Source organism: Heloderma suspectum, chromosome 1, assembly GCF_057233095.1.
Source record: "Heloderma suspectum isolate Gila_16-S chromosome 1, 16-S_ref, whole genome shotgun sequence".
NCBI classification, from domain to species: Eukaryota; Metazoa; Chordata; class Lepidosauria; order Squamata; family Helodermatidae; genus Heloderma; species Heloderma suspectum.
The window spans coordinates 22,413,002-22,557,180 of NC_139458.1; the positions used below are offsets into that span (position 1 = coordinate 22,413,002).

General features: G+C 46.5%; 1 protein-coding gene across 6 annotated transcripts; it reads right to left on the minus strand.

Moving 5' to 3' along the window:
* Positions 1 to 27,984: 27,984 nt before the first annotated feature.
* Positions 27,985 to 99,425, minus strand: LBHD2 (LBH domain containing 2). 6 transcript variants are annotated; one of them, XM_084838123.1, is made up of 6 exons: positions 99,179 to 99,425; positions 78,860 to 79,038; positions 62,872 to 62,978; positions 42,272 to 42,359; positions 31,244 to 31,439; positions 27,985 to 28,974 (listed from the first exon to the last, which is right to left on the minus strand). In XM_084838123.1, the coding sequence occupies exons 4-6, from the start codon at positions 42,356 to 42,358 to the stop codon at positions 28,904 to 28,906; spliced, it is 354 nt and encodes a 117-aa protein (XP_084694249.1). In that variant the 5' UTR covers position 42,359; positions 62,872 to 62,978; positions 78,860 to 79,038; positions 99,179 to 99,425; the 3' UTR covers positions 27,985 to 28,903. The 6 variants fall into 6 exon arrangements, with proteins under 6 accessions (XP_084694249.1, XP_084694237.1, XP_084694208.1 ...); XM_084838111.1 differs by lacking the exon at positions 62,872 to 62,978 and adding an exon at positions 98,122 to 98,233 and having other exon boundaries at positions 27,991 to 28,974; positions 99,179 to 99,222; XM_084838082.1 differs by lacking the exon at positions 78,860 to 79,038 and having other exon boundaries at positions 27,991 to 28,974.
* Between the last annotated feature and the right edge of the window lie 44,754 nt (positions 99,426 to 144,179).

Consider the following 144,179-nt stretch of genomic DNA (forward strand, 5'->3'; position numbering starts at 1 on the left):
TCTATTGATATTCATAATTGTGTGGAGTAGCTGTTTTCCTTTGTAGTCTGACAGTCTCCAAGGATTTGCATTTGTAAGGAACCTGGTAGCTAACTAATAAAGTAGTGAGCCTGAAGCCTGGTGCCTTGGAGTGTGTGACTGCCAACAGAGAGAACCAAGGGACCCAACAGCCAGATGGCACATAGGAAGCGCCGTAACGATGCTTCCACAGTCTCCTCCCCTTCCCGCTCCCAGGATGCCCCCTTTCCCCCCACTCCATGCCACGCTTACGAGTGTGGAGACAGGGACGAACCACACTTCCTATGAGATGGCAGGGGAGGGGAGGGGAGGGGAGTGAGGTTTCTGGGAACCGAGCTTGGAGGCCTGGCTCTGAGCTTGGTTCCCAGAAACTGAAGAATCCTATGGCCTAGACACTGTCTAGCAGCCGTAGGATTGCTCTTTCCACTGGATTTCAAATTCACTGCTCTCCCTTCTTATGGTTATTTATCTTCAAACTGGACTCAGACTGAACAGTCCTTCAAATAGAGGACACCTTCAAATAGAGGACAGTTCTCTGACAGCTCTTCAAATATTTATGTATGTATGTATGTATGTGTTTGATGTATACCCCATCTTTCTATCAAGAAAAATGGCATTCAAGGTGACTTAGAATCATAAATAAAATTTGATTAAGATAATAATAAAACAATCCATTAAAATACAATAAAAACACAGCAACAACAGAATAAAAGCAGCATCCAACCCAACAGACCTGCATACAGGCCAAAGGCCTGCTCGAATAAAACGTTCTTTGTCTACCAGCAGAAGGACAACAGAGAGGGAGGTTTCACATATGGGGGTGTTCATGTGAATCTTGCTGTTGTTAACATTTGTTTTATTACAGTTTGTATTGATGCCTCCTTGAGACATTGGATGTATATATGAAGAATGTCTTCTCATTGTTGTTCAGTTGTTAAGTCCTGTCCGACTCTTCGTGACCCCATGGACCATAGCACGCCAGGCCTTCCTGTCCTCCACTCTCTCTCCCGGAATGTGCTCAAGTTCATGTCTTCTCATTACCAAGTAATTATATATATATATTCATCCATAGTTAAGGCTGTCAGGTGATTAAACGAATCAGTGAGTTGACTTACTTTTTACCAGTTAATCAATGAATTGATAGATGAGATATAAATATTGGGCAGTATCCAACTGGGCCAAGGTGCAAGCGGCCCCTCCTGCCAATTCCATTACATAAGCGGGAATCTCTGCTTGCCCAACATAGATTTAACACTTCCTACAGGAAGCCCTGAAATGAGTGGAAACGCTTGTTTCTGGATTGGGACAGATTAGCGGAGCTCCCTTATGTGAGCTCCACTAACCCATCCCATTCCAGAAATGAGTGTTTCCACTCAATTCTGGTTGCTCCTGGAAGCACTCAATCCCTTGCTTGAGGAACGGAATCGGCAAGGGTGCAGTGCCCCGTTGGATACTGCCCATTGTTTGTGCTGAGCCAATGCTATGAAGTAAATATGGCAGCCTATGAGAACACAAGAAGAGCCATGCTGGATCAGACCAAACACCTATTGAATCCAGCATCCTGTTTCCACAGTGTCCAACTGAATGCCTTTGGAAAGCCCACAAGCAAGGCATGAGGGTAAGTCCTCCCCTGCTGTTGTTCCACAGTGACCGGCATTTGAAGGCCTGGGGTCTCTGATAGTAGAGGTGGTGCATGGCCATCAGGACAAGCAGCTTTTGATCTTGTTGTTGTTGTTGTTCAGTCGTTCAGTCGTGTCCGACTCTTCGTGACCCCATGGACCATAGCACGCCAGGCCTTCCTATCCTGCGCACTCTCCCGCAGTGTGCTCAGGTTCATATTCATTGCATCGGTGATACTATCTAGCCATCTCATCCTTTGCTGTCCCCTTCTCCTTTTGCCTTCAGTCTTTCCCAGCATCAGGGTCTTTTCCAGAGAGTTTTCTCTTCGCATTACGTGGCCAAAATATTGGAGCTTCAGCTTCAGTATCTGTCCTTCCAATGAGCACTCAGGGTTGATTTCCTTTAGGATGGACTGATTTGACCTCCTTGCAGTCCAGGGGACTCGTAAGAGTCTTCTCCAGCACCACAGTTTGAAAGCATCAATTCTTCAGCGCTCAGCCTTCCTTATAGTCCAGCTCTCACAGCCATACGTTGCTCCTGGGAAAACCACAGCTTTGATTAGACGGACCTTTGTCGGCAAGGTGATGTCTCTGCTTCTTACTATGCTGTCTAGGTTGGCCATAGCTTTCCTCCCAAGGAGCAAGCGTCTTTTGATCATCTTATCATCCATGAATTTGTCCTTTAAAGATGTCTGCATTGGTGGCCATCACCACACCTTGTGGCAGTGAATTCCATAGTTTAGCTACGGAATGTTGTGTGAAGAAGTACTTCCTTTTGTCTGTCCTGTATGCCTCCTCCTCCTCCTCCTCCTCCTGGAGGTGATGGTGGCAGTAGTAACAGCAGCAGCAATAGTTGTTGTTCTTGCAGAAGTATTCTGAGGCATCAATTCTTGATAGCTTAGTGCAGACATTGTGTGTGTGTGCGTGTGCAAACTTATGGCAGAACAGATTTGTTAGTCTTCAAGCTCCTACAAGACTCTGTTGCTTTTGCTGCAGCAGACTAACATGGCTACCCCTCTCGAAGCACCCTGGCTCTCACTGACATCTGCAATTACACTGGTGTAACGATTGCCGAATTTAGCCCACTCGTTTCGGCTAAAACAGCCTCTTATCATCAATTTGAGACTCAGAAGCAAAGTGAAAACTGCTGTTCGTGCAGTGTGCTCCCCTGACCCCTTCTTTTATTGTGCAGAGCAAAGAGATTGAAGATGAGTGTATAAATAGGAGCCCAACACAATAGAGGAGAGCATCTAAAATAAATGCTTAGCGACTGTGCAGAAAGATCTGGTCCCATCAGAGAACAAAGATGTTTTCCCTATCTGTGCTACTGAGATGCCACATCGCCCCACCCCCACCCCGCCCAGATTTTACCCATTTTCATTTAATTCTCCCTATCACACAGAGGCACACAGGTGCTAAATTTAAAAAGTATTCCTGGGCAGAGCCAGCAGTCTAGCAACAGCAACGGTTCATACTGGATTAATATTAATTATTTGTAAAGGGCAAATGTGAAGATAAAAACTGTGTGGCAAACATTTCCATAAGTCACCCCAAGGATGCGAAAAAGTTGAGGAGGGGGCATACGAATGTCCACTCATTTCCAAGGAGCCTGCCCCCATTCCCTTCTGTAACATAAGGGCCACGTACTGTTAACCTCATAACTAGGAAGGATGGCAGTTAGTTCTTATTTATTTATTTATTTATTTATTTATTAATCGCCCATCTGACTGGTCACCCAGCCACTCTGGGCGATGTACAACCCACCATAAAACAATTTAAAACAATAAAATTTTACCATAATTTTTTTTTTTTAAATACCATAACCCACCCCAAATGCCTGCCTGAACAACCATGTTTTTAATGCACGACGGAAGCTCATTAAAGAGGGGGCATGACGGAGTTCCCTAGGGAGGGAGTTCCACAGAGTGGGGGCCACCACAGAGAAGGCCCTCTCCCTCGTCCCCACCAGTCTAGCTGTCCTGGCTGATGGGACAGAGAGAAGACCATCTGAGGCTGATCTTGTTAAGCGGCCTGTCTGGTGTTGCTGGAGGCGCTCCTTAAGATAGGCTGGGCCGGAACCATATAGGGTTTTAAAGGTCAAAACCAACACCTTGAATTTGGCCCGGAAAACAACTGGTAACCAGTGCAACTCCTTCAGCACTGGAGTGATGTGATCTCGCCGGCAGCTGCCTTTAATCAGGCGAGCCGCCGCGTTCTGTACCAGCTGCAGCTTCCGAACCATCTTCAAGGGTAACCCCACGTAGAGTGCATTACAGTAGTCCAAACGAGAGGAGACCAGGGCATGTACTACCGATGGGAGCAGATGGTCGGGAAGGAAGGGGCGCAGCCGCCATATCAGATGGAGTTGATACAGCGCTGTCCGGCTCACAGCTGACACCTGAGCCTCCATGGACAGCTGGGAGTCCAAAATGACCCCCAGGCTGCGGACCTGGTCTTTCAAGGGTAGCCGTACCCCATTCAACACCAGGTCAACATCCCCCAGCCTCCTCTTGTCTCCCACCAAAAGTACCTCGGTCTTGTCAGGGTTCAGCTTCAGCTTATTCCTCCCCATCCAGCCACTCACCGTCTCCAGACATTTGGACAGGGATTCTATGGCCAACCTTGGTGAAGATTTGAATGAGAGGTAGAGCTGCGTGTCATCCGCATATTGATGACACTGCACCCCAAACCTCCTGATGATAGCCCCCAGTGGCTTCACATAGATGTTAAATAGCATCGGGGAGAGGATGGAACCCTGTGGCACCCCACAAGTAAGTGGCCACGGGTCCGAAACCTCCTCTCCCAGTGCTACCCTCTGGTACCTGCCGGAGAGGAAGGACCGGAACCACCGCAATACAGTGTCTCCAATGCCCAACCCCTCCAGGCGGTCCAGGAGGATACCGTGGTCAACGGTATCAAAAGCCGCTGAGAGGTCGAGGAGAACAAGGAAGGAGCATTCACCCCTATCCAGAGCCCTCCTCATATCATCCACCAAGGCGACCAAGGCCGTTTCTGTCCCATGCCCAGGCCTGAAGCCCGATTGAAATGGGTCTAGATAATCAGTTTCTTCCAAGTGTGCCTTCAACTGCACCGCCACCACCCGCTCAATCACGTTGCCCAAAAATGGCAGATTTGAGACTGGGCGAAAGTTGTTCAGAACTTGAGGATCCAAGAAGGGATTCTTTAAGAGCGGTCTTATCACTGCCTCCTTGAGGGCTGATGGCATCACTCCCTCCTCAAGGGAGGCGTTCACCACCGCCTTGATCCCCTCACCCAGTCTCTTTCTGCAGCTCATAATGAGCCAAGATGGGCAAGGATCAAGTAAGCAGGTGGTCGGCCTTACAGATGAAAGCACCTTGTCCACTTCATCAGGAGGAAGAAGCTGGAACCGATCCCACAAAACCGGTTTGCCACAGGCCGCCTCTTGCTCACTAACTGTATCCACAGTGTGCAGAGTAACACACCTAATCTGATCAATTTTATCTGCAAAGTGCCTTGCCAAAGCCTCACAGGAGGCCTTAGAATGCTCCAGTGGTTCCGGAGCCACAGGACCGACCAGGCTCCGGACCACTTGGAACAGCCTCCTGGGGCAGCACTCTGCAGACGCGATGGAGGCAGCATAATATTCCTTTTTTGCTGCCTTCACCGCCACGTGATAGGCTGAAGATACAGCTCTAGCCCGTGTCTGATCGTCTTTGGAGCGAGACTTCCGCCACCGGCGCTCTAGCCGTCTCACCTCCTGTTTCAGAGCTCATAACCGCGGATTGAACCATGGTGCAGTCCGAGCCCTGTTCAGGGGGAGAGGGCGTTTCGGAGCCACCCCATCTAATGCCCCAGTGATTGCGGCATTCCAGCCACCCACCAGGTTCTCGACCGACTGGCCGTTGGCATGCCCCAGAGAATCCCCAAGCGCGTTCAGGAATCCATTTGGATCCATAAGACGCCTGGGGCGGACCATTTTAATGGGTCCTCCACCCCTGCGGAGGGGTTGTGGAACTGAGAAGTCCAACATCACCAGATAGTGATCTGGCCATGACAAGGGGATGGTGGATATACCCCCGACTTCCAGATCACTCCCCGCTTCTCTAGAAACAAACACAAGGTCTAGTGCATGACCGGCTACATGGGTGGGTCCAGTTAGAATATGGTGCAGCTCCCAGGAGGCCATGGTCTCCATGAAGTCCCGAGGTGCTCCTGTGAGGATGGCCTCCGAATGTACGTTGAAGTCCCCCAACACCAGTAAGTTAGGGGACTGTACACGCACATCAGAGACCACCTCATGCACCTCGGCCAGGGAGTCAGTCGTTCAGCAGGGTGGACGGTACACGAGCAGAATCCTCAGACTGCCCTTCGGGCCCAACCTCCAGTACATGCACTCAGCAACCTTGGTCTCCCGGAGAGGGGGTCTGGTGAAGACCAAGGACTCTCGGTAGATAACAGCCACTCCCCCTCCCCGATCCCAGCCCTCGGCTGCTGTGCATACGAAAATCCAGCTGGACACATGGCTGCAAGGGTTGGAGCAGCAGCCTCGGCCAGCCAGGTCTCCGTAATACATGCCAGGTCTGCACCCTCATCCAGGATCATGTCATGGATGAGGGAGGTTTTCTGGGTAACAGACCTGGCATTGCAGAGCAGCAAACGAAGGCCAGAGGATGGGGTCACGCCTCCCCCAGCCATCCTTTGGCCCTGGACAGGCCCGGAGCAGGGGACAGATACTACACATCTCTCCCTTGTTCCCCTTACCTGGCATGGCCTGCCCCTAGCGCTCCGCCAGCGCCTGCCGCCCAGCCTCGGTATGTTCTGGCCCCCAACACTCCCCCCACTGCCTCCATCAGGTGGACACATGCCCCCTCACTCCCGCCTATCAGGCAGGCTACCCACCCCTAAAAACACAACAGAATCCCCCCCAACAAAATAAAACAAACAAACAAAACAATTAAAATCCCCTTAAAAATGCCAGGCAGGAGTCCACAGGGAAGGCCTGGTGGCGGCGGCGGTGGCGGCGGCGGCAGCAGCAGGCCCAGCAGCAGCAGCAGCAGCAGCAGCAGGAGGTGCACCTCTTCCCCGGTGGTGGTGGTGGTGGTGGTGGCTTCTCCTGCAGGCCCTGGCTCTCCCAGGCCACCTCAGCCAGCCAGCTTATGTAGCCCCTCCAGGGAGGGGCAGGTGGAACAGCACAGCTGGCTCGGTACCTGGGGGCCTGGTCCTGCAGGGACTGGCGGTCTGCCAGGCAGAAGTCCACAGGGAAGGCCTGGTGGTGGTGGCAGCGGCGGCAGCAGCAGGCCCAGCGGCGGCAGCAGCAGGCCCAGCGGCGGCAAGCACGCCTCTTCCCCAGCGGTGGTGGTGGTGGCTTCTCCTGCAGGCCCTGGCTCTCCCAGGCCACCTCAGCCAGCCAGCTTATGTAGCCCCTCCAGGGAGGGGCTAGTTCATAGCAGGGGCAGGACAGCCATGGAGGGAGGGAAGCTGTGGCTGAGGTGGCGAGCAACTGTTTTGCATTCAGAAGGTCCCAGGTTCAATCCCTGGCATCACTGAAACTCTGGGGAGCCATTGCTGACAGTCAGTATCAACAAGATTGAGCTAAATGGTCCAATGATCTAACTCTGTATAAGGCAGGTTCTTTTGTTCTATGGAGGTTTAATCCTTTCCTCCCCCACCACAGGGTGCCATCTTGTTCTTTGCCTCAGGCAGCAAAATGTCTTGGGCCAGCCCTACATAATAAGAAACAATCTGTTGGAGAAATTCAGCCATGACTGCCAAGGTATATTTCTTATCTCTGTGTACCACATTTATAGTCCACTGTCCTCCAAGGAGTTCAGGGAAGCTGGCATAGTGTTATCCATGTTATTCTCACAACAACCCTGAGAGTTAGATTCGTGATAGATTCATGATAGACCAGCTGTGCATTTTGGACATGAGAAGGGGTCCTATGTGCGTACGTGTACATACATGTGTAAAGCTCCTCCCAGCACTGAGCCAGGCTCCCCTCTTGCATGGTGGAGCACTTTGCACATATGCCAGTGTGTGTGTAAAGCCCCTGCTCACACGCAGAATGCAGAGGTCATGGTTGTGGCACACACATTGGGCGTGGGGCTTCCCAACATGGCCCCGTGAATCCCCTGACACACGCTTCTAACATGTATGTGACCCCCTTAGAGTTAGAACAGAGGTAGGCAACCTGGTGCTGCCCAGACATTCTGGACTATAAGTCCTATGATCTCCCACCTCTGGCCATCCTGGCTTAGGGGATGTTGTAGTCCAAGACATCTGGAGAGTTGCCAGGTTGGGTGGCCATCCTGGCTGGGGGATTATGAGAGTAGCTAGCTTGAGATGATGAGAGTTGTAGTCAAACACATCTGGGGGGTTGCTAGGTTGGGTGGCCATCCTGGCTGTAGAATGATGGGAGTTGTAGTTTGCCAGGTTGCCAACATTTGGAGGTTGCCAGGTTTGGGGAAGGCTGATCTAGGCAGACCTGAGTCACAGTGCCTCCCTTTCACACAAATTAAATGCTGTTTCTTGCACAATTTTAAATGCCTCATGAACTCAGCAGTACAAAAGGTACAAAAGCTGCACCCACTGGCTTTAGGGAATGAAAGGGTAGGAAGGTGAGTGTTTTTGAGGACTCCTACAGAGACATAGTCCGTATGATCCCAGGCTAAATATCAATTTTTGTCACCTCGCTAAATGTCACCCTCATCAATCCCCTATTAAACCAGCTCAGCAGAGCTCACCATTATTTTTTAATGCATCCAATTACTTGGGCCCCGATCCTGGGAACTTTTACCCATGGCCTGTGCCCTTTCATCTTACTCAGCAGTTCTTTCTGGTAGGTCTTCCATAGATGTTGAATACTTGTTGCCAAAGTATATTATTTTCATTTACCTTCTGCAAGCCCATTTTATGTTTTACAGCTGCCATTTAGCAAACGTGTGCCATTTGCTCTGTGGTAGGTAAGCAGGGCCCCAGAAAATAATTACTATTTTTAGAATAAAGGAGATGCTAGCTGATATTTAAAACATTCATGAGAAAACACATTTCTGTGCATTTAAGCAAACCTCCTTCAACTTGTCCTCATTTAGCGGCAGGCACGCAGTGGATGCCACCGTCTTGACATTCTGATAGATCTTTGATTTTTCCTTTCTTCCTTCCATGGTGGCAGCAATTTTCCTGTCTTGACCTGTAAGCTTAACTTCCCCTTTTTCCTTCACCACCTCTTGAAAATTGGCTGTTCCTTGCCTTTTAAAACGCCTTTGTTTGGGCCTGGATTTCAGAAGGGATGGCTATTGCCAATACAAATAGAAGAGAGAAAGGGTTGGAGTCAATGCGTGACTATCATCAGTATTCATGGAATTACTTCTGAGGGGGAAAAAACCCACCCTGGCAAATAGTCTCAAAGACCATTTGCAATTCTTAGGCTTCGAAATGCCTGCCGGCGGCTTTCTAAGAACCTTAACAGGGGCAGCGGAGACACCGTGTTCCTGATCTTCCACTGGGCTGACCTTATGCACCAAGGTGAAGGAGGCTGCTTCAGGAAGAAGAACTTAGGGGAAAAGATAAAGGCAGGATCTGATGTCTAAACAGTGCAGTGAGAGTTTTGAAAGTGATGACCTGACATTGGGGTGGGGACGGGCACATTTGCTGCTCCGCTTCAGGCAGCAAAACGTCTTGGGCCAGGACTGGCCTCCAAGTTAGAACGCTGCAACCATGCTGTGTTGCAGGCTCCTGCAGGGCCCAGTTCGGGGTGGGAAGGGTACACTTTACCAGGGCCCAGAGATCCAGAGGTGTCTGGCCTAGAAAGCAACCTCATTAACCAGAGCGGGGGGAGAAACGGAGGCTAAGTTGTACAAGACAAATGGGAAACCTGCAGGCCACACGCAGGCCTCCGCTGCTGTCCGTGCCGCATGCAGGAGTCCCAGGAAGCTCTGCCGACTTTCCCCCAGAGCCCAGCTGATCAGCCAGTAGCTGGGCTGTGGAGAAGAGACCACTGTCCCACCACTAGCCGCAGCATTGTGACAGTGATCTGGATTAGACCTGCTGGGGCAGAGCAACGCTTTAATCTTACCCCTCCCAGTGATCCCAGTGCAGAGATCCCACTGCTAATTGCAATAGAGAAACAGTGGTCTGGATCAGGGTTTGGGGGGAGAGTGGGAAGAGGCTTTAAACATCCCCCCCCCAGCAATCCCCTGATCTCCAGAGGCAGGGAGGGGAGGTTTAAATCTCCCCAGCCATGGGTGCAGAGGTATGTGCATATGGGTGCCACACCCACCCCACCCCTCCAGCACCGCATGCAGTCCTTGGGGCCAAAATGGTTGTGCGCCCTACTAAAGAGAATACCATATACATGAACAAAAGGTGTTATGTTTCCCCAGCATGCTCAACGCTCAAATTATATGCAGGTGAATGCAGCCACTTAATTTTCTTTATTATTACATTTATATCCCACCTTTTTTCTTCTGGCAAGGAAACCCAGGCAGCTTACATGGCCCTCCTTCTCTCCATTTTATCCTCACAACAACAATCCTGTGAGGTAAGTTAGGCTGAGAGTCAGTGACTGGCCCAGAGTCACACAGTGAACTTCATGGCTAAATGGAGACTAGAACCCAGATCTCTGTACTTGGCAGTTTCCTATGTTCCTCTGCCCCCACTCCCAGATCAGAAAGTTTAAAGAGGAAAAGAAAATGCCGTCAGGGTGCAAGTCCACTCTGTTTTGATCACCACCTGAGATCTAATAGGTCCTGTAGTGTTATTTTCCAGCAAGCAGGAAAGTAACATTTGGACTCATAATAATTACATTATTTTCCTTTAGCTGTGTACAATTTCTCTTCTTCCCCCACCCTCCATATCTGCAGTTTATATTAAAAGTTTAACATATTCATGAATAACATCCAAGTGCATATGCCTAACAATATGGAAATAGCTGGTTGATATTTTACATGATTCATAAATTAAATTACCAGTTCATTCATTAAAGCAAAAAGCCTGGGCTGTTGTAATCCATTATTTAAAAAGAGAAGGTTAAGATTTGACTTCCTTTCATGAGCTGTCAGAATTAATAGACTTCCTGATATGCTGGCAATATCTCATGTAGTGTGCTAATTTTGAAAAGTTTAAAAATAGGCATATGTCCCTTATAAAGGAAGGGACAGAACCTCTCAATGTGTCTGGGCTCGGCGAAAGATTAAGAATTGCCAGTCCTTTTTTTAAATAAAAAACAAAGAAAACCAGAGCTTCCATTTCTGGTTCTGAATCTCCGAATGTGGTTACAGTGAAAAGTTCTTGAAAGTTCTTGGAACTCTAAGCTCCTGGCGGGGAGGGGGCGGCTGAGGAGGCGTTGAATGTTGCGGACGTTCCTTTCTCTCCTGCTGGACCTTCCTCTTTGCATGTGGAGGAGGAAGTCCGCCACTGGGAGCCGTCTTGTTGCAGTGGCAGAAGTGGTAGCTGAGTACAAGAGCCCCTGCTTTGCATGCAGAAGGTCCCAGGTTCGATCCCCGGCATGAGTGCAAGAGCCCCTGCTTTGCATGCAGAAGGTCCCAGGTTCGATCCCCGGCATCTCCAGCTAGGGCTAGAAAAATTCCTGCCTGCCTGAAAGTCTGGAGAGCCACTGATGCCAGTCAGTGTTGGCAATGCTGGGCAAGGCAGATCACATACAGTGGGCCTGTTTGCATGAGCATGGAGGGGCAAAGAAGCCACGGTGGCTTATTTCCCCTATCGCGTACACCGGTCGCATGCCATTTGCATGATTACTCTCGCCAGTGCAGCTTGCCGTGTCATGCAAACCCAGCTATAGTGGCTTTTTGCCATGGGGAACAAGCCACCCAGAACCCCTGGGCTGTTGTAGGATTCTGAGGTGGCTTGTTAGCCATAGCAACAAGCCACACTTGCCAGTTTCACACAACATGGCAAGCTGCGCCGGTGAGGGTGATTATGCAAATCCCCCTGGAACATGACCGGCATGCACAGCAGGGGAAATAACCCCCCGTGGTTTATTTCCCCCTCCGTGATCATGCAAACAGGCCCAGCATAAGGCAGCTTCCTATGTTCCACTTCTCTGATGGTGGTAGTGGAGGAAATGGGAGTGTCAGTGCAGATTGGGAGAGACCTTGGATACGCTGGGTCCCTTGTACCCTGGCACACCTGCAGAAAGGTTGAAAAAATATGGCAGCCTTGAAGCTGGTATACTTCATTCCCCTCCCACTGAAACCAATGAGAAATTTAAAAAGGAACAACCAGGAGGAGGAGGAGGAGACACGAAATTGGGCGGGATAGCTAATACCTTGGAAGACAGAAACAAAATTCAAAGTGATCTTGATAGACTGGAGCGCTGGGCAGAAAACCACAGAATGACATTTAATAGGGATAAATGCCAAGTTCTGCACCTAGGAAAAAGAAACCAAATGCACAGTTACAAGATGGGCGATACTTGGCTCAACAACACTACACGCGAGAAGGATCTCGGAATTGTTGTCGATCACAAGCTGAATATGAGCCAACAATGTGATGTGGCTGCAAAAAAGGCAAATGCTATTTTGGGCTGCATTCATAGAAGCATAGCTTCCAAATCATGTGAAGTACTAGTTCCCCTCTACTCAGCACTGGTTAGGCCTCATCTTTAGTATTGTGTCCAGTTCTGAGCACCACACTTTAAGAAGGATGCAGACAAACTGGAGAGGGTTCAGAGGAGGGCAACAAAGATGATCAGGGGACTGGAAACAAAGCTCTATGAAGAGAGACTGAAAGAACTGGGCATGTTTAGCCTTGAGAAGACTGGGGGGAGATATGATAGCACTCTTCAAGTACTTGAAAGGTTGTCACAGAGAAGAAGGCCAGGATCTCTTCTCGATCATCCCAGGGTGCAGGACACACAATAATGGGCTCAAGTGACAGGAAGCCAGACTGAGGCTGAACATCAGGACAAACTTCCTGACTGTTAGAGCAATGCGACAATGGAGCCAATTACGTAGGGAGGTGGTGGGCTCTCCCACACTGGAGGCATTTGAGATGAGGCTGGACAGCCGTCTGTCAGGAATGCTCTGACTGACTTAGATTCCTGCATTCAGCAGGGGGCTGGACTCGATGGCCTTGTAGGCCCCTTCCAACCCTACTATTCTAGGATTCTAGAAGAAGAAGGGGAAAGCTGCACCCTCACTTCCTTCTGCAATTGGTCAGTGTGAGACCAGCAAGGCTTAGGAGGTGGTGGTCCTTCCACCACGGACTCTCTCCACCAAGACTCCCCAATAGGATTGCTCTGTTAAAGATGTGTCATCCACCAGAAGCAATCTGGGTCAAATCAGCACCAATGCAGTTCAAATGAAGTGAAATGGGCTCAAAGTAGGCATGATAGATGTGTGGCTGCATTTAATGGGGGGCAGTTTTTCTTCTTCTAAGTAACAGCCACAGGAGACGGGGCTGGATCAAGATTGGGACTGCAGTGCATTGGAATGAGGTTAAACCTTCCACCCCTGCCATGATCCTGATGGAAATCACGCATGCGCCTCCAAAGCTTCTATTAGCCCTGTGAGGAATTCCATTCAAACTAAGTGGTTTGTAAGCCCATCATCAATCACCTTTGTTCCATTTTTCACAGGCTTACTGATCATCACATTTCCTTGAGTCCTGGAGGACCCTGTCTTCTCCCTCCTGTAGTTCAGTGTGTAGACTAGCTTTCTCCAATCTGGAGCTCTCTAGATATTTTTTTTACTATAATTTCTATCATCATTGATGGTTGCCTATGCTGCTGGGGCTGATGGGGATTGTAGTCCAAAACATTTGGAAGGCGCGATGTTGGGGAAAAGTGGTGTAGGCAGACAATGCCATGGAGCTGGGACCTCATGAAATGTATGGCCTACTTCCCCTCCCTACCTTGAGGGCTTAATAGGTTTCCTGTTTTTGCTACCTGTCAGAGGCTGAAAATACACAGCAGGGTAAATTATTATCATTCTCCTAGCAGGCCACTATATATGAGTGGTAGGCAGCATTCAGCTTGATGGGTCACAGGTTTTGCAGTCCTCCTGACCTGTGGCATTGCATTGGTTCTGAGAAATACAAAGCTAAGCATAATATAACAAAACTCAGATCAAATCTCATGCCAAATACTACCTCTGCTCATAGAAAAGTTTGCATGAATGTATAGTGCAAAGTGCCCTCAATATGCTGACAGTTAACCTTTAAAGCCCTAAACCCTGGGTGGGGAACTTTCCCCCCCCCCCACTGAGATCCACATTCTAGACCTTACTGACCAAGTGAAAACAAACAAAGCCCCAGGTCCAGATGGCATCCATCAAGAGTGCTTAGGGAGCTCAAATGTGAAATTGCTGGTCTTCTAACAAAGATATGTAACACTAACACATCCTTAAGATCTGGCCTCTGTACTAGAGGACTGGAAAGTGGCCAATGTAACAGCAATTTTTAAAAAGGGTCCGGGGGGGGGGGAAGGAAATTACAGGCCAGTAAAAGTAAAATCTGTTCTGGGCGAAAGGCATTATAAAATATAAATTATCAAGCATTTGGAAGGACAAGTCTTGGTGAAGAAGAATCAACATGGCTTCTGTAAAGGTAAGTCCTGTCGCACTAACCTTTTAGAATCCTTTAAGAGTATCAACAAGCATGCAAATAGGGGTGATCCAGTAGACATTGTTTACTTGGACTTTCAACAGTCTTTCAACAAAGTCCTTTATTAACAAAGACTCCTGAGCAAACTTAGCAGTCATGGAATAAGAGGAGAGGTCCTCATCAACTGGTAACTGGTTACAGGACAAGAAGCAGAGAGTAGGAATAAATGGACAGTTCTCGCAATGGAGAGATGTAAACAGTCGTATCCCCAAAGGACGTGTATTGGGACTTGTGCTTTTTAACTTGTTCATAAATGATTTGGGGTTAGAAGTAAGCAGTGAGGTGGCCATGTTTGCTGATGACATCAAATTATTTAGGGTACAAAAAGGGATTGCAAAGAGCTCACTAAACTGGAGGAATTGGCATTGAAATGACAAGTATGGTTCAATGTAACCAAGTGTAAAGTGATACACATTGTGGCAAAAAAAAACACCCTCTTAACTTTACATTTATGTGTTGATGGGGTCAGAGCTGGTGATGAATGACTAGGGGAGGGATCTTGGGGTTGTGGTAGATAGGTTGACAGAAATGTCAACCCAGTGTGTGGCTGCTGTAAAACCAGCAAATTCCATGTTCGGCATAATTAGGAAAGGAATCAAAAATATAACTGCTAATATTATAATGAATTTATACCAGTCTATGGTGTGGCCACAGTTGGAATACTGTCAACAGTTATGGACACCAAATCTCAAAAATAATACTGTAGAGTTGGAAAAGGTGCAGGACAGGGCAAATGAAGATGTTAGGGGACTAGAGCAATTGCCCTATGAGAAAAGGTTACAATGTTTGGGCCTTAGCTTAGAAAAATGGTTAGTAGCGGGGTGTATAAAATTATGCAAGCTGTGGAGAAATGGATAGCCAAATTTCCAGCACATAGTTAAATTGTGGAATCTGCCATCACAAGATGTAGTGATGACCACCAACGTGGATGGTTTCAAAAGGGAATTAGACACATTCATGGAGAAGCCTATCAATGCCTACCAGTCCTGATGGCTATATGTTACCTCCAGTATCAGGCAGTGTGGCCCTGGTTGCTAGGGGACATAAGAAGGAGGGAACAATTGCCCTCTTGTCCTGCTTATGGGCTTCCGAGAAGCATCTGGTTGGCCACTGTGGGAACAGAATCCTGGACCTTTGGTCTGATCCAGCAGGGCTTTTCTTATTTATTTATTTTATTTATGTTTATTTATTTACAATATTTATATACCGCTTCACATCAGAAGATTTCAGAGCGGTGAACAACACAGTAAAAGAATAAAACAGCAGGTTAAAAGAGTTAAAACATTTTTTAGAAGACAAACCCCAATAAAGTGGAATTTAACAAACCACGGCTGGTCATGCAAGGAAGGCCTCCTGAAATAACAACGTCTTCAGGAGGCGCCAGAAGGAACACAATGTTGGCACCTGCCTGACCTCCAAAGGCAGGGAATTCCACAGGAAGGGGGCCACCACATGGAATGCTCTTTTCCTGGTGGACTCCAACCGGGCCATAGGTCCATGTGGAACTACCAGGAACATGCCCTCTGATGACCTCAGTGACCGGGCAGATTGGTAAAGAAGGAGGCGCTCTTTCATGTATCCTCCTGGTCCCAAGTTGTTTAGGGCTTTGTACACTAGTACTAGTACCTTAAACCTGGCCTGGTAGCGGCTAGGCAGCCAGTGCAGTTCCCTCAGCAGAGGAGTTACATGCTGAAAAGGGGCAGCTCCCGACAACAGCCGCTGCATTCTGCACTAGCTCCAGCTTCCAGACCAGCCTTAAAGGCAGCCCCACACAGAGCACATTGCAGTAATCCAGTCTTGAGGTTACCAGCACCTGTACCACCGTGGCCAAGCTATCCCTGTCCAGGAGAGGCCGTAGCTAGGGATGGCGGAGAATTTCTCCCCGAAACTTCGGGGGGCCGAGCGCCAACGTGTTCGGCCCCCCGAACAAGTTTCGGGGAGAAATCCTCCGAACCCCCCCCCGCCCCCCGCACCCCCCCCCCGGGACGGGACTTACCTTCACCGAATGTCCCTCCCGGTGGCTGGTCCGGCCGGCGGTTCGGCGGGTGTTCGAGCGGGGCGGGAGCGGCAGCCGGTCTTTCGACCGGCTGCCGCTGCCGCCATTGCAATCAAAGAAAAAAAAAACACGCCCCCTGATAGGCTACGTGACGATTCACGTAGCCTATCACGGCTAGATCTGCAAAGTCAGCCATGATAGGCTACGTCAATCGTCACGTAGCCTATCACGGGTGACTTAAAAAAAAAAAAAAAGCGCGTACGGATAATGGCGGCCCCCATAGGGAGCCACCATTCCCGTTCCTTATTTGGTCGCCGTAGTCTACGTAAACATTTACGTAGACTACAGCGACTAAATAAGGAACGCGAATGGCGGCTCCCTATGGGGGCCACCATTAGCGTACGCGCTTTTTTTTATTATTTTTTTTAAGTCACCCGTGATAGGCTACGTGACGGTTGACGTAGCCTATCACGGCTGACTTTGCAGATCTAGCCATGATAGGCTACGTGAATCGTCACGTAGCCTATCAGGGGGCGTTTTTTTTTTTTTTAAACTTTCGTGTTCGCGGCCGGGCGAGGTGGGAAGCCTCCTCCCTAGCCTGAATTTCGGCCGTGGCGAGGCGGGAAGCCTCCCCCCCGACCTGAATTTCGCGGGGGGAGCAGCGAAGCGCCTCCCCCCCACCACGAACGTCCTTCGACGACAGGTAAGGGACTTTCGTCCACCTAGCCGTAGCTGGTGAACCAGCCGAAGCTGGGAAAAGGCACTCTGAGCCACAGCAGCCACTTGGGCCTCCAGCAACAATGATGGGTCTAGGAGTACCCCCCAGATTACGGACCTGATCTTTCAGACGGAGTGCAACCCCATCCGGAACAGGCAATGCGCCTATCTCCTGGACCCGGGAACCACTCGCCCACAGGGCTTCTGCCTTGCCAGGATTCAGCTTCAGTTTATTGGCCCTCATCCACCCCATTACTGAGTCTAAGCACTGATTCAGGACTTGAGCAGCCTCTCCTGATTCAGATGTCACAGGGAGATAGAGCTGCGTGTCATCAGCATACTGAGGGCACCTAGCTCCAAATCCCCTAATGACTGCTCCCAGAGGCTTCATATAGATGTTGAGCAACACTGGGGACAAGATGGTACCCTGCGGCACCCCATAGCTCAATTGCGAAGGGGCTGAGGGACAGTCACCCAATATTACTGTCTGTAATCAGCCCTGTAGGTAGGACCGGAACCACTGTAACACGGTGCATCCGATACCCATCCCACAGAGTCGATCCAGGAGGATATCATGATCGGTGGTATCAAAAGCCAATGAGAGATTGAGCAGAATTAACAGGGTTGCACTCCCCCTGTCCCTCTCTCAATAAAGGTCATCCATCAGGGTGACCAAGGCTGATTCAGTCCTGTAACCAGGACGAAACACAGATTGAAATGTGTCTAGATAATCAGTATCCTCCAAGAGTGCCTGCAGTTGGTCCGCCATGACCCTCTTAAGTACCTTCCCTAGAAAAGGGGTATTTGCAACTGGGCAGTAGTTGTCTAATACCATTGGGTCTGGAGTGGGCTTCTTCAGGAGTGGCCACACTACTGCCTCCTTAAGGACAGCAGGGGCACCCCTGCCGTAGGGAAGCATTTATCACTCCCTGGACCCACCCAGTCATACCCCCTCAGCTAGCTTGTATTAGCCAGGAGGGACAGGGATCAAGAGGGCACGTGGTCGGTCGCATTATTGCAAGCACCTTGTCCACATAATCAGGCCGTAACAGCTGGAACTGATCCCACAAAATCGGGCAGATGGTGATATCAGACATCTCGACTGGTACTGCACTAACAACAGCATCAAGTTTGCTGCGGAGACAAGCAATTTTGTCCTCAAAGTGCGATGCAAAAAGGTCACAGCAGGTCCTTGATGGGGCCAGGGCTCCATTTATGGGGAAGATGTTAACAACTGCCAGACCACCCGGAAAAGCTCCGCTGGACAACTACTTGATGCAATGGAGGCTGCAAAATAAACCTTCTTTGCTGCCCACACTGCCACTCAGTAGGTACGATTATGCACTCTAGAGCGTGCTCGGTCATCTTCACTTCAAGTCTTGCGCCATTTGCACTCTAGCCGACGTCCAGCCTGTTTCATTGAGCACAGCTCCCCAGTATACTAGGGAGCAGAACAGGCTCCACAGGGCACTCAGGTGCAATCAAGTTGATGGCCCTCTGCATCTCATTGTTCCGCAGTGAGGAAAGGGCCTCAGCTGGATCACCAGCACTCTCCACTGGAAAATCCCCAGGAGCATTCAGAAATCCATTGGATTCCATCAGTCTCCTGGGGTGGACCATCTGAGTAGGTCCCCCACCCCCGTGGGAGGAGAGTAACACCATAAGTTCAAATCTCACCAGGAAATGGTCTGGCCATGACAATGGGGTTACTTGGAGACAATCTTCAGACCACCCATCTCACAAGTTGGAGCAAAAAACAAATCAAGGGTGTGCCCTGCTTCATGTGTTGGGCCGATGACATACTGAGACAGCCCCATGGTTGTCATGGAGGCCATGAAGTCCTGAGCTGGAACTCCGGAGACAGCCTCAGCATGGAAGTTGAAGTCACCTCGAACCACCGTCCTGGGATCCTTCAACACCACACTTGTGACTGCCTCCGCCAGCTCATTCAGGGAGGATGCTGGGCAGCAGGGTGGGCGGTACACCAGCAGCATCCCCAGTCTGTCTCTATGGCCCAACACCAGGTGCAACCCGTCAAGGCCTGCTCCAAGGTGGAGTGGTCTCCTGGTGATAGAAATGGAGGCTCTATGAACCATGGCAACTCCCCCCCCCCAGCCCTCCAACCTATGTTGGTGCTGGACTGAGTACAAAGGTGGGCAGAGCTGAGTCGGGTTGACTCCACCCAGCTCACCCACCCAGGTCTCAGTAATACATGCCAAGTTGGCCCTCTCATCCATGATTAAATCATGAATGAGTGCGGTCTTCTTGCAGACCGATCTGGCGTTAAATAGCAGCACCGCAAGACAGGAGGGCACAGTGGAAGAGCTACCAGGTACATGAGAGCTAGAGGAGGAGGGCAGAAGGGGAACATTGTATAAACACCTGTGACCCATTCTACTATGATGCCCCAACCCCCTCCTCCTGCCATATCTCCTTCTGCCCCAAGTCACTGGAATAGTGGTGCCCCTCTATGGGTCCCTGTATCAGAGTTTCCTAAGCACATCTTTACCACCCACACACTCTCAACAGCCACCCACCATTCAAATATACAATCAACCATTCAACACATATACTCCACTCATCCAACAATCACTCCCAACCAAACTAACATGATCACAGTTTGTAATTTGTGGTTGTAACCAGCCGCTGGTCAGTTAGGACATCAGGCTAGATTGTTTCCTCAGTGGTAATCTACCAGGGTTTCCCAGTAGTAACGTATGGCTGTGAGAGCTGGACTATAAGGAAGGCTGAGCGCCGAATAATTGATGCTTTCGAACTGTGGTGCTGGAGAAGAGTCCCCTGAAGAGTCCCCTCTTACGAGTCCCCTGAACTGCAAGGAGGTCAAATCAGTCCATCCTAAAGGAAATCAACCCTGACTGCTCATTGGAAGGACAGATACTGAAGCTGAAGCTGAAATATTTTGGCCACCTAATGCGAAGAGAAAACTCTCTGGAAAAGACCCTGATGCTGGGAAAGACTGAAGGCAAAAGGAGATAGGGACAGCAGAGGATGAGATGGCTGGATAGCATCACCGATGCAACGAATATGAACTTGAGCACACTCCGGGAGAGAGCGGAGGACAGGAAGGCCTGGCGTGCTATGGTCCATGGGGTCACGAAGACACGACTGAACGACTGAACAACAAATCTACCAGGGACTGCCTGCTAAGTAGTGGGAGGGGTCAGAGCCAAAGTGGGTGGCTTTTGTGAAGTGAGTGGTGCAATGTGGCCCATGGTCCACATGTAACTAGGCCAAGGTCTACATCTGGCCCTTGGGCGGTAGGTTCCTCATCCCTGCCCTAAACAGTCTGAGACCAGGATATTTGAAAGACTGCCTGCTCTCACATTAACTTGTCTGGTTTGCCCCCTCTCCCCACCACCACCTTCTGAGGTGAGTAGTCACACAAGACGGGGCATTTTTGGTGGTGGCACCTTGGCTTTGGAACTCCCGCTCCTTATCTGTTCAACTGCTACTAGTTCTGACTTCTTTTAGGCACTGGGTTAAAAACAACAACACATTTTTGTTCTCCTAGGGTTTTACAATGGCTTTTAGCGCAGTTTTTACCTCCTGCTGAAGTGTTTGCTGCCATCTTCATAGTGCTTTGATGATGTGTTTTTAAACGTTCATATTGTTCTTAATGTTTGTATTGTTTTTAATCATACATTAGCAGCCTTGGGAATCCTGCATCGAAAGGCTGGATAAAAATAGTGCAAATAAATAATACTCTGTTCTGTTTTCTTTCATTTCATTATTGGAAGTGTGGTCACTATGAATCCAAAAATCTGGTTTTCTTCTTTTGACTGGGCGATAATTTTAAGATAGACAAGCAGACCTGCAACAAAATGTTGCAGTTTGAAACACGCTCAGTCCTCACTGGCCTTTTTGAGGGCGGGGGGGGGGAGAATCCTCCCTTGGAATTTAGGTTTCTTTGTACTGCTACAAACCTTGGGGCTCCCCAAAACCTACAGATGTGTCCCTCTTGTGTATGGTTTGTCTACATACAATGCCTATTTTGTATCAAAATATTCTTTTTATATGTTGCTTTCCTGTGTCTCTGGGTGCTTCCGGACAAGGCTTTTATCTTGCAACGGCTGTGCCTGATTTATGGAATCGAATGGTGGATGTTGTCATCTTCCACTTGTAATTCTCCTGCCTTTCCCCACCATTTCTGTCTGTTTCCATCTGGAAGCACCCTTAGTACATGTATGATATACGTAATGTAATATATATGCAAGGCTTTGTTTAAAATGTAGTTTTGTTTTCTCTTTAATAAAGCAAAATAAAAAATGTATAGAATGCACAGTTCATTTTCTCTTCTCCGATTCCATTTCTGAGTTCTTTGATCATTGTATATGACATGATTGGGGGCTGAAGATGAGGGGACAGGCTCAAATTGAAACCCGGCAAGACTGAAATAACCCTAGCAATGCAGGTCTTGTGATATGGTGGGCACAGGCATGGTCGTTGATGGGACCTGACCTCTCATGCTTAATATACATCTGGACATTCTAAACTGGGACACTCAAAATTCAATACATTTAACTATTTCTTTATAAAATGAGGTTTATAAGAATCAGGCAGAGTTTCATCTAGCCTAAACAGCAGCCAGCCCATATCTGGGGAAGAAGGTGATGTCTTTCTCTTATTTGTCCCCAGCATCTAGTACACAGGTGTCATTCCCACTCTAAATTGGCGTCCATTTCATTATGCAGCTAAGAACTGTCTGCAGAATTATCCTCCATAAGACAATCCGTGTTTTGTGTTGGAGAAATGCATCTCCAACGTGGGTGGGGAGGGACCCTTTTTGCCATCAGAGTCTGCATGACCTCAGACAAAAGCTCAGGCAGCGGGGTCTCCATTCCAAAAGTGGGCAGAACTGGAGCCAAAACGGGCAGAGTTTGTAAAGTGGGTCAAGATCCACATGAAATGAGGCATGTGGCCTCAGGCTGCACATTGCCCATTCCTAATCGACAAAGATGTGGGTACTTTCAACGGGTTGTATCCAATGCTGGTTTGGGGCAAGATGTGGCCATCATTTTTCACAGATCCTTCCTACAAGCTGTGGCCCCTCCCTATGTCCTCCCAAAAGCCACTGTTCCTGGTTGGGGGATCCGCTGGAACAGTATGGGATATAATATAACACAGACTGCGGTAGGTGAGAGGGTTTGTCAAAACTTGGGTGCCACATCTTGAGCACACAGGAAGCTGCCTTATGCCGAGTCAGGCCATTGGTTGATCTAGCCCGGTACTGTGGACCCTGACTGGCAGAAGCTCCCCAGAGTTTAAGGCAGGATTTTTTTTTTCTAGCCCCCCTACCTGGAGGTGCCGGGGATTGAACCTGGGACCTTCTGCATGCAAAGCAGGTGCTCTAGCACCGAGCCATGGCCTCTTCCTCGTCCCGCTAGCGCAAAGATCAGTGGAGGCTGGTGGCTCCGATGTTAGTGGGGCGGTGAATCCGCTACAGGTTTCAATCAGAACTCTGAAGGAGCTATCCAAAGCACCTTGGATACAACTTTGGATAGGTCCTTTAGAGTTCTGATTGAAACCCGAAGTGGATTTATCACCCCACTGACATCAGAGCCCAGCCTCCACTGCATTGGATACAACCCTATGTTTGGAGGTATAACACCTTGTTTAACAGGCTAGAGGATTTAAATATTCCAGAGTAATCACATGTGTGTGTAGAACAGGGAACTCATTTTTAAAAGAAATATTTAATATACCAGCTCATCTAATCAGGTCTGTTATAGGCTTTTAATTGACTAAATACATCTACAGGACACACAGTAGTTGAAGGTTATATACAGATGGTATTTTACAAAAAAAATTGAAAGAACTACAAAGGAGCAGAATCCAACAATATATTAGTCCATAAAATCTTCCCCAATCTACACACACACACGACATGTACTACAAAAATATGATCAAACATCTTGAGGGTTCACCCATTTTTTTTCTTTAGTTTCTACAAAGCATTTTCATCCAGAACAAAATTAAAAATACAGAAACCAGCATTAGGTTTATCAGACAAGGCAACACCTCTGTACACAGATAAAATAATGTGATATATGTAAATATGCAAATTGAATAAAAGGTTTTTCTTAAAACATTTTCCCCTCTTTCCTTTCTCACTTTCTTATGCTATTCACCACCTTTCAAACTCAAGGCTATTAGCCAAGGAGAGGGAGCAGAAAGTAGTTATGTTAGAAAACATGTAAAGTCCAGCATCATTATATAAACTGTGGCGCTAGAGGGATAAAATATAAACTGTGCCATCTTGAACATAGAAAAGTGTGCAAAAATGGTTCCAATACTCATGCATTTTCTTTAGGAGAGAGAGAGAAAGACATTACGGTCAAACCATTCCGAACTGAGCAGTGACTCAGGTGGATCCTGGCAAATCAACAACAAAGCTGAACCTCCGCGATTTGGATAGTACCAGCATGGGCCCCCTTCAAAAGGTAAGTCCTTGCTTGAACAGCTGGTAGCATTTGAGGTAGGGGAAGACATACTGGCAGCCAGGGAGGAAAGTCGCTCTCCAGCTCTCTACCATGTATAGGGGGTGTTTTTTCCCACCAACCAAGGAACATGTCTGGTTCTCCCTGAATGGAGACAGATTTGAGATAACAACTGGATTTTATAGTTTCAGAAATGGAGGATCTGCAATTGTCTGAGACTTTCTTCTGCCTAGGGACACTGACAGTCTGAAACCATCACATCGCATAGCAGAGCCCAATCTGAACGCCTGCATCCTGACTACAACATCCAGTATCCAGTCATTGTTTTCCCTGCTATTTCTCCCCCCCCCCGCCCGCCCTGGTCAACCCACATTTTTTTTTTTTAAATATCTGGCCTGATGAATAGATCTCAAAAGCTTGCACATTTTTGTGAGCTTTGAATTGGTCTAATAAAGGTATTACACACTATGGATTTTGGATTTTTTTCAGAAAATGTCCAGTCTGATCTGACTCTTGTGTCATGACTAACTTAACCCCTATTGCAGCCTTTCCCACCCTGATGCCCTCCAGATGTTTTAGACTACAACACCCAGCATTCCTGACTATTGGCCATGCTGGCAGGGGCTGAGAGTTGATGTCTAAAACATCTGGAGGGCACCAGGTTGAAAATGGCTGTCCTGCTGGCTTCAATGGGAACTGGGCTGCATTCCTGTGCACACTTACCCTCTGGGTAAACACGCAGAGCACTGCATGATTAGTCACAATGTATTTGAACTGGATCAGGGCCAGAAGTTATCAGTTTACTATATTCTTGCAGCATTTAAAAACAGGCTATCTAGAGAACATCTTCACACCCACTAGACTGACCTCCCACTGTTCATATTGCCAATGGTAAGCTTTTCATCTACTTAAGAAATTAACCTAAGCCAGGCAACAGGCTGCCCTCTTCTTAATGATGTGTTAATTTCCAACCTGATGGTATTGCCTCCTTGGATACCAAGTGTCAAAGGGAGGGGGAGATACATCGGGAGAGCAGTGGAGCTTTGGAGACATTGCTCTCAAGAAAACTAAGCCACTCCAAGCCTCTGCACACAAAAGCACCCGGCTTGCTGAGGCTGTGCTCAGCTGCACCACCGCCGGCAAGCATGGCCAAGATGCTTTTGTTCCAAACACCCCGCTAAAAACACCCAAAAGCTGTAGCATGCAAATCCAGGGAAAGTTCCACACTTTCCAGCTTCAAGATGGCTTGCCTGCATGCCCTCCAGGGCCCAGATGGCCCCTGGAAAAAGATGGAGGGGCAGTGCCAGGAAAAGCCATGGAAAGGGATGCTCTAAGATCATATGGTTAGGCCAGAACCTTAGGTATCATCTCAGTGTGCCAGGTGGGTGTTCCAGACATACATACTAAGGAGGGTGATCTCTCAACTTTCCCTAAGCACAGGAACATGGCACGTCAGCTCATCTATGTTAGGATAAACATACCTCCCAGCCAATTCCCAGATAATATGGAGCATTCTTTTTGTCATCCAAGGGCAACATTATGGGGAACAGGTGGTATACTTTACATCAGGGGTGGGCAACTTGTGGCCCTCCAAATGTTTTGGCCTACAACTCCCATCAGCCCTATATCAACATAGTCAATGGTGAGGGATGATGGGAGTTGTAGGCCAAAACATCTGGAGGGCCACAAGTTACCCAACCCTGCTCTATATTTTGTACATCTGCATGAACATGGAAGGGTGTCTACCAAGGGGGAAATCCCATTGGGAGAGGATGGGTGCCTTTGGCCCCCTGAGAGCACAACACGTTTCCCACCAGGCCTGCATTGACTGCTTTGGTAGCTGAAAGGATATTCTGATATATTTTCTTCCCCCCTGCTTTGCCATTGTTGTTAGCAATGCAATGTTATTCAAACCAAAAGAAAGTCAAGTGAACGCTGCCAGGTACCTGAGAAGGCACTGAGGCACTCCTGAACTATATCACTGTAGCTAGGGATTCCAGATATTCTTTGGCTAAAGACATTCAGCCAGCAAAGGTCATTTGGTGACAGAGAAGTTGAGACTCCCAAGTTAAAAAAAAAAGCAAAGTCCAATTTAATACAACATGTTCTATTCCAATATAACGACTTATCAAAAAGGGACACCAACCTCCAGCGCCCCAAATAATGAATTACAACTTTATGCATACATTAAGGTTGCTTTGACTGAAGAAAAAAAAAAAAGCTTAATTTCACTGTACTACTAAACATCTACTGCACAGACGTCCTTAAGTAAGTATATTAGAAATTTGGTTACTAAGTACATATATAAAACTGTCTTATTAAAACATTTGCCCAATACATTCTGAGTGATCCCCATGCAATGGAAAGGATTCTGGAAAGAAAATTTCAAGGACATCAGATATACTTAAAAGAAAGCCAAAAGGAGTTACATTATTCTGTACCATTTGCCAGGAAGGTTATGAAATTCACGTCCACAGGTCCAGGTCCCCCAAGCTCCTGTTTCTGTAAGTTTGTTCAACCGGCCTGCTTTATTTTGTTGCACAAAGACTTGCAGAGTCTGCCACTGCGTATTCAATTTCGGGTGGAGAGAGATGCAGGATTTTAAGAGCAGTCACAGCAGGGTGAGCCCAGCCTTGCAACTCGATCTTCCACTGGAGATCATGATGGCTACTATGGTGACCTCCAGTATAAGGCTCACTCATAGGGCTTCCAGGACTTGGGTTACTAGGCACCTCACGGTGTAAGGCTGGGATGCAGCCTTGTGGGGAAGCACCACAGTGGCAGAGCACCCGCTTTGCATGCAGAAGGTCCCAAGGTCAATCCTTGGGAGAACCTCAGGCCTCTGTGCCAGCTGTGGTACACCTGGAGTCCTACTCTGGCCCTCAGGGTTCCCCAGAGGGCCCGCCCCCTTCCCCTGGGCCCTCCTCTTTCCCCCAACAGCCAATCTTTTCATGGTTTCCTGGCTTTTGTGTAGGATTTTCCCCCCACTCTAAAAGGTTGAAATGCTCCTCCTAAGGCTTAGTTACAGTTGGCAGTAAGAGATTTAAGCTAAAATATGCTGGCATTTTTGGTATTTGGCTACTTTGCCTTTGGCCCTATTTTGCCTTCGGCCCTGCCCACCACTGGAATGCAGCCCTTGAGAGCTTCCTTGAAATTGAATTTGGCCTTCCGGGTGAAAGAGGTTCAACACCCCTGGTGCAGACAATACTGGGCTAGATCGACCTGTGGTCTGACTCTGTATAAGGCAACTCTCTATGTTTCTATCTGGGATTATGCATGCCCAGACTTTAGAGCCCTCTTATGGCACAGAAGGGAGTAGAATATCATCCCCTGCAATTGGTAGGTGGCAAGAAGCTTCCGGATTGGCCAGAACTGGTATAAATAAAAAGAACCTGGCCTTCTGTCCTGGGCTGGTGAACAGAGCAGTTAAATTTCAAACTCCTGCTCTTGACCTGGGTTGGAGGACACTTATTTCAGGTCGGGATTTGGATACAGCTGCCCATGACCTCAGCCTGGTCATGACAAGATTAAGCTTGGCACATTGATAGCTGTTGTTTTGCTGGACCCAGTAAATAACTGTGTGTGTCACAAATGGATATTGGGTTAACTATCACTGCCTCAGTCCCCACAAGGACAGCGTTCCGTTAGCGTAGGAATATACCAATTTTAAAGCAAGCATGGAAATCCTGAATAAGAAAATAACTATTTAAAACTCCTATAAATCACCTTAACTATTGTGCAAGCAGATAAAGGCCCAATTGTCACAATCGTGTTATTATTATTTTTATTTATATAGTGCCATCGATTTATATTTATCCCCTTCTCCCCATTGTTTTTGCAGGATGAACTTTTCTTCAGAGTATAACCCCCCACCAAAGTGTTCAGGTATTGGAGAACTGTATTTTTTCCATGGGTTTCCAGACACCAGACCAATGGAATTATATTTAGAAGAAAAAGATTATTTGCACCAAAATAATGAGGTCAAGTCACCTTGCGACATCAGAATGAACACAAGAGCCGGGTTGATACTTCCACTGTTGAAGTATATGCCGTACAAAACTCTATTGGCTTCATACCTGTTGAACTGCCATGGTTTCCCCCCATAGAATCCTGGGAATTGTAGTCTGGTGAGAGGGCTGACAGCTATGTGTTAGAGATCCCCAGACCTCACTTGTAAAACCACCAGGATTCTCTGAAGAGAGGCAACGACTGTTATACCAGTTTAAGCCTATAATGTAGATAAGGCTGTCAAGCATTTTGTGGTTGTATTTACTACATCTGCTAGTACCCCAAATATGTACACCCCTGCATAAAAACCCTGGGTAGGCTAAATAGTCAAAATAAGACATTGTGGTGTGAGGGGCAATATTAATTAAGAAAAAGATGCACCCCATATCTGTTCCAGACAGTTTCTACCCAGTCTTCAAAGCCCAAACTATATGTAAAAAAATTCAGCAGGGTATATATGTGTGTGTGTGTATATATATATATATATATATATATATATATATATTAAATGTCATAAAAATAGCAACAATATTTCCTATTAACACCTCAGAGCAAATTCAGCCTTGATGTAAAGAGCAGAATCCTTTTTTTCTTTTTTCAAGACAGCACCCAGTTATACCAGGGTGGAATTTAAAACACAGACCGTGTACACAAATGTAAGCAATGCTCAGCTAATCAACGTTACACAAAACTGACTCAGTTCACAAACACTTATGAATAGCTATTTCCATCCAAGAAATGTACATCAATAAAGAGCTTTTTGACCCATTTAAAATACACACTGAGTATTAATAAAAGGCTGGTTTCATTTGAATTTGCACAAAAAAGAAGAGAGAGGGCCAAGGGATAAATATAGGTCCCTGTTCTACACCACTAAAAGGCAGTCCTAAATTTCCATATAGCCTGGATTCAAAAGTTAAACTTGTGTCTCTATACAAAAAAAGGTACAAAGTCAGATGGTGACATTATATTACATCTATTATCCATAATATCACAGTGCTAGTTTTTAAATGGCTAAAACAAGAGAGGTTGAATAGATTTAAGGTGTTCTATAGCAAAGCTAACCCTTTGTATTTCCACCAATAACTGACGGCAGCCTTACCTTTAATAAGGCAATTTCATTTAAAAGTGCTAATTGCAACTAATTGAGTATGTTGTTGTTTCATCTCTGTGTGTGTGTGTGTCTTTATTTATTTTCCTTTGTGGCTTTCAAAATAGTAACTGGAATGTATTTCCTAATGTGCTCCATTTTTTCCCCCAAGGAAATTTAAATGGTATGAATCCCAGCCTGAAAAGGTAAACGTTTGAAAGGAACAGTTCTCAAGCCCGTGAGTTCCTTGTCACGTACTAACTTGATAATGCAAATAAAGGGAAAACCTTTCACGTTTTTAAAATGGGTCGCTTTGACATGTCTTCGGAATGTGCTGGCTTTCCAATTTTGCGCACACCAAAGCTTGAATCTCTGGCCCATCCAACAAAGTTTCTTAGTCGTCGTCCTCAGTTCTGGTTTTGGTGGATTCCGTACTCTCTCCTGTATCTTGATGTGGTGGAGCACCTGGCAAGAACAAAGTCTCTGAGCATTTACTTTCATATCCATGCTGGCCCAAGACACCTCCTTGCCTGAAGCAGAGGCCAAATGCCCTTCCTTCTGGCTAAGTCCACCAAGGTCTTGCTGCACCATTCAGACATCAAATCTGGCCTTCGTCTATCCCAGGTAGGCAACCTGGTGCCCTCCAGATGTTATGGATTACAACTCCCATCAGCCCAAGCCAGCAAGGCCAATTATCAGCAATTATGGAAAGGGAGTAGTCTAAATACCCAGAGGATGCCTAGTTGCCTACCCGACCTCTCCCCTCGTCCTTTCATGGCGAGTCCAGGTTGCTTCATCTTGCCACATAGCAGGGCCAGCCTGCTATGTAAATATGGTACATATTTAATCTTTTAATTGTTTATTTTTATTTGTTTTATTCATAGTTTTATTTATTGTTTATTTAATTTATACCCTGCCTTTCCATCAAACAAATGGCGCTCAAGGTGCATAAACAATAATATAACCACAATCAAAATTAACTTCGCTAAAAACAAACTGATTAAATACATAATTTAAAAATACAAGAATAAAAGAAACAGAAACTGCACCCAACCCAACAGAACCTACTTCGGCAACAGGCCAGCTTCCATGACAAAGACGTGCTTGAACGAAAATGTCTTTGTCTGCTGATGGAAGGACAGCAGAGAGTGAGCCAATCTAGCCCTTGACAATCTAGCCTTGACAGGGAGTGCCATAGCCTGGGGGCAGCCAGCAAGAAGGCCCTGTCTTCTTGCATTGCCATCAAACATGCCTCTGAAGGCAGTGCTACTAAGAGACGGGCCTCCCCTGAAGATCTTACGACCCGGCCAGGCCTGTATGGGAGAAGGCTTGTATAGGAGAGAGCGTTGGCAATTGGGCGATATAGGAATGTAATAAATACATACATAAGGTATGGTGCTGCCAGAAGGGCCAAGCCACAAACATGGGTCTGCAAACTCTGCCTGCTGCTTTTTCTCCTAGAGTTCCTTTCCCACAGGCGCTTTCCCACCATCTGGGATTTCCCCTGAATGTTTGCTGCATCAAGTGGGGAAAAGCAATTGGGAAAGAGTGTCACAGCTGAGAAGTGGTGTACGGGGGGATGAATCAATAAATAACTCACGCACGCATGTGCGCACACGCACACACATACACACAAACACTTCTCTCCTGCAAACGGTGCTCTCCAAACCTGAGCAGAGGTTTGCGGTGCTGTGATTCCCAGACCCGTCCCTGCCGCTAAACATGTAGTTCAGCCCTAAGAGCTGCTCCAACCTTTACATAGCAGGCCTGCCTTCAAGCACCATTTGGCATGGCAAACTGAAACTTGAAGAGGGAATGGGCAGATCCAGACCCACTGCAGACATAAGCCAGGGGGGCATGGTCAATTGTAGCCTGGTGATGCACACTAGCTGTGCTTTCCCAAATGTGCGTGTGCTTCATGTGCAGAACACAAGAGGGATGAGAAATACTGGTGGAACACCACTGCACCTAGGCTGCTGCATAAATTGTGAAGCAGCTCTGACTGTGGGGAAGAGGAGCACCTTTTTAATTAGGTGCCAACTTTCATAGGCATGAAGAAAGCAGAAAATAGAGTACTAATTAGGGACAATCAGGCTATGTTTGGATGTCAAAATAAACCATGGTTTACCATGATGGACATGGGCCTAGCTTTACCCCAGGCTCACATGCTTCCCCCTCTCCTCCCCTCTTCCAGGATAGCCGCAAGGAGATCAGAAGCTTTCGCTTGTTTTTTAATCACTGTGGGTCGTCATTTTGTCCAAATATTACAAACTTTGGCTAATCTTAACTATGCTTTGTTTAAAATAGGCCACCATGGTTTATGAAGCTGCCTTGTTTCAACAAACCATAGTTAAGATTAACTGCTGTTTAGATTTTGGATGACACAAGTCATCATCTGATTTTCTTATGTCCATGTCGGAGGGAGAGGGGGAAGTGTGTATGCCCAGAGGCAGGCTAAGCTCATTCCTATCACCATGGTTTACTGTGTCATCTGAAGGCTCATCCCCATCACCATGGTTTACGGTGACATCCGAAGGCTCATTCCCATCACCATGGTTTACTGTGACATCTGAAGGCAGCCTCAGTGAGGGGTTGAGAAAGCACCAATTTGTAATATTCTTTGCATGGACAGGTCACACAACAGTGAGCTGGTATAGGCATATCCTCGCACTATTTTGAAAAAGACCCCCTCCCACCCACACACACTATAGCGGTTAGTTAAAAATATTCATACTTTCAAGATCCCTTTGCTGCTGTTGAGCACAGACCCTCTGAGCAGCTAGAGCCTTCTTATCCTCCATCGATTTCAGATCATCTGGTGGCCAGCGAAGCTCTCCGCTTTCAACATCCCCTGTCTCAGATGGCTCTACCACGATGGATGGCAACCTTTTCGACAACTTAGGATATTTTTCATGTGCATCTGGAAAAGCCTAAAATTATATTTAAATATTTTTATTATTTTCACAATTTCGGAGTAACCAGATTATTCAAAGTGACTGCAATTAAAAAAAGGACAGCCTGTAAACACAAACAAACATCCAGTATTGCAAATAAATATTTTTAAAAAACAGAATTAAGGACATAAAAAGATACAAGAGTCACAAAATCTCACAACAATGACTAGTAACATTTGTTTATACCAGATCTTTGGTTAACCAGCAATATTAGTTAAACAAGTAAAAGGACACTTTTAGAGTCAGTGGGCAGATCTATATGATGAATGTACAATTCTATAAGCCTACTGAGTATCAGTGACTGGGGACAACAGTATTGAGAGCCAATGTTGGGTAGTGGTTATAGTGTTAGACTCCAGAGATCTGGGTTCTAGTCTCCACTTGGCCATGAAGCTCACCAGGTGACTTTGGTCCAGTCACTGACTCTCAGCCTAACCTACCTCACAGAACTGCTGTGAGGATAAAACGGAGAGGAGGATTATGTCTGTTGCCTTGGACTCCTTGGAAGAAAGGCAGGATATAAATCTAACAAACAAATAATTAAACAAACAGTGGGGAAATTGCTATGGCAAGGCTGGGGACTGTGTGGCCTTCTAGATGTTGCTGGATTGCAACTCCCATCAACCTTAGCATAGCCAATGGTGAGGGATGATGGGAACTGCAGTCCAAAAACATCTGGAGGGCCACACATTCCCAGACTCCAGGCTATCTATGGCCTTTTAGTCCTGTTTTTGGGCTTCCTGGAAGCATCTGGGCTGATCATTGTTGGAAAGTGGATGCTGAGCTCGATGGCCCCAGATCTGATCCAACAGGGGCTCTCCTTCTGTTCTTATGTAATGGCTTCCCCAAAGGGTCATGGGATGTGTACTCTAAAAGCCAAGACCTACTTTTTTTCTGAACTTACATGGGAGAAACGTCATGGTTACACCCCCCAAAAAAGATTTCCTTTTAAAGGCTCCTCTGAGTGGTTTCAAATTTGTGAATCAGGGCCTACCTAGAAAAAACAACACTATGTGGCTGCTCTAGCCCTGTGGAGAGCCAACTTGCCGTTCAGCTTCATGCTGTGTAGAGAATAGTGTCACATCCTCAACTTCTCCAAAATTCTGTGTTATTGTGGGATCATTTATCATCATCATCATCATCATGTCTCCTTTCAAAACACAAATCCTACCAAGGTGGCTTACATGTGACATAAAGATAACAGAATCACAATAAACACAATTTCAAAAAAATCATCAGAACCCAGCTGGGACAGGAGCAACCTCCCTCTCTCTCCGGGAATCCTTCCCATAGGGCAGTTACCGGTAGATGGATGCCCCTGTGAGGGAGTCCCAGCAGAGTGGGCCCTGAGGCCTTCTTCACCTGCCTCTCTCCCTCTAACCATTTGTGGTAACAGTTTTCTCCCAGCTTGGTCGGAGGCTGATACACCTTGAGGCGAGGCAAGGGGGCTTCCTCAGGTGTCAGAATTTGGGCACCATTAAGGGCAGCAGAGGGAGGGAGGCAGACAGATCTAGCACCAATCAACCGGGAAATTCTCAGGCCAAAGCCCCACTGGAATGAATGTGAACTGCGCAGAAAAGACAGCACTGCTCCTACACAGCTCCATTTCGATGAGGCTTCTGTGGGAGAACTTCTCGTGTATTGGGCCCCAAACTGATTAGTGGAAAGGGGGGTACCACTTGCATTTTCTGCCCCATGCACCAAAATGATCGGAAGACAAAACCAATCAATGCTAGAAACATTTAAGAAGCCGATTTTCCAAATTTCAAACAAAAATGAACTACCAAACTACTTTTAAAAAATCAGTATTCTGATTGTGGAAAACGCAGCTTCAGATCAGATCAGTAAACTTGAATGGAACGTTTTCTTTCAGCTGTACAACTGTTGACTAAGTTATCCAGTAACCTGAAGGGGATTGAGTTAAATCAGAAGATTGTTTTCTTAATTTAGATGACACTTACTTTCACCCGAGGAGGAAAAGGTATGTGTGAAACAGGTCAGAACGTTTAAAAATTAGATTTTAATTAATTAATTAATAAACCTTTCTTGCATTTGAAACTACCCTCAAAAGAATAGGGTAACTACCACTATTCCAACTGCCTGCTCAACACGGCCTGCTGGCACAGTAGTTGCCGACCAGAGATGGTTGCTATGGAGGCAACTGAAAGAGTAAAATGGTTTAACATTCATAGTTGATCTCTGGAAACAAAAGACCACATTTGTGCTGCTAAATCAAGACCTTCATCTTCAACCCTTTGTTGAAGTCTCCTGGCATTGCTGCGCTACAATTTATTCATGCTTTCTTTGGGCCAATGGTAAATTGCCATGACATGCTGTTATCTATGCCCCATCATCCCACTGAATAATATTGTGCAATGCAAAAATCCAATATTTAATAACCCTCTGTGAAAATGGGTGACAGCCTCAACTCAAGGCACAGTGTCAACTATTATACTCAATTGACAAAGATATTTGGAGAGAGCATGGCTACTGGAGCCTAAAACTGGAAAGCTTTCAGTACAACATTCACCAGATCACTTTTGACAGAAATAACTGAGCCGTAAGTTCTTTCCTTTTCAATAGTTTAATACATTTGGCCAGTGCGTGATTCTTTCTCAAGTAAAACAACACTTTTGTGAGAAAGTGAGAGTTCACTGGAAGGCCCGTAGCTGACTGGTAGGCTAGATGCTTTGCATGCATATGGTCCCAGGTTCAGTTTCGGGCATCTCCTATTAGAGGATCTCAAAAACCAGGACTGGGAATGGCCAAGACCCAGGTAGGGAAAGCCTGAGGCCTGGAGAGCCACTGACAGTTAGAGCAACCAATTCTGTCCAAGATGAACTCAAAAATACCACAAGGGTAGGCAACCTGTGGTTCTAGACCCTTGACCAAATTTCAGCACATACCTCCCAAGTGGGGGAGTTCAAACCTCTAGAAAGACTGGTCTGTCCCTCTCCCAGCAGCCCCCGATGGGCATGGAGGAAAAGGGACAGTTGATGGAGAGAGGGAGGGGTTGTCAGTGAGAGAAAGTACACAAAAGAGAGAAAAGGGCTGTCTGAAAGAGAGAAAGGGGGATGTCAGAGAAAGAGAAAAGGAGTTGTCAGGGAGAGAGAGAGAGAGAGAGAGAGAGAAGGGGCTGTCAGAGAGAAAGGGGGTTAACAGTGAGAGAAAGAAGGGAGTGTCCGAAAGAGAGAAAAGGGCTGTCTGAAAGAGAGAAAAGGGGATGTCAGAGAAAGAGAAAAGGGGATGTCAGAGAGAGAGAAAGGGAGTTGTCAGAGAGAGAGGGGGGTTGAAAAAGAGAAAAGGTGTGTGTGAGTGTGTGTGTGTGTGTGTGTGTGAGAGAGAGAGAGAGAGAGAGAGAGAGAGAGAGAAGGGGTTATCAGTAAGAGAAAGAAGGGAGTGTCTGAAAGAGAAAAAAGGGCTGTCTGAGAGAAAGGGGATTGTTAGAGAAAGAGAGAAAAGAGGTTGTCAGAAAAAAAGAAAAGGGGTGTCAGAGAGAGAGAGAGAAAAAAGGGGCTATCAGAAAGAGAGAGAGAGAGAGAGAGAACATGGTAATTGTTGATGGGCAAGAATTCTTATGGTTCTTTACCTTTAAACTGAAATTGCACAAGACAGCCCTTCAAACAGAGGATGCTTTCAAATAGAGGGTGGTCCTCTGGCAGCCCTTCAAAAAGAGGACTGCCCTCTTTTTTTATTAAAAAAAGGACACCTGGACACTCTATAAATCTGGCACCTTCCAGATGTTGTGGATTTCCAACTCCCATCAGCCCCAGCCAGCACGGCCAATGGTCAGGAATCCTGAGAGTTGTAGTACAAAACATCTGGAAGGCACCAGGTTGGAGAAAGCTGCCGTAATGCAATGACATCACTGTGTGTGACCTTTTCCATTACACGTTACCAGGGTGGGATAATGGTATTTTCCTATACCAGGCAGTTTAGGTCTCAGACAGGTCCATGTGTTCCCTTCCACTTCCGTGCTTCATGCTCCATATACAAATTCGTGGATGAGGGTTCTATGCAACCTCCAGGTTCAGAGGCAGAATGCTGCTGAGTACCAGTGGCTAGGGAGCTGCAACAATGGGAAAGGGCTACTGCCTTCATATCCCTTTTCCTGAGCATCCCTGAGGGATCTAGCTGAACACTGTGGGAAGCAGAATACTAGATAGAGTGGTCACTTATGCATGACCAAAAAAGAAGATATGCAACACCAAAGGAGGGGACATAATGTTCACATTTGCTGATCTATAGATGCAAATTTTGAAATGCTATAATTTAAATAAAAATACATCTCACAACAGTGGAGAAGGCTGACTAGGTGACCTGGGTACCTTCTCAGTCTGCTGTCCAGGTGCTGTAGATGGGAGCTCTCCCTCCTTATGGTTCTTTGACTTCAAAACAGACTTGGACCAGGCAGTCTATCAGATAGGGGGTACCTTCAAACAGAGGGCTGTCCCCTGCCAGCTCTCCAAAGTAGAGGACTGTTCTTTGTAAAGTAGGACACCAGGCCACCCTATGTCTGGGGGAAATGGATGCTTGGCATGATCCAGCAAAGCTCTGCTGATGTTCATATGCATCACTGCAACAGCACATGCTGATGCAATGACAACCTGATGTGAAATCGCGGAGGGTTCCCACTTGTGATGCAGCCTGTGCCATCACAATCCCATTACAAAAAGCTATGACTAAGGGCTGTTTTAAACAATAAACACTTCTTCGATGAGAAGCCCGTTTGGCATGAGTGCACCAGAGATTAAAAACTGTGTTGTGTCATAAAGGGTGCATGGTGCTTTATGGGTTAACAGGAAGCCAAAGAATAGGTCCATGCCCTGAGGAATGTCCAATCTAAATTGAAAGAGGGGGAATAAGCTTTTCAGCCCTTCAGTTTTAAAAATTGTGTGAGTGCATTTTTAGATCTTTGCACTGCTGCTGTGGCTTTTATCTTGGTTACTACTTTGGTTTTATTCTGTTTTAAACGTATGGTTTTATGTTACAATTTACTACTATTGTATTTTACGGTTTTAAGATTTGTCTTGCAGACCGCCCAGGGAGCTTTGGCTAATGGGTGGTAAAGAAAAATAATAAATAAATAACAAGGGGATGAATGTGACTGAATTGCTCTATAGGAGGAGACAATCCTACACACACAAAGGGTAATTTTAATAATACCAATTTAGGGGGTGGAGGTAGTGGTGGATTAGGAAGCAGAGGTAGGGGGTGGGTTACGGGGTAGGGCCAAGGACAGGTTTTTAATGGCCTGCAATTTTGGCGGGTGAGTCAGGGGTAGGGCAACAGAGGAAAAAAAATGATATCCCCCTGGCTCAGAATCGGGTTTAGTCAAGCAAATACCTCATCCCAAAGCTGGGGCAAAAAGGCCAAATGGGTAGATACAATATCTGATGCTGAGAACCCTACTCACAGTTATCCTTCTTGTAAAGTATCACAGCTTAGTAAGCTTCATTAAAGTAGGATACTGACCAGCTTGGGGGCTTTCCTTCTAGTCTTTTCCCCACCTGTCAAGACTAGCGATGGAGGAATGTCATGAGTAGAGGGGGCTATTTCAAGTACAGCTCAAAGAGGGGGAGGAGAGAGAAAGGGAGGCAGAGAGTCTAAAAGAAAATCTCTAATTGGCTACAACAAAGAATGCCCTCCCTAATTAGAAACCCTCAGCCCGGTAGAAGAGAGAAATATTTGGAATCTTCCTTCATCCAAACTGATGGGGCGGGGGGGAGTTTTGTGTCTTCACTATGCCCTAACGATGCAGAATGCATCTACCTAAGGTCTTCAGAGCAGTCCTTTCTCTGAATACTGTCAGTGGGAGAAATACATTATGCATTTACAAGAGGCAGGGCCTTCTTTGTGGTGGCACCCTGACTTTGGAACGACCTTGCGATGAAGATATGATTGGTGCTATCTTTGCTTTTTTAATGCCAGGTCAAAATGTTTACATTTTAAGCTTTAAAAAAATTTTGTTTGCTTGCTGACTGAATAGCTTTCATACATTTTATCTCGAAATTTTGTCGTTGTTAGTATATTCTATTTGATTTTCTATCATTTTATGTATACCACCCTGGGATCCCTTGTGGGTAAAGGGCGGTTTATAGAATTTGCAAATAAATTAAAACGATACCTATACAATGAACACTGGGAGAATGTGAAAGTCAGCTTTAGGTGGTTAGACTTGGTGCCAGTGACGTCTGGGTCAGGCAAGGGGAGGCAGAGATGAAGTCAGGCTTGACAAAAGGAACGGCTATAGCTCAGTAGCAGAGCCCATGCTTTGCATGCAGAAGATCCAATTATGGCATCTCCACCTAGGGCTAGGAAAGATGCTCGTCTGGAACTCAGGAGAGCTGCTGCTAGTCCATGAAGACGGGGCTTAGGCCCTACCATTAGGCAGAGTGAGGCAGCTGCCCTAGGCAACTGCTTTTGGGTGTCTTGAAAGGGCAGGAAATTCTTAGTTATTTAAGGTGCAATCCTAGGCATGTTTAGACAGAAAAAGTCCTACAAATCCCAGCACGCCCCAGCCAGCTGGGAGTTGCAGGACTCTTCTCTGTCTAAAGATGCATAGGATTACAACTTTAATTTGCTATTGTTGTATTTATACTGCCAAGGAGGGGGAACAGGTGCTTGTGGGATTTTGTGCCCAGGTTGTAAAATAACCTGCTGGTTCTGCATTTCTTAACTTGCAGGGGCGGTCCCATTTGCTGCTCCATGTCAGGCATCAAAATGTCCTGCACCAGCCTTGCATGTAGGCTACAGACCAACACAGACTGCTCCAGTGTGGACTGGACCAATGGTGTGATGCAGAATTAAACATCACGCTGCGTTAAATGTGTAGCATGTAAGGGATCATCACTTTTTATTTTGCTTTTGTGTAGGTGCATAGGGCCCCAGTGCAAATCAGGATCCCTGTGCACAGGTAGTGTGTGTGGGGGGGTCAAACCTTCCCATCCAGCCATCTTTTTATTTTAATTCGACCCTCCAGCACAAGGGGGCTTAAGTAAAAAAAACCTTCACGTGGGCACCAATGGAGGGTTTTTTTTCTTAAGCCCCCACACAGCTGGGGAGCGAACCATCCCCTTGCTGCACACTGCCTTCAAAGTAAGAATCATTCAGATAAACACACACTGTGTGACTGTAACTGATCTACTAAAAAACCAAGACATAACTTTAATGTGAATTTGGCCCTGAGAAAAGACCATTTTATAAAATCACCTTGGATGGCCATGGATTTTTCATCTGCTCTGACAACATCATTCACACCTTATTCTTTTGTGTGTGTGCGGGGGGGGGGGGGGACACACACACACACTTCATTCACATCAATTGAGTTTCCTCCCTTTCTTAAGCCTGTGCACGCAGGGGAAGGGGAAATTTAAATTTAAAAATGGCTGGGTGAGAAAGTTTAACCCCCCATACTCACACGTGGTAGTCCCAATCTGGATTGGGGCCCCACGTGTTTCCATGAAAGTAGTGAAAATACTATGTATTTAACTTGGCATGCAATTTATCCTATGTTCGAAAAGGCACCAGAAAATTGGTGTCCAGAGGCTGAGCCTCCACCACAGTTGTTGTTAAGTCGTGTCCGACTCTTCGTGACCCCATGAGCCATGGCACACCAGGCCTTCCTGTCCTCCGCTCTCTCCCGGAACGTGCTCAAGTTCATATTCACTGCATCGGTGATGCTATCTAGCCATCCCATCCTCTGCCGTCCCCTTCTCCTTTTGCCTTCAATCTTTCTCAGCCTCAGGGTTTTTCCTTTATTCCGTTTCTTGCTGTGTCACTCTTACTTGTCAGAGCATGTTAATCTGGAGAGCGCATGCACACCGCTCTGCCTCATTCAGTGTGTCTGAAAAGCACTGAGCACATTTTTGGCCCCAGCCCAGTGTAAATAAGTATGTGTAGTCTGTCTGACCACCTGTTAAGTGGCAACGACAGCAATTCTCAACCCCAGAGCTACACAGTAAGAACAGACCTAGGTTTTTTGAAGTATAATACTCAGAATGATAAAGGGAGTTACTGTTTTCAGCCCTTCACAACCAAGGGCCACTGAATGAGAGTGCTGGAAGGAAAAGAGTCATATACATCTTAGAAGTGGACACAATTGCAAAGAAGTTAAGGGCGCAATCCTATGGCCGCTGGACAGCAGCTAGACGGCTATAGGATTGGTCGGTTTCCGGGAACCGATCTCGGAGCCCATGCTCCAAGGTCGGTTCCCAGAGAATCACCTCCCCTGCTGCCCCTGGGCTCCGGGCTCGTAAGAGCAAAAGGGGGCGTTCCTGGGGTGGGGAGTGTGAAAGTGCCAGCACGACACTTCCTATGTGTCGTCCAGCTTCCCCCCCCCCCGCTGTCCCGCAGCTAGACAGCCAAAATTGGCCATCTAGCCGCGAATGCAGGGAGGCCAGAGTGCGGAGGAGAAGATCCCCTCCGCGCTGCTCCCACCTTGTACTGGATAGGCAGTTGCCTCCAAGTCTGGAGTATAGGACTGCTCCCTCCATCTCCAGTTGGTGGATAGTTGAGATGTTTCAACCAGGATGCAAAGGTTGACTGAATTAGTGCCAGCGCCTGCTGAATACTTACGTCTGGACATTACTCATAGCCTGGCACTCTGAACCCCTGTGGTTATTGGCTCAGTCTGAAGGCCAAACTCTATGGTATACTTACGGCACAGCACAATTTTCCTCAACCGGGTGCCCCTCCAGATGTTTTGGACTACAACTACCATGAGCCCCAGCCAGTATGGTCAATAGTCAGGAATGCCAAGAGCTGTGTTTCAAAACATCTGGAAGGCACCGGGTTGGGGAATGTAGCTACATTTTGTTAGTTTAATTACAGTCATAGGAAGCACCAATCTTACTCTGGATAAAGCGCATGGCGAGTGGAAACTTACCACCCCAGCCACGTTCTGATGGAAAATCACATTCCTCCAGGTGGCTTTGAGCATTAGGGGAAAAAATCCATTGGTGCCAAAGGCAACTGTTTTCCCTAAACCCCAAGCAGCATTAGGGCACGGGGGCTGGGGCATTTTCAGTTGGAACCATCTGACTGTGAGTCCTGCAAGACCCAGTCCCTGCTTCTCTGGCTCATTCCACCTGACCTGGGAGGGAGAGGCCCCGACAGGCTCCAGCTACACAGGTTGCTGCCCTGGCAGTTATCTTTTGCTGTTTGGATTTCTTTATTTCTCCTTAGTATAATTATTATGGGATTGTTTAGTCCTCCTGTATATTTATTAATGTGAGATGTTTTTAAGTGTATGATTATTAATGAATATGGACTTGAGCACACTCCGGGAGAGAGCGGAGGACAGGAAGGCCTGGCATGCTATGGTCCATGGGGTCACGAAGAGTCGGACACGACTGAACGACTGAGCAACAACAACATGATTTCTAACTGCTAATTATCAAGAAATGTTACATTCTATTGTTTAATTTGTTTTGATATTGTTGTAAGCCGCTTTGAGCACGGTTTTACCATGGAAAAGCATCATACAAATAAACCGACGAGGATGATGAGGAACATGGCAGGGGAATGAGACAGAAGCCTCCTAGTGCTGCATGCTACATCCAGATTATCACACACACACACACACATATACTGTGTGAGTAATTAATCTAACAAAAAACCAAGATGCAATAAGTGTAATGCACAGTTTGGCCAAGAAATGTCCATTTGAGGGAGAATTTTTTTTTAAAAAAATCACCTTGGATGGCTGTGGGTTTTTGATCTGCTCTGACAACATCGTTCACGCCTATTTCTTTTGTGTGATGATCCCCTACAGCAGACTTCCCCAACCAGGTGCCGTTCAGATGTTTTGAACTAAAACTCCCAGTATTCATGGCCACTGTCCATGCTGGCTGTGGCTGATGGGAGATGAAGTCAAAAACATCTGGAGGTTACCAGGTTGGGGAAGGTTGCTCTGTTGTATAGGAAAGTAGTACCTGTACTCATAAATGGGTGTCAACCAGGACAGAAAGCAATTCTTCAGGGTCCACAGTAGAGGTCCTTCCCAGGCTTGCTACCTGAGATCCTTTACTGGAGACTGGTATGGGGTGTGTGTGTGTGTGTGTGTGTGTGAATGAGTTATGGGCCTCAAACATACAAATCAAGAAGGAGAGGGGGAAAGCTACCTGTAGAAAATATGCTTGCACTCAGAGAATTAATAGCCCTCAAGAGAAATGCTTTTCCACATAAATACCTATCAGTCAATTCAAAACTGTCAGGAACGGACACTGTAAAATACATATTTAAAAGGCAACCTAGCATGATTGACTGATGCTATGATTGCAGCAAATCACCATTTTGTCATGGCAGTCCAAAATACCTGCAGCCGTAATGGCCTGCACATCCCAAATGGTGTCTGCTCAGTCCCAAGATCCTAAATGTATGCTTCCAAGCAGCCTTCTCCAACAAGGTGCCCTCCAGATGTGTTGGAATACAACTCCCATCATTCCCAGCCAGCATGGGCACCAGGCTGGGGAAGGCTGTTTTAAATCTACCACTTGACTGATGCTCAAAACCAAATGTCTGTGCGCATGACAGCTCTGCCAGGGCCATGTTGCATGAAACACTGTTAGCTTTCATCCAAATCAAAAAGAATTTAGCCTCAGGCTTCACAGGAATGAACAAATTTTTAAAAAAGTTTCCTAATACTTGCAATTCAGATTAAAATAAACAACCAAATCCAGTTTATATATACCTCATACCTGTGGTGAGCCACTCTTGCTTGCTCAACAATGCTAAATAGTCCTGACACATACTAAAGAGACGGCGTTAGTTGGCTGTAGCATTGTATACAAGTGGCCGGCATTTACCTGGCTGGTAGTGCCTCCTTCTTCCTCAGGCTGGCTCAAGGTAAATTCCTCCATAACGGGTTCGCGTGTGTTCATCACCTCTGCCATGCTGCAAAGATTAGACAGTACACCCATTTATTGGAATGACAGGGGAAGACGTAGCACAGATCAGACATCCCATAATAACACACTTCAGCCACTCTGTCAGATGCATGTTTGGATTCTGCAGCATGAAGCTCCTTAAGAAGCCCACCGTTGCAATGCATGTTTGGAAATCACAAGAGCACTGACATGATTTCCAGGGAGATTCGAGGCTCTGCCCAATAGAAGAGCTTGGAGTGGCCATTTTATGGGTGACCTGGCAGTGCTCCCACTGGCTTCATTATGCAGGAACTAGGGATGTCAGAGAATTCTGCCACAGATCTTGGGGAGGCCGAATGCCAGCGCATTCGGCCCCCCGAAATCGGTGGCGGAAGGGTCTGCCCCCCCGCCCCCCCCCGGGACGAGACTTACCGGGGGCGGGTCTTCCTGGTGGTGGCGGCAGCCGCCGCCATTTCCAGTTAAAAAAAAAAACGTGATAGGCTACGTAAACATTTACATAGCCTATCACGGCTGACTGCAGGGACGCAAACGGCGGCAGCTACGGCCGCCATTTGCGTCCCTGCTAGCCAGCGGCTGGATGTCCGGCTGCTGGCGGAGCCGGCCGGCAGCTCTGCAGAATCCCTGTGGAGCACAGCTGGCTGGCCAGGATTCCGGGGGGGGGGGGAGGAACGGAGCGCCTCCCCCCCACCATCAACATAATCCGTGAAAGGTAAGTGCCTTTCGTACATCCCTAGCAGGAACATGAGTTGCCATTATCTGTCTTCTTCCTCACTTGCCCTGGCACCCTTTCATAAGGTGTTAATGACTTTCGTGAAATGTGGATTCTGCCTATGTTAACGACAACTGTACATGCTCCATAAGGGCTTAATGTGAGCCAAGCTCATGGTTTATAGCAGTATGGCTAATATATACACCAGGGATGGAGAACCTCAGGCTCAGCAGCCAAATCCGGCCCTCCTGGGGGCTAAATCCTATGGGTTCCCCAGATGGCCCCCTTCCCCTGGCCTAGCCCCCTTGCCCCCAACCACCAGTCGTTGTATTGCCATCCTCCAAAGTCATACCTGAGAGCCAGTGTGGTATGGCGGTAAGGGTGTTGGACTGGGATTTGGGAGACCCGGGGTCAAGTCTACACTTGCCATGAAGCTCACTGGGTGATGTGACTTTGGGCCAGTCACTGACTCTCAGCCTAACCTACCTCACAGGGCTGTTGTGAGGATAAAATGGAGAGGAGGATCATGTAAGCCACCTTGGGTTCTTTGCAAGAAAGGCGAGATACAAATGTTAACTCTCTCTCTCTCTCTCTCTCTCTCTCTGTGGCTACTAATCATGATAGCTATATGCTACCTCCACTATCAGGGACAGTAGGTCTATGTACACCAGTTGTTGGGGAACATGGGTGGGAGGGTGCTGTTGTATTCAGGTCCTGCTTGTGGGCTTCGCATGACCATCTGCTTGTCCTGTGTGTACTATAGTACAGAAAAGTACACTGTTCTGTATTCCGTACTATAATACAGAATACTGGGCTGGATAGACCTTTGGTCTGATCCAGCAGGGCTTTTTTTACATTCTTATATTCTCTGGAGTAGGAATGAATGAATGCTGCTATGTCAGTTGGGCTCCAGGTTTAAGAACTTAAGAAGAGCCCTGCTGGATCAGACCAAGGGTCCATCTAGTCCAGCATTGTGATCACACCATGGCCTACCAGCTGTTGACCAGGAACCCACAAACAGGGCCTGAGCACAACAGCACCCTCTCACCCATGTTCCCCCAGCAAGTGGTATACCTAGGCTCGCTGCCTCTGGTACTGGAGGTAGCACATAGCCATCAAGACTAGTAGCCATTCATAGCCTTTTCTCTCAGGAATTTGTCCAACCCCCTTTTAAAACCATCCAAATTGGTGGCCATCACTACATCCTGTGGTAGCGAATTTCATAGTTTGACTATGCGCTGTGTGAAGAAATCCTCCCTTTTATCTGTCCTGAATCTCCCACCAATCAGCTTCATAGGATGACCCCAGGTTCTAGTATTTTGATAGAGGGAGAAAAATGTCTCCCTATCCACATTCTCCACACCGTGCATAATTTTGTAGACCTCTATCATGTCTCCCCTTACCCTCCTTTTTTTTTCAAGCTAAACAATCCCAGCTGTTGTAACCTTCTCTCACAGGGTGGACTTTGGCAAAGTTGCCCTCTCCTACGTATACAAATGGTTCACTCCTATTACGGTGTCCATTTACACATTGCCAAAAAAGAGGAAATGCATATGCAATTTTATGCAAATGTTTGCCCTTTCTGTCCTCTTTTCTTTTTAGCCATTCATTTCCTCTTTTTTGGCGAAGTGTAATAATAAATAAATAAATTGCTAATTGGTATGTACATATACAGATTTGGAAAGAATGGCTATAATTTAAATGGAAATACAGTACATCTCACCATAACGGAGAAGACTGTGGCCAGGTGACCTGTGTGCTTGCTCAGTCTAGCACCTTAGGTGCTGTGGATGGGCAACATCAAGGACGCTGCAATATCAAGGACGCTGCAACATCAAGGATGCTGCTCTCCCTTCTTATGGTTCTTCATCTTGAAACTGAACTTACACTGGCCAACCCTTCAAATAGAGCAGAATAGGGAAAATGTGGCCCTCCAGATGTTGTTGGACTACAGCTCTCATGGTCCGTGTCCATTGGCCATGCTGGCTGGGGAGGGTGGGAATCAGAGCCCCAAGAACGTCTGGATGGCCACAAGTTCCCACCCCTGAAAGAGAGGATGCCTTCAAATACAGGACTGTCCTCTCTCTATGTCAGTAGATACACATAACCTAGCTATGGGTTTACCAGGCAGCAGTGGCAGGTTCATAGAATCCTAGAATAGTAGGGTTAGAAGGGGCCTATAAGACCATTGAGTCCAACCCCCTGGTTGTTGTTAATAACTGCCTTTTAAAAAATTCACACAATGCTCCAGAGCACCCAACATAGTGTTACTTCAGGGCACTGTGAGAAATTGAAAATGGTGGCTCATAGCCACCTGGTGTGGGGACCCCCTTGGGAAGTACCTGTGCGATGGGCCCTAGCTGTTGTCTGTCTGTCTGTCTCACACGCACACTCACTTTTCAACTTGGGGCCCAACCGTATGCATGTTTAGACAGAAACAAGTCCTACAACAGCTGGGATCCAGGTTGGGGGATGCTGGGAGTTGTAGGACTTGTTTCTGTCTAAACATGCATACGATTGTGCCCTTGGTGTCATTTGGGGAGATATGTTTGGTGGGAGAGAAAAAACACCATGGTTTTCTTGAATTAGGGAGTCTCAAAATGGATTGAAATCCCCCTGCCATAGCTGAACCTCAAACCCCAGATGGTATGACAGCCATTCCTCATCATCACTGAAAGCCTCATGGTGTCCCCCATTCTCACGAAAAAAACAGAAGTTCCTATGTACCCATCATCAGATAGTTACCAACACCCACAAGTTTCATCCCCCCCCCCAGCAGTTAAATCTCCCAAGGAACACTCTGCATTTGTGAGATTCTGGTGTGGAAAGTAATTTTAATTCCAATTGCAAAATGTTTTCGGTACAAATATTAATTACTGCCATGCCTACAGGGCTTTTCGCTGCATTGAGATGCATCCAGTTCATCTACACAGACACTGTGGAGCATATTCCAAGGATTGTAGGTTTCTGCGTTTCTCTCTGTGTGGATTTATATGGAGAATCTGACACCTGGCCCAGACCTCTACTCTTCCTATAAACCCTAATTATCCATCTCATGCCCCACACTTTCTGCCACCACTGTGCTTCATGCTGCGACTCTAAACACACTTACCTAGCAGTAAGATCCATTGAACTCAATGAGATTTATTTCTGAGTAGACACGGATAGGATTGTATTGTAAACAAACTGGGGGGGGGGGCTGTAGCTCAGGGGTAGAGCACCTGCTTTGCATGCAGAAGGTTCCAGGTTCGAGCCCCGGCATCTCCAGGTAGGGCAACAAAAACTCCTGCCAGGAACCCTGGAGATCTGCTGCCAGTCATTGCCAAGAATACTGGGCTAGATGGACCAATAGTCTGACTCAGTATAAAGCAGCTTCCTGTGTTCCCAATTAACGTATGATGCAATCCTATTCTCAGGCGTAAGCCCTACTGAATTCAAAGGGACTTACTCCTAAATAAGTGCATGTAGGATTGCGGCCTAAAATACCTATTCGGTAATACTGGGCTGTCATACAGGTCTATTGAAAAGACCCCTGAGGTTAATGTCCCAAGTGCTGACATTTTTAAAAACATTTTTAAAACCCTGGTTAACATGAAAGAGGATGGCTGGGATGAGAAAAGTCTTGCTAGACCTAAGGGACATCATGGTACGTTTGGTAGCTATTTTGTGAGAAGCTCATTTTTAGCTCTATTTTTTTTTTTTTTTAAGTGCTGCATCAAATTTTTCGGTGGTTTGATTTTCAGTATGAAAGTTGCCAATTTTGGTTGTGTGTGGGAGATTTGGTTGGTTGGTTGGTTGTTTATACTTCATTCAAGTGTATCAGGGTGACTTATCAATTTCAAGTTAAAAGAACATCACAAAATACAAAATTACAACAAGAGAAAAATAAAACAGCAGAAAAACAGTGAAAGAACAGATCAAATGCAGAGCTAAAACTTCTTTGCATTTTATAAAGCCTGAGAAAAGAACAAGATTTTTGCATGGTGCTTAAAAAATGACACTGTAGGTGCCAGTTGAGCATCTTTGGAAAAAAGAACTCCACAGACAAGGTGCCACCACTGAGAAGGCTCTCTCCGATGTCATCACCGGGGAAGAGCCTCCAGCAATGACCTTAGCGTAGTGTCAAGCTTATGTGCAAGTAGGCAGTCCTTCAAGTACTCAGGACCCAACCTGGACTCAGCCTTTGAAGGGCAGTAAAGGTCAACACCAATACTTTGAATTGTGGTCAGAAACATACCCGGAGCCAGCGCAGCTATTTAAGTTCCTGCTGAAAGCCTAGCCACCCAATGCAAACAATAATACTACTACTGGCACAAACAAAATCAGCCCACAGCACAATGCACAGCACAATTCCTCTTCCTCTTTTGACAGACCGTGTTGCAGATTGCACTGGGGATCATCTCCTTAAAGCACCAGCGGCCATCTTAAAGGAAGCAGTCTGCAGTGCAATATGCAGCACAACCCTTTCCCTTTCTCTTGGGAAAGCTCTTTGCAAAGGGAGAACGTGCAACATCACATAACAGGATATTGCCTTATACTAAGTCAGAGTATGTGTCTAACTTGCCCAGTACTATCTACTGCTCTGGCTGGCAGCAGCTCCCCAGGGTCTCAAGCAGAGACAAGTCTTTCCCCATTCTCTGCTTGAGATCTTTCCAGGTGGAGAAGCCAAGGCCAGAAACTGGGACCTACTGCATTCAAAACATCCCCCCCCCCCACACCCATGCCCAGTTGCTAAGATCATTTTTGGAAGTTCTTCTCTTAGTTCTGCTGCCCACAATGGTGCAACAGGCAACTACCAGAGAACAGCCTTCTCTGTAGTGGCCCCCTGTCTGTGAAATGCCCTTCACAGGGAGATCCCCCTGCAGTCTTCATTGTATACATTTAGACCCCAGGTTGAGAGCTTCCTCTTCCAACAGGCATTTAATCTTTAATCTGCTGCTGAGATTATTAATGTTGGCTGCTTATTGTTTTTAATCATTTTTAATCTTCTTAATGTTTAATATTGTATTATTTTGATAGCTTTAGTGTTGTATTTTTGATTATTTTCTGTGTGTGTTTTTGTGTGTTTTTATGATTGTAAACCACCCCGTGGTCATCTGCCAGTTGGGCAGGACGCAAATCTAGCAAAATAAATGAAAAAACAAACAAACTGAAGTCCCAGGTTTTAAAACAGGCCTGAAAAATTAGTAAGCCACTAAGCCAAACCCATCAGCAACTGATGGTGGATCCCCAGCAGCTCAATAAGCCTCCCATTTACCATGTGCTTGAGATGGCAAAAATGAGGATGAGAAAGAGGATTGATCATCTGGTGAGCCCAATACATGGCTGGTAAGCTGCATTACATAAGAAGAGCCATGCTGAATCAGACCAAGGCCTATCTAGGCCAGAATTCTGTTACCACAGTATACAACCAGATGCCCCGATGGAAAATCCACAAGCAGGGCATGAGCTCAACAGCGCCCTCCTGCCTGTGTTCACTTGCAACTGGTATACGTATACTGCCTCTGATACTGGAGGTTGCATACAGCCATCAGGACTAGTAGCCATTGATAGAGTGATCTTCCAAGAATTTGCCAACTCCCCTTTTAAAGCCATAAGAACATCAGAAGAGCCCTGCTGGATCAGACCAAGGGTCCATCTAGTCCAGCATTCCGTTCACACAGTGGCCAATCAGCTGCCCACGGGAAACCCATAAGCAGGGCATGAGTGCAACAGTACCCTCCCAACCATGTTCCCCAGCAACTGGTGTACACAGGCATACTGCCTCTGGTACTGGAGATAGTGCAGTGCCATCAGGACTAGTAGCCATTGATAATCCTATCCTCGATGAATTCATCTAACCCCCTTTACAAGCCATCCAAATTGGTGGCCATCACTACATCCTGTGGTAGCGAATTCCATCGTTTAACACTGCACTGTGTGAAGAAGTGCTCCCTTTTATCTGTCCTGAATCTCCCACCCATCAGCTTCATGGGATGACCCTGGGATTTAGTACTATGGGATAGGGAGAAAAATGTCTTTCTATCCACTTTCTCCACACCATGCATAGTTCTATCATGTCTCCCTGTCCTCACCTTTTATCTTAGCTAAACAGTCCCAGGTGCTCTAACCATTTCTCACAGGGGAATTGCTCTAGCCCTTCGATCATTTTAGTTGCCCTTTTCTGCACTTTTTCCAACTCTACAGTATCTTTTTAGGTGCGGTGACCAGAAATGTACGCAGTATTCCAAGTGCGGCCACACCATCAGTTTGAATAAGGGGAGTATGATATTGACTGGAAGCAGAACAGATGAGGGCCACATCCTGTAATGCGACAGTGTCTCCATCAGCAGTTTGCAGTGGGACATATCCCTTAAGAAACAGCTGGTGTAGAGATGTCCAGAATTAGAAGGACAAGTGGCTCTAGCTGGGAAAAAGTGGAGACTGCCACAACAGATGTCTGAATGAATCAGTGTCTAGGCTGAAGAAATCAGACTATCCCTCCCTGCGTGCACACACTGCATGCAGAAGGTGTGTGTGTGGGGGATTTTGTGGCACAAGGGTGTCAGTACAGATTGTAGTTTATGCCATTCCAGAAAAAGAACAGAGAACCAGATATGTGGCAAAGCACCAGGTTTGTGCTGAAATGGATTAAAATTGCTCTCCAACTCCACACAGAATGGCTTACTCAAGGGAAGTGGGGAGACTGTCCGAGACCAAGAATAGATAATGCCATCTGCAGAAGCAGTGAGGCTTAAATATCTAGGTATCTCCAGAAAATTACTGTGCAGAAATAAAATAACTGGGGAAGTGCAGCTGCCCATCCATGCGGCTGAAAGATAACAAATGGTTTTAGGGCGCGTTAAGAATTCTTTACGGCTGACTGTCAATCACCAGGAGATTCAAAATCCCTGACCACAGAATTGGAGGGGGAGATGTGCAGGGGTCGGTGCGGGTGCGTGGCAGCAAAAACAACACAGAGGCCGCGGCCCCTTAAAAGACCGACACATTTGCGACGGCATAAGGTTTTGTGTGGACTAGAGTCCACTTCATGAGATGAACAAAGGGCTATCCTGTGTTTGCAGGATAAATGGGGTGCGGGTGTTTGTAAACAGCAAGGTCCAAGGGTAAGGGGTTGAAGAATTTTTAACAGTAAAAATTACGTTAGTTAGGTTGAGGAGCAAACTGCATAATCAACAGATGATGCAGGAAGAAAGACTGAAAGCCTAGCTACCCCTGACTGATACACAATGTGATGTCCAGACCGACGTCAGCCATAGGATGCCTCCATTATTCAATCTGTGAGCTGATGTGGTCAGAGCTGTTCAGCAACTGGCAAAATAAAATAAAAAACAGGGGATTGGGGAGCGCAGAATGCTTAGGAACTGGCAGTTTCAGACTAGTGTGACCTCCAGGAAATACAGATTGTTGTAACTTGGCATATGTCTTGGTACAAAATGTAGGCATGGAGAATGTCATTGCTTCAGGAGTAGGGAAATGTGGCATGTGTACCAGCTGCAATAATGAGACTGGTGAAATTCTTTTTTAAAGTTTTTTTAAAGGCCTGGCGTGCTATGGTCCATGGGGTCACGAAGAGTTGGACATGACTTAACGACTGAACAACAACAACAATCTATAAATATGAAGTGCTGGAAGCCCTATTTCCTATTAACAGATGTTGGAGAAGGACTGTAACTTTTCCATGGTGACAAGAATCACTCTGCACATGCACAAAAGCTGCCTTTTTCTTTATCGTCTCTTTACATGTTCCAGGGATAAGAGCTGACTTTGAAAATCAGGGTCCGAGCCTGAGTTTTGGCACATAAAAACCCCGAGAGTGCATTAAAAGCTAAGGTGTTTAAATATGATGTTGTTTCTGGGAGCAAATGCATGTGTTGGGCAGCTTCTCTGCCTTCACAGAGACTAAAGAGGGAAACCTGTATGGGCTAGCATCGCTTGATCTCTTATGGCCTGAAGGTTGATGTCATCTTGCAGAAATAGCATGTGGTCCAGTCCTTCCTGGGCTAGACCACTTCAGGACTGGAGGTGAGGGAGGTCACCTCCCCATGTTAAAACAGAGCATATGGAAAGGTAGGATATTGGCAAGGCAGTTAGCATTAAAGCTTTTCAGGGGAAGGGAGGCTGTTGTTGTTTTTAACAAGGAGAAACTCAAAGATGCCAAACCCTCTCTGCAGTCTAAAGTTGCACAGTCCAGTAAAGGACAATATCACATGCTATATGTGCAGATTTGAATCGGCTCAGTATGGCTGTTAAGCACAGAATACAGACTTCAGAGAGAGGCATGGTAAGCTAACCCAATCCACATGCTACTTACACTGATTTCCATGCCATTTCCTCCAGAGTTAGGATTATTGGGGATCCGAGTGTAAATTAGTAACTTCTACTTTTACTCCAAGCACCCAATTGTTTTTGAAAATTAATGCTCCCAAATCATAGAATCATAGAATAGTAGGGTTGGAAGGGGCCTACAAGGCCATCGACTCCAACCCCCTGCTCAATGCAGGAATCCAAGTCAGAGCATCTCTGACAAATGGCTGTCCAGCCTCGTCTTGAAGGCCTCCAGTGTGGGAGATCCCACCACCTCCCCAGGTAATTGGTTCCATTGTCGTATTGCTCTGACAGTCACGAAGTTTTTCCTGATGTTCAGCCGGAAACTGGCTTCCTGTAACTTGAGCCCATTATTCCGTGTCCTGCACTCTGGGATGATCAAGAAGAGATCCTGGCCTTCCTCTCTGTGACAACCTTTCAAGTACTTGAAGACTGCTATCATATCTCCCCTCAGTCTTCTCTTCTCAAGGCTAAACATGCCCAGTTCTTTCAGTCTCTCTTCATAGGGCTTTGTTTCCAGTTCCCTGATCATCTTTGTTGCCCTCCTCTGAACCCTCTCCAGTTTGTCTGCATCCTTCTTAAAGTGTGGTGCCCAGAACTGGACACAGTACTCCAGATGAGGCCTAACCAGTGCTGAGTAGAGGGGAACTAGTACTTCCCAGGATTTGGAAGCGATGCTTCTATGAATGCAGCCCAAAAAAGCATTTGCCTTTTTTGCAGCCACATCACATTGTTGGCTCATATTCAGCTTGTGATCTACAACAATTCCAAGATCCTTCTCACTTGTAGTGTGGTTGAGCCACGTATCCCCCATCTTGTAACTGTGCATTTGGTTTCTTTTTCCTAGGTGCAGAACTTGGCATTTGTCCCTATTAAATGTCATTCTGTTGTTTTCTGCCCAGCGCTCCAGTCTATCCAGATCACTTTGAATTTTGTTTCTGTCTTCCAAAGTATTAGCTATCCCTCCCCATTTTGTGTCATCTGCAAATTTGATCAGCATTCCCTGCACCTCCTCCTCCAAGTCATTAATACAAATGTTGAAGAGCACTGGGCCCAGGACTGAGCCCTGCGGTACCCCACTCGTTACCTCTCCCCAGTTTGAGAAGGTCCCATTGATAAGCACTCTTTGAGTCCGATTCTGTAGCCAACTGTGGATCCACCGGATCGTTGTTTCATCTAGCCCACTTTGAGCTAGTTTGCTCATCAGGATATCATGGGGCACTTTGTCGAAAGCTTTGCTGAAGTCGAGGTATATGATGTCTACAGCATTCCCACGGTCTACAAGGGAGGTGACTTGATCAAAAAATGAGATCAGATTTGTCTGGCAGGACTTGTTTTTGACAAATCCATGTTGGCTTCGAGTAATCACGGCATTGTTGTCAAGGTGCTTCCAGATGGATTGCTTTATGATCTGCTCCAGAATTTTCCCAGGGATTGATGTCAGACTGACTGGTCTGTAGTTCCCAGGTTCCTCCTTTTTACCCTTTTTGAAGATAGGGACAACGTTAGCCCTCCTCCAATCATCTGGCACTTCCCCCATCCTCCATGATTTCTCAAAGAGAATAGACAGTGGTTCTGAGAGTTCTTCTGCCAGTTCCTTTATGACTCTAGGATGCAGTTCATCTGGCCCTGGAGATTTGAACTCATTCCAAGTAATGAGGTGTTCCTTGACCATATGCCTGTCGATCTCAAGCTGCAATCCTGCCCCTTCAGCCTGTACTTCACCTTTGCCAGGGGGGTCATAGACCCTCTTTTGGGAGAAGACTGAGCCAAAGTAGGAATTGAGCACCTCTGCCTTTTCTTTGTCATCTGTTATCGTTTTGCCATCCTTATTTAATAGCTGAACCACCATTTCTTTTCTCTGCCTTTTACTATGCACGTAGCTGAAGAAAGCCTTTTTGTTGTTTTTAACATCCCTTGCTAACCTCAGCTCATTCTCAGCTTTACCCTTCCTGATGCCATCCCTGCAATTCTGTGCTACCTGCCTGTACTCTTCCTTTGTTACTTGGCCTTCTTTCCACTTCCTATATGTGTCCTTTTTTGTTTTCAGGTCATCCCTAAGCTTTTTGTGAAGCCACATTGGCTTCTTCTGTTGTCTTCCACCTTTTCTTCTTGTTGGAATTGCTTGTGATTGTGCCTTGAGAATTTCCTTTTTTAAAAGCTCCCACCCATCTTGGACTCCTTTTCTCGCTAGCATCGCTTGCCATGGGACCTTACTGATCATTGTTCTGAGTTTATGAAAATCAGCTTTCCTAAAATCCAGGGTACGCGTTTGACTACACTCGGCTTTTGCTTCCCTTAGAACCAAGAACTCAAGTACAACATGGTCGCTTTCCCCCAGAGTTCCTGTAACTGCACTTTTATCCACTAAGTCATCTCTGTTGGTTAGGATCAAGTCAAGGATAGCCGATCCTCTAGTTCCTTCCTCTACTTTCTGTAGGAGGAAGTTATCCGCCACACAAGTCAGGAATTTCCTGGAGGGGCCATGTTTTGCAGAATTTGTCTCCCAACAAATATCGGGGAAATTGAAGTCCCCCATTACTACTACATCATGCTTCCTTAAAACATTGGCTACTTGCTTTTCAAAAGTTTCATCCTTGTCTTCTCCTTGATTGGGTGGCCGGTAGTAGACTCCGACCACCAGGTTCCTTTTATTCTTTGCTCCATTTATTTCAACCCAGATGCTCTCGATGGGGCTACCAAGCTCATCCTCCTGTAGTTCTGTGCAGAGATATGTATTTTTCACATACAGTGCAACCCCACCTCCCTTTCTGTTCCTCCTATTCTTTTTGAACAAGTTATATCCTTCAATTGCTGTATTCCAGTCATGAGAGTCATCCCACCAAGTCTCAGTTATACCTATCAGGTCATAATTTCCCTCTTGTATTAAGAGTTCAAGTTCGTTCTGTTTGTTTCCCATACTCTGGGCATTAGTACATAGACATCGAAGACCATGTGCTTCATAGTCTGGCTTTCTTCCTACATGTGTCTGAAGACTATTATTGGGCGCTATCAGAGCTGTTCTCTCCATTGCAGTGCATGCGCCTATGTCCATTGTTACCCCCAACATTACATCTCCCTTCCCCGTAGGATTCAGTTTAAAGCCCTCCTGATGAAGTTCTTCATGCTGTGGCCAAACACATTCTTCCCAGCCTTTGTGAGGTGCAACCCATTCCTAGCCAACAGCCCATCTTCCAGGAAGTATAGCCCGTGGTCCCAGAATCCAAATCTCTCTCGTTGGCACCACCTTCGTAGCCAGTCATTCACCCGGACTATTTTTCGTTCCCTTTCTATCCCTCTTCTAACTACTGGAAGGATGGATGAGAAAACTATCTGGGCCCCAAAGTTCTTGAGTTTCCTTCCCAAAGCTTCAAAGTCTGACGTGATCTCTTCGTAGCTCCGCTTGGCGGTATCATTTGTTCCCACATGGATGAGAAGAAAGGGATACCTGTCAGTGGGCTTTATGAGTGCAGGCAACCTTTCAGTCATGTCTCTAATCTGTCCTCCCGGGAGACAACATACCTGGCGAGTCCATGGGTCTTCGCGACATACTTGGGTCTCGATCCCACGCAGCAAGGAGTCTCCCACTACCACCACTCTTCTCTTCTTCTTCTTGTAGGCCTGGGTTTCATCACCTCTTAAATCCATTTAGGCCAGGCACATTATCAAGATTACACTTCAGCCACCCAATAAGGGCCAAACTAAACATTCTTGTAATCACGCATAGCTGAGCTATGTATGATTGTTTTATTTACTCCAGAGTAAGCGTGGAGGGTTGCTTTGGGGGGGGGTGTTAAGCTTCCACCCACATGTTTTCATCCTGAAATTTCACACACCCTTGGAGGGAGGGGGTAAAAAAGGATGTATGATTATAGGCAAAGTGGGGATTCTAACCTGCATGAGAAGTTTTTATTTGATATATCGGAAGGCAGCAACAAGGGGGAGGGCGTTCTCAGCGGTGGCCCCCCAATTGTGATATTATCTCCCTGATAAGGCCCATTTGGTGCCAACATCGTTATCTTTTCGGCACCAGGTTAAGACCTTTCTCTTTTCTCAGGCTTTTGGCAGCATATGATGGGTTTTTAATCGGTCCTGGGTTTGTCTTATCGTTATGGTTGATTGCTCAAACTTGTTTTTAGATATATGTTATCTCTGTGTATACTGTCTGTGTGTTTTTATGTAAATGGTTTTTAAACTTTGTATACTGTATTTTAATTATTTTTAATCTGTGTAAACTGCCCAGAGAGCTTCGGCTATGAGGCGGTATAGAAATGTAATAAATAAATAAATATAATATAATATTTATATCCTGCCTTTCCTCCAAGAAGCCCAAGGTAGTATACATGATCCTCCTCCTCTCCATTTTATCCTCACAATAACCCTGTGAGGTAGGTTAGGCTGAGATTCAGTGACTGGCTCAAAGTCAACCAATGAGCTTTATGGTTGAGTGTGGACTAGAACTCGAATCTCCCGAATCCAAGTATAACACTCTAACCAGCATGCCACATTGGCTCTCTGTGTGCGCGCGTGTGCGCGCGTGTGTGTTTAACTCAGCAAATTGGATATTCAGAAATTATAAACAGGCATTATAGGAAGACCACTGCATTACATCCACATCACACCCAGACAAACTGAGATGGCTCATTTATCATCTTGGATGATTAATGTTTTTGTTGTTCAGTCGTTCAGTTGTGTCCGACTCTTCGTGACCCCATGGACCATAGCACACCAGGCCTTCCTGTCCTGCGCTCTCTCCCGGAGTATGCTCAAGTCCATATTCATTGCATCGGTGATGCTATCTAGCCATCTCATCCTCTGCCATCCCCTTCTCCTTTTGCCTTCAATCTTTCCCAGCATCAGGGTCTTTTCCAGTGACTTTTCTCTTCGCATTAGGTGGCCAAAATATTTGAGCTTCAGCTTCAGTATCTGTCCTTCCAATGAGCAGTCAGGGTTGATTTCCTTTAGGATTAACTGATTTGACCTCCCTGCGGTCCACAGGACTCGTAAGAGTCTTCACCAGCACCACAGTTCGAAAGCAGATTAATGTTTTACCCAATCCCTATTTCATGGTTCAATATTGTGCAAATTTCTCCTAGTCTTGCTACAGGTCAGACAAGGAGAATGTTGTTAAGAGGCGTCTTTCATTTATTTTAGCACTTTTAAAAATTTAAACACTAATCGCTGTTGCACAAGAAAATATTTCCTATTTTCAGTGACATTTCTTTTTAATGGCTCTCTCATTCACTTTACATACTAACATTGCCAATGCTTAATAGTAGCCATAGCAATGGAAAGCAAGGCAATAAATAGTGTTTAACAAAACAAAGGAATCAGTTCTCCTTTTGTAGATGAGTTCCTTACACGCGGCCTTAATGTTCTTCTACCAGTGAGTTTTCAAATGGCATCCACATATTTATTTTCCTGAAGACCTGAATGCCTTTTTTGCTCAGTGATGCTTTGAATGTAAAAGGTTCCAGGTTCAATCCCTGGCATCTCCCAGTAAAAAAGATCCTGGGCTGCAGGGTGAAGGACAACTTCTGGCTGAGTCCTTGGACAGCTGCCACTAGTTGGAATAGACAGTATTGGGCAATATGGACCAATAGCCTGCTTCAGCACAAAGCAGCTTTATATGCTGAAACTGAGGGAACAAAGTCAGATTCTATCTAAGTTGCTTCTCACTTCAGGGATAGTGTGCTTATGAGAAACAGTTGCTGGGAAGCAAAAGTAGGAGAAGGCTATTGCCTTCATGTTGTGTTTCTGGGCTTCCCAAAGTCATCTCTGCCTCCTCTGGTATGAACCTGCCTCCTCCCGAATATATCTGCCCCCAAACTACCATCTTCTCCAGAGGCCCTGTTATACATCCCACCACTAAGAGAGTTTAGATGGGTGGGGATATTGGACAAGGCCTTTTCCGTGGCAGCACCGGATTCTAGAAGACCCTCATTAAGGAGGTCAGATTGGCCAGACCTTTGCCTAGCTCTTGTTGTTGTTGTTGTTCAGTCGTTCAGTCGTGTCCGACTCTTCGTGACCCCATGGACCATAGCACGCCAGGCCTTCCTGTCCTGCGCACTCTCCCGGAGTGTGCTCAGGTTCATATTCATTGCATCGGTGATGCTATCTAGCCATCTCATCCTCTGCTGTCCCCTTCTCCTTTTGCCTTCAGTCTTTCCCAGCATCAGGGTCTTTTCCAGAGAGTTTTCTCTTCGCATTAGGTGGCCAAAATATTTCAGCTTCAGCTTCAGTATCTGTCCTTCCAATGAGCACTCAGGGTTGATTTCCTTTAGGATGGACTGATTTGACCTCCTTGCAGTCCAGGGGACTCATCAGAGTCTTCTCCAGCACCACAGTTCGAAAGCATCAATTCTTCGGCGCTCAGCCTTCCTTATAGTCCAGCTCTCACAGCCATACATTACTACTGGGAAAACCATAGCTTTCTTAGACGGACCTTTGTTGGCAAGGTGATGTCTCTGCTTCTTACTATGCTGTCTAGGTTTGCCATAGATTTCCTCCCAAGGAGCAAGCGTCTTTTAATTTCATGGCTACAGTCACCGTCTGCGGTGATCTTGGAGCCAAAGAAAGTAAAATCTGTCACTGCTTCCAATTCTTCCCCTTCTATATGCCAGGAAGTGATAGGGCCAGATGCCATGATCTTAGTTTTTTTAATGTTGAGTTTCAAACCAGCTTTTGCACTCTCCTCTTTCACCCTCAACAAGAGGCTCTTGAGATCCTCTTCACTTTCTGCCATTAGGGTGGTATCGTCTGCATATCGGAGGTTGTTGATAATTCTCCCAGCAATCTTAATTCCGACCTCTGATTCATCCAACCCGGCATTTCTCATGATGTACTCTGCATATAAGTTAAATAAGCAGGGTGACAATATGCAGCCTTGTCGTACTCCTTTCCCAATTTTGAACCAATCGGTTGTTCCATGTCCGGTTCTTACTGTTGCTTCTTGACCCTCGTACAGGTTTCTCAGGAGACAGGTAAGGTGGTCTGGTACTCCCATCTCTTTAAGAATTTGCCACAGTTTGTTGTGATCCACACAATCAAAGGCTTTAGCGTAGTCAATGAAGCAGAAATAGACGTTTTTCTGGAATTCTCTTGCTTTCTCCATGATGCAGCGGATGTTGGCGATTTGATCTCTAGTTCCTCTGCCTCTTCGAAACCCCGCTTGTACTTCCGGTAGTTCTCGGTTCGCATACTGCTGAAGCCTAGCTTGTAGGATTTTGAGCATCACCTTGCTGGCATGTGAAATGAGCGCAATTCTGCGGTAGTTGGAACACTCTTTGGCGTTGCCCTTCTTTGGAATTGGAATGTAAACTGACCTTTTCCAGTCTTGCGGCCATTGTTGAGTGTTCCAAATTTGTTGGCATATTGAATGCAGCATAGAAATATTTTGTTCAGGCTGGCTTTGGATGGGTTTTAAATAGCTTGATTCTGCTGTCCTGATGTGTTAAAGTGGTTTGTGCTGTTCTTAATTTTGATTGTTTTAATTATGAGATGGTTTTCAAAGTTGATTGTTGCCTTAGGGGCCCTTTTGGGCAGAAAGACGATTCACAAATGTTGGTACTTATTTTTTTATGACATCTGATTGGCCACAGTGGAAAACAATATGGTGGACTAGATGAACTTTTGGTCTGATCCATCAGGACTCTTCATGTATCTCACCCTCAGTTGAGGAGGAGATGATTCAGACACAGCCCCATCCTGGTCCTTTATCCAACATGCCAAAAAAGACAGAGGGGAATTCAAATGTACACATTCCCTCATTGGGTGGTGAATGTGCAAACCAGGAATGAGACTCCCAAGTTGTCATTTTGCTTTAAAAGCTAGTGCCTGGGTTTAATGATTGTGAAGACAGGTCGAAAAGGTGCAGACAATGCACAGGCAAAAAGCCTGAAGACTCAGAGACTGATTTTGCCTTAGATGTTTAGTGAGCTCTTCTTATGTGTTCTCCCAGTCATAGTCCACTCTTCATACACACCACACTGCCTCAGTTGCTCAAAGGGCTGGCCTTAGGGGTGTAGGAGAAATTAGTTTCAGTTCCATTTTTTTCTGGATTAACCAGTTCACACTTTCTGGACCAAACACAGACAGATGCAATCTGTGGTCAAAGTTCTTACATTTCCGAGATTGCAGTGGGATTTGTGGAACCCAAAAAAGTGTTCAGCAGTATGTGTACATTTGAAAAATGTGCACAAAAACACTTTAATCAATAGGAAAATAATGCCTACATTTTAAAGAAGTACACAACTGATGTATATGTACATTTGGCAAAATACTCACAAAAATATGCATGGATTTTCAGGCGAAAAGAAAAAACCAAACCTCACAGTCTGATACGGACTTAAATCAGAATGAGCTTTGAGATGGAATTCAGAGAACGTCAGGGAACTCGAGTTTTGCTGATTCATTCATCCCTAGCTATGGGTGAGTTAGGCACTTGTCCTGGCGCCTAGCTGAAGGCGAAGCCAAGCTAAGCTTGATGGCTTACTGCAGCCCTCCCCGATCTGGCGCCCTCCAGATGTGTTGGACTACCACTCCCATGATCCTCAACCAGCATGGCTAATGGCCTTACTGGCTGGGGATTATGGGAAAATTACACAACATACCAGAACGTAGGAAGCTGGCTTATACCGAGTCAGACCATCGGTTCTTCTAGCCCAGTACTGTCAACACTGACTGGCAGCAGCTCTCCAGGGTTTCAGGCAGGATTCTTTCCTAGCCCTACCTGGAGATGCCGGGGATCGAACTTGAGACCTTCTGCATGCAAAGCAAGTGCTCTACTCACTGAGCTATGGCCCCTCCCCTCACATCTGGAGGGCACCAGGTTGGGAAAGGCTGACTTAAATGTTCGTTGAGTGTTCTGCTGGTAATCAGCTCGAGTGAAAGAAAGCTGGAAGCATCTTTACCTTTCTCCCCCACCCCAAGGTTCTATAGGCTCTATGCAGTACGCATCCTTACTCCCCCCGCCCCAAGGTTCTACAGGCTATTTTGGTACTAAGTACAAAATGAACTTCCATCAATTAGCTTTATAGTATTTCCCCCCTCCCTCAATTTTTAGTTTTATGTCACTTGTTCTAGATACAAATCTGTGGATTTTTAAATTTAAATCACAGCTTTACTTTGCTGGGTTTGCAAAACTGATTGGGTTGGCAAGCACTGAAGGCACTCCTTACCCAGGGTGCTATGTATCTAAGGACGGCCCTGGTTGCCCATACCTATCCTACAGTCACTACACTGCTCCTTGAGAAAAGAAAAACATAATTTGGCAAAAATGTAAATACGAGGTTGTGCATAAAGCATGCATATTGGCCAACTGCATGCAGCAATAAGCACATTCGCATAAATCTTTTTGGGTTGCCCTGCTTAAACAGGGAACCTAAGGGAGCAATCCTATGGCCACTAGTCAACAGCTAGACGGCCATAGGATATGTGGTTTTCTGGCAACTGACCTTGGAGCCCGCACTCCAGGGTCAGTTCCCAGAGAACCGACCTTACCCCTGTTCCGCACTGCCTCACAGGCAGCGCGGAACAGCCCCATGCTCCACGCTCAGAAGAGGAGCGCGGAGCAGCCAAAATGGGGCGTTCCGGGGTGGGGAAGTCAGAAATGCTGGTACAACACATCCTCCTCCCCTGCTATGCCTTGCTGCGGCAAGACAGCAGAAATCGGCTATCTAGCCACAAATGCAGGGCAGGAGAAGTGCAGAGGGAATGATCCCCTCCGTGCTTCTCCTGCCCTGCATTGGATAGGTGGTCACCTCCAAGTTCAGAGGCAGCCACCTATCCCCATAGGACTGCGCCCTAAGTCTGTCTGAAATTCAATCTGGATTTCCTGCCTGTTCACCTTGTATGATGGGTTTTCTCCCCTGACCACACTGCTACACAGGTATTGTAGAAAAGGAAAGCTCTGTCACTCTCAGGTGGGGGATCTGTAGCATGTACAGAGTGGCTGTGAGCATTGTGTCATGTCTCAACTGGATTGCAAAGATGTGCCTTTTATTTTCCGCACACTTCTGCCTTTCAGTACCCTGGAATTGCAGGGTATGCAGGACACTTCTCCACAAAAGCAGATACCTGATTTTGGTAAATTCAGCTCGAAAACATTGCTATTTAAAGCGTGTGCATTATCTGCAATTGTGCATGATATTCCCCAGCAATACTGATCTGAACTGGCTTAATTGTGCATCATGTTTCCAAATCAAATGCGCCAATACCAGTAGCACACTAATGAATACTGCACAGCATCAATCACGTTTATAATTGTGAGAAAAGAACAAGTTTGAACAGCCATGTCCATTTGTCATTTGTGTTTATAGTGCAGGCACATGCCACAAGCCACAATATAGTGCTGCAATTGTGGGAAAATGGGAGGGCATGCTGCCATTTCAGTTTGCTTTTTGCTTCTTTTTTAGTCTACGGACTGCATGTGTACCTTCACTGCGACACAGGAATGGAGGTTTAAAAATAAAGTGTGTTGTTATTCACTGCAGTGCAGTTGTGTAGGTGCACATTAGAAATAGCTGGGGGAGAAATCAACTGCATGCACACCTTTGCAGCTGTGAACAAATGGTTTAAAAATAAATTGTGTGGTTATTCACCATTGTGGAGTTGTGTCAGTGCAAACTGAATAATAGCCACACAGAGCCACATAAGATTTCCTGCCCACAAATCCCATGAAAGTCAGTGCGTGGGATGAACGGAGGAGGAGAAAGGAAGTGTAGACTTTACCGTGAGAATGAGGGGAAAGTTGCAAACCAGGTTCTACAGCTTTAAAGCTGCTCCCACTGGTAAGAGTTACAATACTGCTACATTGGAACACACATCTTTGTAGCATGTGGAAACCACAAGCACCAAAAAAAGCCTTCATAAAAGTAGTGTGGGGAAAAACAAAATACTGAGGGAGAAATAGTGTCAGGACATCAGTTGGGGGGGGGGGTGCTATGTGAGTTAGATGTTACAGTGCTGGGATAAAATGCTGGTGGATTGGCTCCTGAATAACTGTTGCCCATGGCATGTACAGTGGGCTTCACTGCACAACAGTTTGCACAAAGACGCCGCTGCATGCCCTTCTGCGATATTTGCAAACCTGCTGTCACACCTGTGACAGCAAGTATGTGGCATTCACTTTGGAAGTGGCATTATGGCAGATTCTTGTACCATTTATACTGAACCGAGTTGCCAAGCGTTTGCACACTGACATAGACAAATGCATGTTGTCGATTCTGCCACCAAACCAGCAGGCACCCTTTATTTCCTACCAGAAGCTGGTAGAATTGCATTTGGAAACAAATGCTCTCAGAGGGCAGCGCAGCCTATTGGGGGACACAAAATCTGATCTTGGGTTAAGAAAACCATGAGGCAGCTCTTTTGATCTTTTTGACAAAAACAGGAAAAGGAGGTTGAGCACATGATAACAGCCACAGCATCTGAGCTGGGATAAATAAGGGAAAGGAGATGGTGTAACGAATATCACATTTACCTTCTAAGCACATGAATGAATGCTGTCTCCAGAAAAACTTATGCCTCCTGCCAAAGTTCGCGTTGGGGAGGAAGTGTTGTATGAATTGCATCAAACACACAATGTATCTGAAAAAGACAACACTGGAGTGAATCAGAGGATGTAGTGAAAGTGGCAACCCTGGAAGAAGGACGAGTATGATGAACCTGACAGAGAAAGAGAGGGTGGGGGAACAGGAAGTCCTGCGTTGGACGTTTCATGGATTTCCAGGACCAAATAGAACACTTACTGCTGGTTCCACTGGATGGAAAAGGCCACCAGATTGGCCTATGAAATTAGCGGGACTACTAAGGGCCTAAAGTCACCCAAAGGCAACTGGTTTAACCAGCATGCGACTCTCCTCCCATGACTAGGAAACCTATCATCACCTCACCGTTGCAAAGTCTCATCAGGAGCTATTCCGAGTGACAAGTGGTCCTCTCCACTCGGGTGGTCTACTCTCCATCCAAACATTGAATTAACATCAGCCCATGTTGGGCTTGAGTTGTTGACACATTTATTTCTCTGGGCTGTTCACATCAACTAATATCACAACATCAGTGCTCCAGGGTCTGCACTGACTCTCTGTCCTCTTTCAAGGCACTGGTGATGAGCTATCTCCCCCCATACAATCCTGTCTGCCCACTGAGACCATCTGGAGAGAGCCTCTTAAAAAATTTGCCCCATGTGAGGTGTGCTTGGTGGGGCCATGGGGCAGGGCTTTCTCAGTTGCAGTGCCAGCACCTTTGGAACTTGCAAGCCCAGGAGAGTCATTTGGCCCCTCCCTTATTGGTATTCTGTCATGTCCTGAAGACTTCCCCCCCCTGCACTCTGTCAGGCTGTTGATGGCTTTTCATCTTAAATTTTGCTGACACTCTGGGCTTGTTTGGACATAACACTAAAGTTTAGTGTTACAAGAAAGAGCCTCACGCTACTTAGACATTCCACGAAGATAACAATTGCTTATTACCATCTTTTTTGGTTCAAAATACATTTGCTGGTTCTATTCCCCAAACTAAGAATCATTTCAGGCTTTGACTCCCTGCACCCTTTTGTTCCTGCCAATATCCCCAAATCACCATTCTGGAGACTCTCACACAAGAGAGCATAGCTCGGTAATAGAGCACATGTTTTGCATACAGAATGTCTCTGATTCAATCTATCTATCAGCCATAATCTTATCTGTTAGTTATGATTGCTCATATTAGGGATAGGTAACCTGGTGCCCTCCAGATGTTTTGGACTACAACACCTATAAGCCCTAGCAAGCCTGGCCAATGGTGAGGGATTATAGGAGGTGGTAGTCCAAAACATTTGGAAGGCACCAGGTTGCCTACTCCTGGCTTATATGGCACCCTCATGTTCACAAGCACTCTCTCTTTCTATCTCTCAATATCATGGGGGGGGGGGGCAACAGGTGAGGGCTATTGCCTTTGTGCTCTGCTCACGAGCTTCACAAAAGCAACTGCCTGGCTACTACTGTAAACAGGACCCTGGGCCCGTATGAACATAGAACATAGGAAACTGCCTGATACTGTGTCCATCTAGCTCAGTATTGTGCAAATAAGAGGTCTTCAAACTGTGATCCGCAAACTATTGGCAGCCTATGAGCTCCAATCAGACAGTTCATGGAGAGAACAGTTGAGAATATTTGCACATGGCCCTGCACTACACTCAGTTTATTTTTTCTGACAACATAGATCAAGGCTGCTTTGACGGGGGTCAGATTATTGAACAGGCAACCATGGCCCTGGCCTAATGCCCAATGACTTTCATAATACAATGTTGGTACAGGTCCTGCGATTTTCACAATATGATGCTGGTTCTGGCACTGAAGATTTTTTTCCCCCTTTTTCTTCAAATTTAATCCAAAAGCAAAGTGTGTGTTGTCAGGAAATTGGTTATCACCATAATGTATAACCAAAGAAAGGTTATTAAGAGGTCTGCAGAGATGCCCAGCAAACTTCAAGTGATCCGTGGGAGGGGGGGTAGACCCGTTGGTCTACACTAATTAGGTATGCATGAGAATTTCATTTTTGCTCATAAAACTTAGCATGTCCTGTTCAAAGCCCTGAATTCAATCATGAGCATGTGTCTGATGAAAATGTTTGCAAATTGCCATTCAATTTGCGCAACTTTCCCTGTTCGATTTTGTACAAATTTCCAAATTTGCACAAATTTCTCACTGCATAACGAAAGCCCGCTTTAATCTGTGGACAAAAGCTGCACAAATTAGGAAATCTGTACAATTTTCACATTCGATTGCTCTTCGATTTTCGCAGTTGTCCTGCTCACGCAGACCAAGGAGTGATCGTAAACCCAAACAGAAACTGGGCACAAGATGAGCAGTGAGATGACATTGGGAGAATCCTAGAGATCTCAAACACTGCTCATTGACCCATCCCAAACACAGACTGGCAGCAGCTCAAGACAGAGGTCTTCCCCAGTCCTACTTGACGATGCTAGGGATTGACTCGGGGCCTTCTTCATGAAAAGCTCTGCCACTGATCTTGGACAGCTGCTGTAAGATCTGGGCTAGATGTACCAATGATCTGACTCAGTAATAAGGTGCCCCGGAACCCCTTTATTCACCAGTGGCTCAGATCTGGGAATTACCATTCTAAAGAGCCAGGTGGTGTGAAGTCCCAAGTTTTGCAAAAATCTTTTGTAGGAAGAATGGGGAAACCAAGAGGAACATTTTGAGCATTGTCTTAACTTTTATATACAACTACAGTGCAGTGGGATCAAAAAGGGAGCTATGAATCATGACATCCCTGGCTAGAAATCTAATTTCGGTACTGAACCCACTAAGCGACCTTAGGTAAGGCAATCTCTCTTTCCCCAAGTCCCTCCATCTTCAATATGAGGATAATACTGACCTATTTTAAATGGTTGTTGTAGCAGTTACAGCAAGATAATGCAAGGTAAGCACTCTGAACTCTTGAAAGTGCTATATAAATGTTAAGTTTTACTGATCAGTGGGGTTGAAAAAAGGGTGTATATTTTGGGAGGATTTTGGTTCTGCCATGTCAATAAATCAAATAAATGAACATAAAATATTAAATATTAACCCTGGCCTTTTTTTTCCTAACGTTTTTATGAAATTGTACAATCTTTCACACCTTCTTCAATCCCTCATAAAGACACATACTGAAGTTTTTTGTGATAAGACAGATGATTATATATAGATATATGGATAGCTATAGATATAAAGCCAGCGTGGAGTAGTGGTTAGAGTGTTAGACTGGGACTGGCAAGACCCAGGTTCAAGTCCCCACTTGGCCATGAAGCTCATTTGGGCCAGTCACTGACTCTCGGAAGTAAGGCTCTAAAAATTTGGGCTGGCTCTAAGTAGCCAAGCCAAAATTTGTGCTCACCAGGATCCTTCCCCTGATTTGACCTGCCATGCTGCTGTCGGGAGGTCGTCCCTGCTGCCTTCTGAAATCCTCAGGTAGCCAGAATCAACACGCAGACAATAGGGCTCTTTTCCAAGGCTTTATTTCCATTCAACCTAATGACGCTTACAGATGCTAATTGCTTGATCCTACGAGTGAGACTTAAGAGAACTGCCTAATTGGGGGTTCTAACCTTAGGAATCAGTTGATCTCCGTTTGGAGGGGAAGGCGGGAAACCTTTGAACTTATGGGCTAGGAGGAGAGAGTCCACCCCTTTCCCATGAGGCATTGGGGTGCCACTGTTGCTGTCGCACCAAGCGGGCTGAGCACCTCCTCTCAGCGCCCGCCATCTTCCGCTTGACGCTGCGCCGGCGCCTAGCGTCCAGAAACTGCTGTTGTGCCTCCCTCTCCCTGCCAGGGTCACTATCACTATCAGGAATGTGTACCGGGAGGAGCTCTCCCCCGGCTGCACCTCTGAATAACGTGTGGGTTCCTCTTCCATGGTTTCTATCTCTTCCTCAGAATCAGAACTGCTTTGGGGCTCTCTGGGCTCTGATCCAACCCCGACAGCCTCTGCACCAGGTTCCATTGCTCCCCTCCCCAGCTCCAAGTTTAGAACTGGAAGGGGGTGCTCACCTGTGCAGTTGCACTAGGCTTTAAAGTCGGTTGAATGGTCTCCCAGAGCAAATGTGAAGATGGAGGGGAAGGCTGGGTGTGTTGGCAAATGGGCTGGCAAAGCACCCTGGCAATGTAGCACCAAAACAACAAGCCTGATCCTTCCTCTCCAGTTTGAGGATTTGCCTGTGTGCAGGGATCATCCCCACAGTTGTGCTGCAATTTCAGCACAGCGCATCTCCATGGAGGATCACTGCCTCCTCCCAACCTCCAAGCCGAAAGGAAAGGGAGGGGCACCAAACATCACACTTGAGGGGCACTGGAACATGATGGCAGACAGAATTTTGGACCCCTAGTGAGAAGTCCGATTATTCATCAGCCTCATAATTTTTTAAACGCATACTGCCTTTCTGCCATAAAAGGCTTGTAGCATAACAACTTACTGTGAGATCTAAACATTTGTTTCATTCATTCATTCCATTTCTATACTGTCCAGCACCTAAAGCACTCTGGGCATTTCGCAGCATGATAAAACATAACAGAAAACATCTAACATACTAAAATTTAAAACAAGCATGGAACTCTAAAATGACAGATTAAAATGCACACAAGAAAAACAGTACTAAGGGTACTGTTAAACAGCAATAGCAGGTGGTAAACCGAACCAATAAGCCAAACCAAGCAAACAGCAGAATGATTTTAAAAAGCCAAACAATACAGTAAATTAAGTGACAACCACTCCCCACAAAGCCAGAGTAAACAGGACAGACTTCACCTGGTGCCTAAAATATAATACGAAAGGTGCATGATAGATCACCCTTGGAGTTCCCGAGAACTAAAAAATCCTTTACTTAGTCAACACTCCTACTTTTGACTTTTTTTTTTTTTACTGTTCCATATCCTCTCCCAGGTCTTGCCATTGAAACATGGTTCTGGTACTTGTGTGTGTGTGTGTATTGCAGGGGGTAAAGTGGCAGGCACATGAAGCTGGGTTAAGCACTAATCTTCCCGCAGTCCATATCTCCCATCCAAATCATCCCAGCTGCTACTTCACCTCTCAGAATTGGCAGATGGACAGTCCCACATACACAGTGGCCGCCAAACCAGTTGTTCCTACGTCAGGAAACTGAAAATACCCCATTTTACATTTTTCCACCACAATTACACAATACATATATGATGCTCTTTTACAGTGGAATTTTTGTATTAGCAAAAGCACTTGAAAAGTCACCATAATAAAAAAGCCCAGCTCACGTTTGTGGTCCCCTCCCCTCAGGAAACTTTGTCAAAAATATTTTTTTATGCCAGCCACAACTATTTCCTCAGACATGAAAAAGGCTTTTTCACCAAAATGAATGGCAGCAGTGTGCGCGCTGCATGCCCTCCGGTAACTTGGATCCCAGCCCAAGTGATTAAACAAACCTTCTTGTTTAGGAAGCCTTTCTGCCAGAATTTATAATAGTAGATTAACTACACACTGATTTCATTCAAAAAGAGTGATTAGGCAAAATTGTCCCTTGTCTTCCAGCGCTCTTTCTCTGAGCAGGCCTAGGGCCATTACAATTAGAGAGAGCACATAGGCTGCAACAGGGTCGTCTTGGTGCACCGCAATTACCTCTGCATTTCCAAGCCAACATTAATACCGCTGCTCCTAGCAGCACAAACATACACGCGCACGCACCCCCTCCAGAATTTGAAAGCTCTAGGCAATCTCACTCTCATTCCAATTATCAAATCCAAGTCTATGACATCCTTCCTCCTCATGAAATCCATCACCCCGTTCAATTTGCATACACTTACTGTGAAAATAGGGCGAGACAAAATACCCCATGCGTGATAGGGTGCATTCATTGGTGAAGAGAGTAGTAGAATCTCTCTGCCCTCTAAAACGCTGCTCATGATATCAGCATCCATCAGAATTTGCCTTGAACCAGCCTACTTTATGTCGCTATCTGGGGAAAAGATTTAGTGGTCTCAAAAACAACTATTGTATATGGAATCTTCTACCTGGATGAGACTAAATAGTGCAGAGGACTTTGTGTCTGGATTCTAAGATAGTTTTCTTCTCTCCTTTATTTCACTTATGGTTGTCAACCAACCAGTATTATAATGGTCCAGGCTTTGGTCAGATAACCAGTTAGGAACAGAGGAAGCTGTTTTAGTCCAGGTCAGAGCATTTGTCCATTTAGCTGTCTGCTCTGACTAGCTGTGGCTCTCTAGGCTCCCAGGAAGAGAAATGTCTTTTCTGTCACCTGCTACCTGATCCCTTTATCTGGAGATTCCAGGGATCGAACCCGGGACCTTCTGGGAGCAAAGTTATGTGCTCTACAACTGAGCTAGGGTTCCTCCCAGTTCTGGACTTCTAGAGTCCGGTAAACTCCAGAATCTACCAGGCTCCACCCATTATGTCCCAGATTCCTCCCGGTGCTGCTCCCACACACGCAGGTTCTGCCCTGGCTGCATCCCTGCCTCATTTTCGAAATCACACATGGACAATCCTAAATTTACTGGGAACATTCAAATACACCTCTCCTTTCTCTCTCTTTCTACACACACACACACACACACACACACACCCTGCAGCCTGAAGTGGTAGTCTTGGGTCCCACTCAGCAAGAGAGGCATGGACCCTCAAAAATGGGAGACACCATGCTCTGAATCCTGACATTGGCTCAGGTACCAATGGGGAGGAGGCAGCTGTGGGGGACCTGCTGAGCCCGGTCAAGCCATTGGCCTGGTTCAGGGAGGACCAGCTGATTGGGAAATGGAACCTCACTCCTTGAACCTCAAAGCCAGCAGCCCAGATGCCCTGGACTGTCAAGCAGAGTCCCTTGAAGATTTGCCCAGAGACCACGATCGTCTGGCCCCGCTCACCAGAGGGCCTGCCCAAAGGTCTCCAAGTACTGGAAAAAGCAAGGCTTTTAAGTCACCCTTCCCCAACATGCCCCACCCACCGGTGTGTTGGACTACAACACACATAATCCCCAGCCAGCAGGCCTGTACGTCCAGTATATAAGAGTTCCCTCTGACCTTTGTAGGATCAAGTTGGAGCTATTTAAAGCCGTGCAGCCCTCTTCCAGTCAAACCAGCCTACATTTTAGAGTTGCGATAGAGCCAGGCCACTCCCAGAAGAACCTGATTTTGCCTTGTGAATATAAGAAGGGCCCTGCTGGATCACACCAGTGATTCATCTATTCCAGCTTCCTGTTTCCCAGAGCAGACAACCAGATGTCTCCAGAAGTCCAGAAACAGAAGATGAAGGCCCTCTCCTACAGTTGCTCCCCGCAGCTAGTATTCAGTGAAATGCTACCTCTGAACTAGGCTGGCCATATATCCCACTTTAGACAGGACAGCCCAAGGCCTGGTGTCAAGGGTGGGCACGGCTGGGCACCTGCCGAAGGCCCACACCCCAGCAGAGGCCCACTGACAAGAGCTTCCTGGACGTGTTCCTCCACTTCACCATTGCAACCTGCCTCTTGCTCTGGCCCAGACGACGTTGGTAGTGAGAAGTAGATACCACTTCCTGCTTGCTCACTGGCTCTCTGCCTGCCAGGCAAGCAAGTGGCAGCCATGAGGAGAAAGTGGATGGGGAGCAAGAGCAGCTGGTGACAATGTAGGCAAGAAGACAGACTCTTTGAGGGAGGGGCCCCACTGAGGTCTGTTGCCCAAGCGTCTTCAAAAACCTGGAACTAGCACTGGACAGAACTCTAGCTGAAGATGTCTTCTATCTGAAAGGCTCTCCAGTCCAGGTTCACAGATTGAGACTCATAAGAAGGGAGACCAGGGGCCTTGAAGGGATCCGTTAGCACCTGGACCTCAGACTAAGCAGGCACACAGGTCACCTGGTCACACTCTCTCCCAACATAGGGAGTTGTATTGAATTTCTATTTAAATTATACTCATTATTTCTGAATTAGCGTCTACATAAACTAGCATATGTAAATTGTATGCATATCTTGTCTCCTCTTTTGTCCTCTTGTTTGGTGATATATTTCATCTTTATTGTGAAGTATAAGTGGCCACTCTACTTTGAACCTGGAGATCTCATACAGCCATCACTGAATGCCTTATCCTCCATGGATTTATTGAATCCCCTTTTCAAGTCATCTATGTCAGTGGCCATCTCCACATTGTGTGGCAGTGAGTTCCGGAAATTTATTACAAGCTGTGTGAGTGGGAGTTCCTTTCCAAGATTAGGCAGATTCCAGGAAACACTTTACCACTCAATTCTGCTAATTATATAAAGTGGCCTGTACTCTCCAGCTAAAGTGTGCAGTCACCTTCAGCTATACCCTGCCTACCACGTATTACGGTCCCTAGAAAAAAAAACAACTCGAACAAAGCCCTGCTCAACTCTAGGAACATCTAATCTTTCAGCAGTTGCTACGACAAGAACTGGGCCAACCTGACTCACCGCTCAAATGCCTCAAGCTAACAATTCCTCTATGTATCATATAGAAACATCAGCATAATAGCCTAGCAATCATTTCACTGAAAGGGAATTTGCCTTGTGTCATATACCTTTAGAGAGGCTGTTACCCTGGAGCAGACGTTTATTCTTACAACTTGGCATTTCTGAATCTTAAAAAAAAACAAAACTTGATTGGGTTATCAGAGGACCAGAGCAGGCTGCACTTTGAGGTACTACTTGCCGGAGAGTTCATGGCCACTTGGCATATTGGATTTACTTATACACCAACTGCCTGTCTATCTAGGGTTCTTTATAGGCCGCCTTTCAGGGTAGAACCCTTACAGAAACAGTCCCTGTTTTCAGTGGAGGCTGGTGGCTCCGATGTCAGTGGCACAGTGAATCCGCTCCAGGTTTCAGTCTGAACTTTAAAGGAGATATCCAAGGTGCTTGGATATCTCCACTGCCTGTTCTCTAGTACCTGCCCCTGGTAAACGGGCTGTAGCTCAGTGGTAATCCCAGGCACAGTCCCTGGCATATCCAGATAGGGTTGGGAAAGACAAAGGCCCGAAGCCCTGGAAAGCTGCTGCCAGTCAGTGTAGACCAGTCTTCCTCAACCTGGTGCCCTCCAGTTGCTTTGGACTTTAACTCCGTCCAGCCCCCGCCAATATGGCCAATGGGCAGGAACACTGGGAGTTGTCGTCCAAAACAATTGAAGGGCACTGGGTTGGGGAAGGCTGGTGCAGACAATACTGAGCTATATGGACCACTGATGTAGTGGTGGCCACCAATTTGGATGGCTTAAAAGGGGATTGGACAAATTCATGGAGGATAAAGTTATTGAATGGACGGCCCTGCATTTATGAAATAATCTCCCTGACGAGACCTGCCTGGCACCAACATTGTCATTTTTCGGCTTCAGGTTAAAGCTACCCTCTTCTCCCAGGCATTTGGCGGCATATAAGGAGTCTCTTTGATTGTCTCTGGCTGGTTGTTTTAAATTGTTTTAGATATATGTTGTTGTTGTTGTGTGTGCTATTTTTTTATGTCATTATGTGAATGGTTTTATACTTTATATAATGTATTTTGATGGTTTTTAATTTTTGTGAACTGCCCAGACAGCTTCAGCTATGGGGTGGTACAGAAATTGATTGAATGAATGAATGAATGAATGAATGAATGAATGAATGGATGACTACTGGTCCTGATGGCTACATCAGTATTGGGGCAGTATGTCTACATACACCAGTTGCTGGGGAACATGGGTGGGAGGGTGCTCTTGCACTTGTGTCCTGCTTGTGGGTCCCTGGTCGACAGCTGGCTGGCCACTGTATGAACAGAAGGCTGGACTAGATACGCTCTTGGTCTGACTCAGCATGGCTCTTCTTATATTCTTATGACCAGTGGTCTGATATAAGGCAGCTTCCTAAGTTCCTTATTTTGTCCTCATTTTGCCTCCGGAAAGATGACGTTGGGCATGCTTAAAAATGTTGTGCACACAGAATCACATGCCTACGATCGCACTAGATTTTACCAGGTTTCCACCCCCTCACCATTCTGCAAGTGAGGCCCAAACTGCACAGAAAATGGATGTAATGGTAACCTGCTGCTCTACTGAGATGACGAAAAGCCACTTCTGCTGGGGCAGGCTCGGGGCAGATAAGCAGCAGAGAGAAAGGGACACTGGTTCCCTCCTTCAAATCACATCCCCCCATATTTATTCCGTCAGGGTTTATGGTATTCATAATTTGTTCTGTCAGGGTTTATGGTATTCATAATTTGAAACAAAATTCAAATTAATCTAAACACACATAGTCAGAGCAAGTGAAACAGGAGCAGAAACAAATCACTTAGAAGCAGCTTTTTAAAAGGCCTACCAGAAAGCAATCAGAGATGGGGCAAGTTGGTCTCCTCTCTGAAGGGTGTTCCAGATCCTGGACACTACAACAGAAAAGATGCTGCAAATACAGCCACTCTTGAGAGAACCACATCTGCCATGGTCCCCCAGGCTTTTGGACCCTGATCTTCAGCTGATCAGCACTTCAGGGCAACAGAGAGAGAGGGAAGAGAAAAAAAAACCTCTGTCTGTGTGCCACTGCTGCTTGAAAGGGAAATAAACGGGTAAGGGTAGTGATTAATGCTTCTTTACGGCAAGATGTGATTCCATCTTGCCTAAAAGTGGTGGCGGTAAGACCTCTGTTTTAAAAAAAATCCTCCCTGAGCCCCTGTATTGGATACCTTCCAGCCAATCTCCAGTCTTCCATTCATGGGCAAGGTGCTGGAGCATGTGGTGGCTTCTTAGCTCAAGGGATTTCTGGATGAGATGGATTATCAAAATCCATTTCAATCTGCCAGCAGGACTGATTATGAGAAGGAAACTGCTTTGGTCACCTTGGCAGACGATCTACGTAGACCGAGACCTGGACAGGGGGGAGTGTGTCTCTATTGGTTCTTCTGAACCTCTTGGCAACCATGGTATCCTTCTGAAGTGTCTATCTAGGGATGGGACTGGGAGGCACTGTTATATGGCGGCTCTTGTCCTTCCTGGAGGGGCGATCTCAGAAGGTGGTGCTGGGCGATTCCTGTTCAACATCATGGCCCTTGGTCTGTGGTGCGGCCTAGGGATGTACGAAACCCCCTTTACCTGGCTCTGATGGATTCCCCTGGGGGCAGGAGGCGCTCCGTCCCTCCCCCCGGAATCCTCCCCCCCGGAATCCTGGCCGGCCGGCTCTGCTCCGCAGGGATTCCACGGAGCCGCCGCCCAGCTCCGCCAGCAGCCGGACATCCGGCCGCTGGCTAGCAGGGACACAAATGGCGGCGGCCATAGCCACCGCCGTTTGCGTCCCTGAATTCAGCCGAGATAGGCTACGTAAAGACTTACGTAGCCTATCACGTCTGGGTTAAAAAAACAAACAAACCACGTACGCAAATGGCGGCGGCTACGGCCGCTGCCATTTGCGTTCCCTATTTTTGGTTGTCTTAGTCTACGTAAATATTTACGTAGACTAAGACAGTGAAACTAAGGGGGAACGCAAATAGCGTAGCGGATGCTATTTGCGTTCCCCCTTAGTTTCGCTGTCTTAGTCTATGTAAATATTTACGTAGACTAAGACAACCAAAAATAGGGAACACAAATGGCAGTGGCCATAGCTGCCGCCATTTGCGTACACGGTTTTTTTTTTTTACCCAGACGTGATAGGCTACGCAAGTCTTTACGTAGCCTATCACGAATGGGGGGGGGGGAGAGACTGCAAATGGCAGCGGCAGCAGCTGGTCGGAAGACCAGCCGCCACCGAAGCCACCGCTGGAGCCGCTGCCATCAGGAACATCCGCCCCAGGTAAGTCTCATCCCGGGGGGGGGGGATCCGCAGGGGGCGGCAGGCCGTTCCGCCACGGAGTTTGGGGGGCCGAATGCACTGGCATTCGGCCTCACCAAGATCTGTGGCGGAATTCTCTGCCATCCCTAGTGGTGCCCCTCAGAGTTCCATCTTATCCCACATACTATTGAATATGTAGATGAAAGCACTGGGAGAGGTTGTCTGGAGTTCTGGAGTTCAACTGTGACCAGTATTCTGACAGCACTCTCTCTGCTTTCCATCTAAATCCAAGGAAGCTGTTCTAGTTATAAATCTATGACTGGTGTTGGTAATAGACTGGATGAGGACAAACAAGTGGAAGCTTAATCCAAACACAGCAGAGGTGCTCCTGGTTAGTCGAAAGGCAGATCAGGGAATACAGACCCAACCTGTGCAGGATGGGGTTGCACTCTCCCTGAAGACTCAGCCCTGCGGTTTGGGTATACTCCTAGACTTGACCCTGAACTTGGATGCTCAGGTTTTGGCCATGGTCAGGAGTGCATTTGCATAGCTGAGGCTATGATGGGCATCATGCCCATTCCTAAAGATGTCTGTTCTGGCCACAATCACTCATGCCTTAGTTACATCCTGTTTGGACTTCTGTAATACGTTCTACATAGAGCTGCCTTTGAAAATTGTTTGGAAACTTCCGCTGGTCCAGAATGCTAAAGCCAGACTGTTGACTGGGGCCAGTTACAGGGAGCACATGACTTCCTTGTTACAATGGCTTTACTGGCTGCTGTTCTGTTTCTGGGCAGAAGTAAAACTGCTGGTTATGACTTATAAAACCCTATACTGTTTGGGACCAGACTACCTGAAAGACCGCCTTTTCCCATACAAGCCTGCCTGGGTTTTAAGATCTTTAACATCTTGGTGCCACCACTATCAGAGGCACACTTGGTGGAGAAGGCAGACAGGGCCGATCCAAGACTTTGGAGCTCCCTGTCAAGGGAGTCTAAATTGGCTCCATCTCTGCTGTCCTTGCACCAGCGCGCAAGCAGGCCTTTGATATGTTAGCTAGTCTGCTGGGTTGGGTGCTGTTTTCATTCTTTTATTGTTGTGTGTTCAAATTGCCTGCTCAAATTGTTTTTTTTATATATGTGTTTTATGATTGTTTAAGGACGCAACGCTATGGCAATGGCCATAAGCCTTCAAACTGGGAGGCTTACAGCCATCCAATGCAGGGGAGGAGGAGTGGCAGAGGCGAACTCTGCATTTTAGCTAGACAGGCATTTTCAGCCATCTAGCAGAAGCGTCAGAGAGGGGGAGGGAAGGAGGCTGGGCATGGCTGGTATCCACGCTTCCCCAGTCCCCTCCCTGTCCATGGGAATGCCCCCTTTCTGTCCTCTCCAAGGTTGCCTTTGCAACCTTGGAGAGGCAGCTGGTGCAGTTCTCTGTGTGCCAGCTTCAAGGGACAGGGAAGGGGAGCTCGGACTCCTGGTCCAAGGTCAGAGCACTGCCTCCGACCTCGGATCCAGGAATCCAAAGTCTCCTACGGTCCCTCAGATTCTGTCTAGGGGCCATAGGATCTCTCTCAACAACACTAGGTGTTGTTGTTAGCCACCTTGAGTGCCATTTCCGGGTAGAAAGGCAGGGTATAAATAAAATAAATAATTGGAAGAGGGAGTTTGTTTGGGAAGACAAGGCAGTGATGGCTTTGGGGAACTGCAAAGGCTGGCACTGAGGGGAAGAATGGGAAGATGGAAATTATTCTCCAACTTGGATTTTAATCCAAGCTAGAAAAGAGTTTTAGGGCTTGTAAAGCTCACCTCTCCTTTGAGGTAGCCTTTTTACAAGTCTCAAAGTCCATTTTTTGCCCAAGCTTGGAGAACCTCATCAGCATCCCTAGCTAGTGGCAAACCACAATTTGCCACTGCATTCAAATGTGGCAAAGTATAGTTTTCTCAAACTGTAGTTTGTGGTTTGAAAGTTTGGTTTATAGAAAAACAATGGTTTCAATATACCAGCCTTCCCCAACCTGGTGCCCTCCAGATGTTTTAGACTACAACTCCTAGCATTCCTTACTAATGGCCATTCTGGCAAGGGCTCATGGGAGTTGTAGTCCAAAACATTTGGAGGGCACCAGGTTGGGAGATACTGGAATAAACCATAGATTGCTGCATTCAAATGGAATGTCAAAAACTACAGTTTGCCCCTAACTAGAAGCAAAGGATTCTTTACCAGTCTTCCAGAGGCTTTCAATCTCTTTCAATTTCTCAAACATGGAGGAGTGGGACTTACTTCCAAGTAAACATTCATAGGATTCGATTGTGTATGACCTAAAAATGCTAATCTTTGGCTGGATTGTGCCCAAAGTGCAAATGGTATACATTCTAAACAGTTAATGCTATTGTAAACTCTGGCATAGTTATATTTATCCAAACTGCATTTTTGCAGATGAACATTTCAACTGGGTGTCATTTTCTCCATCACTCCTATCTTATGCTGTTGAGTGGCAAGAGCTGGTTGTGACAGCCACAAGCATAGATGGCATTTTTAAACAGATTGCACAAATGCATGGAAGATAAATCTATTAGTGGTTATTAGCTATGATAGCTAAGAACAGAGGCTCTCTGTTCCTTGGCAGTATACCACCTGATTAACAGACACCAGCAGACAGACACAGCTATCTCTTCATGCCTTGCTTGTACATTTCACACAGGCATCTGCCTACCAGTGCTAAAGCCACAGGCCCAGTTCAGATTATCATATTTCAGCTTAAAAAGCCAAGATATGCAAAAGCCTGGGCAATTGGTCTCTTTCTTCATAGAATCATAGGGCCTACAAGACCATCGAGTCCAACCCCCTGCTCAATGCAAGAAGCCTGATTCCCAGATGGTCTCCCATCCAAGTACCAACCAGGGCTGACTCTGCTTAGCAGCCAAGATCAGACAAGATTGGTCGCATCCAGCCCAATGAAAATTCTCCCTTTGCAGTACACAGCAATCAAACCAGGAAGGGGCTGCATACATGGACACAAGGCTCATGCATATCTCAGCTTATTATGATCATCTGAACGCAGTCAGAACATTCATCCAACATATGTATTTGATCTTTCTTCCAAGGAGATCAGAGTAGCAGATGTCGGTGTTATCCCATTTTATCCGTATCCCAACTTTATATGATATATTATTTTATAATTTGCTGTAAACCACCTAAGGATTTTTTTCAAATGGGAAGAGGTATTAATTATTAATTAAATAGCTCGAGCTCTTCCAGTCAGCTTCATAGCTGAGTGCAGATTTGAACCCAGGCTCCTTAATCCCAGTCCAGCACACTTTCCACTATAACACAGTGGCTCTTGTGATACAGTGCTGGACTAATTTAAGCTTTAGTCTGAACCAGTATGGCAATTCTTATAGACTGTCGAGCACTTCTCTGTGGTTGCGCTCTCAGGAGGAATGAGTGGGTAGATGTGATCATTTAGTACGGAGGTGGGCAAACAGCGGCCCACAGCCTAGTGTCAAAAGTACTCTGCAAACAATCAGTTCAGACCTCTGGCAAGAGCAATCAATCCCTCTCCCAGCGGCCTGCTTGGTGGGAAGGAAGAGCGAAAAACAGACAGAGAAGAGAGGGTGTGAGAAAGAGAAAGACAGAGCAGGGGGCATTAGAAAGAGAGAGGGAAAGGGGTGAGCGAAAGAGAGGGGGTGAGAGAAAGAAAGACAGACAGAAAGAGAGAGAGAGAGAGAGAGAGAGAAAGAGAAAGGGGGTAATAGAGAGACGGGGTGTCAGAGAGAGAGAAAGGGGGTATTAGAGACAGGTAGAGAGAAAAGGGATGTCAGGAGGATAGAAAAGGAGTGGCTCAACCCATTTTTGGCACTGACTCTGTCCACCATGGGCTTCAGCCCTGCCCACCACAGGCATGTGGCCCCCGACAGAGTAGCCCCCAAGGGAATGCAGCCACGACAGGAGGAAAAAAAAGGTTCCCCACTTCTGATTTAGTGCTTTGGAATATTTTTTGAAATCTAGAGTAGTACGATACAAAATGTACAAGTTATTCTTCTAACGCGACCCACCAAAGAAAAATTTGCTCGCGTGTGAGGATACTGTTTAAAACCACCCACTCCTTTTTGGTTTCAAATCTCTTCTTTCTCCCCCCCCCCCCTTCTCCTAAGCAACTGAGGAAAGCAAGACATGTCAGAGACTACAAATTAGAGACTTCCATTCTGTTCTCTCTTTCCAGAAGCTGCTCTTGCCTCTTTCCACCCACGCTGTCCTCGAGTTCTCCAATGCTCCACAGGGCCAGAGGTGCCTTCCTCTTCACAGATGTGTAGATTAGTTATAAGGATGTTGATTTCTCTCCAAAGGCAATGAGATAAAGTGACTTATTGATGTGAAGATTTAGACATCTCCGAATGAAACGCAGCATGTGATTCTGGAGAGAAAAAGAAGTGGGAAGCTGCTCTTTCTGGAGTATGTGCAGCTTTTTAAACAAAAAAATGAAATTATTTCTGCGGTGATCTACAAATCTTCTGGAGTCTGAAAATGCCTTTAAGCAGGCAACATCACATTTTCCACTGTCGAGAAAACAGAAGAGGCTTTCTGCTACACGCTTTGTAAATAAAGATATGCATACGATGTATTTCAAGCCAGAAGCGAATTTCCTACTCCATGCCATTCATTCCCCAGAGACAACGCTGCTTGCACATTTCAGATAATCTTAATATGGCATGAATCTGCAAGCCTCGTATTGCATTCTGATATTATTAATTATTGTTATTGTTCTGCATTTGAAAATTAAACACATTAATTTCAAAAATCATATTGTTTATACCTTGCTTCAGAAGAACCAAGTATGTTTTAGAGAGACAATATAAACGGACCACTCTGAGCCAATTTTGGCTCGATCCAGAAAATAACAATTCATCCCTCTAATCTCATTTCATGTAGCACAGCCCTGGCTGCAGGATTCTTAACCGCTGGACTTTATAATGAGGGGCCATTTAAGTACATGTGCACATAAGAAAGATTCAGAGGCTGTAAGGCTAGGGCTTATATCCCAGAGTTGCAATCCTGAGACAACAAGCTGTGTAGATACACAAATAAAGAACTGGGAGTGTTTCATGATTGGAGGCAAATCAAGGACTGAAGGAGTGGAAATGGAAAATCATGAAGTCTTGAGAGGTAAAATTACTGAGTCATGCAACTTAATGGATCTCAAAATTCATGGGTAAAGACAAATGTTGCATTTTAACTTTGGCAGAAAAAGCCTTTGGTGCCCTGAAATATAGATGTATTTTCCTTTCCTGATTCTCAAATTTCAGCTATGGGGAGTGCCTATTGGCTAACACCTGTGATATCATCAACACAGTTCTTTCCAACGCACCAAAATCTTTAAACAGTTTTGCAACTGTTTATTAAAAGTACATTATTGGGAGGGGGGGTAAGGTGAATTGTAAATATAGTTCTATATAAATGTTTGTAGGCTGCTTAATTTATTTATTTTCAAAGATTATTTATTTTGCCTAAAGCATGAAAGGAGAGCCATAACTGAGAATCGATCCAGCATTCAACTTAAATATGTATAAGGCAAGTTGCGAAGAACCCAATATAACTGACATTTAAAATATTGGGTTAGATCTAGACTTAGTCATGCTAAAAGAAGACCTACTGAAATCTATGGGATTTAAATTAGTCATGACTAACTTGTCCCATTGATTTCAATGTGTCTCCTCTAAGCATGACCAAGTCTGCTTAGTCCAACCACTGGACTGGATCCAGAGCTACAAAGAGCAAAAACTCTATGAACTGGATCCTCCTGTGGTCAGAAGTGGGGAGGCAATTTTCACTGACTGACCCTCCCCCCTGCATCTTCCTATGCCCATCTAGGTGATGCTGGGAGTTGCAGGGGGTGGGTGGGGGTGGAATCAACGGAAATCACCTCCACCGCCTTCAGAACATAGGAAGCTGCCTTATACTGAGACAGGCCATTGGTTTATCTAGCCCAGTATTGTCAACACTGATGGGCAGCAGCTCTCCAGGATTTTAGGCAGGATTCTTTCCTAGCCCTACCTGGAGATGCCAGGGATTGAACCTGGGACCTTCTGCATGCAAAGCAGCTGCTCTGTCACAATGAGCTACAGCTCATGGAGCAGGAACCTCCGCTGGATCCAACTCACCTTCATTCACAAAACAGCAAGCCTGGATCCAACCCACTGTATCTATGTCCCTGCAAAACCATTCTTAGACCCTCCTCACTTTAGAAAACTTACTGGATGTACTAGCTTAGTTCCTACACTTCTGTTTCTTCTCCATCAACCCAGCTCCCACAGCCATCCTCCTACCATGCTGTTTCACCACTGTTGGTATATCAATAAGATATAAGATAGGTATATCAGTAACTATTGGCCGTGACAGCTCCATGTCCAGGGGCAGTATACTTCTGTATAGGACATCCAGGACACAAACAACAAGGGTGTATTGCATTCATATCCTACTTGTAGGCTTCCCGGAAGAATCTGGCTAGCCTCTGCTGGAATGCAGGGTTAAATAGGCCTTCGGTCTCTTTTAGCAGAGCTGTTACAGCATGTTGTAGGAGTCCACAGGCACGTGTGGGTATGTTGCAGCTCCTTTAACCAGAATGATGGCTCATCTAAAGCAGCTTTCCCCAACTTGGCACCCCCAGGTGTGTTGGACCGCAACTCCCATAATTCCCAGCCAGTGTGATTATATATGATTATATGAGTGTCTGTTGGAAGGGGGAATGGTCTGTCCTCAAATAATATGCATAATACCTCCTCCCCACATGCTGCACTCCCCAACCCTGTTCACAGTCCCCAGGGCTATTACTTTTAAAGTAAGTACAAGATACATTTCATGAGAACCAGTGTGGTATAGTGGTTAGAGTGTTAGACTGGGGTTTGGGAGATCCAAGTTCAAGTCCCCACTTGGCCATGAAGCTCACTGGGTGACTCTGGGCCAGTCACTGACTCTCAGCCTAACCGACCTCACAGGGCTGTTGCAAGGATAAAATGGAGAGGTGGAGGACCACGTAAGCCACCCTGAGTTCCTGGCAAGAAGGAAAAGGAGCAGGATATAAATGTAATAAATAAATAAATAAATATAGGTAGGTTTGGCCCTTAGTACACGTAACTGAAATAGTCACATATTCTTCCACTGTTTACTCCTGCCTCTTTTCCCCTCCCTTGTGTCTATTTCTAGATTGTACATTCCTTGGGGCAGGGATCGCATTCTTTATAAAGTACCATGTATGCAGATGGTGCTATAATAATAACAAAAGCGTAAAATTTGCTAACTGCTGCTCAAGTTGCCATTGCCTGGTGCTAGAAGAAGAATCCAGCCTATCTTATACCAGAATGGCTTCACAGAGATTGGGGTACAGTGCTCACATCTAAAACTGCGTATTTTGTGCAAGCTAGAGAAAGGCATATATAGGAGAATCCTTGTATTCAGAAATGATCTACTGTTTTTGAATTTTGGAATGATACGCTTTAGGATGATGTTAGAACAGATGCCTTGATTTGAAGACTGGTGATTCATTAAACCTTTAATGGAGGGATTACAAATAACTGGTTGTCTATATTTCTAATATTATAGCATTTGTAATGATTGCAATATATGGTACTTTTTTGTATTTCACACTATCTTTTTGATCAGTGTTATATATTTAAAACATTAATTAAGGCTGCAATCCTATGCAAATTTTCCTTGGAATAAGTCCCACTGAGTAAGTCTCAGCTAAGGATGGACAAAGTCACTTACCTGATCCCAAAGCTTGCTTCGCGGTGGGGGGGAGGCGCTCCGTCCCTCCCCCCGAAATTCTGGGCGGGGGGGAGGTGCCCCGTCCCTCCCCGCCGAAATTCTGGCCGGCGGGGGAGGCGCCCCATCCCTCCCTGCTGAAATTCTGGCCGGGGGGGAGTGCCCCGCCTCTCCGGCCGCGAAAGTTCTGCTCCTGCCGGGACGCAAAGGCGGCGGCCATAGCCGCCGCCGTTTGCATCCCTGGCCTGCAGTCAGCCATGATAGGCTACGTAAATGTTTACGTAGCCTATCATGGCTGACTTTGGGGGGGGGGAAGCGCGTACGCAAATGGCGGAGCCCATGGGCACCGCCATTTACGTTCCTTATTTTGGCACGGGTAGTCTACATAAATACTTACGTAGACTATGGTGAAAATAAGGGCAACACAAATAGCATTGCCCTTATTTTCGCCGTAGTCTACGTAAATATTTACGTAAACTACCAGTGCCAAAATAAGGAACGCAAATAGGCGCCGCCATTTGCGTACGCGCTTTTTTTTTCTCGAAGTAAGCTTTTTTTTCTCGAAGTCAGTTTTTTGAAAATCTAGCCGTGATAGGCTACGTAAATCTTTACGAAGACTATCACGTTTGTTGTTGTTGTTTTTCCTTTTACTTGGAAATGGCGGCAGCGGCAGCTGGCTGGAAGACCGGCCGCCGCACCGCCGCCAAACTGCCGCCGGGAACCGCCGCCACGAGGGACATTCACACAAGGGACGTTCCATCCCGGGGGGGGGCGGACCATTTCTCCACCAATTTCAGGGGGCCGAATGCGTTGGCATTCGGCCTCCCAGAGATTCGTGGAGAAATTCTCTGACATCCCTAGTCTCAGCCATTCCAGCAGGCTGGGATGAGAGGGAGAGCAGGGCCATTCCACCAGCCCTGCTGAAAGGCCTCCCTCATGAAGACTCCTCCTCCCTCAAAGGCTGAGCTGAAGGAGATGAGAGAGGGAAGCAGGCCCATTCCACCAGCAGGGCCATTAATTCTTTCCCTCTTCCCTCCCAATTCCTTTTTTCTTGCATGTCATGTCATGTCAGATTGTAACCCTGCAGGCAGGGGCGGTCTTGTTTAAGTGATTGTATGTAAGCCATCCTGGCAGCCTTTCTGGCTGAGAAGCAGCATAAAAATACTGCAGATGAATACATTGAACTCAATGGGGCTTACTTTTGAATAGACATGTACAGGATTGCACTGCATAAAAAAGAGCCATATGTTTTCCATGCTTATAAATAATAAATATAGTTCTCCTTTCCAAATATTTACCATTATCTGAGTAGCTGAGTCTTGCATTACCATATTCTCCTAATCCACTGCCATTATAAGGCCTGCACCAACCTGTCGTATCTTTCATTATGTCTGGACTGTGCTTTATTTTTCAGTAGCTATGGGAACTTGTGGCAGGCATGGTCCTAGTTTCTCCACCCTCATCTCATCTCTCTTTTCTTTTTTTGACAGGGTTTTAGATTTGAATGTTCCCAATCCGTCGAACAAAGAAGCATCCTAGCTGTTCTGAGCATCAAGACGGACTAGCAGTTGCCTGCACATGGCGGCCCCCCTCCCCCCCGCCACCACCGCCGCCACCAACAGAAGGATGTGTGGGCAAGTCTTTCAGAACATGAGCAGACCAATTATCAACGGGGGGGGGGGGGATTTAAAGGGGGAAAAGAAAGAGAAGCATGCGAGAGATTCCAAAAAGTCTGTCCATCTTGTATCTCTCTCTCTTTCCCCAGGAAAACTTCAGCAAAGAATGTTCCCGTTTGTTCATCCCACATAGAGAGCAGTTACATAGATGATTTATGATATAAAAAGATCAGATTAAATTAGTGGGATTCAACTGAAAGTGCTTCACTTTAGCTGGGCAATGTCCTTGGGATCGAGAAATATATGCCGTGCATTATTATGTTTACTTGGAAGTAAGTTTCACTTGAGTTCAATGGGGCTTACTCCTCAAGAACCTTTCTACACGAGGCATTTATTGTGCACTCGTGACTCCTCATTCATAGTAGCTTGCGGGTGCTTTACACAATCCTCCAGGGCCTCTCCCATGCTTTGCAACCATTATAGCATTTATTTTTTTCTAACAGGAAAGTTTGGTATTTCTGTGAATAGTGGCATGAAACCCTGGAGTACTTGTGCAATACCACTGCGCCACCTAATGTTTGTGTAATGGAACATATATAGAAAGGCAGAGTAAGAAAAACCATGGAAAAAACATGCGTGAAGGAGCCAATCTTAAACCTACAAAGAATCTAGAACTAGAAGCCTCGGTAAAATGGACTCATGTAGAAAAGCCCCAAGTGTGTACAGGATTACAGCCTGACAGTGCAATCCTATATATGTCTACACTGAAGTCCCACTGTTTTTAATGGGGTTAGGGTTGTGCAAATATAGGATTACAACTTCAATCTTTCAAGGGTTGGTCAAGTTTGGCCCTCCAGATGTTTTGGCCCACAATTTCCATCGTCTTTCACCACTGACTGTGCTGGCTAGGGCTGATGGGAGTTGTAGGCCAAAACATCTGGAGGGCCACAACTTGCTTACTCCTAATTTATACTCTCCGTTAAGGGGTCTCAGAAGAATGCTGATGTATTTGATCCATTATACCTGTTCCTTTTAAATCAAACAAAAATTAAGAGATTGCTTTGACTGAAGAGCCATCCACACAAAGTACAACAGCTAGGCTATGTTAAATGTTCGGCCTGAAAAACAGCCATGCTGTTTCCCCTCAGCCATATATTCCAGCAGGGCCCAAGCCAGATGGAAGAATCCTACTTGCATGACTACAGGAGTTTGATACACTGAAACAGCACCAGTGGTCCCCTCAGTTAGGAGTTTCTCTTGGAACACCTAAATGTGTGTATAACTGAATTTAAGGTGCGATCCTATCCAGATAGTCAACAGCCTCTGAACCTGGAGGATTCTGAGTATCCAGTGCAGGGCGGGAGGAGAGCAGCAGCTCCGTGCTCCAGCCGCCCTGCAATTCCGCTAGATGGACGATTTTGCCTGTCTAACAGCAGCACCTTGAAGGGGGAGGAAAGGAGGCTGGGGAGGCCATAGGAAATGTCGTAGGGCCATCGTTCCAGTCCCCTCCCCGCCCCCGGGAATGCCCCCTTTCCCCCATCTCCATGCCCTGTTTTCCAAGCATGGAAAGGTAGCTGGTGCAATTCTCTCTGCGCCAGCTAAGAGGGGGAGGGAGCGCAGTTTCCTGGCTCCGAGTTCGGAGCCCTGGCTCCGAGCTCAGGGCCAATAAACCAAACTACCCTATCACACACACACAGCAGACACTGTCTGGTGGGCACAGGATTACTCTCCCCATCTAAGAAAAGGGGTAATGATGCTGGGGCCTTTACCCACGGAATAAAAAGTGCACGTGAGCATGAACTCACGTTCTTTCTTCACCACCAGTCAAACCCCTACCTCTGCTCAAGCTTATGGGTCAGGTTCAGGAGTTTATAAGAAAGATGGTGTCCCAGTGAGGCCTTCATTTTACAAACTGTGGCCAAAGACAGATACTCAGACACCACACACAACTTTTCCAAATGCAACCCTACTCTGATAGCACATTTTAAATACGACAGGCCACATCCGACTTGATTTGCTTAACGGCCTGGCATGGATATAACGCCAACAGTATGAGGCCTACTGAATGACACAGAACTATAGGCCCTATGCAAAGGAGGCTCAGTGGTTGCTATGGTAACAGGACAAAGTACTGCCATGCAGGAGACTGGCACTCACGCTCCTCTCTTCCACTGAAAATTAATAGGAGTAATTTGTTTGTTTTTTATTTATTTCTTTAGGGGATTTATATACTACCCTTCATAACATATATCCCATGGCATGACAAAGTCAAAATTCATGAGCAACAGAATACATTAAACAACCAAAACTATTATAAATGTACTAAAATTGCTTCAAAACAACGGAATCAAATTCCACAACAAAACGACCAGAGTTTTTAGAAGTCCATAAAAATAATACAGGAATTTTTTTTAAAAGGTTTTGCTTGGGGCCTACAAGGTAACATTTAGTGTGCACATTGAGTTCCACACAGCCAGCCCCACCACTAGGCAGTTATACACCTGCCTCAGGCAGCAGATGCTGAGGGTTAGCAGTAGCAACCTGCTAGCCCTTTCTCCTGAGCCCCCCTGGGCACTGTCCTCTCTTAGAGGCCAGAGCTCTTTGCGTCACATAGTTTGTCCTGCACCCCATAAGCTCAGATGTGGTGGAGGACCCTATCCCATTGCCAGTGTTGAAGTAAGATTCAATTGCCAGTTCCGTCAGCTTCTGTACGTGGTATAGAGGTAGTGCCATCTTGCCTTTTGCCTCAGACAGCAAAATGTCTAGGACCAGCCCTAGAGTTCCATAACTGGAGCGCCTTTCCCTGCTCACCACCTACTTTAGCTCTGATGGCAGGGGTAGTCAGAGAAGGGCCTCAGCAGAATATCTTAATATCCAGGCAGGTTGATATGGGAGGAGGCGTTCCTTAAGGTACACGGGTCCCAAACAGCGTAGGGCTTTAAAAGTCAAAACAAGCACCAGGAATTAACCAGCTAAGGCTGCAATCCAATGCCCTTTTACTTGGAATAAGATCCACTGAACTCAGTGAGACTTACTTCTGAGCAGATGTGTTTAAGCTTGTGCTGCAAGTCCCTTTTGAAAACTGGGCGACTACCTGGCCTGTTTTATACTCATTCTGTCAGCCTTTTTTTTCTTTCTTTCTTTTTTTCACATCTCAGTTTCACTGCAAGTCAACAGGTAATTGAAAAAATATATAAATCAATTAGCACATGCAAATGACTATGCCTGTAGGGGGGTGTTGTGTTTTTTTTCCTCTAGGAAAGGTGGTAACTCATACCCACAAGAGAGATTGGTTTGCCCACGGTCTCACAGGCAATCCATAGCACAACAGAGAATGGGACCCAGGATTCTTGAATCCCAGGCTAAGTCTGAAACAAGAAACTGCGGTGGTTCTCAAAAGGAAAGAGCAAAAGTTAAGAGGCTGATAAAAACATAATTAGACTAAGCTGGCAGTATGTTACTTCCACATTCTAGGCATCATTCTGTGCCAGTTTCCTGTAGGATTTAACCTAGGAAGGAGTCTGCAGGAAGAACATAAGGTAAAATAGCAGACACACAGATCGTGGGAAGGCCTTTTACATATATTTGCTCAAGTGAAGGCAGTTATAACACAGACTTAGGACTGATTCTCACATGTGGAGATTCCTGCTTGCAAGAAACTGCATTTAAAGTAATATAAAATGGCTGGGTGAGAGTATGTTTTTAGCCTCCAATACCTATGTCAAGAAGCCTTGTTCTTTCCTAATAATTCCAATTGACCAGTTTTAGATCATACATACACACACACACACACGGTAGCATTACATTTGCACCATATCTGCCAAGAGGGAGACTAGAAAAGTATTGATTTGTTTCATATCAGCATACCCTTCTCCTTCAAAGAGCTCAGACTGCTAGAAAAGCCCTCTTCCCATTCCCCATTTAATTCTCACAATAATCCTGTAAGGTGGGTTGGGCTGAAAGATGATGCCTGGTCAAGGTCACCCAAGAGAGCTTGTTGACTAAGTGGGGACTTGAGCTTAGGCATCTCAAGTGCTTCATCCACTGCACCATACTACCTCGATACTTAGGCCCCATACAGACCTCACAGGAAACCATGGTTTCCCATCAGGAGAAAAAATACTCCCTCTTCTCCTCCTTTGTTCACGAGGGAAGGAGATTAAAATCTTATGTTTTTGCTTCTTGAATAAACCATAATTATGTCCAAACTCATGGTTTATTTCAACAGTAATTAGTTCAAACAAACCAGGATGAAACCGTGGCTTTAGGTCCTGGTTTGTTAACTAAAGGAACCAGACATCCCAATCTATTCACATTATGAAGCAATCCAAGGACCCCTTTGACAGGGCACTCTGTCGCAACGTGCACTGAACGGGCCATGCAGCAAAGGCAGTTTTTTGTTTGAATCACCCTGACATACTGCCAATCCAGATGAGGAATGGAAGGAAAAGGGGGCAAAACAGTCAAAACTGTGTGAGTGTCATGATTTGGTATGAGTGCAAAAAAAAAATCAGGGAAGATTTTTTTGGGATACAAAATTGAGCTTCCATTAAAATACACACACAAAACATGTTTCTAGCCCTTATGAAAGGAAAGGTATGCTGGAAAAATTTTTGGACAGTGCCTGGTTAAGTAAAGGACTTGTGAAACAAAATTTCTGATAATCAAGGGATAAAGTTTCAGTGTTCTGAATAGTGACTTGCTCTCTCCCCATGACTAGAAGAAGCAGAATAAAGTATACAAAATAGTAAGAACTGTATCATAAATTATGAGAAATCAAGGAAATTGCTTTATTTGCATAATTAATACAGGTTACAGAATACAGCTGGTTACATTGTTGAGGTGGGGAAATTAGCACAAAGTATATACAGTCCTGAAAATATGTTCTTGTTTGGTTCCCCCAGCCTCGATATTGGGGGCTGTCCCCCCCCCCCTGCTAAAATGGGAGCGGCTCAGTGGTAGTGTATGTGTACTCCAAGGCCTCTGGTCTAATTCTCAGCATCTCCAATTAAAGGATCTCACGTAGGAGGGCTTCGAACAGGGGTGCAGAACCTCAGACCTAATAAAACCCTCCTGAGATGTCAATCTGGCCCTCCGGGGCAACTCATGCACCCACACCCCCTTCCCCTCCCCTTGCCCCACCCCGTTGCCCCATCCATTTGGTGGTTTCCTGTGTTTTGCACAGATTATTTCCCATTCTAAGGGCACAATGAATACTGGCTGTGGAATGCTGGCTGTGGAATGCTGGGAGTTGTGGGACATTTTTCTCCCTAAACATGCGTAGGATTGTACCCTAAACGGTTGAAATGCCTCTCCTAAGGCTTAATTCTTGGCAGTAAGAGCTCTAATCTAAAACGCATTGGTATTTTTGGTGTTTTGGCTCCATCCTGTTTGGCCTTTAACCCAGCCCACCACTGGAATTCAGCCTCAAGAGCTTCTGCAAAATTGAATTTGGGTTGAAAAAGGTTCAACACCCCTGGCTTAGAGAGTCACTGAAAGTCATGGTAAACAATGCCTAAGCTAGACAGCATAAAGGTCGAAAATCTGTATAAAGTAATGCCTGACACAGTATAATCATACGTTTGGGGTTGTTGTTTTACATAAAGTAGACTCATCAGTTGCATATGTTAATTCATTTAAATATCTACACATGTTAAATTGTCCATTACATTATAGTATAGCTGCATGGTGGTTTGGAGGGGGAAGACAAGCTACCAGAAAACCAATCGTGCTACTTAACATGCCCCACTGACAGCTTACCCTGTACCCGTAATATTGGGTGTAAAATGTCAGCCCCCTTGTTTGTTTGTTTTGAAGGGGGGACAATCCATTATCAAAAGGTTGTGTTGTGTGATGGTCCCCCTGGCCTTGCTTCACCAAGCACTAAATTTATTGCTCACCAAGCTCGGGAACATAAAACACTGCCTTTGTCCAGGTTATGTGTGGGTGGGCAGCACACCAGCTTCCTTCCTCCACCTCCTCTTCTCCCAAGGTTCTTCAGTCAAGAAAACTGTTATTTCAGTCCCTGGTTTCTATCAAACAACTATTATTTAGCTGTAGCAAATTAAGGGGGTGGATCTGTAGCACCAGTAAATAGGAGCTTAGAATAGGGACCCTTCGCACCCAGCCAGTAAGTTGTAAGGCCAGAGAAACAGAGGACACTGAAATTAGTGTGCACACCATGAATAATTCCCTTCAGTGGTAGAGCGCGTGTTTTCCTTGCAGAAGGGCCCATATTCAATCCCCAGCATCTCCAGTGAGGGCTGGGGGAAAACTCCTGCCTGGATTGCCACTGCCAGTCAGTGTAGCGCTAGATGGACATATGATCTGATTCCCCCCGGTGGACACATAACACTAAACCATGGTGTGGTTTGTTGAAATTGGGCTCGTCATTGGGGCTGTTCACACAACACGCTACCCCACACTCTGTGGTTGAGTGTGGGCTGGTGTTGAACTGTGGGTAGGGATGGCGGAGAATTCTGCCACGGATCTCAGTGAGGCCGAATGCCAGTGCATTCGGCCCCCCGAAACCCGTGGCGGAACGAAGACCCCCACCCCCCCGCCCTGCGAAAGGTGAGCGAAACGGAGCACCCACCTGCTGCCTTTCACGCTGCTCTGCGAATGACGGCCGCATCTGTGACTGCCATTTGCTTCACCATTTTAGCAGTGATAGGCTATGTAAATACTTATTTAGTAGTATACACGGCATTTGCATCCCTGCGGAGGTGGTGGTAGGCTGCGTAAATATTTATGTAGCCTATCACAGAAAAAAAAAAAAAAAGGGAACGCAAATGGCGGTGGCTATGGCGGCCGCCATTTGCGTTCCCTTTTTAGCCGTGATAGGCTACGTAAATATTTACATAGCCTATCACGGCAAAAAAAAGGGACGCAAATGGCGGCGGCTATGGCGGCCACCATTTGTGTCCCTGCGCAGCCCAGGAGCAGCCGGATGTTGCTGCAGGCTGCCCCGGCTGGCGGCTCCGCAGAATTGCCACGGAGCGGAGCTGGCCATGGAGGATTTCGGGGGGAGGGACGGAGCGCCTCCCCCCCCACCGCGGATGTACGAAACGAAACAGGAAAGTCATTTCGTACATCCCTAACTGTGGGTTGTTTATTGAACTGTGGGTTAGTATGTTGTCTGAACCCAGGACATTTTCCACGGGGTGGCTTGTTAAGCATGCAGTTTGGCTTGTTAAATACACTGAACAGCCCAACAACAAACCACAGGCTCTCAAGGTGGCTTGTTCGAGAAAAATAAGCCACACTGCATGGTTAACAAGCCACCCTGTGGAAAATGTCCTGGGTTCAGACAACATACTAACCCACGATTCCACAACAACCCATGGTTCAACCACTGAGTGTGGGTAGCATGTTGTACAAACCCAGTCACTGACTGGGTTCAGATGATCACGTTGGTAAAAGAAGCCATCAAGGCTTTCCCGCCCACCCCCATCATTTGCATAATTCCCTGCAATGTAGCATGGGTTGGTATGTCGCCCGAACCTAGCACATGGCATGGCAGGGGTGGATTCGTACCCACCATACAACTCCTACTCCAAGTCATGGGTTGTAGAGTGAGTACAAAGTCACCCCAACCATGCCGCACACCAGGTTCAGATGACATGCCAACCCACACTGCATCATGGGGAATTATACAAATGATGGTCATGTGCACAGCATGCAGGTGGGGAAAAGCCACAATTGCTTCTTTTATCAGCGTGATGGTCCAAACCCAGTCAGTGACTGGGTTCACACAATACACTACCCACATTCAGTGGTTGAATGTGGGTTGTTGTTGAACCGTGGGTTAGTATCTGAACCGTGGGTTAGTATCTGAACCCAGGACATTTTCCACAGGGTGGCTTCTTTTACCGAAACAATTGTCAGAACATCCCCAGTGTCTGAATCCATCCCTGCAAACAAACCATGGTAACCAGCTATAAACCACAAACAGAACCTATGGTTTATTGTTAACGTATAAAGTCTGGCCTGTTGTTTGAACCCAGAAACATGGCTTATCCCTGGCTTGTTTGCACTGTTGTCCGCCCTGAAACAGAGGCACCCAGCTAGAGCAGTCTGAAAATGAAACTGCTCCAAAGGCTGACAAAACGGGCAGGAGAGAAACAAACCAAAACCAGGGGAAATAATCTGTGGTTTGTTTACTCATCTGCAAGACAGTTCATGCCTAAAGCAACAAACCATGATTAACAGAAACCATGATTTAGTGTTATGTGCTAAGCCATGTACTAAGCCATAGACCATTTCCTATGTCCTCCCTAATGATGGCTTTGTCATACCAACCTCAACTCTCTGGAAAGAAAATAAGCCCACCAACAAGCATTGTTGTTCACAAGCTTTGCATGATTTTATACCATTTCAAAAATCTGAAAGCAGCAGGACAAAAAGAAATGTGTGTGCTCACCATAACCAGCAACAGCTCAATCACATCACCTTCAATTGTATGAAAAAACAACTCATCTATCTCCAGCCTATGAATCTTGACTGCTTATGTCAAGGAAAATTAAACTATTGCAATTTAAGGAATTAATTTTAATCCCCCACCCACCCAACTCTCCTAAGTCTGTGACCATACAGGGAAAAAAATACTAGTTTTGTCCCCTAACAGAAGGAGGTAAAAATACAAACAAATCTCTGTACCAATGAACATGAAAATTCTTATGATACTTTTGGTTGGCAGTCAGTCTCCAGGATTCGGGGTGGGGAGGGGAGGAATTTACACCTTAAACTCAACATGTACACTCTGCCAGTTTTACAGGGTATAGTGGATTCATTATTTCTATAAATGTAATTGTAGGTGTGACATTTGCCAACCTGATGGGAAAATGTCAAAAGTAAAAAAAAAAAAAAAAGCTTGCTTTTTCACACCATCGGGTTAACTGAAAAGGACAAAAAGAACTCTGCTATGATGAAGCTAGATATGTGACTAAATTTGGACCCTTTGAAGTTTCTAAAGAATTGGGAAATGGTAGAATAAATGAACATTCAATCTGGATGCTGTGCTAATCCACCAAGTTAAGTCTGTGACACAGCCACAGTTGTTCTTCTGGTGCAGAAAATTATCCCAAACCTTCCTTATGCCCAGTTGCATTGAATTTTACTTTCTATTGGTAGGTGGAAAAAAGATCAGCAGGTAGTTGTATAAAGTCTTGTATGTATCAGGTGGAGAAGGGGGAAAACAGAGGCTAAGGGCACAGTCCTATGCATGTTTAGACAGAAAAAAGTCCTGCAACTCCCATGCTGGCTAGGGAGTGCTGGGAGTTGTAGGACTTTTTTCTGTCTAAACATGCATTGGATTGCACCCTTAATATACATTGGAACATTCACTTGAATGCAGATGTATCTCAGCGCTGCAATACTTTCAATGAGATGCGCATTCCAATGCACATTCCCATCCGCAACGTTGCACGTTTCATTAACACGCATATAACAGCCCACTGCTAGAATGCATATCCGTTTGCACAACTGCTTTTGGAGCTGATGGGAGGAGGGCAAGAAGTTGGTCAGAAAAGCAAGGATATCTAAGACACTCCATGAGAGCATGGGGAGGCAAAGCAGAAAACGTCATGGAAACCACAGGACAGGCTTTTCATATCCCTACCATTCAAAGACCATCAGAAGCCACCCTTTAAGCACCACTGTCATTCATCATGGGTGCTTTAGCAGCTGGGTTCTTCATGTGACAAATGATTCTTTCCTTCAGAGCAACCTCCATTACTGCTAATCTCTTCACTGAAGGTTCACTTCCCCATCCCTCCATACGCATACACTCCTTCCCCAATCCCAACATTAATTGCTGGTAATACATCCTAAAGAATATGGCAGATGTAATACTCATCATTTGTTCTTTGTTATATTAATGTCCTAAACATACCTAAGAAGATGCAAGAAAAAGTAAATGCATTTTCTAAGCAGCTGCAATACAATGCAGCGGGATCTAAACCCACTCTTTTTTGCTCTCAGAAAACTAAATGAGAGGTGACTGTACTATTCACAAAGTACCAGTACTAAACAATGGCTCCAAGGATATATCACTATAAGGATCCTGCATTAGCACCCCTGACATTTACATGTTTCCATACCTACCTTCCGGTGGTGGTTCCAGTGAACAGTGTGTTGGCTTTAAGCCTAGAAGACCCGGTACTAGGATCAGCCATATCAGACTGGTGGTTGCTTCATACATTATATTTTTAGGTGAACACAGTGGCTGTGTTTGCACAAAGTTCCAATCCAGAATACTTCAGAATTCTGTTTTATTGGTCATGAGCAAGTGTAAGCTTCTCCCACTTGCAGGAGATGCTGAGTGGGAGTAACGCACTGATGTGCTTGCTTGTTACTGATAAGCCAGAATTATGAAGATAGTTGTGTGTGTACGCAAGCATTGGCGGTGTTCAGCTGAACAAATCCTGGCTTAATAAGCCAGGATGTGTATGAGCTCCATGCACCTGCACGCGGCTCATATGCTGCCTCTTTACTCTTCCCTTCTTATAACCTATTGAAGAAGCTGCAGTTAACTTCCTGTTATGTGCAAACAGGAACTATAGTTAATAGCTTCCAAACAAGCCAGGAATCAGAAACCATCTTTAAACCATGGCTTTATACTGGAGTGTTGCTAGGCCTAGGTCCAAGCATAAGATCTTTTATTTATTTATTTAAACATTTGTGTCTGGCCCTATATCATTAAGATCTCCTATTTCCTAATGGCCCGGATTTATATTAGTGTCAACGGAAATATTTTTTCTAAACTTAATTGCAATGCAAGGGTGATTTTCAGGTGGGATTGCAGCCGGGAAAGAAAGAGTTAACCTTCCCCTACCCACTTGCTATACCCCCCACAACAAATCCCTCCCCCCCCCCCCCGCTGCCCTGTAGCAAGTAAGGTTGGGGGGGGGGAATTTCCATTAGTATCCATGGAAGGGGGCATCAGTCAGGGAGCAAAGCGTTACCTCTTCCCATCCTGTGTGCTGTGACCGCCCCCCACAAAGTCATCGCCCCCCCCCCCACAAGGTTAGAGAAAAAAACTTTCCATTGACATCAGTAGAAGCTTTTTTGCTAAGCCTAATTGCTGGGTGCCAGGGTGGGAAGATTTTCTTTGGAGGGAGAAAGGCAGAAAGGAGGGAATAGAGGGAAGTAAGGGAAGGGACAAAGAGATGAGGGAGGGAAAAGGAGAGAGAAAACCTGTATTGCCCTTCTAAAAGGTTAATCTGGAGTCCTTCTCCAGGTGCCCTGGTAGATACTGGATTTTTGTGTGTCTCCCTCCATCTCCTCAACACTGTCCATTCCTTGCTCTATCCTCCTCTTCCCTCTGGTCTCCACTCCCAAACCTGCCTGTTCCTTCCTTCCAGCTCCTGCTCTTTCCTAATCTTCCTTGCCCCCTTTCCTCTACCTCCTTTGCCCCACTCTCCAGTCACTCCTCCCCCCATATATCACCCACCTGCCATTTTAAACTCTCTTGAACAGAATCATGCATCAGTTTATTTAAGTTAAAGAGCTAATGATGACCGACGAATGAGGTAAAGATTGAAGGGGAATAGATTAAACTTCAGAGCAAGATCTCAGGGAGAACTGGGAAATTACTGATTTGTAATTGCTTGATTTGCTTTTGGATTAGTGTTCTGTCAACTCCATGTTGGTGCAAAAGTTGCCATTTTTAGGGGGGAGTGTGAAAGACAGCGTTCCGTGCACCTCAGTGTTCAGTCATGCCGGCCACATGGCCACGGAAGCGTCTTCGGACAGCGCTGGCTCTTCAGCTTAGAAACGGGGATGAGCACCGCACCCTAGAGTCGGACACGACTGGCTGGGGACACCTTTACCTTTTTACCTTTTTGTGAAAGCCTGCATTAAAAAGAACCTACCAGCCACTCCTTTTTGTGCATTTTTTCACACCTGTTCACAGCCATTATATAAAACTGAAGAGGAATTACTGACTGGAGATTATCTGGCAGTAGTGAAATTTAATTTAGTAATTTCTTTTATTTGGGGTGATTTGGCTGAGAAGTTAATTGGCTGGCTTTGCCTATGAAATTTAAATAAATCCTAGTGATTATTTCTAAAAGTGCACAGATGCTAATTTATAGCATGTGCAAATGTTATGCAGATTTATGTCCTATGGATCTGAACCCCTAATCTTTTAAGTGCCTAGCAACATCCTTGACTTCATATCTTGGCTCGTTTGGAAACCATTAACCATAGTTTCTCAGCTCAGACATAATAGAAAGCTATGGTTAACTGCAGTTTCCTGGCTTGTTTTCCAGTGCAAACAAAGATAGGAACAAAAGGGTTATGTGTGGCTGCATGGAGCTCATGGATATCCTGTCTTATTAAGCCAGGATTTGATCATCCAAACACAGCTAATGTATACACCTAAAAATGTGTGAAGCAGTCACCAGTGTGAAACGGCTGATCCTAGTACCACATCTTCCAGGTATAATGTGCGAGTGTAAAAGAAACACTTGTTAACAAAAACATGCATCATACAGGTACAATAATCAGAGAGTCAGCATTGACTAGGGATTCTTTTTGGGTGTACATTCAGTAGCAAACCTGGGTTTGCAACTGTGTAATGTGTGAAATGGTTCTGTAGGCAAATCTTTCTCTTTGAGCTTTTGTTCCCCTTCTGTAAATGAAGACAGTGGTCACCTGATGGGGCTTCTGAGCTGGGACACATAAAGACTGATAACTCCTCCATGCGTTAGAAGCACTAGACAAATTATGAATAATAGCAAATTGGAGGCATTCATAGACAGCTGTTGCTTACTCCAACACTTACAGAAGCTGGTTCAATATTACCATAGTTATTTTGTTCTCTCTAACATTGTTAGAGATCTGTTACAATTTCCAAGTCTTTCCGCTTTGCGTAATACACAGGATGTTTCATGAGCAAGGGTGAAAAGCTGCAGATTGTAGATTAGGCTACAATTCACTTACGTTATATTTGAACAGCGTTCCCATTGAGAAGACTTGGATACACAAAACTATCATATACCCAGAGGCAAATGAATCCATTTTATTTCCACAAATGAAAGGTTGCACGCAAAAACCAGAGACGGGAGCCTCATTCTATGTAGGATCGTCTAATTCCTGCTTTCTCATTCTCTCACTCTTTCCCCTGACAGCTTTCAGCACACTTGTTTTGCTCTTCTGTGTTTCCCAGTGCAGTCCGATACATGTCTACTCAAAAGTAAGTCACACTGAGTTCAGTTGGGCTTGCTCCCAGATCAGTGTACATAGCTTTGCAGCTGCTGTTTTCTGACTGAAAATGCCCAACGCCAATGGGTTCTTGTTTGCACAGTGATGCTGAATTTTTAACTCTGCTAAACAGCCTTCAACTCCACATTGTTCTATATTACAAATTAATACAAGAGCGCAAAACCCAATGTTCATCCAGAGGAACATCCATGCTGTTTTAACTTCCTGGATGGTAAGATGTTGAACGGAATGGGATTACCAGATTCTCCAAGTTCCCATTTGGCTCTAAAAAGAAAGACGGCACTAGCCCACAGAACAACTGGAGTTTTTCCGATTCCACCACCCACACAATTTTTGTTCTGCCATTGACTCTTAACCTTAGCCCTTTCCCCAGCTCCTTCAAATCTTGCCCTTCCCCAATCTCTCTCTCTCTCTCTTGCCTCAGTATTAGCATTCTACTTTCTCTAGCCCCACCTTTTCCTTCTGCCATCAATCTGTGCTTGCCAAGTAGCAAGCCCTTTACGCCCTCAGTGATAACATTTTATGGACTAGGGGCTATGGTAAGGACTTGATTGGGTTTGTATTTGTAGACAGTCACAGAGAAGGCACACTCTTTGCTTCTGGTACTCCCCGCTTCCCCAGTTTTGTTCTCCTGTACTTAAGCATACTTCTCTACAATGTCTGCCAAGTTTCTGCATGGTCTTTCCTTTTATCTCCCCAGCCCCGAGGTCTTTCCCTTTTATTCCAAGTCATTGCCTTCACACTTGCCTCTGCTTCTGCCCCATCCTTTCTACCACCATTCCTTCCATCCCTCAAGCTGGGACCCCAAGCATGCTTCCTTGGAAGAAAGTCCCACTGAAATAAATGGGGCTTACAACTGAGTAAATTCGGCTACGGTCAGGCTGACAGCCTCTTACCTACTCCTGCAGTCACCCTTTCTCCAGAGTTCTGCTTTGCCTTCCACACCATCACACTTCCACAACCCTGTTGCAACGGCCACTGCCAGAGACGCTCAGTAGTGCAAGGTTACTGTTGTTCGAAAGCGGAAGATCGATATGGATCTACTGGTGATCTGCTGCAGATTAGCACAAATTTCTGACTCTCCTAAATTACCCTAAATTAAACTGCTGAAAGGATGAGAGCTTGGGATAAGGAGGAGCGGATTTTTGTGTGGAAGATCTGTGAGCTCCTTTCAGTTCTGGTACTTCAAACAGAATTCCAGGACTCAGGATGGCTTGACTCTAAAGTGTATCTGGCTCTGGCTGGAGGCTCTTTGGGCTCTAGTAAAACCCGCACGCACACCCAAATGGATCCCTCAAGCTCGAAATCTGCCCACCCCTATTTTAAAGGGCCAGCCAAACTCAGGGAGACGTTGTCTCTCAGTAGCCTTTAGCCAAGACAAGAACCTCCATATTTAGGGGCAGGATACCTCTGGTGATGACACGTGGAACAGGGAAACAGCTCTTGCTACCACGCCCGGGTGCGAGCTTCCCAAGGACAAGCGGCTGGGCATTGTTGGAGACTACCCGCCCGACTCGACACGGGAATGCTTCTGTTCTTCCCTCCTCCTCCCTGAATCTCTTTTTTTCTGCCTCCTTACCCACCTCCCCTTTTCTCCCCAGAACCTTTCTTTCCAGCCCAACTCTGACCCCCCCCCCCATGGTCTTCCGCCACTGCCTTTCCTTCCAGCCTCGCACTGTCCGGTCTAACCTCCTGCCCCTTCCCTTACCACTTGCCGTGTCTCCCTCGGGCTCCCTGCCTACGACTCCCGCCGCCCCATGTCCCATCGCGCCTCCTCTGCCTTCACTCGCCCGCCCGCTTTCAGGAAACTCCCGGCTCCCCTGCCTTGGCGCACCTCGCGCGCGGACTCCTTCCACCCGCCGCCGCGGGCCCCGCTCCCTCTTAGACGGGCAGGAGCGAGCCCGGGCCCCGCTGCCGGCGCCAGGCTCGGGGTCCGAGCGGCTCCGCGCTTACCTGCGCGAAGCGTGCTGCTGCTGCCTCTTCTCCTCCGCGCGCCCAGCCGGGGCGCAAGCTGCCAGGCGCGACGGCGAGGGAGCGCTCGCGAGGCGGGAGGCGGAGAACCGAGCAGGCGCGCAGCCTTCCGGCGCCCATGCGCGGCGCAAGGCAGGGGGAGGCTCAGGAGCAGCCGCGCCGCAGCATCAGGCAGGGGCTGGAAGCGGCATCACGCTGCTCCTGCCGCCGCTGCACCTCGCTGGCGCGCAAAGCGGCGCGGCGCCTTCCAGGGGAGGGGAGGAGGGCGCGCTCGGGGCGGGCGGCGAGGGGAGCTCCAGCCCCGCCCTCGCCCGGGCTCCGCGGGGGCTCCGCGCGGCGCCTCCGCGCGGCGCCGGGCCCGCGGGCGACAGGCCGCCCCGCCGTGGCAGGGCGGGACGCCCGCTCTCCCGCGCGCCCGCCGCGAGCTCTCGCTGCTTTTTCGGGGGCACTTGGTGCCGAGTTTGGGAGGTGGGTGCTGCCCGCGAAGTTTCCCCGCTCCGACGCCGTGAAGGCAGCGGCGGGGCCTCGCCCCGCGTTGCACGGCGCCGGCGGCCGGTGGTGCCGCTGGGTCTGGGGGCCGAAGCCCTGAAGCCCGCAGCCCGCCCCAAATTGACCACCCCGGTGGGCGGCAGGTGATGGGGCGGCAGCAAACAGGCCCGCCCCGCATCAGCATCTGGTCTGGTGCTGCCGGAGCTGAGTGACACTGCTTGCCAGAGCAGGCTTCCTTCCCTTCTCTTGCTTCCTTCCTTCCTTAAAATAAGGGTGCAATCCTGTGCATGTTCAGACAGGAAAAAGTCCTACAACCCAGCCAGCCATGAGGGCTTGGGATAAGCAGGAGCGGCTTTTAGTGTTCGCCAGCATTCCCCAGCCATGGCTGGCTGGGGATTGCCGAATTTCTAGGACTTTGCTCTCTCTAAACATGCATAAGATTGTGCCCTAATGGTTTTAGTCAGTGGACAGCTAGCCTGACTTACAGATGCTCATTTTATTTTTTTTTAACTTTATATATTATCCTACAACAAAATGGGACTTAATCCCAAGTCTTTAGCATCAGGACAACGGAAGCAAATTACATTTTATTCCTGTAGTCATACCCACCCTATGTGAGTTTAAAATGTGAAATTACAGATGTGGCTGGTCCGGAAGCTGGTCCGGAAGCTGGAGCTAGTGCAGAATGCAGCTGCTCAGCTGTTATCTGGAGCCGCCCTTTACAGCATGCAACTCCTTTGCTGAGGGAACTGCACTGGCTGCCTATTCACTACTGGGTCAGGTTTCATAGAATCATAGAATCATAGAATAGTAGGGTTGGAAGGGGCCTACAAGGCCATCGAGTCCAACCCCCTGCTCAATGCAGGAATCCAAGTCAGAGCATCCCTGACAAATGGCTGTCCAGCCTCGTCTTGAAGGCCTCCAGTGTGGGAGAGCCCACCACCTCCCCAGGTAATTGGTTCCATTGCCGTATTGCTCTGACACTCAGGAAGTTTTTCCTGATGTTCAGTCGGAATCTGGCTTCCTGTAACTTGAGCCCATTATTCCGTGTCCTGCACTCTGGGATAATCAAGAAGAGATCCTGGCCTTCTTCTCTGTGACAACCTTTCAAGTACTTGAAGAGCGCTATCATATCTCCCCTCAGTCTTCTCTTCTCAAGGCTAAACATGCCCAGTTCTTTCAGTCTCTCTTCATAGGGCTTTGTTTCCAGTCCCCTGATCATCTTTGTTGCCCTCCTTTGAACCCTCTCCAGCTTGTCTGCATCCTTCTTAAAGTGTGGTGCCCAGAACTGGACACAGTACTCCAGATGAGGCCTAACCAGTGCTGAGTAGAGGGGAACTAGTACTTCCCGGGATTTGGAAGCGATGCTTCTATGAATGCAGCCCAAAATAGCATTTGCCTTTTTTGCAGCCACATCACATTGTTGGCTCATATTCAGCTTGTGATCGACGACAATTCCAAGATCCTTCTCGCTCGTAGTGTGGTTGAGCCACGTATCCCCCATCTTGTAACTGTGCATTTGGTTTCTTTTTCCTAGGTGCAGAACTTGGCATTTGTCCCTATTAAATGCCATTCTGTTGTTTTCTGCCCAGCACTCCAGTCTATCCAGATCACTTTGAATTTTGTTTCTGTCTTCCAAAGTATTAGCTATCCCTCCCAATTTTGTGTCATCTGCAAATTTGATCAGCATTCCCTGCACCTCCTCCTCCAAGTCATGAATAAAAATATTGAAGAGCACTGGGCCCAGGACTGAGCCCTGCGGTACCCCACTCGTTACCTCTCCCCAGCTTGAGAAGGTCCCATTGATAAGCACTCTTTGAGTCCGATTCTGTAGCCAACTGTGGATCCACATGATCGTTGTTTCATCTAGCCCACTTCGAGCTAGTTTGCTCATCAGGATATCATGGGGCACTTTGTCGAAAGCTTTGCTGAAGTCGAGGTATATGATGTCTACAGCATTCCCACGGTCTACAAGGGAGGTGACTTGATCAAAAAATGAGATCAGATTTGTCTGGCAGGACTTGTTTTTGACAAATCCATGTTGGCTTCGAGTAATCACTGCATTGTTGTCAAGGTGCTTCCAGATGGATTGCTTTATGATCTGCTCCAGAATTTTCCCAGGGATTGATGTCAGACTGACTGGTCTGTAGTTCCCAGGTTCCTCCTTTTTACCCTTTTTGAAGATAGGGACAACGTTAGCCCTCCTCCAGTCATCTGGCACTTCCCCGGTCCTCCATGATTTCTCAAAGAGAATAGACAGCGGTTCTGAGAGCTCTTCTGCCAGTTCCTTTATGACTCTAGGATGCAGTTCATCTGGCCCTGGAGATTTGAACTCATTCAAAGTAATGAGGTGTTCCTTGACCATATGCCTGTCGATCTCAAGCTGCAATCCTGCCCCTTCAGCCTGTACTTCGCCTTTGCCAGGGGGGTCATAGACCCTCTTTTGGGAGAAGACTGAGCCAAAGTAGGAATTGAGCACCTCTGCCTTTTCTTTGTCATCTGTTATCATTTTGCCATCCTTATTTAATAGCTGAACAACCATTTCTTTCCTCTGCCTTTTACTATGCACGTAGCTGAAGAAAGCCTTTTTGTTGTTTTTAGCATCCCTCGCTAACCTCACCTCGTTCTCCGCTTTAGCCTTCCTGACGCCATCCCTGCAATTCTGTGCTACCTGCCTGTACTCTTCCTTTGTTACTTGGCCTTCTTTCCACTTCCTATATGTGTCCTTTTTTGTTTTCAGGTCATCCCTAAGCTTTTTGTGAAGCCACATTGGCTTCTTCTGTTGTCTTCCACCTTTTCTTCTTGTTGGAATTGTTTGTGATTGTGCCTTGAGAATTTCCTTTTTTAAAAGTTCCCACCCATCTTGGACTCCTTTTCTCGCTAGCATTGCTTGCCATGGGACCTTACTGATCATTGTTCTGAGTTTATTAAAATCAGCTTTCCTAAAATCCAGGGTACGCGTTTGAGTACACTCGGCTTTTGCTTCCCTTAGAACCAAGAACTCAAGTACAACATGGTCGCTTTCCCCCAGAGTTCCTGTAACTGCTACTTTATCCACTAAGTCATCTCTGTTGGTTAGGATCAAGTCAAGGATAGCCGATCCTCTAGTTCCTTCCTCTACTTTCTGTAGGAGGAAGTTATCCTTTAAGGCTTTAGTGCTAGTGTACAAAGCCCTAAACAACTTGGGACCAGGATACCTGAGAGAGTGCCTTCTTCCTTACCAACCTGCCTGGTCACTGAGGTCATCAGAGGGCTTGCTCCTGGTGGCTCCACATGGACCAATGGCCCAATTGGAATCCACCAGGAAAAGAGCCTTAAGTGTGGTGGCCCCCTTCCTGTGGAATTCCCTGCCTTTGGAGGTCAGGCAGGTGCCAACGGTGTGTTGCTTTCAGCACCTCCTGGGAAACATTGTTATTTCAGGAAGCCTTCCACTAGGGATGTACGAAACACCTACCTTGCTCCGCCCAGGGGCATCCGTGATGGGGGGGAGGCGCTCCGTCCCTCCCCCCGGAATCCTGCCTGGCAGGCTCCGCTCTGCGGCCAAGCCGCGGAGCCGCCAGCCAGCTCCGGCCGCCCGCAGCCGGACATCCGAACGCTGGGCAGCCCTGCAGGGATGCAAATGGCAGCTGTCGTAGCCGCCGCTATTTGCGTCCCTGTATTGAGCCGTGATAGGCTATGTAAATATTTACATAGCCTATCACGGCAGGGGAAAAACCCCAGCGTACGCAAATGGCGGTAGCTGCCGCCATTTGCATATGCTGAGGTTTTTTTCCCCTTGCTGTGATAGGCTACGTAAATACATAGCCTATCATGGCTGGGGAAAAAAACCTCAGCGTACGCAAATGGTGGTAGCCGCCACCATTTGCGTATGCTGGGGTTTTCCCCCTCCCGCCGTGATAGGCTACGTAAATACGTAGCCTATCACAGCCTCCGCAGGGATGCAAATGGCATCCCTGCGTTAGCCGTGATAGGCTACGTAAGTATTTACGTAGCCTATCACGGCTGAAGAGGAAGCGAATGGCGGCCACAGGACAGCTGCCATTCACAAAGTAGCGCGGACGGGAGCAGGTTTCGTGCTCCGTTTTGTGCGCCTTTCGTGGGGTGGGGGCAGCAGGGACTTCGTCCCGCGTGCCTTTCGTGGGGGGGCGGGGCTTCGTTCCACGACGGATTTCGGGGGGCTGAATGCACTGGCATTTGGCCCCATCGAGATCCGTCGCGAAATTCTGTGACATCCCTACCTTCCACAAGTGACTAGCTGCAGTTTATCAAACTTGGTTTTATCAGAATTCTGTTTCTTTAAAAAAGAAAAGAAAATTAAATTGTTTTAACGTGGTGTTTTTATTCTTTATCCTGTCTGCTGTTTACTATTCCGAGGTCTTTGGGTCTGGAGCACTATACAAGTACTGTACATAAAAATAAATACATGCTCAGAGTGTGGCCATGGCCATGCTCGCTGGAAACAATGAGGGTTGTAGGCAAGGGAAGGGTAGGAGTTGCAGCCCAATACATCCGGAGGGCATCAGGTTGGGGAAGGTGGCCTCCATGCACTGAAAGGCCCACAGAGAGCAGTAGCACTGAATCACATCAGTGTGATCATTCCACAGCCTTGGGGTGATTACAGTAAAAGCCATCCTGCTCCCACTGTAGAAGCATTTATTTTAAGCTCATATTAAAGACCAGCTTTCTTTTATAGAGTTGTTCTGATTAGGAGAGAGTTAATCTAAAAGCACTTTACAATACTCTAAATAGAAAAATTAGTAAAATTAATCACAATTTACAGCAAAGGGAGCTAAGCTGCAGCTAGGCCTGAGCAACTGAACATGCAGCATAATCCCGAACACATTTACTCTGAAGTAAATCCCGTGAAGTTCAGTTTTAAGGAGGGCTTGTTATCTCAGCAGAATGGGAGCCACAGCAGAGCGCTCCTTCCCACGCTGCTGGGCACCGCGCGAGAAGCTCCAGGCAAGAGAAGCCCGTGCTGCAGCTGCTGCTCTTTACGCAGGACTTGTAAAAATATAAAATAGGGCACATGGCCACCCTCTATTGTTAGATGAGGTGTGTTCTGTACCTAGAAAACGAGGTGAGCACCCAAAGGAGCTCACAAAGAAGAGAACAAGTTCTCGGGATGCAAAATTGAATTTATTGTGAGAAGCCCAACGCATTTCGGCCTTCTCCCCCGGCTCCTTTATTGTAGGCCAGTCTGCAGAATGTTTTCAGCAAAGGATTGTCTCCTTGTCAATCTACTGGCGATTGCAGGTTGACACAGGAGACAATCCTTTGCTGAAAACATTCTGCATACTTTTTTCTTTACCCCCTGAAGAAGGCCTAAACTAAGGGAGAAAGGCCAAAATGCATTGGGCTTCTCACAATAAATTCAATCTTGCATCCTGAGAACTTGTTCTCTTCTTTGTGTTCTGTACCTAAAAACACCCTCCAAAGATGCTTGTCCAGCTACATTTTGAAAAACCACCGATAAGAGATTATATCAGGGGTAGGCTGCTTGTGGCCTTGGCCAAATTTCATGTTGCCCTTAGCCTAGTTTCAAAAACCCTCTGAAAGTTACCACTTCAGACTTCTAGCAAGAGCAGTCTGTCCCTTCCCAGTATCTTGCTGGGCAGAGAGAGAGAGAGAGCATGCAAAGGGGGGAGCAGAAATTGTGTATGTGTGTGTTAGGATGCCCATGTGTCCTCTTTTAAGGACAGTCCTGTATTTGAAGGGCTGCCAAAGGACCATCCTCTATTTTGAATGTGTCCTCTGGTTGAAGGGCTGTGCAGCCCAAGTCCGGTATAAAGATAAAGAACTATCAGAAGGGAAAGCTGGGCCTTGAAGTTGCTCATCAACAGCACCCGGACAGCAGGCTGAGCAAGGCACACAGGTCACTTGGTCCACACTATGGTGCTATATACTGTATTTCTACTTAAATTATAATTATTATTTCTAAATTTGTATCTACACCAATAAATCAGCATATGCAAATTTTATGCAAATAGGTATTTGTCCTCTTATTTATTTATTTATTTTATTTACAACATTTGTATATTGCTCCACATCCAAAGTTTTTGGAGCAGTGAACAGCAGATAGGATAAAAGAATAAAAACCATGTTAAAATAATTAGTATTTTAAAAAGAAACAGAGTTCTAATAAACCGAGTTCTAATAAAACCGCAGCCAGTCACTGAAGGATGTCTTCCTGAAATAATATTTTCGGGATTTGTCAGAAGCAACACCAAAGGCAGGGAATTTTGGGGTGATGCATGTCCGCTTCTTTGGTGATTTAGAAGTGGCCACCCTAAAGTGTGTGTGTGTGTGTGTGTGTGTGTATGAGAGACAGAGAAAAGGAGATGGCCCCACCCACTTTTGGCTCTGGCCTCACCCACGGCTGCTTTGGCCCCACTGACCACCAGCATGATGCCCCTGGTGGATTACTCCTAAAGCAGGGATGGGTAAGTTATAGCCCTCCATATTTTTTTTGGCCTACATCTCCCATTAGCCCCAGCCAGCACAGCCAATTGTGAGGCATGCTGGGAGTTGTAGGCCAAAACTTCTGGAGGGCCACAACTTGCCCACCTCTGCCCTAAGGGAAGGCAACCCTCTACATCCTATTTAGGAAGAGCCAAGGTGGGGTTGTGTTGTGTAGAAGACAAGAATAGACTCGGAGACCCAGATTCAAATCCCTGATCAGTCTTGAAGCTCCCTGAATGACTTTGGGTCAGCTGTCTCTCAGTTTAACATACCCCCAGGCAGGGCCAGCCCAAGACATTTTGAGGTGAAGGGCAAGACGGCACCCCATCCCCATATCATGAACTGAAGGACTGGGACAACACCTGAGGCCACAGCCTAATTTAAGGGGCCCAGGAGTGAATGGTCACCAAGATTATCTTGTATACAATTTCAATTTTGCACTGAATTGTCACAAACTCTACTTCTTGCATTTTGTGGCCTTTTGACCCTATCGTTTCTTTTTTTTCTCTCTCTCTATATGCACATATATGTTATACACACTGAAGGCATTCAAGATGAAGCTGGACAGCCATCTCTCAGGGATGCTTTGACTTGGACTCCTGCATTGAGCAGGGGGTTGGACTAGATGGTCTTATAGGCCCCTTCCAACCCTACTATTCTATGATTCTGCTTGCCAACTGAGAATAACACTTCATACGCACCTGAAGTGGGCTCTTGTCCCCAAAAGCTTACACCACAATAAATCTATTTAGTTGTTAAGGCACCGTAAGACTCTTTGTTAAAATAAATACAGGAACCATGTCAAGTAGCAGCGAGGGCCACGTCTTCATTCTCTGCATTTTGCATTTACCATCAATGCAAAGCAGGACCTGGTTCACTGTTTTTTATCTGACTGACAGAAAAACCAGACTTCTAAAGTGGCAACTTCCTCCTAATGAATGGCTTAATGTGCCGGGTTTTGTGCCTTAACTATTTTATTGCTTATTTTTACAATGATTTTATTTTTATTATTATTAATAATAATCATAATAACTAGAGTGAACAGTAGAAAGGTAACTCAGAACTTGTTTTTTTTTTTTTTTTAAGTAATACTAATTTCATACCCCAGAACCAGGTTTATCACTAGAGCAAAATAAGTGTTGAGTAGCATGCGAAGCAGCAACTTGGAACTGCAAAAAGCATGGCAGGAAAACTATTAGGCAAATTACCTAGCATTAAAAAGCAGCAATTTCTAGGAAGTGCAAATAATGTGGGCCAAAGGAAACAAGATGCAAAGCCACCTATTAATAAGCCTCCTAAAATGAATGGCATTATTAGTCTGTTCAGAAAACATTTCATGGGTCAGTTTATGGCTTTGTTTAGACAAGACTGATGGTGCTTGAGACATCTTTGTCCCAGAAAAACACTCGGATGATAAGGATGAGTTTGGTAAGTATTCTTATGCTGCTCCTCAGCCAAAAAGGCTCCCAGAGTGGCTTACATATAAACAATTAAACAAGACAGTCTCTGTCCACAGGTTTACAGTCTAAAAAGACATGACACACGAGCAAAAAGGGAAGAGGGGAAAACAAATGCTTTTAGCAAGGCTGGCAAAATGGCCATGATCTCCCTCTGCTCCCTATGTACAGCCTGCTGGACTGGCTGCTGGTGGTGACAGTTGAGGGAGGAGAAGCCTTCAAGAGGGAGGCCTTTCAGCAGCATTCCAGGTAAAGATATATATTTATGCTAGAGGACAAGAGCCATATGTGCATGTAGACACCCAAATTAGCTAGCAGGGTGTCCTTCTCCCCCTCCCCGCTCCGCAGCTCCTGGATCATTCTCAGCATTCCAGTTATGAGAGTGGATCTACATGTACAGCAGAATGAGGTGGTAGAATGGACTGTACCAGTTCAGACTACAGGTGGGGGTTACTGCTTTTGAATGCTCCCCCATGTAAAAAAAAACAAAAACAAACCCAAACTCCTTGCTCATAGAAAACTTGCACATCAGGTTCTAGCACAGCCCTTCTCTGACACCAGCAGACCACCCACCCACCTAGGATGCTTCCAGACGGGGGCTGCTAATGCTACCAATCAGTCCATCCTAAAGGAAATCAACCCTGACTGCTCATTGGAAGGACAGATACTGAAGCTGAAGCTCAAATATTTTGGCCACCTAATGCGAAGAGAAAACTCTCTGGAAAAGACCCTGATGCTGGGAAAGACTGAAGGCAAAAGGAGAAGGGGACGGCAGAGGATGAGATGGCTAGATAGCATCACCGATGCAATGAATATGAACTTGAGCACGCTCCGGGAGAGAGCGCAGGACAGGAAGGCCTGGCGTGCTGTGGTCCGTGGGGTCACGAAGAGTCGGACACGACTGAACGACTGAACAACAATGCTACCTATCAGAAGTTATTGTGCAGCAATTCTGTCTGTTTTTCCTTAACAGATTTTCTGCATTAAAAACAAAAGATGGAAGAAATGGTGGGAAAACACTGGGGCATTATGAATGGGAGACAACAGCCTCCATCCATAACATTCTGTGAATGAGGCAGGGAGATGGCACCATAAAAGACTTGCCTGGAAGCAGCCCTGGTAAACTTACCAGCAACAGTGGTCATGAACAATGAATAGGGTGGCCATGTATCCTACTTTAGAGGACGGTACTCTTTTTGAAGGTCTGTCAGAGGACGGTCCTCGTTTTGAAGGTCTCTATTTAAACCAGTCTAAGTCCAGCGTAAAGATCCAGAACCATCAGAAGGGAGAACCAAGGCTGGCCTTCAAGGTGCCCATCCACACGTAGCATCTGGAAAGCAGACTGAGCAGCAAGCACGCGGGTCGCCTATTGCATTTGTATTTAAATTATAAGAATTGTTCAGCGCCTGTACATATAAATTAGCATATGCAAATGTAATGCAAATCCGGGCCCTCTTTCTTGATGATACGTTTCCTCTTTGTGGCGATACGTAAGTGTCTGCCTAACACTGAACAGCACCAAGGCACCACTATCTGCAGTAGGAGGCTACAAGATGCCTGCTGTTTTGATGTTCCCACAGTGCACCACCAGAGCGTTGCTCCAAGGCAGTGTGGGAACGTCAAAATGGCAGCTTCGCAAACTGCCCACTCCAGCTGCTTGTAAACCCCAGTCTGGGGAGATGGGAGGCATGGATTCTGCCAGAGCCCTGGGGCCCTGGCCACTGGCCAAGAATGCCAGGAGATGCTGCTGGCCTTGCTGAGCTGTGTGAGTAGGGGTGTACAAACCCCACTCACCCGTCCAGTTCAGGGCATCCGCTGGGGGGGAGGTGATCCGTCCCTCCCCCCGGAATCCTCCCTGGAATCCTGCTGCTGGGCTGCAGACACAAATGGCATCTGGCGTAGCGGACACCATTTGCGTCCCTGCTTTAGCTGTGATAGGCTACATAAATATTTACATAGCCTATCACGGCAAAGAGCAGGGACACAAATGGCAGACCGGGGCAGCGGACGGACCCGGACTGGGCAGTGGCAGGTAGGGTCCGTCCGGGGAGAATTTCGCAGGAGGGCGGGGGGGTAGTCCATTCTGCCACGGACTCCAGGGGGCCAGATTCTAAAGAATCCGGCCCCATTGGAGTCCGTGGCAGATTTCTCCGCCATCCCTAGCTGTGAGAGAGGCTCCCTGACAGAAAGCCACTGCAGAGCACAGAATACAATGGCAACCATGTTGGCCATAAGAATACAATGTAGGTGCCAGGTGTACCTCACTAGGGAGCTCATTCCACAGCCGGGGTGCCACAGCAGAAAAGGCCCTCCTCCTAGTAGCCACTTCCTTTGGCAGGGGCTCACGGAGAAGGGCCGCTGAGGATGATCTTAAGGTCTGGGCAGGCACATATGGGAGGAGGCGATCCTTCAAGATATCCTGGCCCCAAGCCGTTAAAAGCTTTGAATGTTAATACCAGCACTTTGAATCAGGCCCGGAAATGGGCTGGCAGCCAGCGCAGCTGGAAAAGTACTGGTGTAATATGAGGTCATTGGCCAGTCCCTGTTAACAATCTTGCTGTCCTATTTTGGACCAGCTGACGTTTCTGGACCGTTTTCAAAGTCAACCCTACGTATAACGCATTGCAGTAGTCCAGACGAGAAGTTATCAGAGCATGGATCACTGTAGCTAGGCTATCGCTGTCCAGATAAGGTATACCAGCCTAAGCTGATAAAAAGTGCTCCGTGCCACTGAGTTCACCTGTGCCTCAAGTGACAGTTCTGGGTCCAAGAGCACCCCCAAACTACGAACGTGATCCCTTAGGGGGAGTGCAACCCCCTCCAGAACAGGTTGAATATCACCTAGCCGGACAGACGAACCACCCACTAACAGTACCTCCGTCTTGTCTGGATTGAGTTTCAGTTTATTGGCCCTCATCCAGTCCATTACCGTGCCCAGGCCCTGATTCAGAACAGCCACTGCCTCACCTGGTTTTGATGAGAAAGAGAGGTAGAGCTGGGTGTCATCTGCATATTGATGGCACCTCAGCCCACACCTCCGGATAACCTCCCGCAGCTGTTTCATGTAGATGTTAAACAGCATGGGGATAAAATAGAGCCCTGTGGAACCCCATGGCACAATTGCCATGGCACAGAGCAAGAATCCCCCAGCACCACCTTCCGGAATCGGCCATCCAAGTAGGAGCAGAACCACTGCAGTGCAAAACTCCAAAATCCATATAGCATAATTCCTTTATTGGGCCAAATCAAAGATCACAAAAAATGTGCAAGCTTTCAAGATCTCCAGATCTCTTCATCATGCAAGACGTTACAAAACCCAGGTTGGCTGGAGGGGGGGGAAGGGGGGGGAGCTGACAGGATGTCGTAGCCAGGATGTCTGCATAGTCAGAGTCTTAAGATGACCTCCTCCATGTCATCTTAAGCTTCTTCTTACCAGTTTCACTGAACTTGTGTGGAGCAGAGCAGTCCCACTCCTCTCCTTGCATGTTTCCATACACATTTAGGGTGATGGTCTGAAGAGGGGAAACTTCTGTCTTGGTGGAGGCTCTCTACATGAAGCAAGACCCTGGGAACTCTTGGGTGTCCTGTTCAGGAGGCTCTCCTGTTCAGATCATCACCCTCCATGCGTACAGGGATGCAGCAAGGGAGGGAGAGGGCCTGGAGCACTGTCTGAAAATGTGTTCAGTGAAACCAGTAAACAGAATGCCTAAATAGGGCTATTGGCCCTCTTCAGGCTTTTGCCCGCTCACGTGTAGGGCTAAAGTGTGGAGAGGGATGTGGGCACTTACCTAACGCCCCCCCGCCCAGCACACCCAGCTTCCAGTTAGACCTTCGTGCATTGAGCACAAAGTTCTGAAAAGAGTTCTGTAAACACATTCAACTGAACACACTTACAGAGTTCCTGTGATCGGAAACCCTGATAAAGCAGGGTTCACAAATCACGGGGACACTGATCACGGGAACACTGATAAGGCAGGGTTCAGAACCGCGTGAAGGGCTGAAGAGGCCTGTGTAAAGCATGTTCACCAGAATGCACTTTACACAGCCCTCTTCAGACCATCACACCCAACATGCAAAGGTCTAACTGGGCACACAGGATGGGTGAACGCCTGAACAGGACTATTGACCAGGCAGACATCCTAACTACATCGTCCGGTTAGCCTTCCCCTCCCAGCCAACCTCCCTAATAAAGCTGGCCTAATAAAGATCCTACACTCTATGGATTTTGTAGAGCACAGATTACTCTGCCTCCCTTGAGATGGTTTGTCCCTGGAGGACAGTCCCCAAACAGGTCTGCCTGTAAAATTCAGAAAGAAAGATGACTCAAGCTTTTTACATATATACAGCAGTGGGGGCTGTCCCCTTAATTCCCCAACCATGAGGTTTAACTTCATCTGTCATGAAACTGGTCATGCGTATGATGAAATGGGTTGTTGCCTATGAAAGCTCACGCCACAACATGCCAGTTAGCCCCCAAAGTGTCATAGTATTTCCTGTCTCCTCCTATTTGTCATGCAAAAAAGCCAAGTTGAGTCATGGAGTCAAACTGTTCCTTACACTTATTAAAGGAAGCGGGGAAGTATATCTGTATGTCCATCCTGCAGAAATACAGCAAAAGAATTGGGCGAGATGACTCTTCAACAGCAAAATCACTACCCAAAGCCCTCAGCTTCTCTGTAATAATTCAAAAGGTAATTGGAAGGAATAGGCAGAAGATGCCATCTGATGCTTTGTACCATGTACTTTGGTCATGCTCAGCTGCATTAGGATTTGTCTCACGACGAACAGCATTAGTCAATACACTTTCTAATATGTATTTATTCAATCACTCAATTTATACATCACTTATATCTAAAAAAAAAAATCAAACTGGTTTACAGCACAAGAAACCAAAAGAAATAGTGAAATATGCATCCTGATAATATATCAGTGAAAACATTTAAAATAGAAAATTCAAGACAACAACACTACAAACTGGACAGCACAATCAGTCAGGGAAGGCCTGAGAAGACAGGGAATTATTATTAACAGAGATCCCAATTTAGAAACTGAGGTTACGTTTTGGCTTCGCTCCCCCAGCTGGCATAGATGAAGTTGATGCTGATTTTACTTTTGTTTTTTGTTTTTTTCATTTACAGAGAAATACTAGCGGGGGGATGACGTGCAAAATTCACAAGCGTGAATCTGTTCTGTCTGCTTCCAGGCAAAGCTGCAATCAGAAGGTGAGTGGAGGGTTCTGCCTTAGGCAGCAAATTTGCAGGATGCTAATGTGGGGGAGGGGAAAACATCAAGACAAATTTTGTAGGGCCAAACTTCACCCAGCTCCAGAATCTGCTGGCTCTGCAGAAGGGGGGGCCCCTCCAAGATGGTCCCAAGCACGTGCATTGAGCAAAGGTTTTACTGAGTTGCCGTTCTAAGAGTGTTTCTACACAAGGCAATCATCATGTGTTCATCATTCCCTACTCATGGTTGTTTATGGGTTCTTTAGATGACATGACCCCCCGTTTCGCTTCTGTTTTTCAACAGCACATTTGACTAGTTTCTTTTAGAGCAGGGAAAATGCTGTATTATTTAAAGAAAGCTAAAGCAAAAACCATTTCCACTTGTGTATTTGCCCTATTCTGCTATACCACAGTGCCACCTAGGGGTTATGTGGCAGAAAAGCAGGAAATGAATCGCTCTTATTGTACTGCTAAGATCTCAATTCTGTGACAAAAGCAAAAGTCGATACAGCAGATTAACAGCCTCATGTAGAAAAGCTCTAAGTTGAAAGCACATTCCCCAAACTCCGTGCAGTGGTGCTTGCCTGGCACCATCTTAAAAGCCTTTCCCAGCCTTGCCAGAGCAAATATCTGATCGGGTAAAGGCAGTGAAAAGGCTGACTGGGGTGTGTGTGTGTGGATGGATACTGTGGTGCAGCTGCAGCTGGAACCTGGGGCCAAAGTCCAAAGCCCTACAACCCAGGAAGCCCTCAAATGACCCCCAGAAAGCAGGAGATGATGGGGACAGATGCAAACAGGTCTGGTCTCAGAACATGAGCCAGCACGGGCATGCCATGACCCACCGGGGCTGATGCTGGTCACCGCAGCATCCGTTCTTATTTTAATTTGTGAAAAGCCATGTAGGGGTGAACATTTGACAAGCCTCCCCACTCCAACCGAACATAATCACAGCACTCCCGAAGGAGGCGGGAGGTGGCTGCCAGGTGCAGCCAATGAGCCAAAGCAACAACGCGCAAGATATAAGAACAGAGGAGAGACGCAGGAAGGGGAGGAGGAGATGCTGAGCAGCCCTGTTTGTGGAGCCAGGCAGCATACAGGCAGGTTTTTGGTTGAGGACACTAACTGAGACAGGGAATACCTTTGAGAAAACCTTAGCCTCTATAATGAGCCAGCTTTCTCTGGTTTAGTGTCAAACTGGAAAAATATTAAGGTTTCTCCAAAAAACAAAAACAAAAAAAAGGAGATAGACTAAATATCTCTGAGAGACACTATTGTTACCCTCTTATCACACACACAAAAATGTATAGTCAGTGGGTGCTCATGTGGGCAGGTACATGGTTTCAGATGCTCATTTCATTTTTTTTGTTCAGTCCTTCAGTCGTGTCCGACTCTTTGTGACCCCACGGACCAGAGCACGCCAGGCCTTCCTGTCCTGCGCTCTCTCCCGGAGCGTGCTCAAGTCCATATTCATTGCATCGGTGATGCTATCTAGCCATCTCATCCTCTGCTGTCCCCTTCTCCTTTTGCCTTCAGTCTTTCCCAGCATCAGGGTCTTTTCCAGGGAATTTTCTCTTCACATTAGGTGGCCAAAATATTTGAGCTTCAGCTTCAGTATCTGTCCTTCCAATGAGCAGTCGGGGTTGATTTCCTTTAGGATGGACTGATTTGACCTCCTTGCATTCCAGGGGACTCGTAAGCGTCTGCTCCAACACCACAGTTCGAAAGCATTGATTCTTCGGTGCTCAGCCTTCCTTATAGTCCAGCTCTCACAGCCATACATACGTTGCTACTGGGAAAACCATAGCTTTGATAGAGGGACCTTTGTCGGCAAGGTGACGTCTCTGCTTCTTACCATGCTGTCTAGGTTTGCCATAGCTTTCCTCCCAATGAGCAAGCGTCTTTTAATTTCATGGCTACAGTCACCATCTGCGGTGATCTTAGAGCCCAAGAAAATAACATCTGTCACTGCTGCCATTTCTTCCCCTTCCATATGCCAGGAAGTGATGGGGCCAGATGCCATGATCTTAGTTCTTTTAATGTTGAGTTTCAAACCAGCTTTTGCACTCTCCACTTTCACCCTCAACAAGAGGCTCTTGAGATCCTCTTTGCTTTCTGCCATTAGGGTGGTATCGTCTGCGCATCTGAGGTTGTTGACAATTCTCCCGGCAATCTTAATTCCTACCTGTGATTCATCCAGCCCGGCGTTCCTCATGATGTGCTCTGCATATAAGTTAAATAAGCTCATTTCATTAGTTTTATGTAAAATATATGCATGTATACCTGCCTGGACCCTAAGATCATCCTCGGAGGCCCTTCTTCGGTTGCCCCCACCAATGAGGTGACGTGAGTGACTACTAAAGAGAGGGCCATTTCAATTGTGGCACCGTGGTTGTGGAATGACCTCCCCAGAGAGGCTCACCTGATGCCTACACTGTGGTCCTTTTGGAGCTAGATGAAGACCTTCTTATTTTCCCAGGCTTTTTAGCTCTTCAGTTCTAAAAATTGTGTTAGCGTGTTCCTTTGCACTGCTGCTGGCTTTTCTCTTGGTTACTACTTTGGTTTTATTCTGTTTTAAACCTGTGGTTTTATATCATACTTTACTATGTTATTGTATTTTATGGTTTTACGTTTTGTCTTATAAACTGCCCAGAGACCTTCAGCTAATGGGCAGTATAGAAATGTAATCAATAAACAGATATTATCCTGCTTATTCCCAAGTAAATGTCTTTAGCATCGGGACAGAAGCAGCAAAATCCACTTTATTCCTGTAGTCATCATGATGCAGTGATTTAAGTGAGTGTAAATGCGAAATTGCACATGGTTAGAATATTAAAATACTTAAGATCAGGGTTGGCAAACAGTTTTGTGGGGGTTGGTTGGTGTTTTTTGCTCTAATGTATCAGGAGTGTAGAAGCAGTTGTAAAGCATAGAATGGGGGAGAAGAGAAATGTGAGTTGTGTGTTTCACAACTGAAGTAATCTACATGGCCATCAAAGGCCCCCCTACACACACACACCCCATTCAATCTAAAATTAGTTACACCACTGGATGGGGGTACACGGAAGGAGCCTCCTCCAAGATTGTTGTACAATCGGGCGTTTCCTGGTAACGGTGCATTGCGTCGGCTAATCCTTCTACCACCTGATCGAACCGCAGCTCGGCGGTGTGGCGGTGGCTACATTTTGGCGGAGCAGAGTTTGGTGACACAATGACGACGACCACTGGATGCATAAACATAAAGACACAGGTACCCTTTCTTGTCTCTTGTGGAGCTAAAAGTAGCTTGGAGGTGCTGATTTGGAGGTGAAAACCTGGTGAAGAAGAAAGGGTTAAGACCCCGCTTCATTCAGACTTATCCAGCGGTGTAGTGGTGGTGGGTCGTGCCGGGCCATCGCTCTGGCACTTTTTTCGAAGCCAGCCCCCAGCTGGGTTGCAGTCTGCTAGGGAAGGAGGAGGGAGCAGAGGAAGTTTGGGCTGCTGCCTCTTGGCTGCTGGCCAGACAAAGGGAGCGAGCGAGGGAGCCTGGGGGAGCTCTGCAGCCTCCTCTTGCCCCCTTTCTCCTCCTCCACTCTTGGCTTCTCTGTCCATCCCTACACGCCCGGCGCTGCCCCAGTCTCCTGCAACACTGGCCAGCTGTTCAGGGCTACTGCTGCTGGTGCGGCCACGGCAGCAGCAGGAGGGGGCGGGCAGGGTGCTGCCACCATTATTTACTTTAGGGGCAGGGCAGGTGGCTGGTTTGTGCCAGTTTTTAGGATTTATCACACAATCCTATGCATGTTTACTCAGAAGTCAGACTCACTATGTTCAATTGCCAATTGGGCTTTCTCCCAGGTAAGTGTGTATAGGACTGCAGCCTTAGCTGCCTTCCCAAGATCTCTGTAAATTTAATTCTAAATAAACACCCATCGGATTACACTGTTAATTCTTGAACATTTATTTCTACAGTAAGTGGAATTGCCAAATGCAACCTGCTCTGTCAGCTACGCTTTTTGGTACAAGGTTGGCATGTATCTGGGCAAACAAAAGGGAAACAGAAAAAAATCAGTTGGGGGGAGAGGAGAAAGAAGGTAGGTGTGTGTGTGTGTGTGTGTGTGTGTGTGTGTGTGGTTCAATCCAGCTGTGTGTGTGGATGTTTCTGCTGAGGAATGGGAGAGACATAATGAAGGAGCTTAGGAAAGGCTAATGGGTAATGTTGGGGTGCGTAGGGGGGGTGCAAGGGGGCTGTTTAAATGAGAAGGGATCTGTCCATAACCGCTGGGTTGAGAGGTTGAAGCTTCCACAGAGTATCAAATTTTGAAAACCTAAAATGTTTGTGAGCGAAAAAGGTTAACACCCCTGCATTTTTTTCTCAGACATCCAGTTGAAATACCACTGCCTTACTCTCAGCTGCACTGGTTTTGGATCCCAGCTGAAGGCTGTATACCTTACAGGGTTGTACAATCTTAGAAGGGGCGTGGCTGGGGGGGCGTGATTGTGACGGTCACGAAGGGACCTGCGCTTCTGGATTTGCCGCTACGCTACTGGACTTATCCCTCATCAGAGATTGCAGCCTTGGCTGCTGCTTTAGATTAAAAGAAAAGAAAACATCAGGGAACAAACTACAAGTGATTAGCATCATGTATAGTTTGAACTTGTTCTGCTTGCAGGATTTTCCAGCCTACTGTTTTTCCTCTTGGAGCAGAACTGTTTTGTTAGCATCCGCTCTGAGAACTCTCACAGATTTGGCATTTCTCTGGATTCAACCCTTAATAAGGCTTCATCTGGGGTTATGCAATGGCGGGCGGGGGGAGAAGGGGGGAAGAGGGACAAGCAGCATTGTTGTGGCCTTCTGGCCCACAAGGAGCCAAGCTGAGCTTACTCTGGCAATGGATGTGGGCGTCACCTTGTAGCTCACAGCAAATGGATGTGACTTTTTTAGCTCTACAGTTCTCTAAGCAATCTGTACTGCTCCGTTTGCCAGCCCATTTCCTTGTGGGAGGTGGTGGTGGAGGAGGCTGGGAAGAATGTGCTTGATATCACACTGTATCCCAACAGCTTGTAATTCAGTGCTGGCAAATACATAGGGGCCTGTTGACCTTTCCTTCTAGCATGGGAGAAACACACAACATACATATATACAGCAAGTGAGGGGGAACCTTAGAGGCTATAAGACTCTCTTGATACATTCAGCAGAATCAAGCGCTAAAGCTTTTCCTGGACTCTATTACATGCAGGATGGGATTGGGGTGGGGGATGCATATTTGAATGCACTCCCATGAGGAAAGTAGTCCACCTTGCATGTAGAACATTACCATGACAGGGAGAAAGACAAGCTGAATCCTAGTTCTTGAAATGCCAGTGTTTATATGGTCTCATATAAAATGTACTGCTTGCAGCCTGAAATTGTAGCATTTCAGGGTGCTTCCAGACAAAGACCAATATCCAATGCTGCTCTTGCATTAGCAGGAATGATTGCTGGCACAACGGGAAAGCTAGCGCTTGATAGCACAACTGGAGAGTAATGCAAACTAGCATTTCCAGAGCAGGACAAGTCAGCGGAGCTTGTAGAAGGGAGCTCTGCTAACTTCTCCCAATCCGGATGCACTACTTTGAGCTAGTTTCGGAGGCTGTGCTATGAAGCGCTAGTTTCCTATTGCACTGCTACTCATTTCTACAAGCGCAATGTGATTGGCACTGGTGGACTGCCAGCACTGGATACTCTCCCATGCTGTCTATGGTGCAATCACCCTGCTTCAAAGATGGCATTTTACAAGGGGTCCAAACGTTGATGTCTTCCATCTTTTTCCACTGCTACTTCCGTCTTTTTTCTTACCATAAAAATCTGTTAAGGAAGGAAAGATGGAATAGCTGCTCAATGGTTTAGATTGGTAGTGGTAGGAGCTGGCCACCTGAACGCATCCTAAAGAAAGGCCGGATTCTTTCAAATCTATAAACTGTTTTATTATGGCACAGCTCTTTTGGCCTTCTTGCAGCTGATACCAGGGTATCGTGGCTACTATTCTGGAAAAACAAGTAGCAGTTTCTTTGGCATGTACATAGCAAGACACTGAATTTCTACAAATCTGGATAATATCTGTTACCTGCACACGGTTCTGTTCTGCTTCTGCTTCTACTAGTGCAACTGTTCTAGTATACTCTGAAGTCAATCTTCACAAAACACTGTGGATTAAGATAGGCGCTCTCAATCCTCCATTATGCCTTTTAGATATGCATCCAGGCATTTACTCTGATGTCTTTTTGTCCCGCCGCTTGATTATGTTTTAACCGGCTCTGTTTTAATGCTATTTTATTGTTTTATTGATTTTTATTATTATGTGTGTATTTATTATTGGCAGCTACCTTGAGGCCCTGTTTGGGCCACAAGTTGGGGGGTATAAATGTTTCCTTACACAAACAAACAAACAAACTCTCTCTCCCTTTCTCTCTCTATATATACATAAACACACACACACACACTTATTTTAACATTTAAATATATTTATATACCACTTCCCATTTAAAAAATCCCAAAGCAGTTTGCAACAAATTATAAGAGCACAACAATATTAAGAGAAGTTAATGGTTGGGAAAAGCCAGGGTAAGTAAGTGTGTTGCAATAATCATTGAAAGCACGTGATCATCGGTACCTAAATATGCAAATATTTGTTGTTGTTCAGTCGTTCAGTCGTGTCTGACTCTTCGTGACCCCATGGACCACAGCACGCCAGGCCTTCCTGTCCTGCGCGCTCTCCCGGAGCGTGCTCAAGTCCATATTCATTGCATCGGTGATGCTATCTAACCATCTCATCCTCTGCCGTCCCTTTCTCCTTTTGCCTTCAATCTTTCCCAGCATCAGGGTCTTTTCCAGGGAGTTTTCTCTTCGTATTAGGTGGCCAAAATATTTGAGCTTCAGCTTCAGTATCTGTCCTTCCAATGAGCACTCAGGGTTGATTTCCTTTAGGATTGACTGATCTGACCTCCTTGCAGTCCAGGGGACTCGTAAGAGTCTTCTCCAGCACCACAGTTCGAAAGCATCGATTCTTCGGTGCTCAGCCTTCCTTATAGTCCAGCTCTCACAGACATACGTTGCTACTGGGAAAACCATAGCTTTGATTAGACGAAACTTTGTTGGCAAGGTGATGTCTCTGCTTCTTACTATGCTGTCTAGGTTGGCCATAGCTTTCCTCCCAAGGAGCAAGCGTCTTTTAATTTCATGGCTACAGTCACCGTCTGCGGTGATCTTGGAGCCCAAGAAAGTAAAATCTGTCACTGCTTCCATTTCTTCCCCTTCTATATGCCAGGAAGTGATGGGGCCAGATGCCATGATCTTCGTTTTTTTAATGTTGAGTTTCAAACCAGCTTTTGCACTCTCCTCTTTCACCCTCAACAAGAGGCTCTTGAGATCCTCTTTGCTTTCTGCCATTAGGGTGGTATCGTCTGCATATCAGAGGTTGTTGATAATTCTCCTGGCAATCTTAATTCTGACCTGTGATTCATCCAACCCGGCGTTTCTCATGATGTACTGTGCATATAAGTTAAATAAGCAGGGTGACAATATGCAGCCTTGTCGTACTCCTTTCCCAATTTTGAACCAATCGGTTGTTCCATGTCTGGTTCTTACTGTTGCTTCTTGACCCTCGTACAGGTTTCTCAGGAGACAGGTAAGGTGGTCTGGTACTCCCATCACTTTAAGAATTTGCCACAGTTTGTTGTGATCCACACAATCAAAGGCTTTAGTGTAGTCAATGAAACAGAAATAGACGTTTTTCTGGAATTCTCTTGCTTTCTCCATGATCCAGCGAAAGTTGGCGATTTGATCTCTAGTTCCTCTGCCTCTTCGAAACCCAGCTTGTACTTCCGGTAGTTCTTGGTTCGCATACTGCTGAAGCCTAGCTTGTAGGATTTTGAGCATCACCTTGCTGGCATGTGAAATGAGCGCAATTGTGCGGTAGTTTGAACACTCTTTGGCGTTGCCCTTCTTTGGAATTGGAATGTAAACTGACCTTTTCCAGTCTTGCGGCCATTGTTGAGTGTTCCAAATTTGTTGGCATATTGAATGCAGCACTTTAACAGCATCATCTTTTAGGATTTTAAATAGCTCAGCTGGAATACTGTCATCTCCGCTAGCTTTGTTGTTACTAATGCTTCCTAAGGCCCACTTGATTTCACTCTCTAGGATGTCCAGCTCAAGTTCAGTGAGCGCACTATCATGGCTATCAGGGACATTCAGATCTTTCCTGTATAGTTCTTCTGTGTATTCTTGCCACCTCTTCTTAATCTCATCTGCTTCTGTTAGGTCCCTGCCTTCCTGGTCCTTTATCATGCCCGTCTTTGCACAAAACGTTCCCTTGAGATCTCCGATTTTCTTGAAGTCTTTCCCATTCTGTTGTTTTCCTCGATTTCTTTACATTGTTCATTTAAGAAGGCCTTGTTTTCTCTCCTTGCTATTCTCTGGAACTCTGCATTCAGTTGGATATATCTTCCCCTTTCTCCCTTGCTTTTCGCTTCCCTTCTTTCCTCAGCTACTTGTAAAGCCTCATCAGACAGCCACTTGGCTTTCTTGCATTTCTTTTTCTTTGGGATGGATTTCGTTGCTGCCTCCTGAACAATGTTACGGACCTCCGTCCATAGTTCCTCAGGCACTCTGTCTATCAGGTCTAATCCCTTAAATCTATTCCTCACCTCCACTGTATATTCATAAGGGATATGATTTAGGTCATACCTGAATGGTTTAGTGGTTTTCACTACGTTCTTCAATTTAAGCTGAAATTTTGCAACAAGAAGCTCATGATCTGAGCCACAGTCAGCTCCAGGTCTTGTTTTGACTGACTATATAGAGCTTCTCCATCTTTGACTGCAAAGGACATAATCAATCTGATTTCGATATTGACCATCTGGTGATGTCCATGTGTAGAGTCGCCTCTTGTGCTGTTGGAAAAGAGTGTTTGCTATGATCAGCATGTTCTCTTGGCAAAACTCTATTAGCTTTTGTCCTGCTTCATTTTGTACACCAAGGCCATGCCTGCCTGTTATCCCGGTGATTTCTTGACTTCCTACTTTAGCATTCCAATCCCCTATGATGAAGAGGACATCTTTTTTTGGTGTTAGTTCTAGAAGGTGTTGTAGGTCTTCATAGAACCGATCAACCTCAGCTTCTTTGGCATCAGCGGTTGGGGCATAGACTTGAATTACTGTGATGTTGAAAAGCCTTATTTGGAAGCTCCCTCTGCATCACTTGTTTCGCCCTTAGGCCAAGCATAAAAATTAAAATTCACAAGTTTGCACCAACTCAAGTTCTGTCCTCACATAACCTCAATGCTTCAGTCTGAACCCATCAGGTTGGTTTAGTCATCACTAACTTAAATCCTATTGATTTCAGTGGGTCTACTCCAAATATGACTAAGTTTGGATCCAGCCCATTATGTATATTAGACGATCTGCATACATATGATAGGGGGTTTTTATTATATTTTTCTAAAATGCATATTTTTTCCAAGAAACAACCATAAAACAAACCAGTTCATGCCACAGGTTTACTTTCTGGACACTACGGTACAACTACATAACAGACATATAAGTACCCCCTTATATTGGAAACTTACTGTCCCCTACACATATTTACATGCTTCCAGTTTTCACCCAGAACACAAAATCCATTGTCTACAACCAAGCCCTATGATACAACCATGGGGCTCGTCACATGGGGCTTTTATCCTGCTATGGAGCTTGCTTACTCACAGATGTTTGCGGGTCCTGTACACGACGCAGCCTGCCAGGGAACTCCCGCTCTTTGTGAGCTCTATTGCGTTGTTTTCCGTGACAATGAAAGTGTGGCATTTTCCCTCCTCCCACCATGGAGTTGATACAAATGAGGGTATACTGTTTGAAGTCGCTTTTATTGCAAATAAAACAACAGCGCCATGAGTTTAGGTTTTTTTAAAGGCCACGTGGCAAGGACCCAATCAAATCCCACAAAGATTCTGAAAGCAGAAGCCCAGGTAAACTGCAGCATTTTTAGCCTTGTGCGATGAAGCCCCTGAACTATTCACTCATCAGACAGAGACCCACAATTTCGGGAATTAAGGCTGCAGTCCACTGCAAGTTTAGACAGAAAAAAGTCTAGGGAATGCTGGGAGTTGTAGGGCATTGTTCTGTCTAAACAGGCAAGGACTGTGCCCTTAGAATCATAGAAATAGGGTTAGAAGGGGGCTACAAGACCATCGAGTCCTACCCCCTGCTCAATGCAGGAAGCCTGATTCCCCGGGGGTCTCCCATCCAAGTACGAACCAGGGCTGACCTTGCTTGGCTTCCGAGATCATTAAGTAAGGCAATCCTCCAACTACAATACCCACTGAATGAAGTGAAAAGAACAGACCAACAAAGCCGGACTGGTACCCAAGACTAGCATCACAGGTAGGCATGGCTGGGCAGCTGCTGAGGACCCACACCCCAGCCCACTAACAAGATCGCCCTGGACTTGCTTCTCCTCTTCACCATGGCAACCTGCTTATTCACCTGTCTCTTGCTCCGGCCCAGATAATGGAGGTGGTGAGGAGGAGCAGTAGATGCCATGGCCTACTTGCTCACTGGTTCTCTGTCGGTCAAGCAAGCAAGTGGAAGCAATGATGAGAGAGAGGAGGAGGAGGAATAGCAGCGAGTGGCAATGGCAGTGAGAAGGTAGATTCATTGAGGGAGGGGGCTCATTGAGGATGTCTTGCCCAAGCGCCCTCAAAAACCTGGGGCTAGCACCCAGGAACAACCTACTAAAGGACAGACCCAGAAGAGAGAGAAAAACCCTGAAGACCACTTGTTGTCACCTACTAAAACCACCCTGCCACCCTGCTAAAACCACTCCAATGCATCATACAATCCACCCTGGGCAATGACACTTCCCTCTCACAGGCCTTGGGTGGTAGCAGGGGCATTGCTAGGGTCTTAAAAGATCCAGGGCACAGGCCCATAACACAAATTTGCCCACACACACACACACACACATATATACAAGTCTAAGCGCACGTCTAATATATATATGTGTGTGTGTGGTGTGTGCATGCAGTGTGCTTGCGTGTGTGTATAGATTACATACATACATACATACATACAATTTGTAGTCGGACCACTTCAGCTCAGCACCAAACCTGAGTCAATGTTTGGAAAAATGACTCTTTATGCTTCCTGTTGACTACCATGGGAAATTAGAAAAAAAAAACTGTAACTTTTTTCTCTTGGTCAGAACTGGATAATTTCAGGCATAGTAGCCCCCTAAAAGAGGATTACACCTGCCCAATGTCAGAAAAATATGTAGGTGCAGGGTTTATATTTTCATTTTCTTTTAAAGGGAACCGCCAATAACTTTTTAATTCCCTGGAAGAATTGGATAAAAATTTCAGGATTCATTGCCCCATCAGAGGAGATCATGTCTGCCAAATTTCAGAATGCTAGCCACAAAGCATCACCTATGGAGACAAGGACTCTGCCTCAGAGGTGGAGGCAGAGAAACCACCAAGCCCGCCGGAGAGACGTTGCCTGAAAAGACTCAGAAGGCGCGCTAGACTCCATTGACTTTATTTTTAGTGGGAATAAAAGCCCCCTGCCAAAAAATGGGAGGGGGAAGTGAGGGGGGCAAGAAATGTGAGAATCCAGAGCAGGGGGCCATCCCAAATGTTTAGCCACCTCTGCAATTTGTGGTGGTAATTTCCAAAATGTCAAATGTGGCCATGGGCCAAAAAAGGTTGCCCACCCCTGGTCAGTCTCCATGCAAAAGAATAAATGGAGACAAATTTGATATCAGAAGTGGCAATATTAAAAAATAAATATATTATGGAATCAATTTAGGTTTTATTTTTCTCACTGGCTCATTTTTGATGCCTCTCTGGCTGCTGCTGCGATCTGTCCTTTCTTCTCTTTTTTTCCCTTCTCCCAAACAAACACAGAACTATTTAGCAGCTTAGCTTCTAACCCAGGAAAATAATTACCCAGCAAACAATGAACTTCACCGATCACCAGGGGAAGCCAAGTGATTTACAGCTTACCCAAGAACAGATGCAAGTTTTGCCTTTTTGTCTTGCTGCTTAATGCCTCTGTAATAGTCTACCTTGGACACACTCTCATTTTCAAAACTGTTTTTGCCCTCTTAATAGAGCTTTAAGCTCCAGGCCAGCTTCCTCCCAAGTGATTGCATACATACAACAAAGAGACATTTCAATGGACTTCAAATGACTCTCGAAAGGGGTGGAAAGGCCCTTCTAGATAATAAATGTAGTCTCCTGGGGCAGGGATGAGAGAGATTCTGAGTTTTTATTAAGCAGAGACCCATGGATGGCATTCTGAAAGAGAGGTCCGGTCAACCTTTTCCTTAATGGGGAATGGTGTTGCACCATGACTTCATCCTGGAAGAGGAAAAAGAGAGTTGCCCTAAAACAAGTTAAAAACAACCAAAATAAAATGATCAGAGGAGAACAGCAGAGCAAAGGCTTAAAAAGCATTAACACATTTTTAAGAGTGAAAAGATAAACACCTGGGAGAATAAAGAGGTCTTCACCTGGTGATGAAAAGACCACAATGTAGGCACTGGGTGATGCCCTCTGGGGAGTGCATTCTACAGCAGGGTGCCACGACTGAAGAGGCCCTCCCTCATTTGGCAGGTGCTCCTGGAGTGGGGAAGGGCCTTAGAGGATGACCTTACAGCCTTGGTTGGTATGTATGGGAGGCGGCTCTCCCACAGGTAGTCAGCCTCAGCACTTTGAATTGGGCCTACAAACAGACCAGAAGCCAGTGTAGATTACTATGAACTGGCATAATATGACAATATTGGCCAGAACGAGTTAGCAGCTTCCCCACCAACCATCTAAAAATGTCCATATTTCTCCTAGTAAGACCACTTCCCCTTTAACTCCCATATCACAGTCACAATCTTTGTAGACCTACACAGCTGAGGTGGACCAAAGAATGACTTTATTCCATTTATTTCTTTAAATGATTTGAAGCAGTAGTAGTAATATCCCGCTCCCCCCCCCCCCAATACTGGGACTCAAGGCAGCTTTACAACATTAAAACTTGTACAGTTAAAACCTATATATAGAAGTATACAAAAATTAAAATTCAAAAATATTATTAAATCATCAATAATATTAAAATGGTATAAAGTATCAAAATGTTAAAATACAACAAGAAATATAACCATAGTATCCATCCGTTATATTCTCACAGGTCCAGACTAGCTATCCCCAAAGGCCTGCCAGAACAAAAAGGGGTTTACATGCCTGCGAAAACGGATCAAGGAGGGTGCCACTCTCACTTCCCTAGGAAGGGAGTTCCAGAGCCTTGGGGCAGCCACTGAGAAGGCCCTGTCCTGCATTCCCACCAGACGTGCCTGTGATGGTGGCGGGACCGTGAGCATATACTACCTCTTTCATCAAATGAATCCAGGGTGGTATACAACAACCCTACATATATATAATTCAAAGTCAGTAGTTAGTTGGTCATCCCTTTTTGACTGCCTTCCGATTGACCGATTCTCATGACGCATACTTCATTGGAAAGCTCTTGACACACAGATTCCACGAATAACAATGGTTTTCATTGTAATTCAAAGTTGGGAGTTTATTTATGTCCATGAAGCTTAAAAAAAAGAAAAGAATTAGACCATCTTCTTTAACAATGTACTATAATTTTTATTTTTAATATAAAAAGTCAAGTATATTAAAGAAACATAATTAATCGCAAATTGGAGCGACCCAGTAATGAAATATGGACACAAAAAAGTCTCTGTACACCTGCGCATCACGTGGTTTGCCGCCAAGCAAGCTGACTCTGAAGACAGGTGCTGTGGTCATCCTGCTAAGGAACCTGGACGTGACTCAGGGTCCTATCAATGGCATAAGGTTCATTGTGCTTGCCATGCACAACAACTGTCTGCAACAGGTAGGGATGGACGGACCCATCTCTGTCTGGGGTGCGGGGGACCCATCTCCCTGCTCGCCCCACCTGCCGAGCCAACCCTCCTCTTTATGAGCACAAAGGCTTGACTGCTGGAGTCCTTGGCATGGCCAGCCCACAAGCACTCCAGCCCTGTCCTTCTCCTGAGTAGAGGGTAGAGCGCTGGAGTGCTACCATGGCCCTTCTGCCCGTGCCAGTTGTCAAGGAAGCCCTTGACAGCTGGTGCATGCAGAACGGGTCCTGGCATAGCCACACACACACCCCAGCGCTCTAGCATCCTTGGGAGGAGGACAGGGTTAGAGCCCTGGGGTGCCATCGAGGCCCTTCCTGCCCACGCCAGTTGTCAAGGGCTTCCTTGACAGCTGGCAGAGGCAGTCTGGGTCCTCGGCAGCGCTCCCAGCCACTCGCCGAGCTCCGGGGCGCTCAGTGGCCGAGTCCATCAGTGCCCCATGGCTTGGCAAGTGGGGTCGGGGAGGCTGGATGGGAGGGGAGTCCCTTGGACTCCACCCCCTCCTTGGACTCCCGTACCATCCCCAGCATCAGGAAGCCCTCACTGGATAGGCTAAGGACAAGCAGATCTTCCTGCCAGGGATCAACCGTGCCCATTCCGACTCATCTCTCCCCTTCCAATTTAAGGGTCGCCAGTTCCCCATTCATCTGGCCTTTGCCATTAGCATCAACAAGAGCCAGGGACAGACTGTGGACCAAGTTGGCATCTGTTGGCCTACACCTGTCTTCTGTCATGGACAACTCTACAATGCCATGAGGCGCGTGCGCTCATTGGCAAACCTCAAGATTCAAGTCATTGATGGACCAGAACAAGGATGTTACAGTGGCTACCCTGGAGTTTACACCAAGACCATTGTATTTAAGGAAGTTTTGTAAAGACAAAAGATGTAACACTTTGAATGTCTCAATAAACGCAGTTAGTTAAGTTAAACCTTTCATTAGAGTTGGTTTTTCTCCACAAACTGTGTTTGCAGGTAACCAACTGGTAAAACAATAAAGCAAAGACAATAAAGAAGTCCACAATAAAACTGAAGCAATTATTAAAAACTCTAGAATGCAATGCTGAAATGCTAAGATGACTTTTGTTGTTGCAACTACACAACTATGTCTAGGTCTGTACAGAACTTTTCCAAATTATTACTATTCCAAATTCTACATCAATTTTAAGCTACAGAAAACTGATCTCATAGGCCCCTTCCAACCCTACTATTCTATGAGTCTATGAACGCCTAATTCTGCATGCTGAATAAAGTATGCAAATTGTTCATTCATTGATTACATTTTTATACTGCCCAATAGCCAAAGCTCTCTGGGCAGTTTACAGAAATTAAAAACCTTAAAAATACAAAATTGTACATAATACAAAAACTGTGTACATACAGGCATAAACAGACAGCACACACACATACACGCATATATATCCAAACAATTTTAACAATCAACAATAGAAATCCCATGCCTGATTAAAAACCTTATCATATGCTGCCAAATGCCTGAAAGCAGAGGAAGGTCTTAACCTGACATTGAAAAGATAACAATGTTGGTGCCAGGCGGGCCTTGCTAGAGAAAATGGGCCATTTATGCCTATAATGTTGCGTTCATGACAGCCTGATGGCTGCCATTTGCATAAGATTTGATTTCCGGAAAAGATGAGCCTCCATTTTAAAAGAAAATGGCAGCTCCCTTGAAGAGGGCGATGGCTGTGGGCACTTGCGATGGGTCCAGGTAAGGGGCATGGGGCTCAAGCCGCTCGGCAGGCCGGTCTGGGGGCGGGGGCTGCGCAAGTGGGGCTTCAGAATGTCCAGATCGGTCCAAAGCAGTCCAAAGCAGTCCGGATCGATCTGGACCGGCTTCAGATCTGGACCAATTCAGCCCGAATTGGACTACTTTGGCTTGAAATGCAGATCTGGATCCGAAGCGGTGTACAACCATTGCCTCTTGGCAATACAGCCATCTTCTGAGGAGGCCCCTGGAGGAGGGCCTTAGATGAGGAGCATAAGGTATGGGTAGGTTCATGCTGGCAGAAGTGCTCCATCAGGTACTGTGGTCCCGAGCCATGTAAGGCTTTATAGGTCAAAACCAGCACCCTGAATCAGGCTTCAACCCATATAGGCAGCCAGCGCAAGCAGGCCAGAATCGGTGCTATACGTTTGGACCTCCTTGTATCTGTTACCAATCAATGAAGTGGATGTGAATATATTTATTGTACATAATTAATTCTGTTCCTACTAGCCATGAGAGAGGGACAAGGACTGTGCCTGCTGCAAATCCTAAGCAGCGTCCACCCGTTTAAATCAGTCTTCTAAGATTTCACCAGGCACACGTCCACAGGCATGCCTTTATGGGGAACAAGAGGCCTGCACACACACCCCATGTCCCCATGTAATCCTTCCCCCTCTGCTTGGTCCACAAATGTCAGGCTCACATTCCTTGGCCAGATGGGCATATAGGAAGTGCACAGAAACCTCCCATTCCCCATCAGGCCTGGCACGTACCTGATGGCATCTTAGAAGTTTGCCTTGGAAGGTGAGCCAATGCTCAGCCTGAATGAACAGTTCTATATACTGCACAGGAACACTTCACTACTCTGGGAACATTCTGGCCCATCTGACCAAGACGTTTCTCTTCAAAGAAAGAGGCTTGGGACTCCATGGAGAACCTACTCTAACCGAAGACTGGGAGGAACCTAGAGTAGCCCAAAGGTAGCCTGAAAAGCCCAGGCTGGATCTACACTTACCGCCTTTTTTCGCTTCCAATGAGGTTTCACCACCCACCTTTCACACTACGCAGTAGCCACCTCAAATTGGAACCAGAATTTCCCACTTCCATGCTCCCGCTTTCAATACCCTAATATCCCGGTATTTCCCCTTAATGTGCTCTGATTTTCCACCTTCGCTACTGAATCCGGTCATAGTCCCCTCCCCCGCCTGTCCATATACAGCGGTGTTGGTATTTCCCTCCTGTCCAATCACAGCTCTCGACGGCCCCATGTCTTCTTCCGGCTACGGATCGCATAGCTTCTTCAGCAGTGCCCGTTTCCTCAGCAACAAGCAAAGGGCTGGATGTGTGCGCGCTTGTCTGATCTCGGAAGCTAAGCGGGGTCGGCCCCGGTCAGTAGTTGGATAGGCCACCGCCTGGGAATCAGGCTTCCTGCACTGAGCAAGGGGTTATTCTGTCTTCACAACTTCGAATCTCAGAAGATCATGCCTGAATTAGACAAAAAAAACATCGTGGAGAAGCCCCGATTCTGCGACGATAACGCCTTAACTTTAAAAAAACATCCCGAGCAGGGGGTAAAACTTAGTCTCATTTGAAGGGATAGAACAACCCCCTGCTCAATGCAGGAAGCCCGATTCCCAGGCAGTCGCCCATCCAATCACTGACCGGGGCTGACCCCGCTTAGCATCCGAGATCAGACAAGCACGCGCAGGAAAACAGCACAGCGCTTGAGTGTGAACTGAGCTCGCGCATTCGATGAAGCACTGCAACAGGGAAAATGGGTGAGTGTGAATAATCACGTTTTAATGCGAGAGCATTTAACCCGACGGGACACCGAATTCATTGCAATGGCGGGCGCAATGTAGATCGGCCCCCAGTCTCACAGATGATTGCCTGGGCCCCCAATAACTCCAAACCCATCCCAAGGTCTGCCTTGGTCCCTGATTCTTCTCCTTCACACCCCCACCCCACCCCGGGCCTCAAGAGCAAAAGCAGCAACAGACCCAGTGGGAAGCCCAGAGTTGCTGTAGGAACACCAGAAGGTTCTGTCGTCAGGGGTATACTCAGGATGAAGGAGAAGATATGTCTGAAAGCAATGATCCAGCTCTAGACCAGGAAGAGGAGGGTCTGGCACTGAGTAGATATGGCTCTCAGACTCATCTGGACCTTGCTGGGTTAACAGCACCCTTTGAGCCATTACTTCCAGCTCCTTGCTCATGGACCCTTGTAGCCCTTGTGACTTGGAATATGGCAGCTTCCTATGCTTCAGTAGCACACAGATTTGTGGGTAGTTTGTTCTAGCCCAAGCAGCTCCTGATGGTCACTTCATAATCCCCTCCCATCCGGCTAGGCTTATTAGGGTGCTGTGGGCCTGTGTGGCGTCTCTGCAGTGAAGCTGCCTCCTGCTTTCCATGCAATGAGAACAGCTGGGGCATTTCACACTTAGCACCCTATCAGGGTGTCCTCTATGACCCACAAGAGCTAAAACAGGGGGCTGAACATGACCCAACCTCTCCTGTGGGCCATCTCTCAAGGATGCTGCAAGAGGCGCCTGACACCACACTATTAACAGCCGTGTTACCTTAAATTAGGTCTTAATTAGTCCAGCCCAGTCAAAGATTTGAAGTCATTGGCAGTTAGCAGATCTATATTTCTTGATACACTTCCTCTTCTCTGAACTCCAAAGCAAGAATGTTGCCTGGATACCTCTGATGATGTTTAACAGGAGGAAGCTCTGCTCTTTCCCTTTTCTGAGAAGCAGCATAGCTTAGCTCAAAGCCTAGCTAAAAGGATAGAAATTTCCTATGGCCCTTTCCAGTGTAACTAATTGGGGGGGGGAGGGGGAGAGATTCAGGTGAATGTACCAAATGCATTATTAATTCCCTTTGCTCTTTGAATTAACCTTGGAATACCCCCAGAGGCATTTGCCCCTTGTCACGGAGGGATGACATCATAGCAGTACTTACCTAAAGGTTACAATGGTGCATAGAGACTGCCGTGGAAAGGTCTGAGCAGGCAGGCACCATTAGCCCAGTCAGCCAGCCCAGAACAGAAGAATTCAGCGCTGCTGGCAGAACGAGAAGCAAGCACGGCAGCACAAATGCCACGCCGGATGCTTCCGGACCGAGGGCTTCTAGCGCTCGCAATCAGAAGGCACCGTAAAGCAATTCTGTGTTGTTGTTCTTCCTTAACGGATTTTCCACAGTAAGGTAAAAGGCAGAAGAAGGGGTAAGAAAATAGGGCAGCTATGAGTGGAAGACGGCATCATCTGGACCCCCTGTGAAATTCTGTGAATGAGGCAGGGTGATGGCGAGATAAAAGCCTCATCTGGAAGCACCCCAGCTGCATGTTCAAGCAAACACCCTGTTTATTTGTTTATTAGAAGTATTTTTATGCTGCTCCTCAGCCAAAAGGGCTTCCAGGGTGGCTTACGTATAATCAGTTAAACGAGACAGTCCCTGCCCGCTGGCTTACAGTCTAAAAGGACACGACACACAAGTGAAAAACAATTAACTTTTTCTGCAGGGCTGGTGGAAGGTCCCTGCTCTCCCTCTTATCTTCCTTTGAACAGCCTATTGGAATGGCTGCTGGTGGTAACAGATGAGGGAGGAGGAACCTTCATGAGGGTGTTTAACTAGTAACTACTGGGGGAGAGCTCTTCCAGGGGAGAGCGCTGCCCTCCCCGCGCTTACTGTAAAGCCACCTTTGTCAGGGTTACCACCTGCCAACCTGGAGAGTAAGAACTAGGCTGGGACCATTCCGAAACCTAGACTTGGAAGGGCTCCAGCTCACAGGGTCTCTTAGGTCAGTGGGGCCCAGCAAGCAGAATGTACCAATGACTTATGGACTGACAAAAGACAATTTATTGGGGGGAGGGAGGACAAATTTGTTTGGTGAAAAGTTGGTAAGTTTTGGCTGACAGTGGGAGGAGAGTTTTTTTTTTTCTCCACAGGCTTTTGTGGTTTTTTCATAGAATCATAGAATAGTAGGGTTGGAAGGGGCCTACAAGACCATTGAGTCCAACCCCCTGCTCAATGCAGGAATCCAAGTCAGAGCATCCCTGACAGATGGCTGTCCAGCCTCATCTTGAATGCCTCCAGTGTGGGAGAGGCCACCACCTCCCTAGGCAATTGGTTCCACTGTCATATTGCTCTAACAGTCAGGAGGTTTTTCCTGATGTTCAGCCGGAATCTGGCTTCCTGTCACTTGAGCCCATTCTTCCGTGTCCTGCACTCCGGGATCATCGAGAAGAGATCCTGGCCTTCTTTTCAGGTTGTGTGCAAAAAGGAACCAAAGAAAAGGACCTTCCAGCATCAACACTACCCACAGCACTGTCAAGCCAAGTACTGAGCTCCATGTTAAAAATGGGGGGGTGGGGTGAGATGTGGTGGAACTGCACAATGGTTTTGTTTGTTTGAACACAGTGTTAAAGGTTTATAGTTTCTCCATACATTGTAAGTTGCCTGTTGGGTGTGTGAGAATGTATGGAGCAGTGTGAGTGACTGAGGACCTGGGGCTGTGTGATTGGTCAGTGAGAATGCCAATGGGAGAGGGTGTTGGAGTGAGTTAGAGGGAATTAAAAGAGGCAGGAGTGGGATGAGAGAAGTGAGTTGAGGAGGGCAAGAGGGATTTGATCTCTGAGGTAAAACATCTCCTGGGGATAGGGAGAGGCGGTTAGTGGTTTTAGGCCTTAGTTTAGCATAGGTTAGGTTAAAAGAAATCTTTTAAAGCTCAATCCATGTTATAACATGGTTTCTGGGCTCTTCCTAGAAACCCAGGCGCCTTGTAGTTATGTTAGAAAGGCAGAGCAATTCAGAGGCTCCATATTGCTATCATTTGCTGGAGTCAATGTTGCACATCCATAGTCCTTTTTATAGCTCAGTGGTAGAGCAGCAGCTTTGCATGTGGAAGGTCCACCTTTCAGTCCGCAGCATCTCCAGGTAGGGCTGGAAAAACTCCAGCCTGAAACCCTGGAGAGCCGCTACCAGTCAGTGTCAACAATACCGAGTTAGAAGGACCAACAGCCCATCTCAGTATAAAGCACATTCCTATGCTCCTAAATTCTTGTGCTATCGCCTGAGCACATATGGTTCCAGGTAGGTCAGCACGTTGTTTTCCAAGCTGAGTCCTGGAGTCCCTGATGTATTGTCTTTTGAACCTTTCTTACTGAATCTACGCTCCAGACTGGTAATAATTAAATAGCGTATTAACAAGATACTACTGAGCTTCCTCACAGGGTTTTTTATGAAGGCCTGAAGCACTGGGTTCTCCTAGGTCGGGGGAGTCTGGGTTGTACTTAAGAGGACACTTCACACTTAACTCATTATGCCTGACTACAATAAACCTGATGTGAAGCTGTGAGTTATGTCCTATGATATATCTGGTCAGTCTAGACCGGGGTGTTGAACCTCTTTTGGCCCAAGGGCCAAATTCAGCCCAAGGGTGTTGAACCTCTTTCCTAAGTTTCAGAGAAGCTCTCAGGAAATGTATTCCAGTGGCAGCTGGGGCTGAAAGCAAAAGGGGTGGAGCATCACATACTGGCATATTTTACCTTAAAGCTCATACTGCCAGTAACTAAGCTTTAGGAGAAGCATTTCAACCTTTTAGAATGGGGTGGGAGGACTGCAGAAAGCTGAGAAACCACCAAATGATTGGTTGTCAGGGGAAGGGGAGTGAAGCCAGGGAAGCAGGGGGAGGTCAACTGGGAAATCCCACAGGGCCAGATTGGAACCCCAGGCCTGAGATTCTGAACCCCTGGTGTAGACCCTTGATTAGTAGCATAGGAAGTGGCCTTATTATCAGTTCAGGCTATTTGTCCTTCTAGCCCAGTATGTCTACTCTTAGAGCTTTTCTACACAAGGCATTTATTGTGCCCTTGTGATACCTTACTCATAGTTGTTTACAGGCTCTTTAGATGACGCTGTGATTCTCCAGTTTCACGTCTATTTTTTCAGAGCACTTTCCCAGGTTTTTTTTTTAAGAAATGGGGAAAATGGGGTATTATTTCTGAAAGTGCTTGTTTGTATGCATGCATTTGCGCTATTCCACTATAGCACAGCTCCACCTAGAGATATGTAGTGGAAAAGCAGGAAAGAAAAAGCTCTTTGCATAGAGCTTGGATCTCAATTCTGTTACAAAATTGAAAGTAGATATAGCGATTAACAGCCTTGTGTAGAAAAACTCAGAATGGCAGCATCATTCCCGTGTCTCGGGCTGAGATCTTCCTCACCACCAGTTTTCTGATCCTTTTTTAACTGGAGATGCCAGGGATTGAAGTAATGATCATTAGCATTCGAAGTATGGGCTCTACCAGTGAGCTCTTGTCCCTACCCTTAAATTTGCCTAATGCAGGCCTCTCTGACACAGGTGGATTACTCTGGCCCAGGTCAGCCTCCTGGTTTAGAGTAGAACTACATGACATACGGTTCCACGTTTCTTTGCAAGGAGACACACTATTTTTTCTACCCAGTGAAGCTGTTGAAGTTGCAATTTGAAGTGAAAGACTGGTGTGTGTGTGTGGGGGGGAGGGCTTATTAATTCTTTCTCTTCCTATTTTTTATTCCCCTGAAAATCCCCCCTCCCATGATGCATTTACCTTTATTGGGGAAAAGGGACTGGCACACCCATAAAAGCAGCCTCAGGGCAACTATTTTTCAGAAGAAAAATGGCACAAGGAGAAAGGGTTAAGAAGCCCCCCACTGTGAGTCTTCCACTTCAAACTGTCCCAAAAACGAATGACAGAATACATATACTATGCAGTTCCACCATCAGGCACCACATCTGGGCAGGGTTTTGCATGGTAGGGCAGCTGCCTTAAGCATGGATGTTATGTCCACATTCTTCTTGAGTTTACGTGCTATAAAAAAATAAGTACCAGATTAGTTGGTCTGCAAGTTCCATAGGGCCAGAGTTAGCAAGAGGGGCCATGATTAGTAGGGATGAACGGGCAGCCTTCTCATCGACCCTGAAATTAACTGGGCCTCTCAAGCAGTTCAATCGAAAACCTTCAAGGTTGGGTTCAGTGTCTGATTGGTCATTCAGGGGGTCTAATTCCAGTCAGCCAATGGTGCAGTGGCAAATACTGACGTGCAGGCATTCATCACGCTGTCCCCACATCCATGCCCCCAAGCGGGGTCCAACAATCCAGGCAGTGATCTGTATCAACAAACCAGTTCTAGCCGATTTCATCTCCACCAGGAGGAGGAACTTCTGTAGAGCTAAGGGGCCTTAACTGCCCGTTCAAGACACGCCACCCTGAAACACTTTGCTTATAACAGGGCTAGCTCACAACAAAATATTGTTTCTGGGAAAATCCATTTCCTCTCAGCTTCTGGGTGGATTGTAGCTAAGCTCAGAGGGAACAGGGAAACCTGAGGGGGTAGCAGGTGGCAATGACGTAATTGTCCCTGCTGATCAAAAAGTCCTGGTGCTCCAACCCCGAGAGCCCTGGTTCTACTACAAACTGCAGGCAGTCCATCCCAGTCCCCGAGGGGGAAAAGCTTACCTTGGGGTCTAGGATAGGGTAGCAGGCAGTGGTGGCGCAGTGGTTTCTGCTTGGACAGAAGAAATGCCAGAGGCTAAAACCAGGAACATAGGAAGCTGCCATATACGGACTCAGACCATTGATCTATATAGCCCAGTATTGTTGACACCGACTGGCAGGATTTCAGGCAGGGGTTTTATCTGCCCTACGTGAAGATGCCAGGGAACCTTCTGCATGCAAAGCAGGTGCTCTCCCACTGAGCTACAGCTCCTCCAAATTGCCATTGGCATTTTCTACCAGGGATGATGGGAGCTGCAGTTTGACGCCTATGATTCCAGGTGGAAGCAGGTGCTGTCACCATGCATGTGCAAGACACGTGTCTCCTTTGGGCTCAAAGAAGCACAGGAGGGTAGGAGAAAGGTGTCCAAGGACTGCCTGGTGCTGGAGGTGCCGTTGCCTACTATCTCATCCTGGACCCCAAAGTAAGCTTCCTCCCACGCCCACCCACCCCATCCCACATCTTCAGGACTGGACTGGGGTGGCCTGGCGGATGTTTGGGAGGGCATGAGCAGAATTGGGTTTGGTGGCCCATTCAAGATGGGCTGTGTTGCTTACTCTGATTCTGCTCACAGAAATCAAGCAGAGGTGCTCACCTCATGACACCCCTAGTGGTTACAGGCAGCGAGAGACTGCCCTGCAGATAAACAGGGAGGGAAGCACTACTGCTCCCTTCTGTCCCCACTGTTCTGAAGTCTACAATCCAGGGGAGACACCGGGGAAATCAGTTTTCTGATGCAGGGGAAGAAAATACGGATTGTTGCTAGTCAACCATCCATATAACCTCCTTGGTTTCTTCCCCTAATGCTAGGTCAGAGTGTAAAGGAAACTCAGGTGGCAACAGTTGACAGAAAGGGAGAGGAAAAGGCACGGAACAGCAGCAGTGTATACCAGTCCCCTCCACAGTGTCCTGCCCAGGGCAAGGCTGAGCCTTCCAAAGTCCCTTGGCCAGGCCCCACAAAATTCTTGTAGCTGGGTTCACTCTGAATTTTGGAAATGTTTTGTGTGCAACCTGTTTTGCTCTATTTGCTCTATTGTCCAGGTGTAATCCTTGGAATCAATTCTTCTACTAGGAGACTGAGGTTTGCTTCCTCCACTATTTATTTTTGCAGGCAACAGGAAAGGGTTCCCACCTGGAAGCTCACTCATTTTCACATATGGGAAAGTCTGACCCGAAGCAGCAAGAAGTGCACTTAAAATCGGTAAAAGCAAGCAAACGTACAGGCTTCCATCATTCTGTATCACCTTGTTTGTCCCCCTCTGCTCCTGCCCCCCAACACACACCCACACCAAAATAAAGGGACTCCCCCAAGTGGAAAATGCGTCTCAGGAGAGTCACCAAACAGTTCCATGTTCAACAGAAATATGGCATGCTATCAAATGGTACACAAGGTAACAGAAAGGATATTGTACCAATTAAATGGATACACTATACCAGTTAAATGGGCAGGCGGTTCCTATGCAGCTATTGAACAGGGACCATGGAGAGGTTGTGTTAATCTCATGGAAGAATGATCAGCTCCTTCCCTCCTGCACATGTATTCCAAGGCATGTTTGACGCAGCTTCCCTCCTGCACCCTTCATTGGCAAGAGTTGACTCATAGGGTGGCCAAGTGTCCTGCTTTGCAGAAGGCAATCCTCTCTTTCAGGGCTGTCCAAGAACAGTCCTCTATTTGAAGGGTTGTCCAAGCCATAGGAGCAGGGGAATGTACTGCTGAAAAGTACATGGGGGGAGCAATTCTGGGGGGTCCTGGGAGCGCTGCGACATCAGAGCACTCCAAAAGTCCTATGCTTTGCTGGCAGACACTGCTATCATCCTCCTTCCTGCAGATCCACTAAATGTGCTTTTGAGTGCGTCTAGTAGAGTCGCAGGGATGGGAGCTGGGAGGTTTTAGTACCCTGTGGATCCTCAGCACACACACCACCCCATCTCCTTCCTCCTCATTTGCATCCTCACCCGTGGTTGGAGCTGAAGCCGCTTTGGTACTTTCCGTGGTGGCTGCAAGGGGTGGCTGGCGTGAGGGTAGGAAGGTCCCCCTGCGAATTTCTCCTCCTGAGGTCATAGCAGTGTCTACAGCAGAGCTTTCCAAACTGTGTGTCGTGACACATTAGTGTGTCGCCGGCAGTGTAGGTGTGTCGCGCGAAATTCAGAAAGTTGTGCAGAAGGGCACCGCGGAGCTCCCTTACTCGCGTTTGCTTCCCTTGGCCCCTCCCCCGGAACTTCCTAAAGCAGCTAATGTTAAAGCAGCTTAGCTGCTAAGGCTTAGAAGCTAAGGCTTAGGTGCTTTAACATTAGCTGCTTTAGGATCATGTGGCGTCTTGACGTAGGACGCGTGTGACTGGCGGTGTTGGAGCGGTATGGCAAGGAGTGTAGTAACGCTGGCTGCACGAGGAGTGTGGAGAATTCGAAGTTAGCAGAGCAATTAGTTGAGCAATTTGCAATCAGCTCGGGCGAGAGGCTTCCCCGCATCCTTGGTGCGGCTGCAGGGCAGCGGGGGAGAACAACAGCCCGCTGGACGCCCCCAGAGCAGGGAGGGCTGCTCTGGGCAGGTGAGGAGCTTCGAGCCTGCGCTCCCCAGAAAGGTAGAGGCACGGGGTGAAGAGAGGGGAAGGGAGGTGCTGCCCTGGGAGCAGAGCTTGGCCGACGCCAGCGCGGAGAAGTGGCAGCGGCCACCAGCCCTGCGTGGTTTCAGGCGTGCCCTTCGCAGACTTCTGCACCGCACTGCTGCGCAGCTAGGCCAAAGTAACATGCAGGCGGAAATGCCGCCTGGGACTGGGACTGCACCGAGCAGGCTGTCCACCATCTTGGCCAGTCGGAACGGAGCTCAGTGGAGGCTGGAAGCCTCAGAATCAGTGTGCTCCCAATCAGCAGCCCTGCTGCTGGCTGAAGGGAGGGCACCCTCCCAAACCCAATGTGGCAAACAGCAAGCCACCCACCACGTGGCACTTATGATTTGATTTCTGCCATTTATTTTCAACAATGGCAAAGTTAAAGACACTGAAACGTGGAAGCTTAAAAATGCTTGATGACGAAATGCGAGTGTCTTTATCTAATATGCCACCAAATATTGAAAAGCTGTGTTCATCCCATCAACCTCATACATCCCATTAAAATGGTAAGTAGTTATTGGTGTTATTCTTGCACATATTTATATACTGTTACTCATGAATGACAACAATGTATGTTATAATCTTGTTGTTGTTGTTCAGTCGTTCAGTCGTGTCCGACTCTTCGTGACCCCATGGACCAGAGCACGCCAGGCCTTCCTGTCCTGCGCTCTCTCCCGGAGCGTGCTCAAGTTCATATTCATTGCATCCGTGATGCTATCTAGCCATCTCATCCTCTGCCGTCCCCTTCTCCTTTTGCCTTCAGTCTTTCCCAGCATCAGGGTCTTTTCCAGGGAGTTTTCTCTTCGCATTAGGTGGCCAAAATATTGGAGCTTCAGCTTCATTATCTGTCCTTCCAATGAGCACTCAGGGTTGATTTCCTTTAGGATGGACTGATTTGACCTCCTTGCAGTCCAGGGGACTCGTAAGAGTCTTCTCCAGCACCACAATTCGAAAGCATCAATTCTTCGGCGCTCAGCCTTCCTTATAGTCCAGCTCTCACAGCCATACATTACTACTGGGAAAACCATAGCTTTGATTAGACGGAGCTTTGTCGGCAAGGTGATGTCTCTGCTTCTTACTATGCTGTCTAGGTTGGCCATAGCTTTCCTTCCAAGGAGCAAGCGTCTTTTAATTTCATGGCTACAGTCACCGTCTGCGGTGATCTTGGAGCCCAAGAAAGTAAAATCTGTCACTGCTTCCATTTCTTCCCCTTCTATATGCCAGGAAGTGATGGGGCCAGATGCCATGATCTTCGTTTTTTTAATGTTGAGTTTCAAACCAGCTTTTGCACTCTCCTCTTTCACCCTCAACAAGAGGCTCTTGAGATCCTCTTCGCTTCTGCCATTAGGGTGGTATCGTCTGCATATCGGAGGTTGTTGATAATTCTCCCAGCAATCTTAATTCCGACCTCTGATTCATCCAACCCGGTATTTCTCATGATGTACTCTGCATATAAGTTAAATAAGCAGGGTGACAATATGCAGCCTTGTCGTACTCCTTTCCCAATTTTGAACCAATCGGTTGTTCCATGTCTGGTTCTTACTGTTGCTTCTTGACCCTCATACAGGTTTCTCAGGAGACAGGTAAGGTGGTCTGGTACTCCCATCACTTTAAGAATTTGCCACAGTTTGTTGTGATCCACACAGTCAAAGGCTTTAGCGTAGTCAATGAAGCAGAAATAGACGTTTTTCTGGAATTCTCTTGCTTTCTCCATGATGCAGCGAATGTTGGCGATTTGATCTCTAGTTCCTCTGCCTCTTCTAAACCCAGCTTGTACTTCCGGTAGTTCTCGGTTCGCATACTGCTGAAGCCTAGCTTGTAGGATTTTGAGCATCACCTTGCTGGCATGTGAAATGAGCGCAATGGTGCGGTAGTTTGAACACTCTTTGGCGTTGCCCTTCTTTGGAATTGGAATGTAAACTGACCTTTTCCAGTCTTGTGGCCACTGTTGAGTGTTCCAGATTTGTTGGCATATTGAATGCAGCACTTTAACAGCATCATCTATTTGTTATAATCTTACAAATCATATATTTTAAAAAAATATAAATGAAAGGTTTTCATGAGATATGTTGTATCCCCATACATTTCATTATTACAATTTATGTATGTGTCCGTATCTCTTATAACGGGTTAGTTTAACCTCTGGTTTGCTAGTAAAACTGAATTACCATGTCACGAAATGATGCATGTCTAAAAAGTGTGTCACCAACATGAAAAGTTTGGAAAGCTCTGGTCTACAGCCTCGGAGGGGAACCTTGACAATATCCTATGGTCCCTGGGACACTATCCCAGAGGCCACAGGGTTGTCTCTTAATGATTAGGAGTGCATCAATACATTTTATGTCTCTTACAAACTGCAGACTAGGGTTTTCCCCATTAATGTTTCCAGCAACACAACCTTTAAGAGCCTTTCTACACGAGGCTTTGATTGTGTGCTCATGATTGCTCACTGACGGTAGTTTGTGGGTCCGTTACATGATGTCGTCATCCTCCAAGGCCATTATTGCGGTGGCAGGGGTGGTTCCTAATGAGGAAAGTCTGGTATTTTTCTCAATTATAGAAGCCTCCTACAATTGCACAATTCTGCTATACCACACCACCACCTAGTGGTTGTGTAACGGAATGTATAGAAAGGCAGAGAAAGAAAACCTCCAGAAAAAAACATGTGTAAAGTAGCTGATTGTAATCCCACAAAGAATCCAGAAGCAGAAGCCTTGGTAAAAGTGCAGGTTAAAAGCCGCATGTAGAAAAGCCCTAAGTCCCTTCTCCTTTATTGTATTTTGCTTAAATTGTGAAGATTTCAAAAGTCTTGCTTACTTTTGTTGTTGTTATTGTATGTGTGGCCTTTTAGCTGGTCCTAATAATGGTATTTACATAGGAACTACCTAGCCAGGCTCCTGTGTGTTCCAATAACTGCTAGCAACAGAACTAACTGCTGGCATTTATATTTTTGAAGGGAGAACAGCTTTGTTTCTGTCATCGTACCTTTGGTACAACTGAACGATTTTGTTTTGTTTCACAGCCTCACCTAATTATGGTTGCTTCCATACTAGAGCTCATTAGCACTGCTTAGGCATTGCTTTTCCATAATTAGCTAGAAGTGGAATTACAGTGGAGGCTTCTTACAGCATTTAATATGGCTAAGACCCTTCTATAATATTTTCTCATAAGTAAGCCTCATTCAACAAAGGGCCTTTGTGACGTTAATTAAAAGTGTCCTGTGTACAGGTCCTGCCCATTTTATTACTTCTTGTGGGTCATGGCTGGAGAGATTAAGGATAAAATAGCCTCTTAACTGCCTCTTGAATAGCCTCTCTCAATTGCCCCAATTCCATTTCTGTTCCTGCACAAAGGGAGGTGGAAAGTTTTCATTACTAGTTTTTTTACCTTATTTTTTGTTTTAATTTTTTATAGAGAAAGAGTGCTATGTCCATATTCTTAAAAATGAAAAGAAAAAACAATGACAGGAAATCATTGATAAAAGTCTTTCCCTTCAACAGGAACAGAAAACAATACTGGAGCAATTAAGGAAGGCTGTTCATCACTAATCTTCCCAACCAAGATCAACAGGAAACAATAAAACAGGTGGGATCTGCAAACAGGAAAATTAATTAAAGGCACCAGAGCCCTGCAATGCCCTTAACAACACTTTGCTGGACAGGATGCAAAGTGAACAGGATAGTGTGGCAATTGTGTTTTACTACATCTATGCAGTAAATCAGGTCTGGAAACAAAACAACATGGGGAAAGACAGAAAATCCTAGACTGCAACAATGTGACAACAATGTTGTTTGGAATATCCATTAAAATGAATGAATAAAGGAGGATTGGGGAACTGGTGGTGCTCCAGATGTTGTTGGATTCCAGCTCCCATCTGCCCCAAACTGCATGGCCAGTGGTTTGGGATGATGGGAGCTGTAATCCATCAATATCTGGAAGGCCTCAGGTTCCCCACCCCTGGAATAAGGGATGGCAATTGCAGAGAAAAGGCTGATGCAGAAGCAACCTTTGTCTGTTTAACAAGTCCCACTTGCCATCTTAAAACAATTGCAGATTGCAGAGTAAAGCTTTTGCATCTAGCCCTGGAACATCCTTTTCTCCCCTGTTAGGGGTTGTTGTTTTTTTGCTTAACCTTTATCCTGCTAAATTGTTCTGACACTCAAAAATCTTTGTGACATTTTAACATGACTCTACAACAGCCTTCCCCAATCTAGAGGTGGGAGAAGGCTGGCCTGCAGGTGGTCTGGGACTATTTTTTTCTAATGAGTCCAATGTGACTCTACATGCAATTTTCATCAAGAGGAATCATTTCAAAAAAGTAGGATGTACTGCTGGCATTGTGCTTGCAGTACTACCTGATTTCTTTGAGGAAAGAGAAGAGGCCACTGTTGTTTCTCCAACAGACCATTTTTTGCAATGGTGTCTGTGGTGCAAGTGAAGAAACAAATGAGCTTCCTTCCTCACCCTTCCACTGCCCTGTGATCATCTGTCTTTCTCCGAGAAGTGCACGACTGGATCGCCTTAGAGCACGATAGCTGCTTAGTAACAGGAAGAGGATTCCACTCCTTCATCCTGATGTTACCTGTCAGGCAGGCACAGAGCATTTAACTCAAAATGCTGTTTCTTCTGCCAACCTTCACCTCGCTTCAAGGTCATTGTCCTCAACAGTGTGTGTGTGTGTGTGTGTGTGTGTAAGAGAGAGACAGAGACAGACAGACAGACAGACACAGACAGACAGACAGACAGAGACAAAGAGAGATGGCAAGCTATATCTCAAAAGAGGTGGGCAGGGCCAGTCCAAGATATTTTGCTGCCTAAGGTGAAGGACAAGATGGTGTCCGCACCTCCACCCCGCCACTTCCACATACAGAAGCCGACTGGGCTGGATTGGACTGGCAGTTGAATCTTCCTTCAACACTGACAATAGGATAGCATCCCTCATCACACCTGAGGATGTTAGGGGACACAGGGCACACTGAGCAGCATACACAGATCTGTTCTAGAATCATAGAATAGTAGGGTTGGAAGGGGCCTACAAGGCCATCGAGTCCAACCCCCTGCTCAGTGCAGGAATCCAGGCCAGAGCATCCCTGACAGATGGCTGTCCAGCCTCGACTTGAATAATATTCGTCTCCTCCAGTATCTCACTGCCATCCCCGACCCCTCAGTATCTGCCACCTGAGGCAAGCACATCACTCTGCCTAGTGGTATGGCTGACACAGGAGGTGGGTCTTCATTACTCCATGCAACCAATCTTTTCCTTTTAAAAACCCTTCTCCCACCATGCCCACAGAGTAACCTCAGGGCAACCTGGTCCTTTAGTCAAGAGCGATATATGAATACACAGGTATAAATGTATGTATTTATGCGGAGGTAGAAATAACATTTAAGCATCCACAACTGAACTGTGTGTGTATTTTTCTTCCTAGACTGCCAAGACCACTTAACACTAGGGTTGTAAGAAAGTCACTTACCTTTTCGACGGGGTGATTTGCAGTTGGGGGGGAGGCACTCTGCACCTCCCCCCGAAATCCTAACCTGGCTGGCTCCGCTCCGCA

Bases quoted from the DNA above. Each gene is read 5' to 3' on its own strand.
- LBHD2 (XM_084838123.1), bottom strand. From the start codon at position 42,358: ATGGCAGAGGTGATGAACACACGCGAACCCGTTATGGAGGAATTTACC. The intron at 31,440-42,271 runs GTAAATGCCGGC...ATATAATTTTAG, and splicing joins AAGGAGGCACTACCAGCCAG to GCTTTTCCAGATGCACATGA. The intron at 28,975-31,243 runs GTATGAATATTT...TGTTCTTGCCAG, and splicing joins GCAGCAAAGGGATCTTGAAA to GTGCTCCACCACATCAAGAT.